The following is a 123,397-nucleotide window of genomic DNA, read 5'->3' on the forward strand; positions in this document are numbered from 1 at the left end:
ACTTGACAAGCCCAAGATCCAGGGCACAGCTGAATGCAATGGTTAGCCCAGTGCTGTCAGCTGGAGGTGGAGGACAAGTGGGTCAGAGCAGCAAGATTAGAAAACAGAGGGTAAAGGCTTCTTTCTTTAGGAAATAGCAGACAACACTTTTCACTGCTGATGAAATATACCTGTAGTAGAATCCAAACTCCTCTAAATACAAGTGGCTGGCCTTTAAAGAGCCTTATTTTACCTTTTAAGTTGCCTACAGTTGTGCTGCACTGAACAAATCAGCTAGCCCATTGCAGCCTACAACCTTTTACTTAGTGGGTGGAGCTGGCACAGCAGCATTTGTAACCTCAGAAGCTTGAATAACCCAGTTTCAAAAATCATCGGACTTGCCAGCCTATGCAAAGAACATATAATTAGAGCAGCCTTGACTATTTCTGTTGAAATCACTCTTGCAGCTTCTTGTTAGTTCTGATAACAGGAATGTTGCTGCTTCTGCGCTAATTGCTCTGACAATCTTCCGAGGGTTCAATCCTGCAGTTAACATGACCAGTTCTTGCTGAGTTTGCTGCTCTTAAAACTAAGGGACTGTCAGCCCTAGCAAGAACAGAGGGCAGTGCTGGCTGATGTTTTGAAAGTTTTTCTTGCATAAGAGGGAGAAAGAGACATTATCCACTTGTCATTGATATACTTCACTCTAATCTGTTCAGATAAACATGTTTGCCTCCATCAAGATTTCCACAGCTAATGTCTATCAGTGTTCATGAACTCAATTGTGACTTTCAGGAGCAGTCTTTCTCTACTGCAAAAAAGCAAACCCTCCTGGGTAAACAATGAGCTCATCTGAGATTGCATCCCTTTGCTGATTAACTCACTGCTTCTCCTATGGGGAGAAAACACTAAAGCTATCTTAAATCTCTATCACCTTTTACATGTTTAGCTTTCCCTTCCCTGGGAAGGGAAAGCTGCTGCCTTACTTTGGCTGTGATTCTCAGCTAGCACCTGATATTTCCAGTTCTGGAGCACCAGGGCACACTTTGCCTCCTCATAGCATAAATTTCTAGAACTGCTCAGCCGCAGGTGAGGCCGTATTTGCAAGTGAGCTTGTTTTCTCAGCTGTATCATCCTGCCACAGCAACCCCAACCTACCTCTGTGCACGCACAGAAGACAAAATCAGTTATGTATCTTGAAACGCCTAGGATCATCAGAACTTTCCACACAAAAGGCAAAGCTGTCCTTTTAGAGGCTTAGCTGCTGTTGATGGGTTCAGGCTAATGCACTAGCAAGCCAGGATCTTGCCCATGTAACATAGTTAGAGTGGTGTATTTGAAAGTCTTTAACTCAAATTTATCAGTCACCGCCTCTGGGGAATTTGCCTGGTATGCTGCAGTCATCTGGATATTTTAACAGAGTTTCAATAGACTTGCATCGAAATCATTTTGCCATCATCTTGACATAGTAATGTAGTCTCCAGTGACTGCAGTGACATTATTTTGCCATCATCTTGATATCATCTGTTACAGCATTGTGGTCCCCATGCTCTGGCTTTGCTGAGTGCTTTGCCTCATTATATTATTTTCTTAGGCTTGCTCTGAAATCAGCACAAAATCATTGTGGTTTTCCTAGCAACTTAGATGCATAAGGAGAGTTCCCTGAAATCAGAAAAGATATTTCAAGTATGCTGATCTGCTATTTTAAGAACACTCCACATTTTTAACATTTTTCCTTTAAATGACCAAAATGTTTAATTCATGCAAAACTGCCAGAAAAAAAATGTTCACTTAGGAGGTAAATGATGTTTTACTCGGAGTTTGGCAAGAGTACTGAAAACTGGTTCCAAATTATTCTTTGCTCAGTTCTCCATCATTAAAAGCAACATAAACTTGCTTAACCTTTTTAGGGTGTATACTGGAGCACACACTGCTTATTGCAGCATGAAATAGCCACAGTGTTTGGGATCCACCTTATTGTGAACAAGCTCAGTCTTTGACTATATCATTTTAGGTCTTGATCACAAGCGTATCACAGATATCTTCACAGGCACAGGTAATTTCAGAGTTTGGGCTAGCCTGGCCAGGTTTAGCTAAAGCTAAACTCAGATGATTTTTGTGGGGTTTAGAGAAACAGCCTCTTCCATGGAATTGTTCCTGCAGGTACAAAGTATAGGCACATAAGTACTTGGAGAATCCAAGAGTGCAAGAGACAGATGTAAAGATTTCCACTGACTTTAATGGCTTTAAAATGGTTTCAGTAGCTTTACATCAGGCCCTTGGAGAGCTTCTGCTTGTTAATATTTGTAGAAACAGGAGGAAATTTTAAGCTTGGTGCATCAGTCAGTGCACAACACTAAGCCTCTGGCAATCCTGGAAGTATTACAGTTTGAAACTTAAGTATGGAAAATGCTGTCTGCAGTATTTCAGCTCTCTGTAAACACCACGAATGAGGAGGCACAATGCTGACATAACTGGAGAGCCAGCTGACACAGGACCTGATGCTAAATAGCAGTTTATACTTTGCAGCCTTTTTGTAAATTGCTGTAGGGTCTCTGCTTCTTAACACCCTGCCTTGGTGTTCTCATGTCTCTATTCCGCTAGTTTCTTTTTCACCTTTTTTTTAGTTAATCACATTTTCTAAAGAAAACAGCAGTTAAAAACAGGTATCCAATGAAGGCATTAATCCTCTTTTTCATGCCTTCCTAGGAGGCCATCAGATTATAAACATGAAGTTGGAAGAAAATGATTTTGATTATTTCTTAATCAGGGGAGAAATAGCTGGGGTTTCTCTTTTTTTGCTATTGATGTTACCCTTTTCAAAAGTACACACATAGCAGGAGTTTTAAAGTTTCAGCTTTTAAAGTATGTTGTCTCACATTCCAGTACTGATCCTTGCAGTATTGTCTCTTGGTTGGCTGCCCTTTCATTTCTCTTCAATTACAGCTCCCTCAAAAGCTGTATAGAAAAAGATGCAAAAGAATAACACAGGCCATTATTCTAGGCTTTCAGTGGTGATAGACTCCACTACAGCAGACATTCAAATAATGGCTGAACTATCACTTCCCCCAGAGGCTGGTCTAACAAAACACTACCAAAAAAAAAAAAATTGTGGAGTCAGTTAATGTTTAATTTTGACAAGTTATGGGATGATATGGAATCACCTTTTTGGTTCAAAACCAGAATTGCCTCATGGTTCTGCTAGCTATATTAAATCTTCATTAGTCCAAAAAATGAGACTGAAATCAGGCCATTCATACACTGACATCTGCTGCGCTTGCAGATGAATAAAACTTTGTGCTTCTTCCCTACGTTCAGTGTGCTGGCAAACAAATAATTATTTTTTTGTTTCTGTTCTGTTCATACAAAGCCACCAAATCTTGGTGTACATACATACAACAGTAAATCTCCCATTGTCTCTACCCGAGCCATGTCTGGGTCCATCTATATGAGAGTTGTTAAGTCTGTCCTGCAAATAGCTGCCCGGGTAACCCTGTTAGTATGCCAACAATCATAAATGTGGTCCATTTTATGGGACACACTGGAAAACTACTTGCACTAGGGGAAAAGTTACCGGCAGAAGAGGCGGCTGTCCCCAGGATGAGAAAACAGGCACGTCCATTAGCAATTCCTTTGTCAGGAGAAGGAGCAGCTTATCTTCATCATGCAGCCAAGGGAAGTCTGAATTACTATCAGGAAGACAGGCGAGTAGCTACTACTACAAGCTGAGTGGGAGGAGAAAGAGAATGGGGAGCAGGTCGCTGGGACTCTCCTTTTCTGTAGGGAGTGAGAGGGCAATTAGATAAAATGAAAACAGGGTCAGTGTGGAAATGAGGATGTTTAATTAAGAGGCAGCAGCAGTGGAGTGAGCAGGGGCAGGAGAAAAGGGGACAAAAGATCACACAAGATAAAGGAATTGTGGGGGAAAGTAGCAAAGTCAAAAAGCTCAAGGGCCATCTTCTAATTCTCTCCTTTTTGACAAGGAGAAACGTTATTTCTGGAAAAGAATCTGTGCAACACTTCAGCAGTCATGCTGGTAGAAGGTAAGAAAGGCAGGAGGAAAGTGAGATTGCCTCAGTGAGAGGCAGCAGACCCTTGGGAAAGGGACATGGTTGTTGGAGGGGAGTGGATGCTTTGTGTGAGCAACTCTTCCTACATTTCAGTGTAGGTGAGTGATAGCACATTTTCACGGTGGGGACAGGCAGGTAGAGACCCCCTTTCCTCCAAAGGCAGGGAAAGGCTTTTGTGAGCTCATGTGCTGAAGCTGATGAGGTGTGTGAGGAGAAGCTCAGCATGGAGGAAAAAGAGCTTTTGCTATGAGCCCCCTGGCTGAAGCACAGCACAGTGTTTAAAATCCTTCTGCCAGGCTCTGCTTGCATCTTTCATTTTAAAACAATGAATATCGTTATTCCTAATTTATTGTAGGATTCTCAGAGCTGGCAGATCACCAGCGTTGTTCCTTCTCCCCTTGGATTAACCCAGCCAAGCTCTTTCTGTATTTCCCTGAGCTGCTGCTGCTGCTGCCAGTGTTGTTGTTCTGAATCCTGCAGCACCAGCTAAGTCAATCAATCACCACAATCAGTGCTGGCGTTCAGACACAAAATAACACAGGAAAAAAAAAAAAACCACTGTAACCCAGAGAAGGGCAGAGTGGCACTGTGAAATCAAGAGCAGACACATCCTGCCAGTGGCTACACCAGCTCCTCGTTCCCTGCTGTGTGTATGTGTGTGTGTGCATATGTGTTGTGGCTTTTGTCTTTCCTGCTACAAGTTGGAGAAACTCGCCCCGATGTGTATAGAATCATCTACTGAAACAAGAAAATATTTAACTAGCACCTCAAACCCAGCCCAGGCTAAGTAAGCAGAATGGGGGAGGGATTTGTGATTAAATAATTAGGTTGACGTATTCTTAATATATGTTTTATGAGCATGTAACTAAGTGTTATTAATTGAATGAAATCCATTGTGTAACAGAACACATCTCCTTTACACCTGCTGCCCTGAGGAATGTATCAGTGCTTGTACAGGAGAGGAATGCAAGTATTCTTGCGTTCTTTTGCTTTTCATGTGCCAGCACACAAGCTCTGGCACCTTCTGATTTCCCCTTCTCCAATTTTATTAGTGTTACAGCAATGTCAACTCACACTGTGTAAGTTCATATACATTAACTTTCTCATTAATTGGGAGCTGTGGCTTCCTGCAGCACTGTGGCTTCAGTGGGCAGAGATGGTTTGTCTGGGACTTCTCTGGGAATGTTTGTCTGGCTGTGAACTTAAAGTGATCAAGATTCTAGAAACAATTTTAATGTAAATATTTAACAACTGTATTGTTCAGTGTTTTCCACACATGGCTAGGTCTGGGCTTAAATGCATTTGTCACAAGGATAATTCCTTGGCTAGTGGCCAGTGATGCAACGTCTACAGATCAGGAGCTGATGCTCCTGAGCAGGGCAGGAAATGTAGTAGGTAGGACATGTTCTGCTACACGAGACTGGGCTTCAGCATTTCTGGGGTTTAATGACAGCATTTAGTACTTTCTGTTTTTTTCTGAAACAAATTCTTAGCTTGAGCATGGAGCACAGGTTGCATTTTCTCTAAGCAGTTACACCTGCTCTGGAAATGTGCAATTGCACTGCACATTGAGTAAAGCCCCTCTATGGCCTTCAGAAGCAGGTCCAGGCTGAGCACACTGTCACAGGTGGAAGCAGTAGACAGTAAAACTTGAACAGTTGTACTGCAGCACAGCAGAGAAAAAGCTGCCAGTTTAGCCCCCAATTCAATAACACATTGAAACCTCTGCTCAAGTGCAGAAATGCCTGCAGGAGGGATTGCCTCTCTGCTTGAGATGAAGCACCTGCTAAAGCACACTGCTGAGAGAGGGACACTGTGAGGGGGCTGGGATGGGGATTGCTGGAGCATTGTGCCATACCAGCATCCAGGCAAAGCTGCTATTTCACCAGAGTAGATTGTCCTTTCAGAGTAGTAAAGTGAAGTGGATTTTGAGAGGTCATCCAAGTCCATCTGCAACTTTAAAAGCACAGTTTCTGCTAAGTCTTGTGTACTCTTGAAAACTTCCAAGGAGGTAGGCTCTGCAACCTCCCCAGGCAATCTTTTCCAGTGTTTAACTAGCCGTGTTATTACCAAGTGTTTCCTAATGTTTAACCTAAATTTCCTGTGCTCCTGTTTAACCCAATACTTGTTATCCTATCCACAGTGGATAAGGAAGACTGCTTACGCTTTTCCTCTTTATGTGCAGTCCTTCTCAGCCTTTTCTGCAGCCTATATGAGAACATTCTTTTTATTCTCCTTGTAGCTTGTGTTTCCTAGACCTCTGGCTGCTCCAGGTGCTCTCTTATAGATCTTTTCTGTTTGGTATCTTTTTTTGAAGCTGAAATGTGTTGCCTCAAACAGGATATGTGGCTCTAGCTGTCAAAATCACTTTGTATTCTAAGCAAACATCCTCAGACTAGCCTGCTATTGCCCATGCAGTCCTCCTCAGGACTCTTCTGCATACTCTGCTGAATGCCAAAAGTAAGTCACTCTTGTTCTTGCAAACAAGACTACAGCAGAAGTATTCCACAGAAGCAAATCCAGGGCAGATGCTTACAGAAATGAATTTAACAAACATCCTTCCAGTCTGATAGAGAATTTTGTAGGAGGAGGGAGACCATAAATTTTCCTAGCTCACTTATGACCATGAGGAGGCTGATACTAGAAAGCTTTAATAAAGTTGAGATTTATCTACTGCTTCTCCCCTATTCCCACTGAAGGAAATTAAATTGGTTTAACAAATCTGTGTTTTTGACAAAGCCATGCTAGCTGTTACTCATCTCCTTGTTATTTCCTGAGTGGTTACAAATAATTTGATTGCTTCCGTATTTTTCCAAAAACTGACCTTCACTCACTGCTCTTTAATTCCCCATTACAATCTTTTCACTCCCTGTGAGGAAACACATTCTATGCCATTTTTCTGTCTTCTGGATATGCCCCCTTGTTCCAGAAGCTCTCAAAGATAACCACTAATGGCTCTGATATTGCTTCAGACCCTCCAGTAGGATACCTTAGGACAAATTGTATCTGACCCAGCCAATTTGAAGGATCTAATTTATCTAAGTACTGTTTAATCTGTTCTTTCCCTGTTTTCACTTGTGTTTCTACCCCTTTGTCACTAGTGTTGTTCCCTGCCTGATCTCATTTGACCTTTTTGGTGGAGATTGCAGTAAAAGAGCTTTAAGCACTCAACCTCTTCAGCATCACCTGTCAATAACTTTCCCTGTCTTATTCAATAGCAGGCAAACACTTTTTCCTCATCTTTCTCTCATTACGAAGTATGCTTGCAGCATGTTCTCTTGTTATCCCTTCTGCACTGATGTGTTCCCTGTTCTCACTTGACCTTCCTGACTTGGGCTCTACACTCTCTTTCTCATCTTCATCCTGGTCTTCAGTAATCTGACCCAGGTTCAACTTTTTGGTGTTTGAAGGTCATCAAAGAATGTATGATTTAGCTAAGGTGGTTTCTTACAGCACTTCTAATGGTTTTTCTGCTTTGGGATAATTTACACGTGCCTTTACCAGAACTATTTCAAGAAACCATCGACTATCTGAGGTGATTCCCCATGAGATATTACTTACCAGTTCTCTGAGTGTATTTAAACTGGCTGTCTTCACATCTGCTGTTTGTATTTTGCTGTTCTTTTTGCCTTCGAGGAACAGTGAGTTTTCTCATTCTGTGATAACTATCACCCAAATTGCCTTCTGTTTTCATATTTCTAACCCTGTTATTCCTGACTCTTGAAATCAAGAGTAGTAAGGAGCCTTGTCTTCAGTTGCTTCTCCAGCCTTGCTAGCAAGACATTAGCAGCATGGGAGTGTGTGTCCTGTGATACCCTGTGTCCCAGCAGGTATCTCCATTAGCCTCCCTGCTATGTTTTTCCATCATCTTCAAGCCCGATGCCCTGGATGTGTGATTCATCTTGTTGCCCTCCAAAATAAGTAACTCTGTCCATCTGTTCCTTGTGGCTTTACTCTAGACACTCCCCACCCCCCCACTGTGACAGCACCTGTGTTCGATCCCTAGCGTTATTAGCTAGGGATTTTCAACCGGTTCATCTCTTCCCACACTTTACACCGTGGAGTGACTGTGTCTCCGGACAGCTCTCATCCCTCTTCTCCTTCAACCAACTGGACTCTCCGTATTCTAGTCATGCAAATTATCCCAACAAGTTTCTCCTGCCAATTAATTCATAATTTTGAGCACATACGAAAACATACAACTCTTCCTGTTTACTCCCTGTATTTCTTGCATGCGTTCTTGTGGTTACTTTTTGTGGTGGCAGCCAGCATGTACCAGAAGTAACCCTGAAGTCAGGGGGTCCTGTTCCACTGTCGGTTACATGAACGTCAATCCCAATGAGTCTACTGATAGGCAAGAATTCAGATTTACTTGCATGAGGGTAAAGGAAGAATTTGGCTCATTGAAATGAATTCTGTGTGAAATAGGTGTAGGCCAGAAGGATTAAGCACGTTTCTCTAATTGCTAGATGTGTTACATTGTATGCAATCAGTGTAGTGGCAATAAAAGATGATTGCCACACCCAGAGTATTTCATCATCAGGTTTTTTGGATCCTGTAATTGTCATTCCCGTGCTACTATGCTCGCATTAATAAGGTGCAGAGTTTTACATAAATGGTAAAATAAATTTTTAAAATTAAGAAAACCCAAAACCATAGCTGAGGTATGCTTGCAGGGAGAGTTACTGTGTAGTTTGTGCTACAGCAAAGCAGCAGAAACTAAGGTAGAAAAAAGTCAGCTTTTGAGGTTTTATTACTTTTTGCTTTGTGATGACTGGCTTTGAGCCCACACATTTCTTGAATACACAATAGGGAGTTGGGCAAGACTGCAGAAATAAATTTTATTAACGCACAATCACTGCAGCACCAGACAGAATAATCTCCTTTAGTCTCCTCTAGCTGGCAGAGTCCTCTTTGTACCAGGTCAAGTCAATTAGCAGTATAATGTACGACAGGTTTTATTTAAAAAGGGTTTAATTAAAGTTTTGTTACAAAGCTCATACAAACTAACAATCTGTCTTTTAGGGATATGTATTATCTAGAAATTGATTTTAACTTAAATACTAATTTATGGACTGTCCCCTTTAATAAGTATAATTCCTTGGAAGATATTAAGGTCCTTCTGCCCCAAATAAATTCAGGTCCTGATTCAGCAAAACGCATAATTACTAAGGACTTCAATGAGGCCACTCATGCACTGAAAGCTGAAGGTGTGCTTCAGCACTTTGCTGAATTGGGGCCTGAACTGTAGCACCACTGCCCTGATTACACACATTGTTCAATTTGGCCATGGCTTTACTGAGAAATTAGTAGTGACTTTAAAATGTTTCATACAGGCTATTAAAGATGGGAACATGCCCTTCTGCTAGATATGGTTTTTCAGTAGTCCTGGTATCTTCTCATTTTTCTTCCATATAACTACAATGATTTACCTGTGTTACCTATACATGTATTTTTCAAAAAAAACCCCATTGGTCCTACCAAGCCTTGGTTTTTTTCTTCTTCACAAGAAAGCAAAGGCTGGCACCCCAGCAGATGTAGCTAAGCATAGCTCTGCTAACATAAAGGGAGCTAAATCAGTTTACACCAAATGAGGATTAAAAGTTTATTTAAGTAGTCCGTCTTAATGGCAACTAGGTATGTTATTTTACTGATTGCTAACTACAAACTTGCACCTTATTCTACTCCCCATACAATAATAATAGCCTAAAAGCTGAAGAATGTATCATGTTTCAGGAGAGCTTACGATTCATCAGCGTATATGAGGTGTGTTTTGGTTTTAATCTCGTGCTACATAATTTAGAATAAGAAATGGGTGGATTGAAAGGATTTCTGTATAGAAAAGCTCCCAGCTGTTTTTCTGGCTCTCCCCTGGGCAGTATGGTTATATTACATCAAAACTCCTGGATAATTAATTTGCTCAACGGCCAGGGAGGCAGGCAGACTGGATTCTATAGTTAGCCTTGGAGACACCACAGAACTTGCTACGCGTTTACAGCGTGTGCAGGAGCCAGGAGTGATGGCCCCTGCTGGGGCAGCCAAAGTGGGTGGGTCAGATGCTGTGAGCAGCGCTGGGACAGGTCCAGCAGCACCCCTTTAGTTAGCTCACAGTCATGAATCCACAACAATGGCCAGAGACACCAAGAAGCCTTGGAAAGCATCTGTCTTCTCTTCACAGTGTTTGGGAAAGTTGTGCCTTTTTGTTGTAATGTTTATTAACAAAGCAAAGCTCCCCCATTTTTGTTTTTACTTTTTAAATCTTTGAGACACATGGAATAGCAGGCCAGAATTTGCTTTGATTCATCTCCAGTCTGGTTCTACTGTGTTCCTCCCCATGGTATAAATCTAGACTGCAGCTGGTAGGGGGTTGTATGCTTTAAAAAAAAAAAAAAGTTTCAGCACCAAAACATTCAAAGTACTTTTTCTGCCACCTTCTGCCTGAGCCCAACAGAGATGAGGCAGGGAAGGCTTGTATGCATTGGAAATGTGTGGCAAAAGAATAAAATGGGGAGCAAGCAAACAGCTGGGGAAACAAGTGGTTTCAGAAGACCTGTAGAAAGGAATAGAGGAAAAAACTTGAACAGAGAAATTCTGTGGAACAAGTCCTACACTGATGGATACTGTCAGAGATCCCTTGATCTCAATGCAGGCTCAGGATAAGCAGGCTCCTGTAAGCAACTCAGGATACTTCATCTTGATGGCCTTACTTGTTTCAGCATAGCTGTTGGGTGGGGATGCCTGGCCCTAATATACATCATAGGCTCCGGCTAGCTAGAAGAACAGGCTTGCTCATTTGAAATTGAATCAGGCTTTGAGCTTATGTTTGCTCCAGAGAAACATAAGAAATGTAATAGTTTGCAAAAAAAAACCAAAAAAAAAGGTCTTAAGTAATCTGATAGATTGTCAAACCAAACTCTTCAAGATTTGTCCAGGATTAATGCTCAGTCATCTTGCAAGTGAAATGTATGCCATGGCATATTTTACAAAAATGGGAAGTGCCTATGATACCTTCTGTGAGCTCCAGCACACAGCAGGGTGTGGGGTTCTGCTGGAAGAACCCTCGGGCTCAGGTGTGCTGGGAGGCACAAGACATGGCCTGTGCTCCTGATGCAGGTTACAAAGCTGAGGGAGGTCTGACCCATGCAATTAAATAGAAACATTTTCACTTGTTGGATCTCTTGTTGGCCAGTCAAGAAGTATGGGGTGGTTTTACTTGCCATTTTACAAGTCTGAGTCTATGTGTGACCATGTTGTTTGCAGTATATGACATTGATGGGAACTAAAGGACTGGAGCACAGTTTTCTTGTCTCTGTGCGTATACGTGCACAAGTGTGTGCTAGATGTGGTAGAATGGCTGTGTTTGAGGGTGTGCAAACCCTCACCAGTGTGAGCACTGACAGAAAGTTGCAGCTGATGGTACATGGCAGGAGAGAGGCAGGCTGTCAGGAGTTACCTGCTGTGTAAGCTACTGTCTGATGTTGCAAGATGCTGAACACCAGCCAGTGCCTGGTGACTAAGCTTTCAAGTACATGGTTAACTTTTAAAGTCCCACAGTCTTCGTAAAGACACTTGCAGATTTAAAGTTAAATGTATTTGTTGAAGTGCAATTGAGTTTGGGGACAAATTGTTCGGCATTTTAAGAGTTCATGTCTAGAACTGTAAAGCAGGATAAACCCAGACCTCCACGTGCAAAAGCCTAATGCATTAGCCCACTCTTTCATCCTCCCTTTCCTTCCCTCCTTTCCAGAAACAGTCTCACCCAATTTTACTGTACTGTAATGGAAAATAGAAACCAGAACACACTTGGGTCTCCTATACCATTTTTTTCAGTGTCCAAATAGGTCCCACAGAGCTGCTCACCATATGATTTTGCTTCCCTCAGTCTAAGTACCCATATGGGATAAAATACAAACAGAATACAAACAGCATTAATCCTAAAAGACAAAATACAGCAGGGAGGGAAAAAAAAAAAAAAAAAGTTGCAATGAGAATTAAAATATCTGCAAATGACTTAGCTAGCATCCCCTGTCCTTTTAACATTTGGAGTGATCTTCCTCTGGAAAAAAATAAATTAAGGTCAACACACAAACTTCCTCTACTTCCTGGAATTCTTACATATTTTCACTATGATAACATGATTTGTGTGTGTGTAAATGTAAGGGGAGAGGCAGCAGCAAGCTGGCGGAGAGCCCCCTCCCCCTCGGTCCTGGGAGAATGCCTGAAGCATGAGCTCAGCTGTTCGGGCTCCGTGCATGGTGTCATACACTTCCACAAGCAAATTCACAGTGACATTAAGAAAAGAAGATCTGGGGCCCTAGTCTCTAAAGTGTTTGCAGTGTCCATGAGAGAGCTCCTACATAAAGGGCTGTTTGTTTGTTGAATTATCAAGTTGTTACCTGCAGACAGGCTTGAAAATATCTAAGCAGTCCTGGAGTTTTCCTTGGTACAGTCACAAAAATGCATTTTCTTCTGTGTTAGTTTTCTCTGACAGAAACCCAGGTCTGCATTTCTGCTTCTCCCCCCTCCTCCCACATATAAAAATACCCTTGGAAAAAAGGTAGCTCACAATTATCCATGAATTAAGTCCTTTACAGGTTTCAAATAAATAGTTGAGGAAAGCCTAGGAAGAGGATCTCAGCACAAAGCATGTCTGTATGACATGGTGTGCTTCTGAGAAACAGAATTTAAGTGATTTGCATATGGCCACCTAAATATTTAATGGGTTTGCAGTTTAGGAAAGCAGGCTTAAAACTATGCCATGCAGTCTATGATCTTATCTGTCTCCACTGGCTATGTTAGGTCAAATGTGTTGTTATTTTTAAGGCCTGATCCTGGAATTTCAGAAGCTGTTGGAGCACCCAGCACCATTTTAAACTGTGGCTCCTCTTCAGCGTTGTATCTGCACAAGGCTGAGGCCAGTACACGTTCAGGTTTCTAAAGCTGTTAGAGCGATTGAGGCTTTTTAAGCCAAAACCTGCCAATGTTGTTCCCTTCACAAAGAAGTTTCACACTAGCATCGTATCGGTTCTCAAGCTGCCTTACAGCCCCTTCTTTCTTTCCTCTGTCCCCATCCCCCAGCTGTGGCCCGCTCTGTACATGCTCCCAAACTCAGCTAGGCATTTTGTGAGTGTGCAGGGCTGAATGCACATTCACAGGAAACAAAACCGTGAGATACTTTCAAAAATGCAGACGCACAAAACACTTCTAGACAGCTCCAGGCAGGTGCAGAGTTTACGCTTCAGATGACTGTCCAGTTTTACAGTGCAGGACAGAGGCATTCTGATGAGACTGCTCTCAACAGCCACAGTAAAATATTAACTGAATGGAAAAGTTAAATAGAAAGAACGAGCTCTTCCCAGTGGAATTGTAGCATTCTCTCCTCTTCACATTCTTTTGAGCTCATTCATTCTTTTGAGCTGCAATAACAAGTTAGCTATTTGTATATGGTGAGACTTGCAGTGGAGAAGAGAGAGAACTTGCTCAGAAGCAAAATCCTGTTTTGCTGCGCTTTCTGCAGTGATCACTCTACTTCTTCCCCAGCCACAGACAGACTTCTTTCCAATTCCACTTCCAGGCAGCCTAAGTCTTTGGCACAGACACCTGGTCCCTGAAGTTTAAGGATCAGGTCTCCCATCACAAACATGCATACAAATAACCACCATTTTTGGAGCCCTCACTCTAAGTACTTTATCAGCTAAACACTGGGGCCAGGGAGGCTGATAGCCCTTGGGATTCTTAATATTGTGCAGAGTCAGATTTTGCTGGCCCAATCCTGGTTAACCAAAATTCCTGTTGACACCAATGGGAGTTGCAGGTGCTTGAAAACCTCTCATATACATGGATTGTTTCATTCATCATTCAGCTGCAGTCTTGTCTGGACAGGAAGACAGTAACCTTTAAAGAGCAACACTTCACAACCATTAAGCAACTAATATTTTATGCATTTGTATCACAGTTGGCTCCAAAGACAACCTTGGCAAGTGTCTGGGGATTTCTCTTGAGAGTAATTTTGTCTGTTTATACTGCTGTTCTGTTTAAGGTGTTTAAGGGTTGTTTCCCTGATCCTTCTTTGTTAGTGATAATTGAATAGCTTAGAAGTCCGATCATTGTTTGGCTGAGTCTTCCAGTGAACAACCCACTGACTGAATAATCGCTCAGGAGATACAGAGGCACAGAAGGATAAGTTTATCACAATTTTCTAACATCTTCAAAGTGCTCATCAGACCATTAATTACGTTTTTATAAGCAGCTGCAAATTCAGAACCTGCCAGAATTGAGAAAGATTCCTGTAGCCTATGATTTCAATTTCCCTAAACCTTCACTGGTGACTTGGGCAACAACGTCCTTTGCACAGGCTCCTCACTTGGGAGAAAAAAAAAATCCCTTCAGTTGCTTTGCAAGGAATTTCTGTGCAACCCCAGGTGCCAGCCCCTTCCTGCAGGCTTCCAAGCAGCTCCGAGTTCTTTCTGTGCTAAAAGATTTCCTTTCACCACCCCCAGTGAGACAGAGTTTACCTTCTGCCTGAGGCAGATTTGCAGCTCAGCCATGCCAATTATAAAAAATGCCTCCCAAACGTGTATTCCTGGTTTCTAGAGTGACTCTGAGGTGCTGCCACACCTATCTTTAGAGTGGCTAAAAGTTACCAAGAGGCAATGTGGCCACAAGGTAGTCACATACCGTGGTGATGAGCATAACATGAATTGCTAACTAGATGGTCAGGGACACCTGCATTCTCAGGCCAGAGTCCCTAACTGACAAAGGCAAATCTTCTTCTTCTTTTTTTTTTTTTTTTGGGTGGGTAGATTGCTGATTGGCTCTCCTTGCATTGCTGGGACACACCATGCCTGGCTTCCTTTATATGCATTACACCAAAGCTGCACTTGCCTGTTTCCCTGCCTCTTCAGACTGCACCTGCAGTCCAACCAGAGGATCAGTTGGCCAAGTTGTCTGGACAGGTTCAAAATGGCTGTCAAATAGGGACCATTAACACTGAAGGTGTGAACTATCATATTCAAAGACAGAAGGACTCTCTGGAAAGAAGTGTGATAATTGAACATTGTTCCCACCTTGTTTGTATCACAGCTTAGCTTAGTATTCTCTCTGTATCTGAGGTGAGCTCCAGCAGAGAAAACTGCTCTTAGCTCCACACTGCTCCATTTCATTGCTGTTGACTTCAATTCAGCTGTCTTGAAAACACTTTCTCATAGCTCCTACGGGAACTATGATACGTGTTCATGCTAGCATCTCCCAAAAGCCTTCAAAAATAGTGTGAGGCCTCGTGAACTTTGAGTGTGCAATTGCTTTAATCCTAAAACTGCTGACTGCCCAAAAGCCTCGGAATCATTGTGCCAGTAATTGTATCAATATGTATGGTAGAAGTCCAGAGGGCAATGCAGCCAGAGCAGAGTGGCATTACTGCTGCATACACGGAAGGGAGTAGAATAATTTGGCCAGCAGGCTAGGCTTAAGGTCACCTGTGCTATAGGTATTTCAAATCCATCCAATTAAACAATGTTAATTAGTGGTGGTTCTTTTTCCTAGTATAGTCATAGCTAGTTTTCCCTGTCTAATAATGGAAGAATTCCACCAGCTCCAAAAGTGATTTCCAAGCACTGATTAAAGAATATTTGTTCAACTTAGAGAAGAATGAAGTCCTACATATATGTTAATACATCCCCACTAACACAGAATGGCTTTTTGTTGTTCTCCTCTGTCTGGAACGTGAGCAATTTATAGTCTGCTGCTGCATTTAATTAGTGGATCTGATCCTTACATTGAAGCAGTAGAGGCTTGTGATTTTTAAGTCCTACATTTCCAGTCTCTATTGTTGGGGAAAAAACAAAAAGACTTCATTAAAGCAAATTATGGAATATTATGATATTTAAAAGTTAAAGTTGGATACAGCCAGAAAATATGGGCATGATCTTAAGTAGTTGCATGGCTGTCTGAGTTCAGATTCACAACACAACGAAGGTAAACTGCATTCAACATAGATATGTGGGAAGAACTTGGCCTTGTATAGCTCCCTCCTTGGTACTAGCCAAGATAAAAATACATCAGGATTACCAGCATCTAGGAAACTAGCATATGGTGCTGCCGTAGAATGTAACACTAATATGTTTCAGAAAACCATCATTTTTTTTCTCTTTTTGCACAGTTCCTCATTAATCTAGGCACCATTCATTCTCTGCCTGGATTTTTCCCGCATTTTTCCCATGAAAAGAGAGGATATGCTTGAATTAATTAAATTAATTGCCAGATGTTTTGTTTAAATAGCCCCGGCAGAAATAACTTCTAGTAGCCAGGTTAAATAGCCCCCTTCACTGCAGCAGTTCACACTTACTGCGGCTGTCAGCCCCTCTGCATTGAGTCAGAATCACACTGCCGTTAGCGTTGAAGTGGCTTGGGAAGTTGCAGTGCTTCCTTTCTCTCTCACTCTCTCTCCTTTCATTTTCCTGCAAGAATAAGAAGAACTCACCCTAATCTGGGGATAAATTGTTTTCAAATACTTTAGGAGGAGCCAGAGTGCTCAAAAGGCTCATTTCAAAGCCAGCTGAAAATTGTCTTGAAATGAGCAGACCTGGTCCTCCTCTGGTGTAAATCCCCATGCTTCCACAGAGCTATACTATTTACATGAAGTAGGTATCAGCCAGGTGGCATCCCCTAAGACTAGAAGCCATCTGCCTACGTTTTCCGCCTTCCCATGGCAAAGCACAACTACCCTCAGTTTAATATGTAAGCTGCCCCAAATAGCAAAGGGTGTCCAAGAGCTGCAGAGCAGGGTGATCACCATCCCCTTTCTGACAGGGTAATGCCTCCTTGCCCCAGCCACACTGGCCATGGCAGATGGCAAGAAGAGGAGCTGGTTTGCGTTCCTCTTGCAATCTTTACCTGCAAAGGTTAGCCTGGCTGGTCATGTGTTGAGGGCTGCACCCTTTTTTGCTTTTCCTGAAGTTAATCTATTCTGCACTGCACAAAAACAAGGGAGGCTGAAGTGACAAGACAAAAGAAAATGTGATCCTGTTGATTCTGTCGTTTCTGCCACTGCTGTCAGCCCTGAAGGTTTTGTATTCTAGTAAACAGAGAACTCATTATGACGTGCAAGTGACTTGAGAAAAGTGATGGTAAAAGACACAGATTTTAATTTTTTTTTACCTTTTTTTTTTTTAAGAAAAATACAAAACCAAAAACATGTTCTGAATACTGAGATGGGTATGCGCCACAGAGAGCATGCAGTGGAATCATCAGCACCCATCACCAAATCCCACAAATGCCATTGAACTTTCATACGCAGCTAATGCCTGAACCATAAAGGTTCAAAAAGTTATAGATCCTTCTGCTGGTCTGTAAAGCCCACTGTCAGTGGGCCCGTAGCCACAGTATGGCATGGCACATCCTGGTGGCAGTGGCAGTGGCAGTCAGCAAGCAGCAGGTCAGAGACAGATTGATCCACACCCAGAATTGTTTCCCTTGGGGAAGGGGGCAGAGCCTGTAGCTGGGATTAGGTGTGTGAGCACAGCAGAAGGACCAAGCAAAAGTCTTAAGGAGGCCAAATGAAAAAAACACTGTTCAGGAATGTGTCAGGTGACCAGGAGCAGAAGATAGACAGGAGACCAGAAGGACCTAAGGGAACAGGCTGAGAGGACATGTGCCCAGACTCTCAACGGTTTACAATAGTATTCTCCTTTCTTTTTGACCTTTACAGTTCAACTATCACTCTTGGCCCTAATGAGCAGAGTTACTATCCCCACCATCCTTTTGCACTTGCATAGTGTGTTACTTGCTCCTGAGAGCTCTCTACCTAAAAGTAGTTAAATTCAAGCTGTTTCTTGAGCTATATGAGACATTGGAGATTGTACCTGTCTTGTAATTTAAGAATGCTCTGTAAAATCTTTTGAGTCATTTCCTTTTGGGGAGCGGGAGGGGACAGTGGTGCCATTTCTTAGGACAGTGCCACCTTATTCATTTTTAGAACAAAATGTATAATTCTGGATAGCTGTGCAAGTTGTGCTGATATTGTAGCAGACATAGCAATTAATCTTAATAGCTGGTATTTGTTCCTATACTGAAGAGAAATAGAGCTTTATTTTTTGGCTCAAGAGATGTGACACTAGTAGAGACAAGACATGTTTTTATACAAGGCTGCAGCTGCTAGCAAATGGATGTATATTAATATGACAGGATATGCTCAGTAGCCCTGGGAAAACAAGATTTGAAATCAATAATTTCTAGTAAATCACAAACTGACATTGGCAACATCCTAGTCTGGCTGAATATTTGAATCATCACAAACACTCTTCTTTAACAAACAAAACAGAACATGTGATGTTTCGTGCATTGGTTTTACATTTTCTTGACAACTGCATCAAAGTATATTGTCTATGCCTGATCCAAGGGATCTCTGACAAAGGGAAAAGGGTAACATTTGTTTCTGTGGGCTTTCTGGCTTTAAATCTCAGGGCCGGTTCTGCCATCAGGTAGTCTATGAATATTCATGTAAATTGTTTCGAATTGAAGAATGTGTAACTTCACCATGTATCTGGCATGGAAGGAATAGTTTGACAGTCATGAAATAGAGAATGATTTAAAATACAGTGTCAGATTTAGCAAAAAGAGGACAACTCTAGAAACTAAATGGAAAATTAAGGAAGAAAGGTGTGTTTCCTGAGCGAAGCAAAATTATATGATTCTGTCTTACAACCAGTGAATATAGAGCCATTTGTACAGACTTAGATCTATTTAAAGCGATTTGAAATCTCTTGTATCAGCTATGGGCCAGAATCTGCCTTTCTATTAATTTCTTGAGGAGTCGAGGCAGGTCCATATGTTCCTGATCTATGGATGTGTCTGTGAACTGTATGATCCAGCAGTGAGAAAAAAGCAAAGCTAGAATTATTGCTAAACCTTTTTTTGCATTATTGTATCTTCTGTGTGGTGCCTTACTTGCAGCCAGGTACAGAAGTCATGTAAGAGTGTCCCATTGCCCAGGCCTACTGTTACCTTTGAAATTTGGTAAGTGACGCCTGTCACGGTTTCCTCCTGAGTTGATACCTTCCATGGGCTGGAATCTGCTTTGTGCCCACTTGGCTGCTAGAGCTCTGCAGCGACTGACAAATGTGAGAATGCTGTGGAATGTAATGCCTGGAGAAAAGGCATCTCCTGGGTAGTGACAGGCACTGCAAACGCAGGCTCGTGTCAGTGGTGCCTCTGTGTTTGCATGTACACTTTTGCTTGAGCAGATGATGGCTTTTATTTTGAGATGTAACTGCTGCAACCTCAGCCCTGCCATCCCATGCTCCAACATGCCCAGCCCTTTCAGTGAGAAAAGGCCAGTGCCCAGTTTGTGCTCCCTGGGCAAAGTCAGCAACAGCCACACAAGGAGCACATGTAGTAAATCAGGAGGGAAGATATTTTATGAACAGCTCAGAACTGGAAAAACACCATTAGAAAACTTTTTCTATGTATTATTGCTAACAGTACAGCTGATAAGCATGATACTATATTCACTGGTCTCATCCTCTATAGTTTTAATGGAAAATCTCATTAGCTGCAAGACAATCAGAACAGAAATGACCATAAGTGCTCTACAAAGACAGTTACATGTGTTGGTTGTAATTCAGTCTTTCTATAGAGTATTTTGGCCTTGACAAAGGTGCATCAGGTGTTTGATATTCATCTAGCACTGCTGCTTAGCCTCTGCCATAGTGGAGATCTGCACTCTTTTTGCTTTGCATCTTTGTATGGCCAGATTGCAAGTAGAGATGCAGAGAGGTAAAATATTAGAGCTAAATCCTGCAGGCCAGATTTCACTCAAGTGAAAATTAAACACCTGGATGAGATCATCAGACTTTTGTTTGCATGAAAAGGTTTTGAGTAGTGGTCTTGAGTCTGAAATGTCAGTAGGGCTGGGGTTTTGCCTCATAAGCAATGCTGATGGTGCAGACGTATCTGTGTGCTTACCTAAGCACTCAAGTAATCCCACCAATTTCTGAGAATGTCATACATAATATTAAGCATGTGAATATCTAAGCAATGCATATAATTGATTTCTGTTTTTAAAGTATAAGTTCAATGTAGATCAATTTGGAACAAGCATCTGGCAGCCATGCAGGCATTAACAACTTGATTTTAACCTATACTTGACTAGAAGCTACATGCTTTATGCTATGTTCCTTTCTATGAAAACAGAAAGCACAGAGATTCTGCATCTGCTTTTCTGTACAAAAGACAAAATCAGCACTTATTCACATGATTTCCTAAATTAGTTCCTGTAGCTACTGAATTGTTACCATGCCAGTCTATCCTTTGATGACTCTACCTATACACTCTCCTGTGGACACTCATTTCAATAGTGACCTACTGGAGGAAAAGTTGACCAACTGTATTCTTCTTTCCTGTCCAAATCAATGAAGGCCATGCTGAAACCCTTTAGCTGACTGCTCACAAACAGAAGCTTTTCCTTGAAGCTTCCTGTTTTCCTAAAATAATGTTTCTTTAAAAAATTAGAATTGATACTTTAACAACTATACACATTTTTCTGCATATAAATTTACTGCAAATAAAATAAATATAAAATTACTAATTTCTGCATACAAAATTACTTAATGTAGCAAGTATTACTGAGGAAATTAAAATTGTTTATCGATGTAGTTTATCTATTTTCAGGTATTTCCTGTACAATTTTTCTAGGAAAGGAAAAAGAAAGGGACGTCCAATTAAACACATTCAGAAATTTCCCAAGATGCTGTTTTACTCAACGCATGATGTTACTGATGTTAACAGTATAATGGGATTCAGAAATGAATTGAAATTGTGCATGCATTAGAAATCTCAGCCCAAAGACATTATAGTGTCCTATGGGGGAAGTGCACAAAGGACAGGAGCCCTCTCAGTTCTAAGCATCAGCCATTACAAGTTGTCTGTCCTTAGGAAGAGACCTTGTAAGGAACTGCAATTGTTCAGTAGAGGTTTCTTTTCTATCTTGTGAAGCATCAGCTGTTGCCTGTGGTTAGAGACAAAATACCAAATTAGCTAGATCACTGAGCTAATCTTGCATAAGAAATGCAATACTGATCAGTCAAACTGAAAGTTCATCTAGCCAAATATCTGTGACTGCTACGAGACCTTTAGGAGAGAAACTTTGAACACAAGGCATGGACAAAGAGAGTCCTTCCTCTAATATTATCACCTACTAGCTTCCAGCATTTAGTGGTTCAGAGCCAGAGGTCACACCCAGAATTTCATGTTAAATAGCCACTGATTAATTCATTCTCCATAAATACTTCCAATCACTTTTGAACCCATTTATTCTAAAATGTCCATCCATGGTAATGATCCCCATAGTTTAATTAAGTACTTTTTTTAAAATAGGTATCACTGGTATCCAGAAGAAAAAGCTTTGCTAGGTACACCTTTTGAGCTGATGGGAATTCTTAAGTTCTTATTCATATTATGCTGCCTTGCATTGTGCCACAGTTGTGTTCATTCCTTGAAAGCAAACACAGTGGGATTTGTGTGGGGTTTGTGCCATTTTCTATCAGAGGAATAATTTTATCTTCTTTTTTTTTAATATTATTTATATTATATTTGTTTATATTTGGACTATAATTATCTTTGCTGTGGGGCAGAGTTACCTCCATCCCAGTTTATGCATCTCTTCCTTGAGTTTTGTACCTTATGCTCAGGTGCTAAGGGTTTGTGTTTGGAGTAGAATTAGGACAAACTCTTGTTTTAGCTTGTGAAGACTTGTGTCTATCTGTTGCAGTTCATGTGAGTTTACCCCATGGGAGCTTTGCTTTGCATCTTAGCTCCCAATAAACATACACTCAAAGTGCATTTCATCCAAAGCCATTGATTTTACCTGTTTTCAGGTCAAAAACATGCGAGTAGCAAGCATCACATGATTTCCATCTACCTGATTCTGGGTCACTGACAAATTTGTGAATCCTTCAGTGAATCCCTGGTGAATCCTTGCACCGCTCAGCTGCTGCTTCCCTTCAGTGTACAAGCAAGCCCTGGAAAAGCCCTTGTCTGCTCGGACATTTGTCATTCTTGATGATGCCAGGAACAACCAGAGGTCAGCTGAGAATCAGGCAGGATTCTCCCATGAGAACAGAGTCCCAGCATTTAGATTACATGGGTGCTCAGTTTAGCATGTTTAGGTCATATCAATTTGAAAGATGCAAATCTTTCCTCTAACCCTTGGCCACTCCTTATTGGCTATGCCTGCCGCTCACAGAACTTAAGATGGTTTGAGAGGTGAGCATAGCATTGGGCTGTTATTTAACATATTGCAGCTTTCCAAATAAATTCTCCTTAGATAAGAAGCTTGTTTGGTTGGTTTGGGTTTTTTTAAGACAAGATATGGTTTGGTGTATTCTTTCCATCAGTTCATTAGATTCATTACTTCTCAGACTATAGCTTTTGAATAAGATGTCTCAACTTGGAAAGGAATGAAGCTAGTTTTACAAGTGGACAATGCAAATTATATTTTCTATGGATATGAAAGATGCTACTTGAAATATAGCAAAACACTGCAATATTGACTAAGAACAGGATTCATCCCAGACAGTCAAGTCCAGGTTTGATGTCCAGCCTGGCAGTACAAAAATACATTTTGGCAAGCTTCAACCTGTGGCCGTAACAGCCTTGATGCCCTCAAATTCTCTCTTCTCCACAGAGTTCCACAGATTGCCATTTATCCCCCAACTTGCTTAGGGTAGGCCTAACCTAAGAAGATAAAATACTGCCCTGAAGAAGCCAGTGGAAGTTTTCATCATAGGAATTCCCCCAGGTCAGCTATACTAAATATGCCTAAAGAAATAGCTCATAATTTAATCAGCAAAGACCAAAATCACACCCCTGAAATCCCCTACTTAGCCGTTACCCTTGCGGGAAATAAGTGATCTCTGCAGGAGTGTTCCTTTTCTGCTGACTGTCCCCCTGGATATAGGCTTTCTGTGTACACCCAAACCTGTTCTTGCTGTGACACTATTTGGCATCCCAGGATGCACCTTACAGCTTCATTTGATCAGTCCAGAGCGCTACACTTGGTGTATCGGGACACCTGGCACTGGGCTGCCAGTGTGAAATCCAGACCTCCAGATCTTGTGCAGCTTGAGCTTGTAGGTTCAAAACCAAAAATGTTTGCCACTGTTCTGTTGTGGACTAACCAAGTGATAAAAGTTGTTGTGTCAGCTTGATTTTCATCTGAGAGCATAGCTCACCTTAGTTGGAGAGAACAGAAACCATGATCTGGCAAGCAGATCCCCCTGACAACTAAAGCTAACAGCATCATTTCTGCTGCATGAGCAGGTATAGACAGTTCTTCTATACATCCTACTCATGGCATCTGTCTTTTTGTGGAAGTTCTTTGGTCTAGTTTTAGAAAGAGAACAAAGCAACTGACAGTCTTCAGGAAATACTGTCAGTTGTCAGGAACTTCGTATGTCTGGCAAGAATCATGAATGACATGGTTTGTCCAAAACTTCTGGACAAATTACTAGTATGCACTGTAGGTGCTGCAGAGAGAAACTGACATGGACCTACCATCATCTGGCCAAGGCATTGTCAGTATATCTACAGAATCCCTACAGTGTCCCATATATTTCATACGTGCATATTTTAGTAAAAAAAAAACTCCATATGGATAGATGGGAGCCCTTACGCATACATACCACTTCTGAGGAGGGGTCCAGATATTGCATGCTGAACAGGCAACAGTAATTCTTTTCAGGTGGATCTTAATGATGAATGCATGTCTTCAACTGTGCTTGTTCATTTTGTGTCACTCCTGCTCAGCATGTTGGTTCTTTCAGATCCCATGCTGTGTTTCAGCCCTGGCATCTCAATCAGGGTTGTAGATTTGATCAGGGCAGCCCAACAAACCCAAACATCAACAGGCTTCCCCTGAGATACAGCCCTCAAGAGTCTGTAGGATTCAGGGTGTTCACACCCACAGAACTTTATCATTTTTGTGCCTTTTTTAAGTTTTTTTTAATAGACAAAATACGTCAACGTAATTTTCAATAACATAGAAGGCAAGATCAGTAGAAAAATAAACCAATAAGCTTCCAAACAATACAAACTGAAGTAACATAAATACTGCTCAGGGCAGTGGGCCCTATCGTGCAGCTGTCACAGGAAAGCTAGAGGCTTCAGCAAAGGTGAAATGAAACGTTTCTCTGTTGATGAACCAATATTCCTGATATTTATTCACTCAGGGCACCAAGATAGATTTGATCTATAAGTTAACTGTAAGTTGAAGATGACTGCTGTCTGGGAAACTTTCAGGAAAGTGAGGCCAGGTTCTGGCTCCACTTGTATTTGGCCACAGTAATTGGGTTTTATTCAAATAACTTTCTTATTCATTTTATAGCACATAATTTACTAGTATTGCTATTCTAGAAATGGTTTTGAAAACTTAGATGTTTTATTAGAAATGGTATTAGGTCTCCTGTATCTCATCCACTGAGTCAGTTACCAGGACAGAGTTTCTAGCACCACCAATGTATTAGGACAGGAGTGACAGTCATACTGATTTAGTAAAGTAATGAAATTATAACAGCAATTATTTGTGGACCCAGTGTGCTCTCCTAGCTGCCTGCCACTTGCTCTTCACAGTCCTTTCTGCGCAATCCAAGAGGTCTGAATAGGTACTCAGCTTTCAGCTGATGGTCTGTCAAAATTAATATTCAGAGGCTGCAGCTTGTAACAAGCACATTTAAAGTCATATGAGAAGTGCATGGGTTTACGGCAGGTCTCTCTTCCGAGTTGTATCTGGCTTCAGAAATACACGGAGGGGAAAACCGAAACAACTCTGCCGTTTCCTTCTTGGTAACCTGAGTTCACCTGTGTGAGAGGAGTTTAACCCTTTTATGAGTGTTAAGAGTGCTGAATTTTGTATCGTAATGGCGTAAAGAGACAGGAAACTATCCCTCTTAAAACTACTCTTAAGAGTAACTTAAACCTTTATACTTTATGCGTCGAGCTCTCTTTTCAGTGATTTTGTACGCTTTGGGGGGGGAGGGAAGTCCATTAATCGCCAGTGTCTTTCTGAGCTACCCTACTATGCTACTAAAAGAACTTGAAGCTCTGCAGAGAAAGCACCAAACATGCTAAGCACCTTTTTGCCTGTTAAAACACTGTCCATGGGCTGCATGATTTTCGCCTTCATGCACAGAAGAAAATAAATAAAATCCTCGGATCTGTGAGGTTTCTAGTTTCTGAAGAAAAGAAAGTGCTCCTTCCCCTTTAAGCCTGAAGCCGTTCGTGTGTGTGCGAGTGTGTGTATGTGTGAGAGAGAGTGTGTGTGTCTCCTCCTCTTTGAGTGACACAGCACTTAGATATGCCTATCAGTAACTTAAACCCCACAAACTCCACCTTCTAAGTGAGGAAGCTGTGGGTTGATGGAAATGTAGTGAGCAGATTGAGACAGACAGTGAATCATTAGCAAACTGCAACGCCAGGATGAACTTGTCTGGAACCTAAAAGGAGAAAACCGTCTCAGAGTCCTTCGCGGTGCTGGGTTTTGCTAAGTACAGCCAAAGTGGATCTAAAAGCCGGTTGATCCCCAGTCCAAGATGCTGCTGGTTTCCCAGCGGGTAGAAGCACCACGCATGGAGCCACATATTCCAGTAAGTAGCATCTGAAATCGATATGGACTGGAAAAGTAGGAGTTGCTTTAGAAGGACTTAGCCACCCTCGGAAGAGTTGCTCGCCCGGACCCGACGCGGCTGCAGCCGGGGCTGTAAAGTTTGCAGAGGCGGTTCAGGAAAGTGCCCACCTTGGGCGGGCTCTGCCCGGATGGTTGGTGTTCGTAGGGGGCTGCGCCGGGGCTTTGAAAGAGAAGGAACCAGAAACTTAGGGTAAAAAATTTCACCCCCCGTTCCGGTGAGAGCTGATGCCACTCCACAGGGCAAGGAGGGAGACTATCGGAGGGAGGGGGTCCACGGGCTTTAAAATGGTGGTGAACAAGGTGCTCTCGGGGCGGTGCGGTCTCTGGCACGGCAGCGGGCAGCCGGTGCGTGGCGGCGGAGGGGCCGCCTCCGGGCGGCGCGGGGGCAGCACCCGGGGCTACGGCCGCTCGGTAGGGTTCCGTGTCATCGCTCGTGTGGCGACGCGCGGGGGTGAGGAGAGGAGAGGGGGTGGGGATGCCGCCGGTGTCGGCCCGGGGGCGAGTAGGATGCGGGAAGTGCCGGTGCGCCCAGCGCCGCGGGATCCTGCTGTCCCCGCGTACACACAGCCCCGACCGGAGTGGCAGGGAGGGACAGACCTTGCAACGCTGGGGGAACCCGCCGGGAAGGGTCACAAGCAGAGGGGCTAGCGCCGGTCTCTGTTATTATTTTTTAGTAACTCCCGGTATTTGCCTTGGCAGCGGCGTGCAGGGTTATTTTGGGAGGCTAAAGCGCACGTTCTGTGTGCAGGATTTTGAACAAAAGGCTCTGCCGAGCCCAAAGGAACCCTCGGTTGTTGCTGAAAAGTGTGGAGCCAGCGTTCAGCCTCCCTTTAGGGCGAGGGTGCGTTTGTGTCCCCTTCTCGAAACGGGAATAGCCCAGAAGTGAGGGAGATGGTGCAAACGCCGCGCGTTTGCCGCTCTCTCTGAGACTATAGGTGTATTTGAAATAAAATGCATGCTGACTCACGATTTAAACTGTTTTGGTTTCTCATCCTGTGATTAAGATCGGGGTTTAGAGCAATTGCAGGGTAAACAAGGCGCTCGCTGACTCGGTCCCACGTCTCCTCCCGAGGCAGGGGCTGCCCCTCTCCCTCAGTCAATAGACGATCCCTCCTCCCGGTCCCTCCTCCGCCGCCTTTCCCGGCCTGTTGCTCGGCCCGGGGGAGCGCCGAGGCCGAGGGCAGCGCGGCTTTTGTTCGTGTTTGGCTGGCGGGGGGTTGTCACCAGGGTGACTCGGAGTGATCCCGGGGAGAACGGCCGTTTCTGGAAGAAAACGGGCTTTGGTTTCCTTTCACACCGCTTGCCTCCTCCCCCTCCCTCCCCCGCGCCCCCTTCCCTTCCCCCCCCCCCCCCCAATCCCCGGAACAATAAATTAAAAGGCCGCTTTTGTTTTTCACGGTGCTCCCGGCAGGGCGGCTGGGGGGAGGCGGCGGAGCCCGACGCTCGGGAGCGGGGGCCGGGAGGCGCCGCGGAGCCGCGGCCCGGCGCGGTGCCTGGTGCGGTCTCTGGTGCGGCGTGCGGACGCGCGGTCGCCTCGCCTCTTCCCGTCGGAAGCAGATGAGCCCGTCGGGCACCGGGCGCTTGTAGGAGCTTCCTGGCACGGGTGCTGCAGGAAGAGCCTGCCGCCTACTTCGGCACCGGGGGACGCCCCGCAATCCCTCCCCCCAGCCGCCAGCGGGGAGATTAACTGCGTCTGGCCCCTTCCCCGCGCCGGGGGCGGAGGCGTCGGGCTCCCTCCCGCCGCCGCTCCGGCCGCCTCCCGCTGCTGTGCAGCCGCCTCGGCTCGGGAGGAGGGAGGGAGGGAGGGGTGTGGGCGCGCCGGGAGGGGCGAAATGCTCCCCCTGTTATATAATGTGAGTGTTTCCCTGCTTAGCCCTGTAATCCCCGGGTAATGCCTAATGCCCGAGCCTCGGGGGGCTGAGGGGCAGAGGGGGCCTGGCCCTCCCGGAGCTACCCCTCTGGGCCGAGTTGATGGGGAAATAAAGCTGCTGATGTGCGAGATGGACCATATGGTGCATCTAGTAGAGAGGAAGCCGGAACGGCCTTGAACCTGCCGGACCCAGCAGCTGTTTGCTGCCGCCAGCCCTGAGGCAGATGATGGGTCCTCCCAACCAGGCTCGGCAGCAGGGACAGTGACATCCCCGGAGGAGCGGGGGCCTTTGCGCCCGGCATTTCCTCGCCACCTTCAGAGCCGGTTGCCCGCCGGAGCACATTGCTGTGTGTTACAGTGCGAGCAGGGTACCGGCGGAGGGTGTCGGCTGCTCCGAACCGAGGCCGGTAGGGGAAGCCGCCGAGCTCGGGGGCTGCCAGCCACCGGCCGCACTCTCCAGGCAAAGGCAGGCAAGAGCAGTCGGAGCGAGTTATACGCTGGCACCCCAAAAAAAGCAGCCATCTAGTTCTGGCACTGACCATTTTCAGTTCTCTCTCCCTGCCATATGTTTAGAAGAGGTGGAAAAAAAAAAGGCAATTTGGGAAAGATGCTCTCAGCTGAAGGGAGGAGGTGGGCCGAGGGAGCGAGATACAAGGAAATTCCATGTTAGGAAAGCATTAGCAAGGGGTGACTTCTAATGTTTTCCTGCCACTGACGTTGACAGTGACACACATGTGTGGGTTGAAATTGGAACGTCACCGAGTTTTTAAACTGAACCAGGAAATAGTCTGTTGCTCAGGGATAAAAAACAAATAGTATCTATTGTAAGGCAGGTAACATGCACTTAACATCTCTCAGCGAGTGAAAAGCTGTTTAATGGTTAGAACTGAACAGCTCAAATTCAGTGTAGCTTTTTATTTTCAGAGGGGCTTGGGGGGGTGTTTTTTTTCTTTGAGGTTTTTCATCTCTAATCCTTTCAACTAATACTTGAGAATCAGAAAAGCAAATATTGACAGGGCTTCACTTCTGGTCCCTTGTAACTAAGTAGTTTGAACCTGTAAAGTCTCTTTGTTTTTTTGTTTTTTTTTTTTTTTTAAAGCTAAGGTAGTTGTTAAAGGGTTTGGGGGGATTAGTAATTACAGGAGGCAGTTAAATTTTGTGAAATTCTTTTGTATGGCTTCGTGTTACACAGAGAGGAATGTTTTACAAATACAGTGTTTGGGTTTTGTACCGACCTTGTTACAAACGTTACTGTGTGGGTAGCATTTAGAGATTTAAAATGGGATTAGGGAGCTGTTGTGCTAGATGCTTTCTGAAGGTACTGCAAGAGTTCATGATTCAAGGTGTCAGGCTGACACTCCTGCCCTGACTGACAGGTGGTTAACCTGCTTGGGTGCAGCAGTAAGGACAAGGATCAAGCTAGGTACTGGCTTCATGCGTGACGAAAGTTAGGGAGGCAGAAGGTAATACAAGGGCAAGGACAACAGTAAGTAAAATCTGTGAGTCGTCCTGTAAGTTAAGTACAGTGCAACTCACTGGTTCCCAGTCATTTAATCAATAAATGTTCTATGTTACTTGCTACTCTGATGAAAGTTGTCTTAAAATAACTTTTATGAGTGCATAGCCATGGGAAAGTGAAGTAAATCTTGCAGAAGCTGTGACAAATGGATTTACTCAAACTGGGGGATGGGGTACTAGAAGGTTGCCTGAGCTCCTGAAATAGGGAAAAAGGCAGGATCCCCAGGTTTTCATTGTTCCCCTCCTGCTGGCTTCTTCAGCATTTAGGCGAAGGTGACTATAAGTTACGATTCATTAGCAGCTGGTATGGTCTCCAAATAAAGATAGCTAAATCAGTTTAAATGATGCTGGCATCTCTCCAAGGAACCCTCTTTGTATCTGACACATTTGCCACTCGCTTCTTTAAGGAACAATTAATATTATACACTGCTATTTTTTCCTCTATGGGAAGAGCAGCAGTGTAACTCATTATGAAGGCTTTCTACCTGATGTTCCAGTTTGACTTGCTATGTTTAAAAAAAAAAAAAAAAGTATTTTGAACTGAAGGAAGGAGAAGATACACCAAGGCTTTGCGTTGAACTGTTTTATATCAATATTGATTTTTTAAGGGGGTTTGTGTTATAAAGAGGGAGCTTTTATCCCCCTGAGCTCTTTGGCAATTATCTTCCTGCCATAAATGTTGATACGCACATAATGGATGTAACTAAAAAATCTCCTTATCCCAGCAGAAAAGGCTGACTGTTTGTTGGAGCAGAGAGAATGCTGAGAGTGTGAATAGGCAAACCCATATGTCGCTGGTGAGAGAGATAAATGATGGACGAACAGGAGTTGGTTACTATGGATCAGCACAATAAACCAATTCCCATCATACACCTCTCTTAATAATATACCAGTTTCAATGCCATTGACGGGTAACCTAGGTAGCACCAGTCAACTGTAAGTTTTTCAACTGTTCTTTTATACATCTCAAAGAACAGTTGGGACTGTTCTAATTTTTTCAGATGTTGAGTGCTAAAATTATGCAGAACTTCCTTCCTTGCCAGTAATTTTGAAGGGGAACTTTAGAGCACTGCTGTAACGTGCCAAATGTGCACAATACTGTTGTATACTCATAGTAAATTTTGTTTTCTGCATTCATAAAAGGAGTGCACTTGAAAAGGCAATTGCTGAACAAATACATGAAGAAACTGTTTAGGTGTTTAGTACTACCCTCATTAGTGGGGTTTTAGATTAGACTGGATATTGGAAGGTACTGGAGAATTGTTTGAAATGGAAAAAGCAAAAGAACAATGCTGTTTATATTCTAAAAAACTGCCAGCCTTGCAGAATAGGCAGTGATCGATAACACAGTTTTAACTTTCTGTAACCCATTTTAGGGCTGCCAGCAGCTGAAGGGAAGCTTTGCAGAACAGTCTGTGCTTGCATCATAGTCCCCTTCCCGTGTTCTTTATTATTACTGCTAGTGCTTTGCACAGAAACTTGAAGTCTTTGTCAGTTAAAGGTTTTAGTTTATGTCCTTGTCTTCTGGTAGGTATTTTTCATTGCAGTTGCTGTGGACCAGCCTGTTAGCTCTGTTCAAAATGAAAGTGTATCTCCAGGTGACAGCATAGGCAGGGCTCATGGCTCCTGGGATGTGGCTCCATCATTTTTGAAGTCACCAGCTGCGATACCAGAGAGTGATGCAGTCAGAGAGGGATAACTAGCAAATGCAAATGAGCTATGGAGAATCTTTATTCCTCTGGGAAAGCCTCTTCACTGATAATAATGTTCAGGTTTTAAATGAAAGAAAATGTATTTCTAAATCATTAGTTTGCTTCAAGAGGAAAATACTTTGTGCAACATTTACCTGCAAAATTGCAGTTGCTCTTTTCAGAGCTGTTTACTCTGGGGTGCATCTTGGATGAATTGAAAGGTGTTTGTGAGGCCAAGCAGTAGGACTGTACACCAGTCCTTCTCCTGTTGGGGCCCAGCCTAGCAGTCCTTTTATAGTAGTTGAGACTCAGATTTGACTCTAGAATTTCAAGGATCAGGCCCTTGAGCAGGGAAGAGGGGTTGTGTTGTGCCCCCCACCCTGCTCACTCTCACCTCTTGGAAGAAGTGAAGTGGAAGCAAAGCAGGGTGAAGGACATTATCTCTTCAGGATGAATTTTAGCTGACCCTTTGCTCTGTGGTGTCCAAAAGGGTAGAGCAGAGGAAAGACCTATGGGTTTCCTTCCTCCCCACCCAGCCAGCTGGATCAGCTGGGAAATACGGGCGCTGCCCAGGGAGTGTGGCTGGTGGCTGTTTCCGTGAGGCCAGTGAAGTGCCAGTGGGGCCCAGGCGTGGGAGATGCAGGGGGATGTGGGATTTTGTATCGTCCTTCACTCCAAGTGCTGCCTCATGCCTACAATGAGCCATTGATAAGCGCTGACCTGATTAAAGGGCTGTTGCACACAGGAGGATGGGGTGCGCCCCAGGCTTTGCGCGGGGGCTGCCGGGCTGACCAAAATTGCTCTTTGGGAATGGGTGGCCGGGCTGAGGAGGAGAAAAGTGGAATTCACCATACCCTGTCCAAAGGGAGGCATCATATTATGACTTGTTGAAATCTGCTCTACTTTTTCCTGCAAGGGACTTGGCAGTTTTATTGATAAAGAAGTGTTACATAAGTACCCCATCAGGCATGTCCTAATTTGTTAATAATTGATGATCTGGGTAGTACAGAAATACCGGTGGTGTTAATGTGCTCCCACACTGATCCGCAATCTCCCTGAGCCCCCTGTTTTGCTTTTACTTTACTTGTAATGCAGCCTTTTCCTTTTCTTTTTTTTTTCTTTTTTTAAATTTTATTTTTCTTTTAGATTTACCTAGTGATCCAACTGCAGGTGTCAGTTATGCTATCCCGTTCAGGCAGGGACAGCTGGAGGCTTATCCTGTCCCAGATGTGATATAGATTACCTCGGCAGGGGAGGGTGTTAACTACATTATTGTTTCACCCCATGTCAGGCAATCTATTGAGTGGCATCAGTGTTAGCCCAGGGGGAAGCCAGGTTTTTGTACCTTCCACCTTTTCAGGTAAGATACAAGTAAAGTGGGATGGATGCCGAGGTGCCTCTGCAATTCCTGCATCAGGATTTGTCAGCGTGGGAAGCCAGCACAGAACCAGCACCCTTTGGTTTCTCCCTCTCTGAGAACAGGCTGTATTTGCATGGATTTAAAAAACAGCTACTTTTGTCATGCCACAGCTAGAGAGATCGGAAAAAAACATTTACTTCTGTTGACACACACCAAAAAGAAATAACTGCTGGATATCATCAACATGATCTGGCTGCTTCTTTTTTCTTGTGTTGGTTTACTTTTGCATTTCTGTGGAAGTGTCTTTTTTCTAGAACTACGTATCTTAGAACTCTGACCAGGTTTGGGAGTTACACCTACCCAAGACATACCTATATATTGTTTTCAGAATAACATGGCACATTTACTCTGTTGTGGGCAATGAAATCCATTACAGCATTAAAATCAGAAGCAGCAAGGTAACTTTCTAGTTATGTTGTGAAATCTAATACCATTGTTCGCTTTTATTAACGTCTCGAGGTTGATTATATGCTGGTTAAAAGCCTGTTCTGCTGTGCAAAAGGCTGTCTTTAATTTCAAGTGGTTGATCCTGATCAGGCAGTTAGAGCGGCTGTAGCAACAATTGCTTGGAGCTCTAAATCACATTTGTCACAAGATCTGCCTGCTACTATTGGCTGCTCCAAGACTTACTCCGACTTTTCAGCATTAGCCTTTGGTTGGATTGCAGTGGTGAGGGACTTGCCAATCTTGCGTGTTCTTTGTGCCTAATTCTGAAAGACTGGCAAGCTTTATGCTGTGTTTTCTGAAGAGGGCCCAGCTTTACTAAGCTGCCTGTCTGTCAGGGATTAATTTAACCTCTAATTACTACATTTTCTTCACAGTTTGCTGCACATGAGCGTGTTATAACAAAAGCACAAAGAAGTATGTCATTTTATTTAGCCACTACTCTGAAATTAATTTAGGGGGTATAGAGTCAGATCTGACACACTTGGTGTTAAAATAATTGTGCTGGCATTAGAATTAAAGTACATAATCTTGTTGTTTCTAATGATACAACAGTACTAGTGTAAATAGAGTTGTTAACTCGTTAGTCATAGCCACAGTAATAGAAATGATATCTAGTTGCAGAGAAATACTCAAATGAGCACGGAAGCAAAAGTTTCCCCAAAATAGTGCATGGGTTCTCCCCAAATAATGCATGGCTCCTGCTTAATTCCCTTCTACCATTTGGGTTTAGGATTACTTGCCTAAGAGAAGTTTGGGGTTTTTTTTGTTTTGTTTTTTTTTTTTTTCCAAAAAAGATCTTCCAAATTGCAAGAAACAAACATTTAGAATGGCTTGGGTTTCTTCCAGCCTGGGTAATGATTTCTGAATATTTTTTTTTAACACTCAGCATCTTGGGAACAGTACAAAAGGCCATATGTCCTCTTCTCCCTGCTCACACTGACATCAGCAGTTCACGTTGTACTGAGAGCAGTGTGTAGTCTTGAAGGGAGTGAGCCTGTTTCTGTTATGAAACATAAGATGACTTTTTTCTTTTGTAGTTCTGTGTTCCATAATATTTACAACAGAGGGGTTTTGTTTTGTTTTTAACTCCTTTGGGAAAGTTTGGATTGGGAAATGCAGCCTGTTTCCAGTTTAGGTAAATCTGTTTAAAAGGATTGTTGCTGTTACATAAGAAATTTGCAGTTGCTCTCTCTTCATTCTGCCCCAAGTCCATCACATCTCAGCAGGTTTGTTGAAATGACTTTGAAAATCTAATTTCTCACATAGGGTTGGGTCTGCAGAATTATTGGCTCTGAACTGATGATTTATTTCTAGTGAAAACAGTATCAGTTGTTTATTTTTATGTCATGCATTTGAGTTACAAAGCATGGACCCAAAATAGTAATTCTCCTTCAGTAAAACTGTTAACTGCATTTGATGGGAAACTTCCCCCAAAGATGCCTCAAGGTCAGGTAGGACACAGTTACCGACTCAAATCTTGTAGTCTCTTTCTCCAAAGCAGAATTAATGTGGCATTGTTATCCAGGCTTGTGACAACAGTGACACAGGACTGCCAAAAAGACTAATGGAAGTAGATGGATGATTGATTCTCTTTACAGTAGTAGATCAGGTTATTTCTCTCAATTCTTTCTTCAGTTCTCTCAATTCCCAAACTGTAACCAGTTACTGTAATTATTTACTCTAATTACTTCCAATCTACAAGTAAATTGAACATAAATTAAGATCAACTGATGTACAGGGTGGGATGGTTCAGTGAGCTGACAGTAAGGTATGGAGATGCTTTTGCTGCTCAGTAGTTACACCGGATGGCTGTTCAATAGCTGTGTGTTGTGAGTGGCAGGTCCTTGCTCCAATTCTTGTGGATATGAGCTTTCATATAACAATTCGAAGATTTCCTGTTTGTTAACTGGTGGAGATCTTCAGAGACTTTTCACATAGTTGGAAATCATATTCAAAATAAAGGCAAGTACACTCTATGACCCCCTTGTTGTGAATCTGAGTTTTATTTCTTTGCTTAGGCTGTAATGCCAATGCAGGTGGATTTTTTTTTTTTTTCTCCATAGAATCATAGAATGGTTTGGGTTGGAAGGGACCTACAAAGGTCATCTAGTCCAACCCCCATGCAGTGAGCAGGGACATCCTCCACTAGATGAGGTTGCTCAAGCCTGACCTTGAATATCTCCAGGGATGGGGCCTCAATTATCTCCCTGGGCAACCTGTTCCAGTGTTCCACCACCCTCGTGATAAAGAACTGCTCCTAACATCGAATTTAAATCCACTTTTCTCAAATTTCAAGCCACTGTCCCTCATCCTATCACTGCAGGCCTTTGGAAACAGTCTGTTTCCTGCCTTCTTGTAAGCCCTGCCTTGGAAGGTCTCTGTTAGGTCTCCCCAGAGCCTTCTCTTCTCCAGGCTGAACAAACCCAGGTCCCACAGCCTGTCCTCACAGGAGAGGTTTCCAGCCCCCTCATCATCTTTGTTGTCTTCCTCTGAATCCGCTCCATCAGGTCCATGTCCTTCCTCTGTTGGGGGCTCCAGAGCTCCACAGAGTACTCCAGGTGAGGTCTTGCCAGAGTATCATAGTAGATTCCTGACATCATATCATAGTATCTTCCTTTTAGCTGAAACTTCAGAATTTGATGTAAGGGGAAAGAAACTATTTAAAGACAAAAATGGCATCAACTCCCAGGCATGTATTTTAATGTTTTATTCTTGTCACAGATATTTGTAGGTTAAGTTTGGGGTAAAGGTAAACAAATAAATATTTTATGAAGATATTTGTCATACACAGTTCCACTCACACAGAAAGAGCTGTTTTCCCATACATGAGTATGTAACATTTAATATATAAACATTTTCATTATTTTAAGAATAATTAAGAATATATTTAAGAATAGTCTTACTTTAAGAATAATCCAATGCTCATTTCACGTGGTTATCAGAATAGATACTGAGTTTAATTTCATTTTTCCTTGACTAGTTACTTTAAATCTTAGCAGGATTTTCACAATTCCAAATTTATATACAGAAATAATTTCTGAATTCATGTGGTATTTCAGGAACCCAGTAGATCACACTGATGGCCAGGTACTTTTTAAGATTTCACTTTTCCTGTTCTCCTAACATACTTATTTTATTAACGAACTGTGTTGATTTAAATAAAGTCATACAGACTGAAAACAAACCTAAGTATATACAATCTTGCAGTCAGAAATACAGGCAAAAGGTTTTGATCTCTGACTGCCAAATGGTGACTCATGAAAAAGGAATTTGTGTTCCTCCCTTTTCAAAGGGTTACTCACTACCAAGCAGTAAATATCCAGTTTTGATGCTACTACATTTAAATGCCTGACATCGTTGGTGTATTAAATCCAAACTCCGTAAGCTTATTTGATCATGGGCTCCATGAAGTTTTGTTTTTTTGTTTGTCTCACTTTTCTCCAAGCCTTACCCTGTCAGTCTGAGTACGGTCTAAAACACGACGCATTTGGATTTTAGTAACAGAGGACCCCTTCCGTACTTTAAGCAGTGGGTCATTCACATTATTTTTAAAGACACAGGACCATGCAAGTACTCATTTCTTTCTCATTTTACATTGAGTTACATTAGGCAAGGACACTGGAATTTACCTAAATCAAAAATACTCTCTTTGTCTTCCACATCCTGGGTTGTGTGCTAAGCACTTTCTACTCTTGCATTACATAAAGCTGAAAATGTACTGAAGAGACACAGTCAAAATCCCACAAAAGATATATCCATTCTCTCAGTTTCCATATTAATTTTGACTCTGTGAGCCATCTCCTTTTGTCTTTCTCTTCTTACCTATTCTGTATGTTTGATGGAAGGGCACAAAGTCATATTTGAATCCTCCATCTCATCTCCTTCTCTTACTTAAGGATTGGTTTGTTTGAACTTTACATAGCATTGAGAGGATTTTTTCTTGGTTGCAACAATACTTGTGTTTGGCTTGAAGCAGGAGCAGAGTGCGTTGAGGCTTTTCAGTCTTTATGAGAAATGAATCTTGGTTCCTGATCCCAGAAGGTAGATCAGCCTTAATTTCAAGTGAAAATCTTGCATCTTCAAATAACTTCCTATGTCAGTTAGAGTTCAGTATTCTTGAATTCCAGTGATGAATGAAATCTAAAGTTTAGGGCAAGTGTAAAGGATGTAAGAGAAAATGCAGATGTTTCTCCTGATGCAGCTCTCCCCTCCCCTTCAGGGCTCCTACAAGTCTGTCAGCTGTAACGGAGAGATTTGATTACTTTGTAGTGTTAAGCTAAAAGAATAAATCTAAGTGCCTTGGGAATGGGGAACCAATCCAACAATCAAAACCAAACAAGTTAATAAATGTGAAGCAATTCTGCATGGTGCTGCTGCAGAAATGCTACTTCCAGAAGTGCTTACGGGCAGCCATGGGCATTGGACCAGTCAATTAGTGTAAGTATGTTCACTGTACACACCACCATTAATTGGATGCTGGGGGGTGTGCTCTGTGTTTTGAAAAAATGTGTGTCTTCTGTTGATTATAAATGATGAAAATCTTGAACGTCACAGGCTGAACTGTTTATTATTCAAGCCCTTGTTTCCCAGTCATTCTAACATACCTGGGAAAAGCTTGACTTAGGCAGTCTTAGTTGCCCTTTCTTTAAAATCATTCTGGCTCTACACATCATCTACAAATTTTCTTTTTCCCTTTATCAGCTCCTCTTTCCCCCTGCCCTGGCCCCCAAACATCTAGCCAGAAATAGAGCATTTGAGTTACTGTCCATACAGGCAGTTTGAAATTCAAACTATCCACTTAGAGTGATTTCTTCTGATGCTCATGTGCCAGGGTGCGTACAGTGTGGAGTCTTTGTAAGGACAGTGTGCTCAGAAGTATTATGAGCTACAGCAACAGTGTCAAGTGCTGTTGTGTAGGAAAACCCCCACTACTCGCCTGCATAGAACTGAGTTTGGATGTTGGTATTTGTACAGATAAGACACAGATTAATTACTGGAAGTCTTGTGCCAGTCTGTAGCATTAATTTTACCATATCTAAGAATGGCAGATTAACAGGTAAGAGATTGATTCTGTCTGCCCATGAGTCTTCCCATTGGAGAATCTGTATTGGTAGCTACATGTCTTATTGCAGGATTTAAAATGGTCACTCATTTTGCAGCCTTCAGCTGGTCCAACAAACATCCCTTCATTGGCCTTCACACCCAGAACAGAAGCAGGTACTGGCCTTTGTGCAAGGACTGCAGAAAATGTACCACTGAGTGCTTTGCCATCTGCTACCTAAAGCACAGTGAAGCAAACTGTTAAACTTCACATAGAGCTTAGGGCTTGATTAACTTAAATTACCTGTTGTACGTGTTTGCAGTGCCGAGGGTATTAGGTGGCATACATTTTCAAGAGGTACATGTTCATTATTAGGAAATGTTAAGCAATAACATCGAGTGGTCATTTCCTTTTGGAGCATAGCTCTGTGTCTCTAGTGTAATTTGTTTGTTTATGCGTGCTGCTGGATTTTGGCAAGGAGGTGGACCAGCACTACAGACAGGAGCTGAGTTGCTCTGCGGTGCTGGCTGGCCCAGCTCCACAGGCTGACACTGCCCAAGCCACCGATGGAGAGCCAGAGACCTCAGGACATAGAGGTGAAGAGGTCCAAAGTACAAGGAGGCAATGGTAGGGGACGGAGTGCAGGGGATGGGCTGGGACCAAAGGCAGGGCAAGCCTGAGGAGACAGAGGGAGTGCTGAGGAAGCCAGGCAGGTATCTGGAGGAGGATGGAGGCACTGCAGGTCTAGGCTCACCTCAGGAAGGATGGGATCCCTTGTGTGTCTGGTCCATCAGGTCCAGCATCCCTTACTGCTTGCACTGCAGTGTTTCTGTGTTCAAGCTTGTTCTGTGCTCCTTCAACGCCGCCGTGCAGAGTGCTCTTCTCTCTCTGTTACCTGTTTAAAGTTTGTGACTCTTAGTTTTTACTGGTACTCTTGCTTTCATACCTTTGTTGTGATTGCTGTGGTGGAGAAATTGGACTTCTTTAGCAGCACTGGAGGTATGCTCCAGACATCTAACCCTGTGTTGCCTCTTCAAAGGCAGGCAGAGCTGTGGCAGGGAGCAGGCATACTGCACCTTTGATTGCTCTGTGATTATGGGCATGTCTTGGTTTACTTTGTTAGAAGGATTTTCAGTTGGGTGAGTGCAGTGCTTGGGAATCACAGCTATTGCCCAGCTGACCAAAGCACCCAGCTGCTATCAGGGTGCTGCTGCAGTATGTGCTGGTTGGCTTTGAGCCAGGGCAAACACTGGAACAAAAGTCCTGGTATGTCTGCGCTGCTGTCCTTGTGTAAATTCACTGGTTCAGGCAGAAATAGCGAAGACTGCTTTCACCAGGCTAACCTGCTGGTTATGGCTAGCAGGACAACTACGCTTGTGTGAGCCAAGTTTGAGCTGCAGAAGTTGCTTAAGACCTTAAGTAACTAATCTGGCACTTGACCCACATGGAACAGCAAAAGTGCCCAGAGCAGCATCGCGAGCCTTCCCTGGGCCAGCCCTGTGGGCACGTCTGTGTGAGATCAGTGCACCTCACTATGCCTGGAAAGCTGGTTCAGAAGATCAGCTGAGCTGCTAATGAACCATCTTCCCAAATCTTCTTCAACAGAAATTTCAGATCTTGGTGTGCTCTTAGATTCTCTCAGCCTAAAACAGCAATGTTCTCTTTTACAGCTGGCTCTGAAGCATTCTAGTTTCTCCAGAGTAAGGAGACATTATTCAGTGTTTATAAAGGTTCTCTCTGAGAGCTTTCTCACACATAGAAAGAATGAGTCACTCGACATTTCATTATTGAATAGGAGCTGATTTACAAGTGTGTATACCCTAAGATGAATGTTGGTGGATGAACTCTACTACAGTTTCCTCCATGGCCGTGCTGTAAATGGGCTTCAGCCAGTTTGATGTAATTCATTCTGTGACACTGTGCTATTCTTTGAAATGGAAGCATCATCCTTCTTGTGATCTTCTGAAGGCTAGAAGGCCGATTAACATGGGAATTCTTGCCCAGCTTTAGTTCAGCTCTACTACTCCAGGAAAGCATTGTTCCTGAATTGCACAAAGGAAGACTCTTCAAATACGGATTCAAAACAGCATACTGGAGATCCTGTTGGTAGGTGTGGTAACTATGATTAATATTTACTTGATGTCTTTCATCTTCCAAGTGCTTTACACAGAACAAGCATTTCATCTTCACAAAAGATGCATGAGTTAGGTGAGGTAGGTTTTAATGTCTCTGCTTTATTAATAAAGGCAGGGAAACTGAAGCAAAGAGAATGTAGTAGTAGTTTGCTCATGGTTGCAAAGAAGGCTGGTGCAAAACTCTGTAATTTCTTGTTTCTGTGTCCAGACTGTTTCTTCTTTGTAATAAGAAGCAGTAGGAGAAACTTTTCAGTAAGAACATCATAAGAATTTAGTGAGGCAGCTTAGCAGATGCTGCAGCTTCACCTGTGGCGCTTGCTGAGCAGTGCACTGTGCTCCCTTTGCGCTGCGATCTCTCATACTCCCTTACGGAGGAACCCCCGCAGGTTGCTGCTTGATTTCCATCTGTGGACCTTTTCTTAGGCTGATATAACTGCTCAGTTTAGTCAAGTCGCAGGTCTGGGTGGACCATTGGAGACATAAGCACGTGTTGAGATTCCTGGACTAAGAGAGTTTCTGCTGGAGTGAATATGATGAGCAGCAAACATGATTTTAGGCAACTCAATGACTTTTTGAGATGTTCCTTTGGAGATCTCTAGCAATTTAAGTACTAGAAAGTGCTTAAATTGCATTGTTGAATTTTAAGCATGCAAAAGTTGTCCCATTATATGGAAACATTAGTTGTTTACCTTTGGCTTGGATAAGGCTACTCAGAGAGCTTGATTAGAGCGTATGCTCAAGAGTATTGCTGAATTAGGGCCCTAGTTAACAGCAAAGGTGGTGTCACACTCAGCTGCAGACTGACAGAGAAGTTGTTGAGGGCCCAGAGGTAAGTTTTTGGATTAAGGAGCTTCCAATCAAGATGAGTCAATGGGCGAAGCTTAACATCTGAGAAAGTTCTTATTTGAGAAGGCTTCTGACCTTTTTGAAAGAGAAACCTCCTTTGTGGATGCCTACAAGTCACATGCCCCCTCCATCAGATTGTAGTCAGTCAACTGTAATGGAAATCCTCACCTGGGAAGGCTGTGCTGGATGCAAGCTTCTTGCCCTCTGTGCAGGGAAGAGCAATTGAGTTCTTGTTCCTTCAGTCCGACCTTAGTGAAGGAAGAGAAGATGCCCTTGCCTGGGATTGGAATCTGCTCAGAGATAGCAGCTGTGAAAGCCACTTCATTTAGTCTGGATTTGACTGTAAATTCAGTCTCCTGTTTCACGTGGAGTAACGATTTTCATGCTGCAGTGAGGAATCACTCGGCGAGAGGAAGGAGACAGGAGAGCAGAGCAGTCCAGCCCTGCACCCCTTGTAAGGCCACGGTTCAAAATGTTTAATTAGTTGTTTCGAAACGGTGTCTCTTCTCCTTTGAGGAAGAAATGATGTATCAGCAAAAGCTGACCAAATTGAAGTAGCAAATCAATTCTATGGTAATCCGTTTATTTAAACTTTGGTACTTAATTTTATAAGCTCTTCTCAAGTGTTCCTGTGCTCCCGTTCATTAGCCAGTATTCTTTTATGCTATTGCTTGGAGGTTTGTGCTGCAGATAGCAAAATGGCCAGGACATGCCACTTGAAACTGCCTCTAAATGTAATTCAAGCAGGTCTGCAATAATAGTGCTAGAAGAAGAGCTATTTAGTAGCATTATTAATGGGCAAAGAGTTCAGGCAGAATTATGAAAAAGTAAATTTTTATTAAGAGTGGAGGAGCTAGAAGAATGGACTGATTGCCCTGAGTCCTCTGGGCCCTGGAGCAATCAATTTCCCTTTCTAGTATTCAGTTACTTGCTAATTGTATTGATTTTTATCAAATATGTGTACAAATCAATTTTATATTTTAGTGCTGTTAAAAGCTTCCTTCCTTCCTTGCAGGCAGTGCTGCTCTGATGATTCTCAGTGTCTTTCTTTATTTTAATGCTTTTATCTTAATGCATATTTTTGTTAGGCCACACGTGTTTTTCTTTAGGGCATTTAACACCCTAAAATTTTTCCCAGGTAGGGATTTTCCCTGGCTGCTTAGGGTTGGACCAAATAGGCATCACCTGGACAAAATCTGTGTCAGGTCAGTGGAACTGTTTGCTTAAGTAAAAACTGCAGGAAAGGGATGTGTTGTGTTGTAAAATGGGTGGGTGCATGTGACCGTGTAGTGGTGACCCCCTGAAGAGCAGGAAGCAGTGCTAGCACGGGAGATGAATTGTGTTGTGGAAAGATTGTAACTAGAAACAAAGAAGGGGATAAATGCTGAACCTGACGCCCTCTGATTGAGTGAACATTTAAATGAGGTTGGGGTGACAAAAATTAAACTCCTGAAATAATGCGACCTTTAGTTCCGCCTCTGTCGTTTGTGAACAGGGAGTCACTTCAGCTCTTCAAGTAAAGTGGATGCTGGAGACATCTCTAAGCAAAGTGAATGTATTGAGCTCTGAACAGAATAAAACAACAGTCTCCATTTGTGTTTGTTTATGCCCATGGCGATTTAAATTGTTCCTGTCAAACGTACCTATTTTCTGAGAGCACGCGCTTGCGCTCTCCTTTTAATGTGAGCTACACAGTTTGCAGCTGAGCAGAATCTCTCTGGCTGCCTCTGTAAGCCTGAGAAATAGAGTCTCAGAACTGAAATGTTTGGGGTATGTATGGCACTGCTGGAGATGGGGGCAGAGACTTTCAACTTTTAATGGTGTGAGCAGTGGTCGTGAGAACAAGGAGAGTTAGAGCTCTGCTTTTTCACTTGCGTCTGACTTACTATTACACTGCAGAGTTTATGATGCTGTGTTTTTTGTTCTTATTGCCAAGGCACTTAAAAATCCCCAACTCTTACCCTTTTCTTGGGGAGGGAAGAGGTACATTAGCAAGTGTCCAGGTATATACACATATAGGTATATACACATATACAGCAAAAATACCCTGTACATTAAATAATCTAATACAGTGGTAGAAACATAAAGCATTTTTTGGCTTACATTGATTACTTTGGTCTTTTTGTTGTTGTTGTTCTCTGTGGTTCCACTGATGTTTCTTCATTACACAGTGATCCCAGCTGAGAAAGATAGCAGAAACCACAGGTATCTCAGCCTCTCTTGTAGCTGCTCCCAAAGGCAGTCGTGCTACGTGGTACGAGAAGACATACCCAAGCCCTCCTGTCAGTTCAGATGGCACGTAGGAACCTCAGTGGTGTTCACCAGGAGCCCCCACACAACAGCTCAGTGAGAAGCAGGTGTCTTTTGTGGCCTGTAACATGGCTTTGCTATGTTCCTGTGCTGCCACAGCAGCTTTTCTGGTTATGGGGTAATATTTTGATATTTTCAGATCCAGTGCAGGTACCACAGCCATAATCACCAGTGTAGTGTTTTAGAAGCTGGCTGGGAGGAACCAGTCTTATTCTCCTTTGATCTCTGTGTGCAGTGAAACTTCTCACTGCATTCCCAGCTAGAGAAAGGGGGACGGATTCTGCCTACCCCTCGAAGCTGGCAGGCTCTGTAACCCAAAGGGCAAGGGCTGGGTGGGAGGAGAACCCCTGCTAGTGCTGCCTCTGGCTCGGCATCATCTGGAGCACGTTTTTGTCATTAGGTTTATACAGCACCTCTTGTAGGAGAAATCATAAACTGGATAAGCTGCATGAGAAGGGTCATTATAACACAGAGAAGATAAATGTACCGGTTCTGCTGGAGGCTGTCCTCAGGCTGTTTGTTATGTGTCTCTAACACTGTCACTACATCACACACTTCCTCGATCTCCGTATTACCCTACAAGCCTGTCTAATGGGATCCTCTGTTCCTGATTCCGGCTTACCCTGACCTACTTCTTTCTTGTGTCCCAGCAAGCTGTCAGGAACTATCAGAGCACTGGGAGCTGAAATAAACACTCACTGAGGGGAAAAGCAAGGCTGTCTCTAGTGAATTTAATTAGCTTTGTTTAACTGGCTTGTTTGCTTTGTAAATCACATCATTTTTAGTCAAATTTAAAGGATAAAAAAAATCTGTAATTAAAATCAAACGATGCACGACCTTATTAAAAGTCAAGGGTTTTAGAAGTTCAGTACAAAAAGTCATTTAGTTTGTAACACATTTGCAGTGCTCTGCGTATTTTAGGGGAAAGAAGGATGAGTTGGAGATGCTTTTTGGTTTTGGGGTCTTTCTTCAGGCAGAAGGGAAATTGTTATTACTATTGAGTACATATCTTTTTTACCCATCCTTAAATTTGGAAAAAAAATTTAAAAATTTGGGGTTTGTTTTTTTTTTAATTAAGACTTGAGTCTTTTAATCAATATTGCAAGCTTGCTAGATACAATTTTTGAGTCCAAATGAAGATTTTTACTATGTTTTTTTTTCTGTCCACTTGCCTAAGCATCAGTATATTTCCATACTTTGAATCTCTGTCATTACATGAGGACATGGTTTAAATCATGGTTTCCCTTTGCACTTCTGCTGCATTTTTGAGCGTTAGAAGTCATTGTCATTTTGGCTCTGCCAGACAAATGAAGCACTGACTCGGCGAGTCATCACTGGGTTGAATTTCAAAGTGCTTATAGTGTTTTTATCAGGCAGTATGTTATGTCTTTCAGGTGCTTTACTGCATTTCAGTGTGGTGCATATTTCTTTTAACAATTGATGTTCTTGCTCTTGTCAGCGTAGGGTCTAATCCTCTTGCTGTTGAAAATGATAAAAGCCCTATGAATTCCTAATATGTCTTATCAAAATCTGGCTAAAATATAAAAAATGTCTGACCCCAACTTCTGATTCTTCTTCAGCAGAAATATGTTTCTTCCTTGCACCATGCATGAATATTGATAGAACCTCCTGAGTACATGGCTTATAGAAATAACACCCGTCCTTGTGCTGAGCTGCAGCACAAACAGAAAAGGATTAAAGGACCACTGAGAAAGAAATGGGTATGGATGAACTTGCAGCGTGCAGGAAAAGGTAAAATACAAGATTAAATGACTACCCCAGAGTACGAGAGGAATTCAAAATCTGTTTCATGAAGCTGCAGTATGTCTTCTAGTGCTTTGAAAAGAATGTGAGATTGGCCAACCTGTAGTACTGCACTGAGAATTACTCATGGTAATGATTTGATGGAGGAGTATAACGAGCAGTCCAATTGCTCAGTGACTTCTGAGGAACTTGCTGACTTAGTGATCACTGGGAGATTTCAGAGAAGGAAAAAAGAAATCTTCTTTCCTTGGTAAGAGTGTTGGAGGTCTCTTGGTCCACTACAGCCTGTGGGGCTCTCTGCCAAGCCAGGAGTGGAAGTTGTACGGAAATCTTACCAAAAGAAACAGGTTGGGAGACTTCAGTGGTTTGACAAAATTGAATCAGAACAAAGATAGCCAGGTAAGTGGGGTAAACCAGTACCAAACTTTTGAAGTCAAGTGAACTAGGTTAGTTGAGTTACAGCAGTGGGGAATGAGGCAAGGAAAGCTGAGACATCCCAGCTGAAGAATTCACCTATCTTCAGTGACTCCACTGAATGCAGACCAGAAAATTTGAAGTACTGTAACTCAAACTTTCTCACATTCTGCTGCTTTACTGGATTCTCTCTCTCTCCATTGTGGATTGAGGTCTTAAGTATGTTTGGCATCTACACCTGAGATGTTTAAGAGTGGGAGGAATACAAGTACTTCTCTTGGATCATCAGAGAAAAGGGAGTGAGGTGAATATTGTGAAGCTTTTATCATAGGCATGGAAGCAGACATGTTTTATAATCTGATCCAATGTGAACAGCAAGAAAAAAATTGTTGTCTTAATACCCTAGCAGAAAGGTGAGCAGTGAGATAATGAAGGGGATAAAGCTGATGCTCATTTGGACCCAGTAGCTGCTGAGTGCAGCTCACTGCAGCTGAGATCTGGGTGCAAGGATGAGGAGACTTCAGCAGTGTGGGAAAGTGGGAATTTAGTGTGTTTAGCAACAAACATGATTAATTGAGGAGTGCCTGTCATCTCTGCGATAGCACCCTAGTCCCTCCATTCATCTCCCCAGTCACAAGGGAGGGAGCAGCAGCACGGCTCCATGCTCAGAGGACACGTTTGCTTATGGTGTAAATCAGGAGCCAAGAAAGGGATCCGTCCTGGCGCCTCCCTGTGTGCTCAGAAAAGTGCCTGGCGTGTTCTGGGCACTGCTGTAATCTGAATAATAAACACTTAATTCCCAGCTCCTCATATTTGGCTGAGGTTGTTCTGTTAAATGATGCTTTGCTTAGAGGACACAGAAAGGGGCAAATGTTCAGTAAGACTTGAGTCGTTTAACTTAAATCAACCTCCTCCTACCCACTATTGACATATCAAGAGAACCAATGAGGCATGTTTAATTACACATGCACTGAGTTTACAATTAGTCTGTAGACAGTGATTTTTTTGGGCTTGGGGTTTTTTGGTTTTTTGGTTTGTTTTGCTTTTCTTCTGACACAGCAAGGAATGATTTGATCCTGCAAGAGGTCTTATTAGCTGTAATAGGAGCAGGGCTCGTCTGGCTTTTTTTCCATTTTAAATGTAAACAGAATGTTTTAATCTTCTAGGTCAAATGATTTAATCTGATGCTCTAATGTTACATGGTCTAGCAATCCTTCTGCTTGTAATAAGTGACAAAAGTATGGCTTCGTGCTTGATAAATGGGTTAACAGTATTCACAAGGCAGGTAATAGAAATCCATATTAATAGGTGGAAATTGGCTCTTGATGCCAGGCAGGAGAGTCTAATGAAAGTATTATTGTTTTAGCTTCCAGCTCCTTTGGAAGCTGAAAGCTAAATGCCTGTATTACGTTCTTATTACCTATTTATCACACCATATAGCTGAGTGGATGTTTATTAAATTACATTCATGTTTAATGCCTGTTTGTATACTTTTCACTGAACGTGTTCTCAAAGGAAATTTTCTGGAAGTGTTTCAGAAATGCACAACTATTTTCCCATTCTCTTTTTTAGAAATTAAAACCATTGTTGCCAACTGTCAATATACAATTGTCTTGGAAATGAAATTGTTTCCTGCTAAGCTGTAAGAACCAGCTAAACCTGCTCTCTTTAATTTAGGAAATACATACTTAAAAATCTGAAAAACATACGGTGTTCTTGGGTAGTGTTGATTCTATTTTAGTCTTTGAAAACACTCAAGATCCCAAGAGTTGAGCTTACCTAGTTTCAGCTTTAATTTAGCATTAAATTGCTTCATTGGGGATTTTATATATGACCTTCTGTATATTTGTGATTCTTTTGAGAATATTTAAAACAGTACTGAATACCATCAAAGATAAGAAATTATGAGCCTGTTTATTAATATACCTACTTACGGCGCTTCTCCAGCTTTGCATTCTTATTTTCTTCTTAAGCAGCACTTTCAATTCGTTCCACCTAGATTAAAAGGGAAAAAAAAAAAAAAAAAAAAGGAAAAAAACCTCAACCTGAAAGCCCAGCACAGTTCAGATATTCCCACATAGCTTTGACCTGTGGAGTGCTGGGATTTCAAGGGCATTCTGCATGTTACAGGAGCAAAAAATGAGGGAATGTGGGCTTGCATTTTCTTCCACCTAGAATAGTCAGAGCTCATCCGCCTCATCAGAGTACAGTGACCACGCAGCATGGTGGAGTGATGCAGCTTCAGATGCAGCGTGAGTCAGGCAAGGATCATGGCTGTTAGCCAAGGGCTTCTGGTTGCATCTCTGCCTCATTTGGTAGAGTTACACCACTTTTCTGACCCAGCATCCTCTCTTGATGCCTGTGAACTGCACTTGCAAACCAGACGGAAGGGATGCCCAGCTTTTCTAGAAGCTGTGTTTACTGGTCCTGGGGTGCAGAGACTTATGTCTGGAAACCTGTGTCAGTTTATTTAAGCAGTTCCAAATAAGAGGTTTGACTCCCACTCTCACACTGAGAAGCATCTCTAACACATCAAAATCTGAAGTGTCTGTTCTTTCACTTCACCAAGTTAATATATTAGCAGATGCCTCAGAAGTACCTGGGGCTTGGTGCAGGTGACTCTCTTGTGCTTGCAGAGAGCCTCAGCAGCTCTTGCACCCTGATCACGGATGAAATTAGCCCAAGTGCTGGTGAAATACAAGGGTTCCTGCCTATGACATCCTGCTTGGAGGATCAGCATATAAGGTCTGGACTAAATGAGAAAGACCAAAGGGGTTTTTAATCAAAGACTTTGATAGCTCTTATCTGCTTGAAGTTTAAATTCAATGGAATATTGTATCGATCCTTCAGTGCAGTATGTTAAATACTGTAGCTTGAACCACGCTTGCTTATAGTAAGAATAAAGAAATGAGAGCTGCTGCACGCATTTCAGCTCTCTGCTGTGCAGGTAGTAGTGCAAACACTTTCACTTCTGTAAATGAGCAGCTTGATCGCTTTTCCTAAACTTCTGGTGCCACTTGCCTTTACAGAGCTAATCTTTGTCATTAGTGCCTCCTAAAACCTCACAGTGAACAATACTTTCAAGTTAGATTGAAAAAAAAAAAAAAAAAGCCCCAAAAACCGGTATAAAAGAATGTCATGTTATGCCCCACTTGGTAGTGATTTACATTATTAATTCAACAGAACAATTCGGAACACAATTGTAACCATGCTAAATAGTGAGGAGAGAAACAATAAATTGGTCTCCTGGCATATGTAGAGCATATAAGAAAGTATTTCAAACAGATTTTAACAGGCTTATTGAGTTTTGAAATTTCAGCTGTCTTGCTCTAGGAAATATTTTAAGAGGCGTTGCAAGTGTTCCTGGAATTTTCTACATATAGAAATACATGTACATGAAGAAAAGTTAATACATCTGTGTATGTATAAATAGAGGGGAAACTCCATCTCTGTCAAGCATTTTAGATGTTGTGGGAATAAGATCTTTAAACTGTTATTCTTTCAGTTTCAATAATCTTAAGTTCCTTTTCAGTACTTGGACCTCTGCTTTACCTTTGTGTTCACTCAATTTGATAAGGACTCTGTGGGCTAATAAGTTTCATTTCTGTTTATGGCTGATCTCTGGTAGTTTTCATTCCTTTGGCTCCTCAGTTCAATCCTTCAGTATGTTTGCTGAAAGCACTGCAGGGATTGACTGTTCCCTTTTCTGTACCCTAGTAAAGCACTTTATTCTCCATTTTGTATCACCTTTAAAATATGGATCTGAGTCAAAAAGCATACAGTGCTTTCTGAAATCATATTGCTAGAAATGCTGTATTAGATCCTTTTTTGTGTAAACAGTACCACTGAATTTGTAGCAGTGGAAGTCATCTGAAAGACATGCATAATAACACCAGTATCTCCTGACCTTGCTTTTCTTATTCCAGACATCTGTAAATTCACTGTGATGATTTTGTTGTTGTTTAATTAAGCTCTTTAAGATGCTATTTGGCTAATTGGTGTTTGGGCAAGTGTTTAAGAAGATTTTTATATATATATATATAAAACTGTTGTCTAACTATCTGACAGTTTGTGCATATTTAAGTTGCATGAGTTGGGATTCTATCCTTGGAAGTCAACACAAAGTGGTTAGCATGGGGGAGAGCTCTTCTATGGTTTATAGTACCCTAGACAACAGCAAAACCACTTACAGGTTTAATGTGTTTGGATAAGGAATGCCCAGGAGAATGTATTTGTGAGCCCTGTGTTGTTTGTGAAGTCACACTGACGCACGACCGAGGGCTGGAGGAGAAGTCAGGGAAGGGGGAGCCTGACTGCGCAGGGAGCGAAGGAGAAACTTGTCCGGGGAGCATTTCTGCGGAGATAGTTTGTCGTCTGTTTATTGATTGCGCAGGTCAGTGGTGAAAGGTCAACAGCTCTGCTGTGTCGGCAGATAAAGATAGAGGAATGGCATGCTGAGGTCACATTGGAAAGGAATTCAGTCACGCTAAAGAAAGAACATTTTTAAACCTTTATTTACTCAAAAAGGGTTGTGAGGTATTGAGCCTGCACGTTTGCAGCCCTTCAGTGTGAGGTTAAGAAAGCTTATTCTCAGTTATCCTCGGGAATTTCCCCTTTGCTTTACAATCTTGTAAGAGTCGAACAATTTCTAAGCTTGCCAGTGTGGTTCCTGGTGCCTGTTTTTGTTTCTTGCAGAGCATGAGAAGGATACTTCTTTGTGCAAGTAAAGGCTGCTAATTTTTTCTGAACTACCACATTTTGAATCATGAATTTAAGTTTCCCCCTCCCCCACTTTTTTTTTTCTTTAGGTGTCCATAGAGTGCTGAGCAGTGTTTATGCAGTTTATTTCAGTTGTGTTTTGCTTCTACCCTATTTGAAAGTAACTGTTGCGTTGAAGAGCTGAGATTTAACACATGTGAAGGGTAAGCTCTTTGTGTTCAGGACAGTATTTACCTTGGGAGGGCTCAGATCCTGTCTGAACAAGGAAGATGCACTGATTATCAGCTGGTGTATGCTGGGGTTTCCACAGGCTGGGTAAACCCACTCCTTTTCATTTTTATTTACCTCTATTAGGAACCAGTTTAAATTGAAGCTGATTGGCCATTATAGTACTTCAGAAAAAGTGTTCCTGTACAAACAACTTAAGTTCACACATAGCTAATCCACTGCAGAATTGTGCAGTGAAGGTGTCAGTATTATATGGCTAGCTGTTTTCCAGAACTGGGAGTCAAAACACCTTCCAATAAGCATGATATTTTCTCTAATGGAAAGTCCTGGTCCAGACCTTCCCTGTCACCAAATTCCACTTAGTCTCTTGAAGTGGTGCAAAGTTTCCTCAATACCAAGAAGTACACCATAATCAAGAATAACCTTGTGGAGAGACACCTCAAACTACACCCAGACCCAAGGATAACCTTGTGGAGAAACTCCTCTGACAATCCCTTGGCGAAGTGGGTGGCAAAGAGCTTGCTTGTTTCCTTTGTTGGGTTTGACAATACAGGAACAAGATTTGCCTTTATAGATGATGTGAAAAAAGGTCTCTGTGTTGGAGGTGGCTACTTTGACTGATGATTTTAATATTATCAGTTATTCTGGTCTTCTAAACTCCAAAATTACATTTTGAAAAAGTCCATCTCTCTTTCTCCAGTGACTTAAAGCCCCTGAGTTTATTATCAGGGTAGATTGTTTCAATATTTTAATCCTGCCTGTTAGATCTTCCAAGACTGCTCAGGTAGTTTGCTTCCCCTCGCTAGTGTTGATGCAAAGCACTATGTAGAGATAAACACTTCTGTTTCCATGCATTTCCATGAAGACACTCAAAACTGCTCCAGAGAAGAGGCTAAGCAGCATATCCAGGCATTGGGCATGTCCCCACCAGCATCCTCATCATCACTGCCAGCTGGGGCTTCTGCCTGCTCAGGTTTATAGGTTGATATTTTCAAGTGCAGTTGGTTGCCTTCTGTACCTCCCAGGAAAAAATAGATGTTCCACCTCTGTTTTGCAGTCATCTTATGTCTGCTCTTCCCCAGCAGCCCATGTGTGTGGGTGGAAGATGATGGTATTCTCCCAAACTCTGCTCATGGAGCGGGGTCCAGCGGGCAGAAGCAGCAGACACATGGTTGTGACAGGACAGCTCACCAGAGAAGCTGCTTCCAGCTGTTGGTGTAAGACAGATGTGGCATGGGCTGCGTTTTGAGTGAAATTTTAATAATACGAAGAAGAAAGCTTTTCAGAGGCTAAGACTGTGATGCCAAGAGTAGGATTTACTTAGCTGCTGATGTGTGGTAATACTATGATTTAAATGTTCTTCTGACTGCTGGAGGAGAAGGGTAAGGTGTGTTGTTATGTTAAATCAGTAGTGACTGTAATAAAAAAAAGAACAAAGTAAAAATTACTAAACTGAATTTTAGTTTATTAAGGAAAAAAAAAAAGGAGTCTAGAGAGGATGTAAGGGATACACTGCTACTTGCCTGTAGCTGCTGAATCACATCCTGCTCCATCCAGAAGTAACTACATGTTGGCATCTAAATGCTGTTGAGTCACTTCTGCAATATGAACTGATGATTTACAATCATATCTCAGAAAAGCATCTCCCTTCAGTAGAGATAAAAAGAATAATTAAAAAAATGCTTTTGCAAGGGGCTGCCTCACAATAAAAATCTCTGGGAGAGGGTGAGATTTCCTTTGGCAACAGGCAGGGAAATCTGTGAGGAGCATGGCCCTCATGAGGTGCTGGGGGAGCTGCTGGGAGAAGGTGCACAGATTGTTAAATAGCCAGCTAGCAGTGTTGACTAGAAGCACAACCAGGAGGCTGGCACTGAAGACGCAGGAGCTACAATTCCCTCCTTTTTTTTACTGCACACTCCTGAAACCTGAAGTGGAGCCTGGGGAGCAGACTCCTACAACTACCAGCAGAGTAACTTGCCAGCACCATGCCCAAAACACCGTGACCGTGTTTTCTGGTGTGTGTGCCCTCCTCTCGCAGAGAATCAGGCCTTTGTCTGAACAACTCCTTTCTCCTTTCCTTTCTGAAGTTTTCAGTTGGCGACTAGAAAGGCGGGGGGAGAGGAGGGGGCAGCCTGCAAAGATGAAGCAGCTCATGAAAAGAAAGCTGCTGAATAGGCAAATTGTTTTATCTGGATGGGTTTTGTGTTCCTGACTCCGTGTTGTAAGGGAAGGTACAGTAGAAACACTGTTCTGACTCATGTGCTTCTGCTCCAGCCAGAAGATCACTCTTTCTCCTGCAGCTTCTGTTGCTCAAAAGCTCTGAGCCTGTGTTATCTTTTTCCTCCTCCTCCTCCTAAAGAGATCCATAAAGAAATGCCAATGGCATTTCTATTTAGTACTGGCCGTGTTTACACATTTTAAAAAATGTGAACTAATCTCAAGGATTCTGCAGTTTTATGCACCCCCACAAAGTGGCATTTCCTATGGCAGCTGACTCCAGAAAGGTCCTGTATTTCCAACCTCATTTGCTTGACAGTCTGGAAAGAAATATGGGAAACTGAGGATAAATCATCTACATCAGCTTTAGAAGGAAATTTTTGAATGCCCAGCTTTAGGATTAGAGATCCCAGCTTGCTGTGTCATTGGCTAAAGCTTCTCCTGCTTCTCTCTTCTTCCTTCAAAAAAACTTTCAAACCAGCTGAGGCTGGTGGCCACTTGCATAGTTTGTGTAATCCCAGGCTCCAGCATCAGATGTGGTGATAGTCTTTGAAAGGGAGAAGTGATGGCCTCTGTATTATTAAAGGTCATCAGGCGTCTGGTACAAGCTGAAGGGATTTTGTGTTGTGAAGGCAAAAGAGCAAAAAGGGTGTATAAATGTTGAAAAGAAGAAAAGAAAAGGGGAAAAAAAAAAAGTAAATTTAGTGCCTCAGCTTCAGCACTGTGGGGAGGGACAGGAGGGTGGGATGTGTGTGTCCAGGGAAAAAATCCTGATTAAGTAAGTCTTGTTGATTCAGGGACCTTGAAAAGAGAATTTCTCATCTGATGTGACTGGGTTCTTTTTTTCCCATCTTCAACTGTGTCAGTGAGACACTAAAATCCTCATTAGTGATGGGGGAGAGGAATGGGGCTTGTTGACTTCTTATGTGCTGAAATTGTAATTTAAGAATAAGGGTGGGGGCTTTAGGGCTGTGAGAAGTTTTCTGGCTTTTCATCTGAGGAAAAAAAACACTAAGCCATCCCCCTGCTCAAAGGTAGAAAAACAGTGAGCAGGATTCTGTGCAAACACAATGGCTCTATCTTGCTCTATTATGCCACAAAGGAGTGGCTTGCTTAATCTCCGAAATTAATAGAGCAGAGAGGAAAGGGCTCTTAAAGAGATGTGTGCCTGCTTCCTTCCTGTGCAGAGCACGGGGAGCCTGGGGCTGTGAGGTAATGTCATTTCACATAACTAGAGGGCTCTTCTTGGGAAGGACAATTACAGTAAGTGTAGCAGCTCTGGAATTTTTGACTTTTCAGTGTATTTTTCCCTGCTGTGGTGGTGGTGGGGAATTTTTTTTTTGTTAAAACCTGATATGTTATTCTGGTGAAAGATGATGCTGTGTGAGAGTTTGTCTCACGTTTGATTTTCAAGATTTAAAAAAAAAATTTTTTTTTTCTCGTTATTGTGTGTTGGTTGGTTGTTGGTGGGGGTTTTTGTGCCTCTTGTTTAGTGACATCAGAGAGAAATCAGCCTGCTGCTCCATTCCCTGCCACGCTTAGCACAATAGTCTAAACGTGTTTTGAGCTGTTGTCCTAGGAGAATGTCAGTTCAACCAGAATTAACAGAGTGTATTCTAGTAGAACAGCTCCTTTTTCACACTGTGTTGGCCCTTTATAGCAGTGTGTTGCTCTTGGTGTGAAGCCAAATTGACTGATAAGGAATGGACTAGATTTTCCTGCATGTGGTCAAGGCTGCTCACGTCTATCCAAACATTTTTAGCTTTAGGAGCAAGACCTAGCACTTAAAAAACTAAACCCCACCTAGCCATTGTTGCTTCGGAGGGAGTGAGAGAAGAGAAAAAAAAATGGCTTGCCAAGAAGCCCTCAGGTTTTTTTAATTGCTTCAGGGAGAAGGGTGGGAAGACTAAGAAGATAATGCCTTAGGGACCAGGGCTTCTGGGTCCTGTACTGCCTCCAGCCCATTTGACTTGGGAAAAGGCGGATGGTGCTCAGCATGTTTCAGGAGCTGACTTTAGTTGGACCGATGAAGCTGCTTTGCTCTGCTTTCATTCCTTAACTTCTGTTAATAATTTATGTGTGAAACAGAACAGTAGAAATAGGCCTCCAACACTGCATTTTAAACCAGTGTCTAGAGCAGCATAGCATAATCCAGCCATGTTATGTATCTTCTGTGTTTATTAAAAAGAAAGGATGCATGAAGCATTTGGGTTTTGAGCTACAATCAGGGGGAATCTAATAAAATTACTATCTATAAAATTCAGGCCAGTTTGTTCTCTGCTAGCAGAATGATGTATTTTACATACGAACAATAGTAGGTTGCTTTGCAGAAAATGTGGGTTTGATATAAAGATTATCAGTGCTGCCACCCCTCTCTTCCTTCATTTATTATTGGACTCACCACAGCAAAATTGCTGAGCTCCAAGTGCTTTTTCAGCTCTCATTCAGCTGCATGATTTGTAATGACTGTGTTGAGCTGGGAAAAGGAGAAAGTTTAAATTTGGACAGTTGTGCATCTATCCACAGTTAACGAGGCACCTAATTTCTCTGCCAATTCAATACAGCTTTACCACAGTCCTGGCTGTAGCTTCAGGTATCCTGTAGTGTTCAATTTGTTTCTGTACCTTTGCTGTTATCAGTGTGTGTTAAGATCCATCTATTTTGGATTTTATTTACCTGAAAGATGACATAAAGAACTGGCATTGTATCAGTGCTACTCACTGATGGCCAGGGAAGCTCAGTAGCCTTTGGGCTGCCTGACTCCACACTGGCTATGGACGCTCCTCACCAGGTACTCCACCAGTGTTTGATGGAGGTTGTATCTCTGCAGTGACCTTTTTCTCATGATGCCTTTTCAGGAGTAGCAAGTAGCTGCATCTCTTTAAGGCTCCACACTGGATCTCCCTTCCAGGGGTTGATAAAGCTTAGCTTCAGAGTTCTGCAAGCTCTTGGGGGCAGGGATGCATCTTTTCTTCTGGTTTTTGGGCAGGTATCTAGCACCAGCAGTTCTGACTCTGCCTGATTTGCAAAGAATTGCCATGATTTGCATAACACTAAGAAGAAACAGCAGCACATCACAAGGTGGGATGGCAACAGTTTAAAATAGAAGATGGCATAATGAAGTTCTTAGCCTAAATGCCAACATAAAATTAGCATTTAGCCTTCCCCTTAGTATTTGCCTGTTAATTGGGTGTCATCGTCTATATATTTACTATTTAGAGACTGTTACAGCAATATTAACATGATTGAAATGCATTGCATAAAATTACAATATCCATCAAAGTTTCCTCCTGGTGAGGACTTAGATCATCCAGCCCACAGCTGGGAATGGTGTTACTTTACTTGTTCTATTATAGACATCCAGACATATACACAGCCCTCAGACTTATAAGAATGTGTCTGCAAGGTGAAGTAATAAGCACATACTAGACAGTCCACAGGATCATAAGGCTATTTAAATAAGAAGAAGAAGTTGGGAGCAGAGATGAGAAAGGAGGTAATTGTATGGCTTGTAATGATACCCTCTTTCACCTTCCAGCTAGGACTTCTCAGACCACAGTAGGGCACTAGGCTTTCTCTTCTTAAGGCCAAGTCCAAGTATCCTGGAGCAGGTTGGATAGAGAGGATTTCCATCACATCCTTCCTTTGGTTTTGTTTTTTTTTTTTTATGATTAAATCTTAATGTAGTGCCTGTCATGAATTTTGATGTCAAGTTTCCCCAAGTTGAAAAAGTTTCCATTTCTGGCTGTTCTCCAAAAGAAAAAAAAAAAAAAAAAGAAGACATGGCTGTGAATTACTGTTGGGCATCCCCCTGCAGCCAAGGCATTTCTGAAACCCCATGTGGGGCTGCCTGTTCCTTATACATCACAATGCTTCCTGTTCTCATGCAGTCATTGGGCCCCCATGATGTGTGCTGGCCTGTGACAGCTCTGCCCATTCATTTTTCCTGGCTCTGTTTCTCTCCCCACTCTTAACCAGCACAGAGTTAAACAGAGGCTGAGACTAGATGCAGACTCTGGGGTCCTGTGCCATACACCACTGGAATACCAGAAGGCAGGCAATTTGCATTTTAATAACTCCCTCATTATGTATTTGTCTGATCTTGTCAATATTTTGCATTTTTTAAATTTTGCTGACTGCAGATGTTGTGGACTATCAAGTCGATAATTAGATTGCCTGATTTTAAACACCTCAGTTGTAAATCAGGGCAGCCCATTTATACAGCCCAGTGCTTTGACTGGAAAGCAGCTTGCCTGGATGTGGAAGGCAAAAAATTTAAGGAAGGCACTGCATGCAGATTTGCCATTGTTAGGAATTCCTTCACAACCTTACTTAAAATGAGAGGGATTGTTCCTTTTTCAAAAATAAAAATTGCAGAATTTAAACCTTCGTCACCTCACCTATGAAGCGAGCATGGTTCTTCCAGCACCAAGTAGGAGTGTCACAGACTTCACCTTCAATTCTTTCCATCTGTCCAATGAGGGGTTGTTTTTTTGATGTTTCACCTAAAGCTTGAGCTAACAGGCAGAACCATTAAATGCAGATTGCACCTTCAGGGCCCCCTTGGAATTGCACAGCACGGCTTGCGCTGCAGTTGATGCTAGGTTTATCTCGATTGTTGTCAAAGGCTTTGGAATTATAAATGTTTGTGTTAGACATGGAATTTCTCTTCCATGTAGTGCAGTTCTTGGTGTTGCACATGAGGTTTGAAACAAGTCAGATAGGGTGCGTGTGCAGAAGCAATAAAATCTCTTTCTATGCACAGGTATGGGGAAGATAAGAACAAGTGCTGGTGTGGTTATAAAAGATGTGGTGATCGTTCCGTTCGCACAAGAGCCAACTGTCAGTAGTAGATACGCAGAGAAAGCCCCACTGAAATCAGCAGGAAGGTCTCCAGTTGTTTCATCAACTCGGATCCAGTTACAAAACAGGACAGAGATTATTTTAAATAGAGAATCTTGTGAAGACAGATTTCAGAGAGGAAAAGACCAAGTTCTGCTTGAGATACTCAAACAGAAATGTGTTTGATGCATGGGGCAGTGACAAGCCTGGACCAAATCATATTTTCAGTTGGCATTGGAATGTGGCAAAATGGGTCCTGGGAGGACATCTGCACAAGGAGCACTCAAGAACAAGCAAGCATAGAAAAAGGCAAGTTTTACTTCTTTAAATTTGTATCAGGAACCAAGGGGGAAAGTTGTGTGCAGATGTGTTGGAGGCAGAGCAGCATTACTTACTGTAAATAGCTTTTTGTTCAGCATGGAAAGACAGCAGCTCTTCCTGGGGTTGTTTGCTGTTCTCATGTGCCTGTCTGGTGGTTCAGCTCGTTAATGGACCAGCTTTCTATAAAAAGTATGTAGTTGTTTGACAGCCATGTGCTTCAGAAGCCAGGAACACATTACATTCTGGAGAAGGCTGCTGCTGCTTTCTTATATGGAGATAAACACATTTTGAAAGGGCAACTAAAGTTCATCCTTGTTCCTGGATTACCCTTAGAGAGAAACATAAACCATTAGCAAGTCAAGGAAATGTACCTGAGGTTAATTCTCCATCCCTCCCATTCAATCTATGAGCTTCTACACATTTTAGGGGGAAACAAAAAATGGTTCAGAATCCCAAAACTAACGTGGCCATGAGACATCCCACATGCCATAGCAATGTGAGAGCTGTCTAGGAATCCTGTTGCAACTCCTTTCTGGCATAATTAAATGAGCTGTCCCAATGGGCTGGTGGTTTCAGAGACTTGATGCAAGAACTGCCAGAGGCACCCTCCTAACAGAGCCCTGTCCCAATGGGTGCTGTGTCACCCATGTGCCCTGGAATCAGGAGGTTCTTATCAAGGAGCAAAATCTCATCTTGCCCAACCACTTGGTGAACAAATGTAGTGACACAGTGTCTGATCAGCTCGTGCTGCAGTTCTTGCAGAGAATCACATTTTCTTTGCTGGGCTGAGGAATCAGGCTTTGGACTTCACTGTTGGTGCAGCTCCTTTGCAGACAACCCCAAAGGCCCTTTCCCCATTGTTCAGTTTCATGTCCCACATTAGAAACACTGTATCCTAAATGAACAAAGTTTATTTCCAGGGAGTTCCTCATATTGACACTTCTGATTTAGTGTCTGTCTTGTTCCAGAACAGACTTTATTTGTCTTGCAAAAATTAGGAGACACCATTTAAGGGAATACACAGAGTGCTTCTGAAGAAAAAAAAAACTTTCTTAAATCAAATTCTACCCCAGTGTCACCCCATTCCTCCCTGCATTATTTTTAAAGTCTTGTGTGCTAATACAAAGTACTTTGAATTGGGTTCAGTGCTGTGAGTAAATTCCTGATTGGTCATGATCAAATATAGTCCAGACTTGATTTTTCAAAAATTACCAGCAGTATGGAGGGCTTGAGCTGGAAGATGCTGGATGATCAGTTGGGACTTGCAGGTTTTCCAGTGATAAAATTAGGTTTTCTTGGCAGTAGGTAGAAACCACAAAAAGGTAAGACAGCTCTTGTTGAAAGAAAGGACTAATCCAGAAAGAAGGAGATTTTACTGTATGATTTTTCTGTTGTAGAACTGATAAATTGTGGTGTGTTTTTCCTGTAAAGACTCACTTGACATTTATCTTTCCCTGTTTACATGTAACTAATAGGGAAACAAAAGAGCAAAATAGTGTTTAACTTAAGGTGTTTAAGAGGAAAGGAGGGGTAGTTTTATTAGAAGATACAAGCTATATCTGATTACACTTTCTTACTTCTTATGCTGTCATTTACAGGTGGATAAAGTGAACAGAAAATGCAGCCAGGTTAAAAAAGTCCTATTTTACATCCATGTCTAAATGATTGCACAGAGAAGCAAGGTGAAGGACTAGGTCTTTGCTGGTTTTCTGCCTTGGATTTTTTAATGGAAGCAGAATTAAGATGACTGTAAAAGGGAGAGGGAGAAATATAACAGCTGAAACCTCCTGACTCATGTGCTTAATCATAGTACACCTTTTCTGTGCATCAGCACCTCTCGGGTCTGTGCAGAGCTCCAGGAATATCAGCTCTTTAACAATCTTTACACTGGTACCAAAAGGCAGGAAAAATAGGTTGAGTTTTAAAATTTTTATTCATGTTACAAAATCCATGCAGTTGCAAATGTGCGGTTTTAGATTTGAGTGCAAAGGGATATAAAACAAGGTGTCATCCTTCCCTAAAAAAAAAAAATAATTAGGCAATGTGTTTGGCTTTTTGTTTGTTTCTGCTTTCAGATCTGACTCAAATGTTTGTGTAAGAAAGGCTGCACTTAAAAAGTGCAAGGTCAGGTCTTGGTGTGCTGCTCAGAAGTGGGATGGAAGGAGGGGGAAGAATTGCTGTGATGCATAAGGTGGACGTTTCCTGCCCATTTCCTGTATCTTGTCTGGCAAATCTAGTGACTGAAGCACAGGAAACCAGGTACAGTTTCTCCGCAGTCCCCACAAACAACTTCAACAGGAAACAGGCTCATTTTGAAGAACTGGAGCTCTCTTCCTCCAAGGCAACCACAGTGCTGGGATGAGGTGTACTGGCCTGGGTACGTGCCACACTACACTGTGGTACCAGTGACGCTGGTGGGCTCTAGGAGGGACTCTACTGAAAATTGAATTTGGAGGAGAGTTGGAATGCCACTAGAAACTTGGGAAGGGGTAATTTGTGAAGTACATATCAGTAATGGCTCATCAGTGCTGGAAATACTGTCGAGGACCAAAGCTAGGCTGGTGGGAGCTTTGCACCATGGTAAGGATGAGGGCAAGGGCTTGCAGCCATGGTTAGCACTTGGAAGTCCTCAAGCCAGTCCATTTGATGAAGTGGTATTCCCTTCCACAAAGCACTACCTGAAAAGCAGGTTATCTTAAACCAGATGACAGCCTCTGTACCAATATGAAATAAAATGGTTGCCCTCAACCATTTTTTAGTGGCTAACCTGCTTCAATCTCCACTGCACTTGCAGTTAGTGCTTCTCAGCTGGAGTTCAGGAACTTCCACCTGAGGGGCTTTCATTTTTTGTAGAGGATGGTCATCTTACCATGCCTAAGATGTCCCTGTTCACTGGCACTGAGTAAGCTAAAGGAGACTCTCTCAGCGCAATTCAGTTGGAGACTGCTGAGACTACTTGGGCACAGTGTACACAATGTCCTTCTGGAGGTTCAAGCATGGCCCAGCATGGTGGGTCACACGAACACAGTGCTTACCTGCACTAATCAGTCCCAGAGCTAGCTCAGTGGATCCTTGGCTTTGGGATGTCTGAGCCCCAGGGAAATAATATGAAGTGACCTCAGGCAGCTGTGTTGAAACAAAGTGAACTTTGGGTTAAACTGGTGTTTCTTCAATTCTCTGAACATCCTGAAACTTGAGGGTGGACACAACACTGTGTTTAGTGACAGATCAGAGCACCTCCAACAAAACCAAACTTCAGTGCCCAGTTTGCAAAGGTCTAACTCCCCAGTAATGCTCCGTAGTGCCATCCGGACATGACAGTCGTTTCCTGATCGTTACAGCAGTTGCACCCTCACTAGACCATGTGACTGCTACCGAAAGAGGAAGTTTCTCCCATTCTTTGACCAAAAAGATTAAGAGCTACCCACAATCCAGCTCTGTATTTTAGGAAATTTCATAGTTCTTTCAGGTTTGCAAAGTTTGGTGTGAATGGTCATGTGTGGCTCTCGCCAGCAGTGACTTGCCATGGGCTGCTAGCCAAGGAAGTTGGGTTCCCCCAGCCCCTTCTTCTCAAAGGTGGGCAGGGCATCCCCGTGTGCCTATCTGCTGCTGACTGAAGCCCTTTCAGGAGGAATGGCTGTATTCTTGACAAATCACTGGACTCAGTGATACCTGTGAGAAGCTAATACAAAAAAGAGTTCTACCTTCACTTTCCATGTTGTTGGAATTGAAAACTTTTTGGGAAAGAGTGTAATTCTTACGGGTAAGCTGAAATGTCATAACTAAAAGGCACACGTTTTTTCATCCTAAACTAGGTACATGTAGTTTAAGTGTTCTGGCCTTTCAAGAACGTGTTTGCTCAACTCCAGATATCGTGTCTGTATTAGAAAATGGAAGGGTAATTTACTGTTGTTGTCCCAACAGTATGCACTGAGTTTTCCTGTAATATCATGGTTTCTTAGTAAAGGCCAAGTCTTTCAACCCATGGTTTTCAGCTGAGGAACCCTTAACAGGATGAGGACCATACCCCAGGATGTCAACCTCACATCCTGGGTGGAGGAGAATCCCCTACTCGTTTAAAAGTTAAGGGCTCAGAAAAAAACAAAGTACTTCAATTATTTTTTTTCTTCTTATAAACCTGATGCTCATGTTACATGATGCAAACACTTTGAATGAATCACTGATGTTCTTGATTGAATATGTTCAATGCTACATAGGAAAAAATAGCTCTGACCAAAAAAAGAAGAAGAAAAACCACAGCTGTGTATTGTGGACATAATGAACAGTATGTGTTGCTGCCTGGCTGCTGCCTCCTGTGCATCTCAGCCTTGCTTTGGTGCTGCTGCAGAGTCAAGGGACACCCTCCTAGCCCTCATGCTGTTTCCTCAGTTCTCAACCTCCCAGATGTATGACAATACCTCTGGTAGGGTAGAGGAAGCTAATGAACACACTTTGTTTGGAAAGTCCCATTATCATTTAAAGAGTTTTAATAACAGAGAGTTTGATAGCACTGCAGTAATGGGAGAGAAGTTAAGCGTAAATGCGGAAATGAGGAGCCCATTTGTGAAGCACTCACAGGGTCTAAGGTTTTCTAAGGGTTTTCAGGTTATCTTGTCCCCTTGAAATTAAATTGGAGACGAGTGTCTAGGCTCATCTGCAAACCTCAGCTAAGGCACTTAATGAAAGAAATAGGTCTTTACACAATTCCCTTCACCATTAGCAGGATGTATGGGATTCCATCAGTACTTCCTCTGTAAATCAAGATATTGGAGGCTATTGGCTCCATATGCAGCTCCAGCTCAGTGTGAAAAGCATTTGAGATTTGAAGCTTCAGAGGTCAATCATCTGTTTAATACTGCCATTGCCATGATGAGTTTCTTCTCTCTTCATGGTAAAACTGTAGTTTTGAAATACCTCATACAGATAACTCTAAAAATGTTCCTATGCTCAGACCTGACCCAGCCACTGTAGCTGGAAGTTGGAACTGGTGGTGCTGGCACCATTTTCAAAAGTTGCTCTAGGGAATGAAAGAGCACGCTTGGGGCCATGCCCCAGCCATCCAGAGGGCTTCTGTAAGATAGCCCCAAGCAGTCAGCAGTAAGTTTGAAGCTCTTTTTTACCCCCAGCAGTACATAACCTTCCTAGAGTTTTACAGAGACCACATAAAGTATTCCCGAAGCGAGCAGCATGCTTCGTTCTGTGTATTCAAAACTACCTCCTCTGTTGTGACAGATAACTGCAGTCTGGCTACAAAATCTGTAACAGGGATTGGTAACCCTCCAGGATGATACTTGGCACTCATGAGCTAACACATGTTTTTGTTACATGAGCATGAGTCTAATAAAATGGCTCACTGGTTTAATATGCCTCTTTGTAAAAACAAGATGCCGTTGGATTTAGAAATTGTGATGATTTGGCAAGTTCAATTATTAACTTCTCTTGCAGGGTTAAGCTTTGACCAGAAATTTGCCATGAACCCATGGGCACATCCTGCTAGGAAACAAGAAGCAGAAATCCTTCACTGTCCTCCTTGATTTATCTGCACAGTGCAAACTTGGAGTGTAGAGCTGTGTTTTCCCTGAAGGAAGTCAGAGCAACCTCCATCACCACTCCAAAGCAGAACACTCTGTTTTAATGTTTTAGTACATTATGACAGAGTCCTGTTCCGCTCAGGACAGTGCATCTGAGGAAACGTTGGCAGGTCTTAAGCTGGCATGTTGTCTAGTCTGCTTTCGCCGTATTTTGGGAGAAAAGTTGAATGTGGTGAAGAGCCTGAACTATGTTAGCTATGCAGTGTCCTGTGGGATTGTTTGTGAACACTGCAGCTAAAGATAGAAGTGCACCACAGAGATGCTAAAAATACTGTCCAACTCTACGGTGGTTGTTAGCATTTGGAGCGCTATAGTTGGCCTTACACAGACAAAGGGAAGATGCAGTTTTGCAATTTGAATATGCAAATGAAATCCTGATCTTGCAAATGTGCAATCATATGCTCGAATCTAAAAAGACCACTTGTATTCCTGAAGTTAAGCATTGGCAGGATTAAGAGTTTAATCAGTCAAATATGGTGTCATCAGAAGTTAGTGTGACTGAATGTCAATGTGGAAACTTGACTTCAAAAAACAACCAAAAAGAATTACATTGTGTGATTAAGATCAGATTTTTTTCATTCCACATGTTGATACTTTGGAACCATGTTGTCTGATAAATCACCTCTTATTAACACAGCAGGCTGCAAACAGTTTCTTCTTTACATTTATATGCATGATTTAGTAAACAGTATTTTAATATCAGTGAGAACACATGCTATGCTTCATGGCTTTCAACTGTGTGACCTTTAAAAGCAGAACAAAGGCTTAGAAATTAGAGTTTACATAACACTGAGAAGGGTAGAAAGCTTGAAAAGCTATGTAATTCACTTCTGCAGCAAGAACACCATTTTCCCTAACATTGTTTGCACAAGTCAGCATTTATGTTGTCAATTTGCAGTGATGAATGTGTGATTAACATCGCTTCTAGAACAGAGGGAACTGGTGTCTGCAGCAAGTTGGGAGGGTCTCTGCTTAAAAAGTGAGTAACCTAAGCACTGCATTTTCTGCTGGAGATAATTTCTCCAAATGCTGTGTATTTTTAATTCACTCCTTCAGTTAATAATAAAGAGCAAAGAGTGAAATCCCATCCCTGCTGAAGTCAGTGTCCCAAAATATTTATTCCTCTGAGGCCAAGATTTCAAGGGCTTTATACAGGATGGAGGCTTTGGGGGTGGGGTGATGGATAGTCTGTGTTTGGGTTTGGGTCTTTAGTAGCACTGTTTTGCAGAGTCCCTTTGAAGATCCTTGTGTAAGGAACAGATACTGTTCAAAGAATGTGTGTTGTAGGAGCCAGAGCTGCATGCTGGTCTGGTCATCTCACTGCTCTAGGAGGAAGGAAGCCTACAAATAACATGTTGCCAATGAACACTGTGTGCTCCTATTGCACTTAATGTGAGCTCAGAATAGTGGAGTTGCTGTGTAGGTAGAGAGGAAAGTTTTGGGATAAAATGAAGTAGTCAGGAACAAATTAGGTATTCACCACTAGACTCTTCTGCTTTATAAAGCATTTCTACTCCTGTAGAAAGACTTCTCTCTACACTCATGTTTGGTGAGAGTCTCACGAGATTCATGATCTTTTTACTCTTAAGTGAGGCTTGGCTTTGTGGTTCTGCTTATTGGTTCATTTTTCAAAAGGCAGAGGAACATCCAGGAGGCTCACTGAGTCCCTTTGATGAGTGTGTAGGAGCCGTTCAGGATGTTTCTCTTCCTTGTCCTTTTGTTCCATCCTTCTTAGAGTTGTGCTCTAGTTTCTGATACTGCTTAGGAGAAGCTCCAAACTGCTCTTTGAAAAATGTTTTGTCCCCTGCCAAGCCTGGAGAAGAGCTGTAGATGCAGTAAGGTGTTGCTTTCCAATACAGGATGTAAGCAGAAGGTGGCTCAGCAGTCAGACCTATGTAGGGCCATATCAGGTTAGCAGTCAGGTGCAGCCACACAGGCGAGCTTGGAGCTGTTACTGTTTGGGGGAGTAAGTGTGAGTGCTTCAGCTGCTGAAACAAAAAGGCCTTTTTTCTTTCTTCTTTTTTTTTCCAGGCTGAAATGCCATTGTTTCTTATCGTTCTGAGAATTTGAGAGCTTTTTTTGGCCCCAAGTTTGACCTAATAGAAGGCTTTGCCTTCAGGCTGTTAATTCCCCAACCATACCTTTTCACAAAATGGAACCTATGGTTCGATAAAATCATAGCAGTAAGTCTTCAAGGGTGTTAAAACCCACTGCAATATGTAGGAGAAAAGAAGTGTCAGACTAGGTTTTATCTGGGTGTCTAGTAAATGGTAAATCTACCTCATAATTTAGGAACCTATACAGCCTGTTTCTTATACTTAGCTCCTTTTAACTTCTGATCATTGCACAACTGTGCCAGTGTTAGGGGCTGAAAAAGAAGAGAGAAAGGTCTCTTTCAAATCCCAGGGGACCCAAGCAGCAAAAACATAACTTTTTGCTCAGTGAAGAGGATCTACAATTCTCCAGCCTAGCTACTGCCATGAGAAATTAATGTAGTCTACAAAATTACCACAAAGTGTTCCACAGGACTTTGAAATTAATGGACTATAAAAAAAGATATAAAACAATACTGCTGGTATTAAAACTGAGGTAAGATGAGGTAATACTGATGGAAAGGTGTTGAGTGTAAGATTGATCTTGATTTACAGCCAGATATGAAAGAAATGCTCTTGTACTACAGCTTAAAAACCAAGAGGCAGAGAACTTGTTCTGACTTCAGCTGTCTAGTTAATAACACTTGTCATTAAATGGAATGTGGAAGTTACAGCCAAACAATATGCGTGACGTGATTGCTGTAAGTCTTCAGATGACTAATTAAGAGGCATCTGTAGAGAGATCTCCTGCTAGCAGCACAAGGCAGGAGCAAGCAGTAGTCCTGTTCCTCCAGGTCCATTTGTCAGCAGCAATTTTTCTCTTGGAAAATTTTCCATTTTAACAGGGTTGTTAATACTGAAAGCAGATGAATTGCTAAGGAAAGACAAGATGGGCAGGCTCTGAACATTTGTTTTGATAGGGCAGATCTCTGTTGGTGCCTTTGAAATGAGATCGGTAATTCTGTCTGACCTGGAAAGCAGCAAAACTACTGATCTGGAGGGTTTTCTTCTTTACAGTGATCGTTACTGCTTGTGTGGGATGGCAAAATGGGTATTTTCTTGGCTATGTTTTTTTTCTCTTTGGAACTGATCCTACAGTGATATCCTCCAACATTAGTGATGTTGCCTGTACTTCTACAGAAGGATAATCAAAAAAACCTTGCTCATGAAGGTGCTGCTATGTAGCCTGTAAGACAGTCCAGTTTAAAGCAGAGTATAGTTCACATTATGAGCATAACCACATTCACACAAATTAGTATGAGAAAATTAGATTCATAATATTTCCTTTCCTTTCATTTTTGTTAAGATTTAGGGGAAAAAAAAAAAAACAAACCAACAAAAACCTTAGGCTCTTGGTAGTCCAAGTTGAATTTCCTGTTAGTCTCTGTGGTTTAAGCTTATTGTAAGATCACATCTTTCCGGGTTTTGTATATTCATGATGTTTGGGATTTTTGTGCTTACTAGCTAAATGGGGCAGTTCTGAGTATTTGCAGCCAGGGTTGCTTCCTATGCTGCATGGTTACTTGGGGAAGGCCACACAGCTGAAGGAAAGTGTAAGGTCAGCAATCACCGTTTCAAAGTTCACATCTGTTCAACAGTCAAATGAGACCTGTTGTACTGCAGGGAAGGGGAACTGATCATAGCTCTGGAGCAACAGTGCCAGCAAGCAAAACCTGTTGTCGTGGGCTCTGGTGGTGTACACGAGGTGTGCCTGTCAGCCCAGGTCCAGGCAATGCATGCAAGCATGGGAGCATCTGCCCCTTTAGTGTGGGTATTTTTACATTCAGAACAGAGAGTGTTGCCACCTTTATTAAGGGAAAGCACACATAACCTTTTCTTCTTTCTCTTATAACACAGCTTGAGAATCCTGATTTACTGAGGAAATAACTGGAAAGGATCACAATGTGTGGTGACAGTAATGGGGCAAAGGATCACAGCATGCTCCCATCAAGTCAACTGATGTTTGCTGTACTGATGGGAGATTGAATTCTACAAATACAGCAGCAGTGTTTACGAGATGTTTTACCTGTGCATAACCCAAGTAGCAAATTTTATTCCATGTTAATGTAATTGTTTTAAAGATGTCAAATTTCATGTTGCCACTGTAAATTATAAACTGGGAGAAGCTGTAGTTCCAGGTAAAAATAATGCATACAAGTGGCTAATAGCTGATGTTCTTTCATGGTTAAAATGACTGCTTACATCCCCGGTTCCTCTTCCTACATCCTCTCTTCCAGTTGCCTGTTTCCATGAGCATGATGAATACAAGGAAAATCCACCCTGTGAATTTTCCCTGTTCATAATCCTTTCTCCACCATCACACCTCGTTATAAATGGATCTGCCACCTTCCCAGCCTGCAAATACCCAACAGACCCCAAAGCAGACGTTAATCTGGTACTCCTTAGCTGGGGAGTTGGGGTATTGATATTTTTAGGCATCGTGGAACACATCTCTGGTAGCTTGAATGGCTGTGTGATCTCTTTCCTGACAATGTGAAATGACAATTTTATGTCCATCCATCCTGAAATCGCTTGAAATCAGAAGGGTCAAAAAGCCTAAGCACTAGGAAGAATGTGATTTTAGCTTATGTTCCATCTTAATGTGGAGAAAGTGAATGGTAGTTTTAATTGCTTGAGCCTCCTTGAGTTCTCCTTGTAGCCTGTAGCCTGAGATGTGACTTTGATAAAGCATAGTTTATGTTCTTCATAGGCATGGACTGCTTTGGCTACTCACTGGTCAGCAGGAAGCATTTTCTCTTGTGTTGAGATATGAAATGCGAGTTGCTGTTACCAAACTGCAGCCAACGTGCACAAATTGAAACTTGCAGATGTGCTAAATGCACTTAATATAGCGCCAGGATCTGTTGTAGTTAAATGGAATCTTTGCCCATGAGCATTTGGGGTTTGTTGCTCATGTGCAAGCCAGCCTGCTCCTGAAAACAGCTCAAGCAGCTGCCATTTAAAAGGCAGTCTTACGTCAAATCCACTTTCCAGCCTTTTAAACACGCGCTCAGATTCTCACCTCTTTTTTTTTGTGAACTGTCCTCAAAGATTAGTAGGACATTAAAATCTATCTGGAGTGTGATAAATGAGCCATAGAGAGCACAAACCTTTCCAAGCTGTGTATTTAAGGCACAGGAGAAAAAATTGTGAAGTTTTCTTGTTTTCTATGGAAAATTGCCAGTTTCATTTTCTCATTACATGACTGTTTTTGTCAGAACAGATAGAAACATTTTGGGCTGATGGGCAGATAACTCTCGCCAAAGCTTGTTGAAGCCACAGAGACTGAAGTCTTGATCGCTGAAAGCTGCAAACAGTTTGCCTCTGGCAAATAATGGAAGTATGTATGTTCCAGTTTTGGCAGTGCCTAGAATTTGAAGGAGACAGAGAGTGATAGATTCTCTGGTCAGCTCTGGTGAGCAAACCTCAGACTCAGGTTTTATGCTATGCAGAGATAAAAAAACAGTTTGCATTATACCTTGAAAAAATACAAAGACTTCTACTCATCTCACGCTGCTGTGTTTCTCAGCCCTTCCACTAATAATTAAATGGTCTTAGCAGGTCTTAGCAGCCTGTTGGTGACCTGGATTCTCCCGGGTTTCTGAGGCACCAGTGTCTTGCTCTGGAAGGCTTGGTGCCAAGCTGCCACCACCCTAGAAAATCCCAGGATCTGTGGTGAGACTGAAATTTTCCCCAATCTCCCTTTATCATAATTTCTCTCTTTTCTTCAGTCAAACCAATAGAAAAGCCAACATCTGGGATTTCCCCAGAGTTACAAGCATCTTGAAATTCCTAGTGAAAGAAGGTTATCCAATTCCCATTCTGGATATCGCAGTCATGGATTCATAGATTCCATGTTATTAAATCAAGAGAATCTCCAACAATGATGGTGCATGCTGGAGACGGGAGGTGGACTAGCCCCTGAAAGAGAATGTGGCTCTACAGCCATGGTTCAAAACGGCAGCATCCTGTTGGGCTTGGTTCTCACTTGAAGAAGCTGTGTAGGTGTGGGAATCGCTGCTGTAGGTTGGATCTCTCAATGGCAGTGAGTGGGGTGGGTGGTTGCAGATCAATAATCATCACCCTGCGGTTGCTGTAAATCAAGGCTTGAATCTGACAGGCTGCAGAAGCCAGGAAGAGGCACAGAAATACCTCAGCTAACATTTTTCCTCTCTTGTGTCTGCATCGCATTGACCTAAATAGGAATCTGTCTTTGGATTTGGCTTATTTCTGGTGGAAGGGGGATCATTGAGAGGCTGGAGAAACAAGACTCTCCTGAGCAGGCCACAGTGGCTCTTTTCTCCCAGAGACCATGCCAGGTGGAAGGAGTCAGTGACGGATGGAGAATTAACAGGGGCTGGCAGCAGGGCCATGGGGCAGCCTGGTTCATGTGGAGAGCTGGAGTGGCAGCTGAGGAAAGTTGATGTATCACAGAGAGAAGGAAGGCTGAGTGACAGGGAGGCAGGGAGCCAGTCCAGAGGTGCCCATTCAGTTGGTTATTAAAATCCAATGGAACCTCCACAGTGTATATTTATTAACAATTTGTTATCTCTGCTTCCGTTTTTGCCACTTCTGGCCTTCATTTCTCCCTTCGTTGAGAAATAGTAAGTTACTCAAGGCCAGGTCCGCCTCCTGAGTTTGGAAAGTGCCTGATGCCAAAAGTCACCCAAGCAGGAAACTGCAGAGAGCTCAGTCAAGGAGAGGGCGCAGCTGAGGACTAGTTTCACTTGCTGAGTCCACCTTTCCTGTCTTGCACAAGAGAAGCCCATGGAGTGCTCTCCCCACACACAGGCAGTCGGTTCTGTGCAAAGAGTTAGCATGTGACAAATGAGCCATTTGTAACTACAGCTGTATCACCACTTCCCTGGAAGGAGCAGGGTAAATAATTGTCATTTATTCTTCTCGTGCTGCTGTTGAAAGCTCACAGCGCTGCGTTTTCTAACTCGGGACTTTCCCCGAAAGACAGTCTGTTGGCTTTGGGAGGATGGTAGTGCTGAGATCATGGCACTCTCACTTCTAAAAGCAAACTTGAGATAATGCAGAACTCATAATCGAATACTCCCAGCCTTTGTTTCCCAGGTATTCCCAAACAGAACTTAGCCTGTGCATGCTGATGCATTTTAATGAATTTTGCCAAGGTCGCAGGAGCCTCTTTGTTGCTCCTCTGCTTCGTCCTTGCTTGCACATGAACGAAGCCCTCTCATACATAGCCACAGACAGCCTCCAGCCACCTTAAGTATGTGTGTTACGTGTTTCTAAAATATTTCTATCTGTTCTCAGGTACTCAGTTTGAAACAGCTGTCCAATATATAAATCAGCAGAGAAAGGGGAAGAATTATTTTGGTCACAGTTTATGTCAAATAGCATATGCCCTTTCAAAGAGGAGGAGAAAGAGTTGGAATAAATGCACTTCTTACTGGGGAATCCTTGGCTAGATGAAGGAAATGGGCAGTAAAAATGTTTTTAGTAAGAGAAGTGTCTAGAAAAGGATAGACAGACCTTAAAGAGATGGTCTTGAGGCATCTGAGAAGACTGGATGAATGATTTGCAACAAGCAGCTTCTTGAATTAGTTAGGTCAAGAACTCCTTCTCCTAAAAGCTGTGGTACTCAGTGATGATCTCTTGCCACCATTTTTGTTAGCATGTCTGAGCCAGCCAGTGTCCCCATCAGATGAAACTCGTTACTGTGCCCTGCACTGGGCAGGGCTGCCATGGTGACACGTTCATGGAGAGCAGTCACTGAGGCTTGGGGAGAAAAATACTGGCTCCTCAGATAGCACCAGCAGAGAGCAGAGCATGCTGTATGGGAGTGAAAACCACCTGTGTCTCAGTGGTGAACATTGAAACAAACCTCCCAGCCAGCCTGCCCAGCCCAGGAGGGGATTTCTGTGTATAGATGATAGTTCAAACTTAAGTGCCTGGTGAAATACTGTTATCTGTTTTTTCTTTGCATTTGTGATGTGCTTGATGATACCCAGGTGTCCCTTCTAACCAGGATTATTCTGTGATTTGTTTGGTTGCTTTAAGGATGGTATCTCTCTCTCTCAAATTTGGGTCTGTAGTCGAATCTGTCTTAAGCAAAAGCAATGCTACTAAACTGTGTGCCTGCACTGGTGGAAATTTGTCTTCCAGATTTTATGGTCCTTGTGCAAATACTCGCCTGGGAAACAGGATTCTCGCTTTTCAAGAGAACATGACACCCAATGTCACTGCCTCTCTTACAGCCAGGCTACTCATGAGGGCTAAGCAACAGCATCCTATTTAAAAATCTTGTCCCAGTTTTGGAATGTCTGTGCCATCTGAAAGCTATAGCCTTATTTTATCTCTTTATAGCTAGTAATAGTCTTGGGGAAATGGAGTTTTGTTTTCCCATCACAATTACTCCCCAGTGCAACAGTTAAAAAAACTATTTTTCAAAGTGTTTAGAAAGCCCAATTTTTTCCCCCAGTAACTCAGAGCATAGGAATGTCCTATGGCAAAAGAATCATTGGCAAGGACATGCATGCCAGCATGTCAGCTGGCCAAGTATGGGAGATCCCCCACCACTTCCTGCCTGAAGGTTCCCAGGGTGCAACTTGGAAACACAATGTGTTTATTTTGGATGTGTGAAGCCCCTGTGAAGATTCTCTATACATGTCTGGGTTTAAATATATGTAGTTATGCTCTACCAACATGTTTCAGCCTACACAGTGCAACATTTGTCAAAACATGCAACTCTGGCTTAGTTTTCTTGAAGAAAATGAAGGAAAACAATTTTATCCATCATTAGACCAACAATTGGGAGAAGATTTAGACCTTGTTCCATTTCTTAAAGCTAAGCAAATTCTGGGCTCATCAGCCCAGAGGAATTATTGAATCGCTGATGCCTCAGCTGTCTCTGGCTGTGGTATCAAGCAGCCTCTTGCAGGGCAGCAATTCACACCATGTGTAGCACTGCTGGCCAAAAAGGGCTGTAAGGTAGCCAGTGAATGGTGCACTGAAAGCAATGCTCCACATTCAGTATCAGATCTCTCTTCCCAGTGGTTTCTGAGTGCAGCCCATGTTAAAGCAATGCAACTAGAAGTCATAGGAGAAAAGCCCTAATTGCTCTAGTAAGGGATAACTCCTAGAGAGTAAGGGGAAGATAGCTGTGCAAGAAGGTCTCTTTTCCACAGTGCCATTCAAAACTCTTGTCTGTTGATGGAGGGTAAAGTGAACTCCTCCTAAAACCTGATCAGCAGGTTACATCTCTGCAGCATGCAGACCTGCTCTTCCATCTGCCATGATGATCGTGTACAAGCAACTTGAATCCTCTCACTCTCCTCCAAATGTCTGTAAGATGGATACCAGCACAGCAGCGTCCAATACCGATCCTAAACTACGTCTATAGCCTAGGCAAGGGTAGGCACAAAGCTGCAATCCTCTGCCCACCCACGAGTTTAGAAGCAAGCAAGAAAACAGCTCTTGTGTGAGTTCAGTTGAGTGAGCCACCAGACAGCTCTCCCATATTCCCAAGTCAGAACAGTGCATATTTGTGGTCAATTGCCTGAAGATGGGTGGACCTTGGCCATTTGCACAGTGACCTTCATGTGCACATTGCAGAAGGAGCCACACAAGATGTGCCCATCCTCTGCCCTGCAGTCTTCATACACCCTGTGGGGACAGTCCTGTGACACTCCTGTAGTGACTTAAGCAAAATTATGATGTGCTTAATAATTAGTGTAACATTTAGGAGTCAGCTGTAGCCACCACAGCCCTGGAGTGGATCTGGTTACACTGGGGTTGGTGGCAGGGCTTCTTTGGTAATACAAGCTGTTACAAGGTATGAATATTTTTCCTGCTACTAGTTGACTGGCAGCGCTTGGAATTGTAGGCCAGAGCTGGGAGAGGCTTCATGTGAACCACCTTCTATGGTTTTGCCATTGCTGATTAAATATGTTTCTAAATGCTAACTCTTCCATTGATAAACAAGGACATAATCCTTATTTCCCTTAACCTGAAGCACCGATGTTAATGTCTGGTTAATCCTATGACATACAGGTCAGGCTTGTTAAAATTGAAAGCCACAGATGATTATATTTGGAAGAGATTGCCATATCACACTGAATTAGTATTAGAAGCATTGTTTTCAGTTTCACTTCAGTAGAAGGCAGGGGTTTCTTTCTTGCTGTCTGTGGATTTACAACTCAACCATTTCTTGTACATCAAGATATTTATATAACTGCATTTTGAAAACAATTCCATTTTTATGAATGAGTTGCAATCCTCCAAAAGACCAAAGCTCATACTGCCTTAGAAGAATAAACAGAAAAATAAAATGTTTAGCTCTTATTTACTGCTTCTGAAATCTAAAACATCTGTGCTTAGGAAACTGGAAAGTCTGTTTAGATAGATAGTTGAGAATTTGTTTTGGTTTTGGTTTGTTTGGAAAGTATGCCAGTTATTTCAGATGTTCTGCCTATAAAGAACGTAAAACAATTTAGTTGTCTCAGGTCTGAATTTCATCCGAGTCACTGGCAGAAGGTCACTAAATTCAGTTCAGGATTTCATTTAAATATGCCATTTAGACCTAAAAAATGTTACCATAAAAATGCTGGCATGTTTGTTATGCAAGGAGTATAATGTCTTAATTGAAATGGTACCAGAAACTATTTAAAAAACTTCCATTACAGTTCACATGACAGTATTTTATAGCTTTAACATCTGTTTTAAGGCCAACATGTGAGATTTAGCCTTTGTCTGACTACAACTCTTTTAATTTCAGCAAAGTTTTAGCTACTTAAATCCTGATTGAATTTGTCTCATATGATTGGGTTTTTTTAATGGTATGATATAATTTTCTCTATCTCCAACCCAGTGTTACACTGTGGAACTAGAGAGCATGTTAGAATGTCAATAACATGTTCTTTCTTTATTTTCACAGTTACAGGGATCCATTAAAAGAAAACTGGAAGATGATAGCTCTCCTGCCTCTGGTGGTGTGCCTGATGTCATTTTCCCAAATGACAGTAAAAGACTTTGTCTTGATGATGTAAACCTTGCCATGGGCCAAGGTGCCAATCCTAATGTGGCATGTCCAGAAATGCAAAGTTCTCCCTTCTCCAGCAGCCACAGTGCTTCTTCCTTGGGAGTCGCTGGTCATCCAGTTCTCCTTGAAAACAATCACATGAATGGTGGTGGCATTGGTTCCCCATTTTCTGTGCCACCCAACACAGAAATAAATCAAAAGGGGTCAATAGGAGGGCAAAACAATAACATTGTCCACTATGATGAGAAAGGAAACAGCTTACAGTCTGTGGACCAAGAGCTGCAAGATCTATTGGAAGAACTGACCAAAATGCCTGATCCTTCTCCCAATGACCTGGATCTGGAGAAGATTTTGTGCAGCAAGGCTGAAGAGCCACTTGGGCTGAGTCATTCTCAACCCAGCATAAGTACCACTCCGAAGTCCTCTCCACAAACTTCCCACTTGGAGAACCATGTTGCTAACAAAGATTTTTCTCCAGGCTGCAATCCAACCAGTGGAGGATCTCCTCAGATGAGACCATCATCTGCTGGAGCTAACTTCCAAGTTCCTGCCTCAAATAAACCTGCTGCATCCCCCATCTCTACAGCAGCTCAGAGCAAGAACCCACCACCACCTATGCTTCCTGTACCCTTACCCAACATACCTGGCTCCAACTGGCATGCTCAGCAGCTAAAGCAGCTGGCAGCTAGCAAGCAGGTGTCTACTACTAAGCAACAAGTACAGGCTCCCAGCTGGCCAACTATGTCTCCTCCTGGTCTCTCTCCGCCTTACAGGGCAGGATCATCCCCACACCATCAACCTTTCAGTCCTCAAAATGTTATGGTGTCTGGCATGCCTGCTAACAATTTACCAGGAAACAACATTCAGAGTCCTCAAAACACTCTGCTTTCAAGCATGACTTCCAGCAGCACCACATCCAATGGCCCCTCTCCTCCTTATGGGTCTGAGAAACTCTCCAGTCCGGCTCTGAATCAGCAGCCCTTCAGCCCGCAGAGCTCCCTGCTGCCCACCCTGACAGCAGCCAGCTTACCAGCCAACAACATTAAAAGTCCACAGAACAGCTTGGTTGCCAGCATGCCCTCCACAAATACTGGACCTTCGCCACCATACAGGCCAGAAAAGCTGTCAAGCCCAGCTCTGCATCAGCAGCCCTTCAGTCCTCAAGGTACATTAATCTCTAACATCACTCCTACCAGCAACCCCACAAGTATGCAGAGCTCACTTTTTAAATCAATGACAACAAACCAGTCCAAAAATATGAACATAATTATGCAACAGCCATCTAGTAGCTTACAGCCAGGTCTGGTGAATGAGAACCCTGTTAGCCAAGACCAGTTTTCTTTCAATAACACCAAACCACTGTCTCACTTTGCCTCAGAGTCGGCTACTCAAAAGATGTCACCTCTGACAGCAGGACAAGGGCAGCAATCTCTCATTCACTATCTCCAGCAGCAGCAGCAGCAGTCTGCAGCCACGCAGCAGTCCCAGCAGGCTAACAGCAGCCAGTTCCTCCAGCAGCAGTTTCGACAGCTGATGCAGCCGCATCGGATGCAGAGGCACATGCAGCCTGCCACATTGCCATCTCAGAGCAGACAGGTGAGAATGTCTTCTGTCTCATAGGGCTTCTGGAAAAATATTGAGTCATTTATTTTTCTTATTTTTACTTTCTGTTTCGAATGCAACATGGCTAAACTTCCGGGGTGTGCACAGTGTATGCATGGACAGGGCAATAACAGAATCTGTGCTTATCACAGTAGCTTTATTTCTTCAGTTGAAATGTACTGTAATTCCACCATGCATTATCTTTTCTAGCCCAGAGGAGAACTTGGTGCCATTAGGCAAAACACATTTCCTACCACTAAAATAAATAATTTTAATGTGTATAGGTGGTATTCTTATTTAGTTTATATTGTAAGCTGTAGAAATGTTCCCATGTTTCCCATCTTCCTTTAAGTGGGAATACCTTTTTTTTTTTTTTTTTCCCCGTAGTGCCCTTCAACAGATTCATCTCCATGTTATGTTTCTGAGGCTAGAAAAGACCAGGTAGGGAGAGAAGTGAATTTAACATCTGAGTCCTTCATGGACAGCAGGTCAAACTGTAGAGTTCCCGGATAGCAAGGAGGCAGACTTGAAATACTTGTTACTAGCATTTGCCAGAAGCAATGCCCTGCTTTGGATGAGGGCCATTCCCCACCCTTTGTTGATCTTTGATACCAACCAAGCTGGTAAATGCAAAAACATGGCTGGCAGGAGTGAGGAACAGCCCTGGTTTCCCTCCAGCAACCTTCTGCCATAGACTCAAGGTTTGGGGTGAAGCACTACCCTCTACTGCCCCAGAGAAGGGAGATTCACTGTGGAGACTTCAGAGCAAGGAAGGGCTAGGGACGCAGTCTGAGAGCAGCATGGGTGTGAGGAATAAATAAATAGCTCTCCTTTTGTTAGGAAGAGTAGTAGGAAACATTGAACCTCATCATCAAAGCCTTGTTAGGCTGAACCAAGACCTTGGAAGCAGAACGCTTCAAGCTGCTTAGCTGTCCACACAGGCACTCTTCATGAAGGACTGAAGCACTTCTCACCCAGCAAACCACAGATACATCTGTGAAGCTCTGCTAGGATCTGCTCAAAAGCATGGTGCTTGGTTGGAGAATGCTCTCCAAAGCCTGGGTTTCTTTATTCTTCTTCCCTGCTGTGACTGGTTCTGTAGGTGACTTGGTGTAACCTTGTCATGTAATAGCAATGAATAATAATGGGATAGTTACTAAATGACAGCTTCTTAGTGGTCAGTCAATGAGGTGCATTTTCCACTGTGCCACTTTAGGATCTTTTACTAAAACTACATTGTCCATGCTCAATACTCCCTTGCTACAATACAGCAGCTTAAAATGGGAAGGACTGGTGATTTACTGAATTTGCTTATCCAAATATATAACTCATAACTATATGGCATGTGTAGTTCACTCTAAAGGATTATCAATGTGAGGCCCCTGAGTCCCCAGAGGTCTGAAGCAATTAGGTTACTTTAAGCACATGAAGACACTGTTTGTGTTCAGTGAGACCCACATTAAACACGAAGTGGAGGGACTTGCTGGCTTGGGATCTAGAAGTATGGATGGACATACACCAAAGTGAGTGAGTCTCTGCAACTTCATGAATCACTACTGCCCATCAGACGTTTTAGTCTGGAGGCAGTGTGGGTGAAGAATACATTTATGATGGCTTTTTACTGCATCTTGAATGATGGCTAGGAAGTTGTTAACTGCAGTAATATGATCACTTTTGAACCTATGTCCATAACCTTTGAGCATTTTTGATTTTTTTTTTTTTCTGGCTCCACTGCTGGGTGTGTGGAATTGCCACATCCCTGCTGGATTCCTGAGGTTTCCTGTGCCCTACTTTTCCCTGCTTTGCATTTTTGTCTCACACCTCTGAAACCCCTACATCTTTGATTAGCCAAAAAAAAAAAAAAAAAAAAAAAAAAATTCCTACAATGAGTCTTTTTAATTGGCCAAAACAGCCTCTCTTCCAGCAGCTTTCCTAGTGCTCTGCCTGGGCTGCATTTTTATCTCATTCTCACTGTCAGAAAGAGAGAGTTATTATGATTTGGTAGCTATCAGTAAAGATCAAGGACAGTTAAGACAGTGATTACAGGTGATGAGCATTTTACATTTTCAGACTAGTTAGGTAAGCTTATGGTGCCTCCCTCATTTTACAAGTAAGACTTATTACAGTAATTATACACCAGATGACAGTACTTCAGTTTTACAGTCTGTTGAACTGCTGAAGAAAAATTGTGGATGTTCAGGAGTAGAACATTTTGTTAGGTTTTGATAACTTTACTGCAAAGGTTGTAGAAGAAAGTGGACGCTGAGTGCTGTATTGAAAGAAAACTGACATGGAAAAAATATTCTAGGTAAGAAACCTTAGAATTCTTGGATACTTGCTATGTTTCTTTAAGTCTAGCATGTAGATCTGTTATTTGTCTGCAACAGACTTCTTATTTACAGTAAGATATTGACACTGATATTTTGGACCCAACCTGCTGTGTACCAGTTTTTCTCCATTATAACAAAGTATTCCCAGTGGCTTTCCAAAGTATTCCAGCAGTGTACCCAAGGCTGAATTTCAGCTTTGCAGAATCTTGGTGCCAATTCTCTCCTGAGGCAGGTGATGAACAGGACTTTGCAAGCATACAGCAGTTGTTTCATTAAAAGGCAGAATATTAAAGATTCAGAAGACAGGGGAGACAACTTCTGCATCTTTAAAAATTAGTTATTTTCTGGTGGAAAATTGCCCTTTTTAGCTTCATTCACAAGAAATTCACTTGAGAAATAATAGTGTTCCCTGGAATGTTGTTTAGTGTTTAAAAGCCATCCCCTTATTGTGTGTGTGTGTGTTTGTAAATGTGACTAAAATTTATAAAAAGAAGGCATAGTACTCTCCTTTTTTTTGTGTGTGAGCAAGAGGTGCAGCTTTGTAAGGAAGAAGAATGTGGATGGTGGCCAGTTGGAAGGAGAACAATAAACCATGAAATTTGATCCTTGTAGCAGGCAGAGCAACATGGGGAAGAGAGCAGGGACTGGGACATAGAGTGAGCTTTTTGCTGTTGTTTTAATGTGTGTTAAAGCAAAGGCTCCACATTGCCAAAGCTGGGTTAGTGCTGGTGCCTGACGGCTCTACTGTTCTCATACTTAATGATATATCTCTTAAGCGTAATCAGTCTGCATCCCAGATCCTGTATTGCCTGGACAACTGGTAAATCTGATAAGGGCTAATCTTTTCCCATCTGAAGCACTATGCTTTATTGTTGAGCATTGATGGATATTGATTGAGGCCCTGACAGTTTGCATTGTGCAGTACTGCAGAGCCTGCTGGTGCTAACATCACTCTTGTGGATACGTGCAGGTTTTCATTTCACTCATGCAGGACTGATGCTTGCTGACTGAAAATATACTCAAAGGTCTGGACTCATAAATCTGCAATATAAAGATGGTAGTAAATGCCAGGGAGTCCAAGATAGTCTCCAAGCCTATCACACAGTGTTTACTGGGCTTAAGCTTAGCCACTTGACTTTACTGGCTGGTTTTGGGTGCATGGAAATCTGCATTTGCCCAGGCAGGTTGAATAATTGGGCATCTGCCTGATTTTCATGTCTAAATAGTTTGTACTTGCAGATCTCCTATTCTGGCATGTCAGATACATTGGGTTGAGTTCCGCCTTCAGCAATGCTGGTACATGACCACTTCCAGAAGTGCTCTTCTTTCCCTCCCACCAATATTAAAGGAGACACAGGTCTTTGTGAACCAAAAGGAGGGTTCTCCTGAAGGCAGGGAAACGAGCTGGTGATCTGTGCAGCTTAAACTCAGGCTGGAATGAAAGAAACCCTTTAGGTGGCCATTACTTTTCCAAGCCCAAGTTTGCCTGAGTTAAAATCTGAGTCTCAGGGAGGAGGGCAGTATTGCTCACTGCTCTGTGTGTAACATGCTGAAATCCAAAACACAAGTGAAAAGGTTGTTTTGTTTTGTTGGGGGGATGTGGCTAATAAATAGCCATTGTTTGGGTGGGACACACTGTGCGTTTCTGAGCTGTGCTTGCACTGTAGGAACCAAATGTGCTATTCTTAGAACTCTCTGCATTCCTGCTGACATCCAGAGAGTTGTATACTGGATTGTCAGTGAAGGGTGTATTTATTTAGCTCCATTGCCAAAAACGATGGTAGAGGGAAAATGATAAAAGAGACAGAGAGAAAATAATATTATTTGCAATAAAAAATTCTATATTTTACTGCATGTGGACTGTCTTTGAGATAGTAAAGAGTACGCTCAAGACAGAAAAAAAAACACATTTGAAAAGGACTTGACTGTTTCTTTAACTGTGGTAAAAGCAGCAATACAGTATCTGAGTTGGCAGAGTAAATTATAGGTTGCAGAGAAACACCAAAACCCCTGAGCTAGATTAAATACACTTGAGGGGGGCATGGGGGGGGGGGGGGGGATTAAACAAAAATTCTTGCTTCTGAGCATGAGTTTTCTAAATATAGAAACAAAACTACAGAAGAAAATGCACTGTTCTAAAGAGCAAAGTGACCCAGATCTTAGATGTCAAAGGTTAAATAAATATAATGGAATACAAAATACAGTTTTTATTAATATAAACAAAAATGTTAACACCACAGACTGATTCCTGGGTGTCCTGTGTTACGTGAAGTTATTTCTGCCTGTGAAAAGTCAGCACACCGTGACTGTTAGGTGAGGCTGTTCTGATTCAGCAGCATTTTATGTTTATAAGCTCAGATGCTGATTGATTAAGAGTTTGGAAGCACATAGAATGCAGCCCACAGCATCTGAGTACATACAGTCCTCTTGCAAGTACAGGGGAAAATCATGTTTTATTTGGCATTTCCGAGATGTCACAAGGAGTCTTTCGAACACATGAAACAGCTACAGTATCGTGGATTATTAATTAGACCGAAAGTCCTGGCCAAATTTCATCTGCAGCTTCAAACCCCTCCTCCACCTCTTCCTCCCTTCCTTTTTCCTTTAAGTGTTAAATCCACTTTAAATGAGGTCCTGCTGGTATTTCCCCCCTTTCCTTTTCTCTTTTTCTTTTTTTCCCCCACTGTTGTCACTTTTTTAGTCCTATTTTTCTTTTTTCGATTTTTCTTTCTTTTCTTCCTTTTCTTTTTCTTTCTCTTTCTTCTTTCTCTTTCTTTTCTCTTTTCTTCTTCTTCTTTTCCCTTTTCCTTCTTTTCCCTGTCTCTATCTCTGTTCCTTTCCTCTTTCCCCTTTCCCCTTTTTTCCACACACAAAAAAAGTTTATAAAATATTACCTTTTTTTTAAGTAGTGCAGTGGAGAAGAAAAACAGATTCGATTTCAAAGAGCAGTCGTAGCACAATACTGAAGCAAAGCCTTTGAGGGAGTGGAGAGCTTTTGAAGGCAAAGCAACAAGCCCTTCAGCTAATTAAGTGCCTTTGAATAGGTGAATAAAGGAAGCTGGTGATGAATCTAGATTACAGAGAGCACTAAGGCTGAGCCTGGAGTTTGACCTCTCCACAGATGTAAAAACATCTTCTTGAATGGTCATTTCTGAATTTATATTTATCTGTGCACTTGCAACTGAGCTGATATTTCTTTTTCAAACTCCTCCCTTCTCTCAGCAGAGTCTGAAAGGAGCTTGACTGAAACTGCCATCTTCTCCTTTCCCCTTCCTTTCCTGTGAATAAATAATGTAAGATAAGGTTTGGAAAGTAAGGAGTAAACTTTTGGAAAGAAATGAGATGTTTGGCCTGAACATGACAACAATAATACAAAATTTGCAGAAATTCAGTGATCAAGACAAAAAACATGGTTCATAGCTGATCTTCTTAGCTCATTGCTCTTTTGCACGTGTTATCTTACTCTGTTAGACTACAGATATTTCAAAGCAGTTCCTTGTTGTAGTGGAACCCTTGCAGACATGTCTTAACCTTCCCAGTTCTTTGGATTTTATTTTAAGGTGTTTACAGGCACTGATATCTTTAGCAGCATTGCCCAATGCACTCAACCATTCCTTCCAGTCTAGCTATCTGTTGTGCTGAAAGCTCTTTTGGACACCACATAGCACATTGTTAGGGGAAGCAATCTGCAAAGCAGCAGCTTGTAAATAGGCCAAATCCTTCTGAACACCATGTGGGGAGCATCCTCCCCTACTCTCACCCCTCTTTTGGATCTGAAATTAATGTGGACACTACATCAAAGCTGCATCTGAGTCTTTCCCTTAGTTATGGCCTGTTTAATAGAATGGAAGATGTTCTGTTAGCAGTTTAGCACTGAAGACACAAACAAATCTATGGGAATCTCATGCTGGATAAATTAAAATCCACCTGGAAAGAAAAGAGATGAGGTACTGTAACCACCAGGAAGGGGTGCTGGGAGAGGAAGTAGTCATGTATGGTGACTACATTGTGATGGAAATGTGACTTATCCCAGAGAAATTTAGGACAAGGCACTGACAAGCTGCTTTTAATGCCCAGGACACAGGCTGTGTGTCAGTGCTGTATCCTCCCCACTCCACTCCTAGCAGGGCTGTACAGCCATGAGGTGAGTGGGAACAGTGTGTCATTGCACAGAGGTTCTGCATTAGCTCTAAAAGCCCTCCCCTTGTTTTTGTGGTTTTGAGCTTTACGCAACAGAGACTTGTTGCCTTCTGCTCCAAAGTGCGGGCTGGAAGAGAACCTTTTCTCTCAGAGGCATAGGGAAAGTGGTGATATCATGCTAAAAAGTGATTCTTTTGATGTGAAACCATATTGTTAGACCCATTTGTACCAAAACCACCCTGATCCTGCCAGCCTAGGCAGGCAATTTCTCTTGGGTTTTCTAAGCAGCTTGGTAGCACCGTTCACATATCTTCCTGGGCTGAATCAGGCCCCAACTGCAGATTTTCTTGCTTGCTTTCTTTTCAAGTAACCCATTTTGCTTTCTTCATTACCATAAAACAAAAAGAAAAAAAAAAAGAGGGAGAATTAATCTATATACAGAAATCTTTCATTTATAAGCAGATAAGCAAAAAGGCTTGAAGGGTTTGAACATGGTTTTTTTTTTTCTCAACAGTGCCTTTAGATGCAATGAAGTTATAGACATACTAGGAATCTAGAGAAAGACTTAAGGAACTTCTCTGTTTGGCTTCTTATTGAATGCCATAACTTCCTTCTGTGTATCACCCTTAAAATTAACAACATGACTAGTGATGGGTAGGACACACTACTTGCATCCTCACTTACAAATCAGTGCACCCACAGTCCTTATATTGAAAAGGTGTGTTCATGGCTTGGCATGCTGATGAATAGCAATCAGGAAATGGTTTCCATGACCTTACTGCACACCTAACTTGTTTCACCTCTGCTGTAAATCCCCATTAATATCAGAACATCTTAATTCCGTTTGTTTCCCACATTTGTGGAAGATCAGTTTGTTCATTGTATTTTCTGAATCTTTCTTCATAAATGGCATCTTGGGAGCTTACTTTGAACTAAAAGCAGGCTGGCTTTCAGAAAATGTGCTCACTTCCCTAAAAGCATGCCCTTCTTACTAACTTAGATTTGATGCCTAAATTAATACTTAATTTTAATACTTCCTTTGCTGTGATACTGTACCCTTGATTTTGGAGGTGATTTCTGCCTCGTATTACTTCGTAGTAGTCTAAAATTACATCTGTGTTCCACAAGGCAGAAATACTTTCAAAAGTCTAATTTAACAATTAGAATAAAAAAGCAAACAAATAAATGAGTCCCTCAGATGCTGTTAAATCATGTGCCTGGCGCCGGACGGCGGTTCGGCAGGGTGGGGTGACTGGAGCAGCCTACTTTGTCCTTCTGCTCTGCTCCTCTGTCATTTCTGCCTCACTGCAGTAAATGCTGCACACAAAATAAAAGTACAAACATGTTTTGTTTCGGATGGAATACCTAGAAATAACTTTCCTGGTAAAATGAACTCAGTCTCTTTTTTCTTTTTCTCTGGGCATTTTGGAGGCATTTCAGCGCGTGGGTGGGGGAAAACAAAGCCGTGGCTGTAAACAGGAACTGATATTGTCTCTGTGCCTGAATGGGGAGAGAAACTGAACTGGCCTCCGTGGTTCTCTCCTACATCTGTGAGTCTGGAAACACTGGGATGATTCACAGTTTGCTGATTAATACAGGAGCAAGCAAAATGGTGTGAATTAACGGCCATTACAGAGCTATGCTGGATGGCAAATATCCCCCTAGAACAAATGATGTTTCACAAAGATTGCTTAGAGGAAGAGGTAATGGGTCTTAAATACAAATTAGGAGCAGTCCCATCAAAGCTGTTAACATTAAGGTTTAAAAGCCAAACACTATTATGAGCTGTCATCAAAAACTGTACATTTAGGAAGCATATCAGTCTGTGTGTTGGCTGTGTAATATTTCTGTCTTGAGCACTTTGGATTGTTTCAAGCAGCCTGCACTAATGATTGATAGAAATCCACAATCAGAACATAGCAGCTCTCCTTAGGGCTTTGAAGGCTAATCACTCTGTTACACGTACATCTTAAAGTTATTTTTTTTCCCATAGCAGGTATAAAGGCAAATATTATCAGTACATAATTCTTAAAAGCAGTACCGCTAATAAAAAAGTAATCCCGTGTTACAATTTAACCCTTTGCATATAGGAATGTTACAAGAAGGAAGATAGCAAATACCTTACTTAAACATAAATAATGTTCTCTATATAACCAGCAAAATTATTTAGCATTTCCCATTGAAGTAATGAAAATGCCATTGGGTCAGTGTTGGACAGATGCAGATGTGAATGCAGGTTATGGACAAGCTGTGCTGAGCTATGTTTTCCCATTACAGAACTGATAAGCAACCCACAAGGAGGGTAAACCCTGTAATGTAGACAAAATAGTATGATATACCAGTCTAAGACATTACATTGACAGCTTGATCTTGTAAAGATTCAAACACACACACCTACATTTCCGCATTGGGAGGTCATTCCAGGACGACTACAGGATTATTTCTGAGAGCCCAGTGAATCATGTATGTATTATAGTCTTTGTGTGCTCAAGAAAGACCAAAGGTGGAGGAAAAGGATGCAGCAAAGGGCACAGTAATCATTGGCAATGGCATATTAGTGCTATGACAAAAAAAAAAAAGAAAAAAAGGAGTTGGAAGCTTTGATGCACTTGTTCCTCCCTCAGCTCAAGTTTACATTTGAATTATTTTGGGGGTTTCTGTTGTTGTGTGTTTTTTTTTTCCTTTGGGAGTTAGTACCAGCATTTTGTAAACATGCCAAACTTTGAATAAATTTATGTTTTAATCAGTCAAGTGATCCTTTGCAGTCTTGTTGGGTATGTTTTTTATAGTAATGAATTACAGAAGCAAAATTTTCCCCTTGTAGGAGGAAAAGCTGCCCCCCTCCTCTCAGGCACAACAATAAGAAAAGCAAATGAGGAAAAAACCCGCAAATTAAAATCTTAACAAAGGCTTTTCCCCTTCTCTTTTTCTTTTGTGATTGCAGGCTGCTAATGTTAATGTGTTTCCTCTCTTTCCAGAAAGATGAGGATGTACTATCCTGGGATACCAGTATTATGTATCCCTATCATAAACAAATCCATTTCTCTCAGTACTTATTTACTCGGGGCTTTCGGAAGCTTCCCTTTGCATAGTAAATGTGTTTAATGTTTCCTTTACTCCCCGGCACTATTAAGTATAAACTGTTACTGTACTGGAATGAAGGGTAGTTTACATGGCACTTGGATTTGACAGTCTGTTTTCTTTTACCAGTGCTCTGAAGGGCGTGTTTAAGCAATGAATGAATGATCGTGTGAGCATTATTTTTTCTGTTGTTGTTTCGTACAACCCCCTTTTTCTCCTCCTTTCCAACTCAGTCAGCACACTTTCCAGAGCTGCATTTTAGTTTTCTACCTGGAAACTTGACGTTTAGCAGAATAGATACGAGATACTTTTTTTCTTCTTTCCGTCTTCTCCCAAGAGGTACCTTGGGACTTCCTCTATTAGTCCATTAGTCGCCGTAGCTCAAAATTCGGTTTGATCAAAGGAGTAGAACGAGGTTGAAAAGTGCGAATTCTGGCAATTGACTTGACTGTTTAGACTCCCTGCTGAGCTCATTTAGAGCTGGAATTAAGCTATTCCTGCTGTATTTTTCGTCCTTGGCTCAGCGATAGTGCTGTGCCCTGCGCTGTGCTGGGGGGACCGCTGAAGGCAGCGTGGCTGAACGCAGCCTGCACCAGCGAGCAGCCTCCAGGAGCCAAAGGAGCTGAACCTCCCTGTGCCAGGAGAAAGCTGAGTAATCTTGTCTTAGTTTGATAAGAAGGTCTGTGTTTACATTGCATTCGTTATTCCACTGCAGAAAAAGTTAACTGGTGGTGCCAGGGTCAGTATTGATGATTCTGTGTTGTTTGATTTAAGCATCAGGTTTGTGTCTCTTGCAGCTCTTTACTGAGGTTGGAGTGTGTTATGAGTGGGAGGGAAAGAAGTTTTTTAAATGGGAAACTTGTAAACAACATGAAGTTTCTTGTAAAAGTTTCCTTATCAATGTAATGACTCACTTAAGGAATACATTCATTTTTAATGCCTATTTATATGTTCAGTTAGAAACTGGTGCTGTTTTCTGTCGTTAATAGTCTTGTTGGTTCTTGTTTGCTTAAGGCAAAAATGCAGACTGCCCATACCTGTGTTGTTTGCTGCAGATTAACATCTGATTTTGCAATCCTTACACATTTCAAATGCCTACTGTTGTAACCAGGAGTTACAGGTTCTCCAGGAATAGTGTCAGACTCTTGATGTCATTATTTGTGATTCTGCAGTTCCCCAAAGTGTGTTAATATTTGTAAATCAGAGGTAGACTCATTTGATGTGTAAGTTCTTATCTCATTAAAGTGAATTATTGCTACTGAAATGTGAATGGTATTCTATTATCAGAAAATATTATGTATTTAATGGTTTAAGAGTGCCTAAGGTCAGCAAGAACAGAGAAGTGCTGATAACATCACCACAGACTGTGTGATGGTCCTGAAATGTGAGCAAATCTTTAACTGAAAAAAGTTTTGTTAGACATATCAGAATTTTCACGTAGTTTAAGACTGTCAAAAATCCCCAACGTTTAAGTTGCATTGTAATTGGGAAACAAACAAACAAATGACCATTTAATAATAAGTTTTTATTAAGAAAAGAAAAATGCTAGCAGCACAGGGAGAGAGGGGCAAATCCATTTTGTGCCCAGTTCAAAGTCTGAGCTTTTCCGACATAAATGGCATATATCTATATTTCTATACATTTCAATTTTAAAGAGAACCATGACCGTCATCAGGGGGCCCATGTAGAGTAAGATCAGAAAGGAACTCCTGACTTGCTTGTGCAGCTCCATTCCAGGTTCACGTGTAAGACTACTGGCTTTAGTTTACACAGGTTTCTTCAGTTTTTGTATTTATTAAGTTTTTGTCAGTATAGTGAGCTAAACTCTTGCTCTCTCTGTGATTTCTTTTTTTTTTTTTTTTTTCCCCTCCTGCTTATGATAACAGTAAAGCTTTTCAGAAGATAAAGTGCTGTCTAGTTGCATGTAAAATACTCATTTTTTGCCTATTTCTGCCTGGATTAAGCTAGGGGGAGGGTACCCACCTGCTGTTTTACTGTCAGATTTAACAAAGGTAAAGTTGAATTGTATCCTCTTGTCCTAACAGAGACTATTTTCTCTTTCTGACTGGGTGCTAAAAGGCTTTTACCCTGGCACTAATATTTTTCCAACTAAAAATTTTGCCAGTTTCTGAAGAAATAGCAGAACAAGTACCATCTTAGACATGCTGGAAGGAGTCCTGCACCATGGATTATAAACTGAAACAGTTGGCCAGAATAAGGAATTAAAGTAATCCCTGATATTAGGAACACGAAAAAGAGATGACCTTCTGTGTGAGTTTCTAACCCAGCTGCACTACAGGCTCCCCTTTATCACCATGCCTCCTCTACCTTTACTGTGCAGAAAACAAAAGCCCAGCGGTGAAACTGGAAGGCATGCTTGCAAATATTAGGGACTTAAAATGCATTGTCTTTTTAACTGTAGTTCGTGATTAGAATGACAGGAAGGAAATGAGTATAAAACATCTTATTCTATCTCTATATAAAATCTTGCTTGTGAAAGATACAGTTACCACAATAATGATCAGACACTAATTGATTCATTGTGCTGGGAGACAAGTGCTGAGCGGAGGAGCCAGCAGGGTCATTTTCTTGCTCTAACTCCACTTTGGTTGTTTGCTGAGGAAGGGCAGGAGAGGGTTATAAAGCTGCTGCCACTACATTCAGTGCATGTTTTTCTCAGAAGAGACACCGCCAGCCAAGATCTCTTTCCTTTGGAAATTGTGGCTGGGAAGGGCCCCTTTGGCTCGGCAGACAAAGTGGGCAGTCAGACAGCCCCTTTCCTGAATCCCAGGCAGGCACCAGACGGCTGAAGGAAGAGAGGCACCAGGCTGAATTAGATTGCCTCCTGCTTTGGACAGTAAGGCAGAGGCAGGCTTAATTGCTTTGCAGCTGTTCATTTTTTCCCCTTCTCCCTCCCTTGCCCTTCTCTCTCTCCTCCCTGCTGACCCCTGTGGCAGCTGCAGCTGCAGTCCCAAGGAAACCTCCCAAACTCAGGGAGAAGTGTCAAACGTTTCTGGACTCTTTTATCAGCCTTTCCCTCAAGCCTAGCAGCAAATGGGAACAGAAAGGGAAATAGTAAGGGGGAGGGGGGAAAAAAGCCTTTTCAGTGTAACCTAGTAACTTCTCACTTTTTTGGGGGGGTTAGTTTTTACCCTGGTTTCTGAATGCTGCTTGTGGCATGGGGCAGGTTGGAGCAAGGGACAGGGCAGTGACAGGCAGACATCTGTGGTGACAGCCTTTCAGAAGAGGCAGCTGAGTGTCAGGGCGGGCAGGTCCTGGCACCGTGTCCAAGTGGACCAACTGGGAGAGCCTTCGAATGAGCCCCTGCGATGTGGCACTTCCCCGCAGCAGGATTACAGGACATTTGAGATTTCCTCTCTGGAGTTGCGATGCCGCTTCCGGAGGTCTCCCGGACTGCTGTCTGGCAGCCAGCATGTTAGTTGGGACTGGTTTGGTAGTGCTCTCACCAGTAAAAGAGCCTCAAATCTGAAATATTCTTGACCTGACACTATTAAAGGCCTTTTTGAACCTCGGAGAGCTTGCAGGGGTCTTCATCTCTCAAAACTGGCTCAAGCTGGACTAGCAGGTTTGCACGTATCTCATAATCCCAAACTGTTTGAACCTCATGTTTATGCAGAAAACAGAGTTTGTTTTCTTAATTGCTCTCACTCCACTCCCAAATTTTAAACTTTTAAATTTAAAATATGTTTCCATGCCTTAGCAATGAGGCTACAGCCAGCTTGTAGCTCACCTGTTCTGCAGAGGGGCTTTGCTGTCTGCTGCTGAGCCTGCCTCCCTGGGTCTGTTCACCTCCAGCAGCAATGTCAAGCTAACCCGATTTTGCAGCTGGTATCAAGTGCTAGAGGCAAGCTTTGTAGATGTCTCTTTAATTCCTGCACCTGTAGAACTTAGTGTGTATTTTCCCTCCAGTTCCACTGACTCACACGGTCCTTGGAGGTGGAGGCAGGGGAGGAACAAGAAGGGTATAACCTAGGTCTAATTTACTCGTCTGGTAAAGTCAGTCATCAATGAGCCTCCCCCCTCCCTATCCACAAAGATACTCCCTCTTGGGAGCCTGTTTGGCCTCCCAGTTATAATTATGGCATCAGTAGTTTTGTACTTGACCGTTCTCCTAGGCTAACTTCATCTCCTCTGCCTGGGTGTTGTGTCTGGCTGATAGCACTAAGATGTGAAGTGCCCAGTGAGCCGACAGCATGACATAGGGCACACAGCCTGCACTGTTCGTGAGCACAGGCTGCCATGGCACAGTCATCTCTTTAGGCTGCTTATCTTCTATGATATCCTTAACAGCATAAACCAGAACTTGAGGTGGGTGCCAGTGCAGGTTCTTGGCACGTTTCTTTTAAAGCACAAAACTGTAATGGAGATCTTTGCTCAGGGCTGGCGGAGAGCTGGAGGGTGTCGTTCCTGAAAAGGTAGCGCAGCTACCAGATGCTTTAGTGGTCAGAGGGATTTGTGTCTGTAAGAAATGGACTTAGAAATAAGGTACAGGAGCGTGTAAGTGACTTTTTTTTTTCTTATTTTAATCTGTTCAACATGCAGCCTACAATAGTTCTGCCAGTTAGATTTGAATTAAAACCGGCTCCACAAAGTACAAAGGCTCTCGAGCCTTGTTGCAGAGACCGGAAATCCATTGTGGCGTCCTGATTAGTGCTGGTGAAATCGGAAACCTTTCTCAGGGCAGATAACAATCTCACGAATGAAAATATAACCTGTTAATCCTGAATTTTAACAAGGATGGTTATGCAACTCCTGGCCAAATCCGGGATGTGTTCTATCTGTGTGCCCCTTGGTCAGAGAGGATTTGCTGATAGGGAAGAGTGGGATTGTACCCCTGTAGTACTCTCCCCCAAAAGCACCCCTGCGTTTTGCCAGCTTTGTGGCCAGAGGCAGGAGAAAGGGTGCTGAGGGGGTGAGGCTCAGCGTAGAAACTGGGATTCACATGTTGGGACCCATCCCACTGAATTTCTTGGTGGAAGTTTCTGAAAACGGAGCCTCTATTTAATGTTCCTCCCCCATGCTAGTCACTGCTGCCTGAGGAGGGGTGGTCTGGCTGGGGCCATCCATACTTTTGCAGTCCCATAATAGTCCCTTTAATTATGGGCAACAATAGGTTCTGTTTTTTTCCTATGTTAATAACAAGTTCCAGGGTATAAATAACTCTGCAATTAAAACAAAACACCTAACGATTTAGCATTTGACACCTATGCAGTCTGCTGGAACCTTGGCTCTGCAAGGAATTCATTCTCCTGCCCTGGATATTTTATAATTGTTTTACAAAGAGCACATGGATGCTCCAGTCATTAAGAAATGCCAACCAAGGTACATTGTGGCACTGGGGATCAGAGAGGAAATAGCTCCGCCGGTGCCAAGGCTGTAGAGAGCTCTCCCTTCAGACATGCAGCCACGGTTTGTTTGACTGCTTCTGTATTTTTGCTTTTAAAGAAAAACACAAACAATCACGACTGCTTGATTTTGGGACCCATCTGCTCCTCCAGAGACTTTGCAGTGCTTGTTGATAAGAGCAGCACATGTGTGGCTGTGTCCTGCAGTCTGTGAAACACCTCTGCTGCTCCGCTGTGGTTGGATGTTAGCAGGCAGATGCTGCATGTCCCTTGCTTTGTGCATTTGGAAGAGCCAGTCTAAAGGTGAAAATACCTGTAAATAGGCTTGGGGACACCAGTCCCATTGACCAAGGAAACAGGGGCCATGGGGAGAGGGGAATTCACCTCTGCTTTCAGTGGGAGATACGGAACACCATCTCTCGCTTCTGAGACTGGCTGTGATGTGTTTGATGTGGAGCCTGAGAATGGAGTTGCTTGAATATACAAGTGTGCCTAAAAATGTAAAAATAAAAGCACTGCTATTTTAAGACTTTAGAATCAAGGATTATAAATAGCCCAGCTGCTGTGTTACTCCTGGCTGGGTGTGTCAGTCTTAAAACATCACCACAACTGTCACTTCCCTTTGAAGCAGCTTGTCAGCTAATGACTGTGGTGGTGGAGCCTCCTCTGCATCTCCATGTTCTCTTGATAAGCACAGGTCAATGATAAGGTGCTCTCCAGGCTGACGTGTCCATCACACAAGCTTAGGGAGCACACACAAATGGAAAGGTGGGTGCTCACTGCTGAGGAGTGCTGCAGAGCTGGGATTCAGTGGTGGGAGGTAGCACTGGCAGGGTAAAGCAGAGCTCACTGCTAATTGCAGGCTTGCGGAGCTGGGGGTACTGAATCACGGATACAAGGCAAAATAAATTACACGATGAAGTGCTAATTTGGGACTTGGGACTTTTGGGTTTGGCCCTTCTTGTTGTCAGCCTTCCTCTGTGTCTGGTTGGGATTCATCTTGCTCTGCCATCATTTAGGCTGCCACTGTGGCCAATGGGGGAAAAGGTCTTTAGAGACTAATTCCGCCTCATCCTACTGTGTACCTCTGATATATGATGGATGGTCAGTGGTGAGGGAAACCTGGCCAACGTGGTTAGGTGGTACCTCCATGTCTGCTGGAGGTACCTTTATTCTCAGCTGTGGAGATCCAGTATACAAAAGTCTGGGAAGTTGAAAGTACCTTAAATAGCTGACTTCTGTCTCAGAAAGCATTTTCCTTTCTGTCTGGTTTTCCAGTGTGGTGGCTGGAAAGAAGTACCTTTGATGGTGTTCCACCACCTCAGTACTGAGGGTGAGAGGCTGGGGGACAGGCTCTTCTCTGGCAGCTGTTTCTAAGAGGAATTCTGGCCGACTCCAGCACATGTAATGACATGTTTATTTGCAATATATAGAGCCAGGAGACGTCGCTGGGTGATAGGGATCTGGAGACTAGTAAACAAAAGAAGGCAAGGTTGCAACTCAAACTCTTAAGAAGGCTTTTTAGGGTCTAAAGAAAACAACTATAAAACCAAAAGAACGAGGTGTTCCTAAAGATCTGCAGTGGTGTATCTCAGAATAAGGTGCAAACGTGTCTGCCAAGCCCCTGCACTGGTAAGATCCCAAAATCTAGGTTATTCTTACAGGGAGCTCTAAACAGCTTGTACCCAGAAAATGTGGGGGGAGGGGAGGACTGGGGAACGGAAAGAAAAAGAAAAATGAGCTTATTTGCCACTCCTTGCTTTTTGTAATAGATAGAAATGGGCCAGGAATCTCTCCTGGTGTAGCTGAGTCTTCCCCAGGAAGGGGGAGTTTACTGCATGTTATCTCCGTGTTGGAACACTTGCAAATAGGCTGTGTCTTAGCATCAATAAAAGAAGCAAGACACTCTGATGTCTGGAGGTTTCCAGGAGTTCATGCTGAATTTTTCCTCCTTAGCCTGCTTGTAACATAGAGGAGTCATGTCCTGATGTGAAGCTCCCCTAGCACGGAAGAAGCCACTTGTATTTTATGGTGATAAGATGATTTCCATCAAGAAATGAATGGGGATGACAGCAGTGACAAATAAAGATTTCATGAGTTCAAAAATGGTAAGCTGACAGCTCCATTTTGAACCCTGGATGTCTTGAACTAACCACCTAGCCACAGTAATTTGGCAGTCTGATGACTGCAGTGGGCAGCTGCATTCTCCTCACTGCTGACAAACAGAGAGCTTTTGGAGGTGGCCTGGATGTGGATAGCAAAAGTTACAGTAAGTGCCGGGTCAAAAATCAAAGCCTTTGTCTGAAAGCAAAGTTGTTACTTGGGTCTGAAAACAGGGACTTCTGCCACTGCTTGCTGTGGTCAAAGTGCTCCTGGAGGGCAGCAGAAGGACTGATTTAATGCTCCATGTCTTTTTTCTTTTATGCTGAACTCTTAATTATGCCTGCATTTCACTGCAGATTAGCAGAGAGTGCAGTGTGGAGCCTGAGACCCCCAGGGTGCACCGAGTGCCCAGATCTCCTCTGCCCTGCCTCTGGGGTGTGTTTGCAGAGGAGATCTGTGGCTCTGTGAGGATGCTTACACACATGCACATGCTCTTACGGTATGAAGAAGCTCCGTTTGCTTTTTATTCCTCCCCCTCCCTTCTTCTTTTCTATAATCATTGCAAAACAGGAACAAATGAGTGTGTCACTTTAAACCATGAAACCACTTAGTCTGTAAAGACAGATTTGGCGTCTTTGTGCTGGCAGTGACAGGCCAGCACTGCGCTCCATAGTGATCCCACTGTTCTCCCTCTGCCCCGCACCCCACCGCTGCTCCCCACCCCCTCTGAGATTTGCTCCGTGTTTGCCTGCCTCTGTTTTTGTGGTTGGTAACCAGCAAAAGAATGGAATGGATTTAATGATTTGTTGGCTGCGGTGCTGGCATGATTAAGTCAATAAAGCTGCAAGCTGAAAACAGTGTAGTTACAGTATATGACTTTAACCTTGTTAATGCATGTTTATGTCCTCCTGCCCACTGTATAGCTGTACATTGCATAAAGAAGATCTGACCAATCTTTAACCCATTAAATAATTCATAAAGTGAGAGCAGACATCAGCTACTTGCGGAGCGGATCAGTAACCATGGGGTCAGCAATAACTTTGGCTCCCTGGACCATATCCAGCATGTTTAAACTCTGGTGATGTCACCAGGCAAGCTTCTAACCTTAATCATTTGGATGGGAACAAAGGGAAGTTAACTGTTGACATGCAGTGTCTCTGTGGAAGAGCCCTTGTGAGTGCTCTGCAACATCTCTGCCTTGCAGGGAAAGTGGACTAGCTCCAGCCTCCTTGCTTCTTTTACACGCTTCCTTCTTTCCTTACTGCAAAGTGTGGCTGGCCAAATATTCAAAGGCACATGTTTCCTAGACTCCTGTTATCTTAAGTGACAGAGGCACCAAAATCCCACAGAATTTCAGGAAAATGTTGGCTGACTAGCAAAGATGGTATTTGAAGGTACTTGGACATTTTTTGCAACGTGGGTAAGTTTTGAATGGAAAGTATCTCCTGCTGTGTAAATGACAGAGAAGGACATGTGATGAGGATAGAAGGGGACAGAAGGCAGGGATGTGGGAGAGTCCGTGGAGTTGAAGCAGTACTGCTCTCACCACAGTAAAAGCTTTCACTATAAATTGTCAAGCAGGACTTGCAGCAAAATCCAGGGATTCTCATCCGTGACTACCTCAGCCAGCCTTTTCTTTTCATACTGGTCAAAACATGGGCCTGACTTCTCCTAGCACACAGCCCTTTGCACAGCTCCTGGCTGGCCACCGAGGGATTCTCCGGGAGCAGTGATGTCTGTAGTTTCACAGCAGCTTCTTTTGCTGGCATGTAAGGGGTGAGTCATGGGATCACAGACGTGTGGCTGGGACACGCTGCGCTCCACTGGTCTGTGCAGCCAGGTTAGAGGCCCTAGGGGACTATTACAACTTGGTGTAGTTCAGTGCTGTTTGAGATGCAACCAGCTGTGGCCAGATCTGGAGGAGAGATGCAGAAAGGAGGACACGACAAAATCTTCTATGTGGAGTGAAGCAGAAAAAGTCTTTCCACCTTGTACTGGTAAGCAACATGAAGCACATTTGTGTTGCAGGTCTTTGGACTTGTAAGCTGAGGGCAGGGAAGAGGTACCATTTCAGGAGGCTGAAGACATGACCCCCACGCTGCCCCTGGAACTGATCCTCAGCCTCCTATTCAGGGAGCAACTTTAATTTCTTTGGTGGGGAGGCAAGACTGAGGCAGAGGGAGAAACAAAGCAATTTGTCAAGTCAGGTTTAGAAACTGTCTGTGATGGAACTGGAAAGTGAACCTGTTGGTGTGAGCCCCAGTCCATAGAGCCAACTTTTATCCTGTGACTCAGTGATGAAACGAGCTCACTGTTCAAGATCATCTCCTTTAGAAGTGGCTTGGGAGTTCACCTTTAATGATTCCGTTTTCTGTGTCTCCTCCTGACAAATTGCATGCTCACAGTCTCATGAGGTATCTCTCCACTGTGTGCTCAAAGACACGCTTGCTTGTGCCGGTAATCCCATTGGAGGCTTCTGTGCATCTGTCTGCACAGCATATATCCAGGTGTGCTTGCAAGACCTCTATGAGGTGCACCTTTTCATGTCTAGAACTACTGGGGCTAATAAAGGCACCCACATAAAATCTCTCACATGGTTATTTGTGAGCCAGATGGCAGCATATAGTAGAGCATCTCTCAGAATCCACATCAGTCCAGTAGTGAATTTTCCAGGTGCCAAAAGATACGCAACCTGAGTTGGGGATTAGAGCCAGGACCTTCAGTCTGCTGTTGCCAGCATCTGCAGCCAGAGACCAGGAGGGAGACGACTGACCCCTGGAGCTAGTGCTGATTGTTCTCAATCACTCAGTTATTCCCTGTTGCTTTATGGGTGTGCTAATGAAGACTCTCAAATTAATTTACTCTGCCTTTTTTTTTTTTTGTTTGTTTGATTTTGCCATAATCCAGAGCAGCAGTCTCTGCTTCAGAGAAGATGCTTCAGAATTTATGGCAAGTCAAATCTGAGCTGAGTAGAAATTCCATGTTCTGTCTTCTGTGGTTTTAGCTTGCAACATTGTGTGATGTGCCTGAAAATCATTCTTCACCGGTCTGTTGATTTCAATGAATGAACACACATACACCTAGTGATGTTTTATTATCACTCACCCACATAGGGTGGTAATTTTTGTGCATTGACTGCATTTTTTTTCTGCTTGATGGAAAACAGAGTCGCTCTAAGCATATGCTAATGCTGAATGGGGGGGGAGGGGGGTGGGTCCCAACTTTTGACCCATAGCTAATATCCTGCAAGTCACATGAAGCTACCAAGGATTCTTAAGCTGGAGTTTGAAATGCCTGTGTTATCAGCAAATAAACACCATTAATTGCTTCTAATATGTCATGCAGTGGTTAAATGACAAGATCCTTATTAATATGCGTGTATATCAGCCTTTTCAGTGTGTGTGAGGGGGAGTATGAAGTGGTAAAATTATTTAAAATTAGTGGGGAATATTTACAGGAAGGCATAAAGAACTGTCAGTAGAGGAAAGCAGCATTTTATGTTCTTGTCCCAGATGACCTTGCTCCAAGGACAAATCAGAGCTTGATGAAATGAAGCTGCAGATGGCTAGTGATCTCAACTCTGTAATAATGAAATGACACAAGAAAAAAATGAGACATATACAGTTTGTAAATACAATCTGAATGGAAGGGGAGAAAGGAATTTTTAAGGGGAGATTGAGTTGACTTGGTTAGAGCAGTTCAGCTTCGGGTGTTTTAATAATTTCCATTTTAAAAAATAATGGAATCGTTCCTTGTACACAAGGTCACCTTAATACTTTTTTTTTTTTTAAAACATGTCAGTAGCTTGCTCTTGAAAATTTGATCCTGAGGACTACCTAGCCGCAGCCTACTTTGTATCGATTATTTTAGCATGTTATTTGTCACTGCATTTTGTTTTGTAAGATGTGGTGGTGATTTTTGACACCTGATTGGGTAGAGGATCTGATACAACTGTTTGAAGTGTTTGAATAGTTTCATCTGTTAGGAAAGAGTGAGCTTGTGAGAGGTTTAATACTGAAAAAGTGATGTGATACTTCGTGCCAGAGAGTGCTTGCTTTGTGCACCTACATGGGAAATTGGGAGTGTGTGCTGTTGGGTTTTGCATGTGGGCAGGTTTTCATGCAAAGGGCTTCTCAGAAGCTGTTAGGCAGCCAGCTGCTCTTGAAAGTTAACAAGACTTGGGCATCTGCCTCTGCAAACTGAACCTTTGCGTGGAAAGGAAAATGAAATTCATGGAAACATTAACTTAGAGAAATCAAGGGATTTGCAAATCTCTGTGATCCAGACCACCTCACAGCAGTTCACAGAGCTTTTCAGAAATGGGCAAGTAGAGAACTGATTTCTCCTGGTAGCTCAAGAGTTCCAGACATTCACTTTGTTAGAGTGAAGTCTTCACTTCTTTTGATCAGATCTTTTCTACTCACCGTAACACATAAATTCACCAGCCAGCCACTGCATTTCTCTGTGGCAGCTTCTGATGGGTGTTGAGCTAACCCAGCTCCTTTGGAATCTCATTGATACCTCTGAGAGCATGCTTTGACATAACACAAGGATTACTTGAGTCAAACCACTTTATAGATAGGAGATATTGTAGTTTGTCATCACAGCCTTGTAGAGACAGGCAGAAGGACTACTGGCTGAAAATGGGTGAGATAAACACAGTTTTAGATTACCTCATTGAATTTATAGGCAAGCTGCCCTCCATGGGAACGAGAGCATGGTGTCAAGGGTTGAAGAATCATGATAGCTGTACAAGCTAAATATAAATATTTTGTTCTTCACAGAGGATTCAATTTTGGATCTTGACTGTATGTTGCATGGACAGGTTACAAAATGCTCGTTTCTGTCTCTTTGGATGTATATACAGAAAAACAATAACAGGTGGGGATGAGTCCAGCCCTACAGCATTGCACTCAGGGAGAAGGAAAGTGTACTTAGGTCCCACTGCCATTAGGGATCTGGCAGAGCCTCCATGAAAGGTTTGCCTTTCCCTTGAGGTGGTGCAGTAAAGCTATTTCTCTGGGATGCCTTCACCCATGGCCTGGAAGTTCATCTGGGCCAAAGGATCTATTTGCAGGGGAGCTGCTGTGGCTGGAGTCTTGATCATGCATCCTTGCAAGCATCACAGTCCCTGGGAGGTTGTGTGTGTCTGATACACCCTCTCTCCCATCCATCCGTATTGTGCCTCAGGCTTGTGGCTGCTCCCAAAGCTGTTTCCCATGTTCTTTCTAACAACATGGTGCTAGTAACAGGATCACAGCTTGATTTCAACTTGCTTGCTAAGGGATGCATTTCCATGTAAGAGAAAAATCACTGTGGCAGTGATTCGCTCTGGATTTGTATGCCTTTCTGTTGCTCTGATTGCTGCAGCTCTTCAATGGCAACTCTGAAAATATTGATAGAGTCCTTGGACAAAAGCTTTGACTAAATTGATTAAATTTTTTTAAGAGGAGAAGTGAACTCAGTTTCCAACTTAGAATTCCAGGTGCATTTTTAAAAGCACTTTGGATACTTTGGGATTTTGCTTTGGGCTGAACAGCATCCAGTATTAGAGCAGCTATAAGGAAATTTGGGAGTCATCTGCTTTGCTTGAAAGGAGATCCTGATACAACTGCTAGCCAGGTGTGGTGATCTTGTCATTGCTCCTAACAAAGGAGGAGGACTACCTTTGAAGGAAGCTGTGCATGCCTGTGCCATATAAAAAGAAAAAAAACTTTAAAAGAGCTTATTTATTTTAAACCAAAACTGTATACCCATGGATCACTTACAGTCTTCAAACAAAGCCTTTTACTGACTGACAGTCCCCAAGATAGAAACTTGAATCTGGTAGTATTTCACATGCTTCTATGTCAAGTAAGTGGGTGAAAGATGGGTTAAAAAAAAAAAAAAAGATCCACTGAGCTACACAGTTTGTTTTATCAATGTTCATGCATTGTGTTAAAACAAACACACAAGCAAACAAAAACCTTGGGAGTGTTTCTGAACTGCAAGGCTGTTTGGTCTTGAAGAGCATCTCTGGGTAGTGAGCAGAATAAAGGAGAGAGAAAAATACAGAAAACTTCCAAAGAGCAAATGAAAAGTTTTGTTAAAGGTAAAAAACACATGTAGCCCCTGATTTCTGTGTGAAACAAAGGACCATGGCATCACACAGACATCACATTCTCTAATGGACTGTCACAATCATTCTGCCAAGACATAGCCCTGGATTTTGTTTGCTTTGTTTGTATGCATTAGCCAAACAGATTCACCATCTTTGTATCTACTTAGACTAACAGCTGTGGAGGCAATGATCCTCTTCTATAAAGGTAGGATCAAGGTTTTCTATGGGGCTGCACAAGATTACTAGACACTGTGAGTCTGGCTTCTCTGTGGAACTAAATATGAAACTCTTAGGATGAGGCAACTTTAATACTACTAGTGTTTTAATTGCTTAATTTGTAATATTTATAGAGTTGTTGTGCCTAGTCTTCTTATTCCTGGCCTTCAGAGCCCAGCCTGAAAGCCCCACCAAGGAGTGCAGCACACCTAGCAGGCAGGAGATGATGCACTAGCAGGCAGGCTGGAGCACAGTGAAACACAGAGGTATTAGTTTGAAACCACTATTTGCATTTCCTCAGCAGAGTACAGAACTCCCCACACATAACAGATGTTCTTAAAATACAGAACAAAGCTCAACTAATGAAACTTCACCCCACCCCTAGAGAATAGCTGTCCCTGCTGTGAATGCGGATCCACCCAGAGTCCTTGGCTGAGCGGCCAGAGCCTTGTGGTGGGTCAGTAGCAGGGGCTCCTGTCAAGTCCTGTAGCCATGGTTTTCCTCTCTGATTTTTTTTTCACTCTGTTGTGCCTCAGTAACTACTCAGGCTGTTATCTTTGGTTTCAATAATAATACTTTAAATAAAAATGGTTGGAAAGAGTAGTCTGTCCCTTTCTCATCTTTACAGTGAACATCTACCCTGAGCAATGCATCTCCTTTGGTCTTTTCCTTTTATGCTGGTGGGCTGTGGCTTATCTCAACAATCCTTCTGTTTTAAAATCTAGAATTACTGGATTCAGCTGGATATCCCATTGGATGTGGAGGGAATATTTCTTAAATCAGCAGTGTCTTTGAAAGGGATCAAACTTTTTAAGTGCAGATACTGTATGCATTTTTAATTAGACTCATTTCTGTTCTTCCACTGCTGCTAACGCTTTCCGTTAGGAAGCGCAGTTCTTCCCTGACTCTGCAAATACCTACTGAAATTTGCAGAGCTGCCTGTCTCCTTCTCAGTAACCTTGCTGTGACCTGGTTATCTGTTAGAACCACAAAGAATTCAGTCTGTAATTAGTCCATCTGTTAACTATTGAAATTCATGGCTTAGTTTTATTGTCTGGGTCTGTAACATAATGCTGAATGGTCTCACCTGGCAGCTTATTTCTTATGAAGCAAATGTGCCTTTCCAAGAGCCATTTTGGTGCAGATAACTGTCTTTTCAGCATTGGACAAATGACTCTGTCTAGCAGCCTGCGGTCCCCTTCATGCCCTCGCTGAAATAAATTGTACATCTCCAATAGCTCTGGGCTTAAGTCAATACAATTTAACATGTACATTTCTTTGTTATATTCTTTGGAGTTACACCGTAAGAGCAGATGGGAAAGTTTAATAATGATAAATGAGTTCAGTGTTTTCACATAGTCCTAAAAAACAATGAATGCTCTGTATTGAAGATTAGAGGGATTTTTACATATTTGCCAAAGAGCGATTGCAGCTCTAGCTCAGATCCTCAGAAAGTCTTGCTTTTAAATTCTTTTTGGACTGTTTGTTAATGAGGATTCAGAGGAATTAGGGGCCATAAATTTCTTCATTCTCGCTTAAGTGAAGCCGCAAAGTGATTACTGGATATATAACTAAGTGCTGAGGACTGGAGTTTATCAACTGTGTTCACACAGAACAATTCATCTCCATGCTTATTTACTGCAATTGTGCATCTCGGATGTAATCAGATGATGGGGTTGGGTGAGATGAGCTCCTCAGTGGATTTTTAAAAGGATGGAGATTCATAAATACACGTGGTAGGTCGTGGTGGGACTTTTTGCACACCATCCCATCAAATGTGTGCCTGAACATTTTGTTGGACCAGACCCACGCTTGCTACATTTGGATGCAGTATTCTACAGATGCATTTGCCCAGCCTGAACAGCCTTCCACTCTGCACTGCTGGGAGCCACTGTGGGTGGCTGGGAGGCAGTGGTTTCACTGGGTCATGCAGCAGCTTTTACAGTTGTGATCACTGCCTGAATACAGACACAAACAGCGTATGTTCCTGCACGCTTGGAACCTGATTTTCTTCTCCTTGTTCTTGAAACTAGTGCACAAAATACTAAGTCAAAACCATGAACTTCAGTGCCTTTTTGAGCAGAAACTGCCACATTGGAAAGCCTAGGGAGTGCTGCAGGAGCTCTGGACCTGCTGTGTGACAGTTTGCCTAGCAACAGAAACACATGCTCTCAAACATGTGCTCTCGAATTCCAAGTCTGTGTGGCCTGCATTTGGGTAGGGATTCTCCCCAACTGATGGTTTAATAGGATTTTTTTTTTGAGGGAAAAATGGCAAAACCCATGATACCTACATGAAAATTTTATTTTAAAAGCTGAAGGATAAGAATCCCCTTTCACCATCTGTACCCTCCAGTACAGCTTAGAGGTAGCTCAGCCACACCACCCTTGGGTGCAAACCCCCTTCCATCATTACCAGCTTCAACAATAGAATGCTCCTCTCTTTGCTGCCTTCCTATATTTTAAAATGGGATAGCCCAATCCATAGGCGTGTTAAGATTCTGACTTGTTTGGCTTCGCCTTATTATGGAAAGGAAAGTGATTTTTCTTGGGGAGTGATGAAAAGGAAAAACGTTTAAAGTTCATTAACCTTTGGTACAGATAGCAGTGTCCTTTAGACTAAACCAGAGCTATTCTTAGTCGTGACGTTGAAGTGGTTACTTTTTATTGTAAGGGAATACAGTAGTTCCCACTAGTGGTGAAAAGAGAGAACTTTTTTCCTTTTTCTTTCCTTTTTCTTTCCTTTTTGTCTTAACCTAAATGCAAACCATAGAAGGAAAGATTTGAATTAATTCATTAATTCCTTGTCTTCTCATCTATGCCATTTTGTCCTAATTTTCCCAAAAGCAATATTTGTATCTCTAGATTGTTTCTTTACTGGCTAATTAAGTGTTACACAACTTTGCTCTGAAAAACTCAGCAACTCATTCTGTGAATGAGTGAATGAATTTTGCTGATTGTCATTATTGCTATAGGGTGTCTGCAGAAAAATCCCATGTAATTAAGCTGTTGTACTGCCACAGCACAAGAGCTGCAATTAGTAAGGTGATTTACACTACTTTACCATTAATAATATGGAAAAATCAAGATTATTTTCTTGATGGTGTATAGGAGAAATTAGAATGAGGTGGACATGATTAGGAAAAGAGACTTTAATGTTATGACTTGCTAATGCAATAGCCCTGAGCAAGACATCAGGATGATTGTCCTTGCACTAAACTCATTTGCTTCAGTAAGCACAGACCCTCTGCACGCAACAAGACAAGTTTGGAGGAAATTGAATAGATGGCAGGGATTTTGGTGGTATGAACATTTCAGTGTCTTTCATGTGCAGAGTACACAAACTGAATCCCTCCACTTTCAAATATTCCCCTAGAGGCAATCTGCATTATTCAAGGCTTAACTGTGGTTGCAGAATCCTGTCTGACATGAAAGCAGAGTGCTAGCTTGACATGAACTTTCATATTTACATCAGTAGTAAATCATATTTACTTTTCTCCCTCTCCTCCCTCTTTTTCTGTGGGAGAAAGGGAGTAAAATGGGTAGGAGAAAAGGGGGAGGAGGAGAGATGTCCACCAGAATTGGAAGCAAAGCACCATTAATAAACTCTAGTCTTATGAGGCTGCCCATGAATGGGAATGATAATGAGAGCAGTGATGAGCTGCAGGTTTGTGTCTTTTAGTAAATTATCTAGCAGGCATTTACATTTCATCAATTGTGCTTTTGCATAATAGACCAAAGTGCTACAACAAAAGGAGGCACCATAAAAATGAGTAATTTCAGTGACCTTCTTGGTAATCACTCTTACAGAGAATATCTTGGAAGGAGTTGGGTGATTCCTCATGGTTGAAGCTGTTGTGGAAAGGTGCCCCAGGCCTGAGAAGTCCGCCTAGTGACAAATACCTTCCAAGGCTTTCTTCTGGCCACTCTGAAACATGGCTTGCATCCTGTTTTTTCCATCTGAGCATGCTTCTAATTGTCAGATGTCAAAAGGCAACAACCATTTTCTTCTTGCTTATCTCCTGATAACATTGATTCTCAAACAAAGGATGTGGGCTTCCATTCTGAAAACAAAGGAAGCATGGCCCTGCTAAGGATGCTGGATATAATATACATACTTCTCCCTGCCAATAATAACAAAACATCATAAATAATATAGAAGCTGGATGTGAAAATGGAGAAAGGGGAATACACTGGTACTGCTGTGCCTGGCTGATTCCCTTCTTGTTCTCAGTGAGGCCTTGACTTCTTCCCTCGTTGTTCTCTTCTATTTCCCCAACTACTTACCAGCTCCTAAGATATTTAGACCTCAGTTTGGTTTTTTTTTAATTCTTTTCCCCCTTTGAGTTGTGTCTTCACGGTGTTCTTGTGCCTTTTTTTTTTTTTCTCTCCACAATGCTCTTTGGAGGCAAGTCCTCAGCTGGTGAAAGTCAACTCAGATCTTTCATTGGGAACTTAGAGTGAGGCCAGTTTGCACCAGCCACAAATGAGGCTCAATGAATTGTGCCCAGCCATGCCCTGCCCCTGCATTTTTACATAGAATCATAGAATTGTCAGGCTTGGAAGGGACCTCAAAGGTCATCTAGTTCCAACCCCCCTTCCATGGGCAGGGACACCTCACATTAGATCAGATTGCTCACAGCCACATCCAGCCTGGCCTTAAAAACCTCCAGGGATGGGGCTTCCACCACCTCCCTGGGCAACCTGTTCCAGTGTCTCACCACCCTCATGGTGAAGAACTTCTTCCTAACATCCAATCTGAATCTAACCATTTCTATTTTTGCTCCATTCCTCCTAGTCCTATCATTACCTGACACCTTAAAAAGTCCCTCACCAGCTTTCTTGTAGCCCCCTTGAGATACTGGAAGGCCACAATAAGGTTTCCTTGGAGCCTTCTCTTCTCCAGACTGAATGGTCCCAACTCTCTCAGTCTGACTTCATAGAAGAGGTGCTCCAGCCCTCTAATCATCCTCATGGCCCTTCTCTGGACATGCTCCAGCACGTTCAGATCCTTCCTGTAATAGAGGCTCCAGAACTGGATACAGTACTCCAGGTGGGGTCTCACCAGAGCAGAGTAGAAGGGGAGAATCACCTCCCTCGACCTGCTGGCTATGCTTCTCTTGATGCAGCCCAGGATGTGACGGGCTTTCTGGGCTGCAAGTGCACATTGGCAGCTCATGTTGAGCTTGTTCTCCTCTCCTTCGACAATTAGCCTTCCTCATTTGTTTGATCATGGAACCCACAAGAACCGCTTCAATCTCAGGCCCACATCTTCCTCATCTTCCTGGGTCCCTGCATCAGGCCCTTCCTGGGTCTGTTGGCACCTTCTCCTCTCATCTGCCTTTAGTTTGCTGTTTTATTTTACTGTAGGCTTCTCATTTACATTTAGTTGCCCAACCCTACTCTTATTGAACTTTTCTTTCCTTATATCTTTCATTGTAACAGTTGGGGAACTGGTAGGAAGTGTGACCCTTTACTCACATCCCTTCTGCCAGCCAAGCAGCCATATGATTCCAGTAATGGTAGTGAATCAGTCCTGTGGGCTTGGGCTAGTCACAAATAATTTTGGATTAGACTTTTGCTTCTCTCACTTCTTCTGCTGATCCTCAGAAATCCGGGCAGTCTCCTGTCCCTCACTGTTCTCACCATGACTTTGCAAGCCCATGTAAATCCACAAGGTGTTCTGCCTTTGGGACAGCCAAAGACTGGGGAGAGGGCAACAGCAGAGAGGATAAGAGCTTCTGTTGTTATCACCCTGATGAGATTAATTTTCTTGTTTCATGTTTGTTGGCAGGATCAAAATCCTGGAATTGTTGCCAGACTTCAGGAGCCGGGCTCCATCCCAAGCGGAGGCTCTGTGCCGGCACCAGCCACGGTGAATGGGTACACAATGAGGAACCATTTACTGAAGCAGCAAATAATGAAACGACAGCTGATGCAGGTACGATGTTGAGTGCCTCTGTGGGTTGTTGTGCTGTCCACCTCACTGGGAAGGACAGGACTAACTGGAATGGGGAAATCACCGGTCAGCAAACACTAAGGAGTGACCCTGCAGTTGCTGGGTTGAGTCAGACTAGGGCTGTGGTTGAGCCCAGGATGTCCTGCATGAGAGGACAAGGCCAAGTGCTGCTCAGCAAGTCTGAGTGCAGATCTGCCCACTCATACGTGAGGGAAGGATTCAGTCACCTCCATATCACTGCTGTCATTCTTGGTCAGCCACCGAATTGGGAGGGAAGATGCAGAGAAGGGAAGCTTGGAGAATGAGTCAGCCCCAGGAGAGATGTTCTCCATGGTTGCCTTTCTCTGTGGTTTCCCTGAGGTTTACCAGAGCAGATGTTAAACTCCAGTTTGTTCTGGATTTGGCTGGACTCTAGCAACTGAAGTCCCTCTAAAAAGATTATAACATATTGTATGGAGGGAAAGGGGAATCACGCAGATGAGTTGGGTGAGGCAGCACTGAACATGCGTCTCTGACTTTCTGAATGTGCTTCTGGATTTGGGTTAGGGAATCTCATTTCTGTGAATGGGAAACAAGATGAGAAGTAGCCCAGTAAAACCCTCAACAAAGTACTATCCTGCTCATTGATAAAACTCCCTTTCAGAACCAGCTCTGCCTCCTTGTCATCAGTTGGCTTCAAGCTTATCTGTGCTGCTCTAACTCAATAGGAGCCAGCCTCAGCTCCCACAACTCCCAGAGAGTCCACAGGTCCCAGCTGCTGTCCCCAGCAAGGATGCAAGTGTGGTGGTGGGTTCTGAGGTTAAAAGGTGGTGGAGACAAATCAGGTCACATGGAGAAAGCCAGCAATGCCTAATTCAGGGAGCACCTGCCCCAGCTTCCTGTGGTTACTGCTGTGTTCTGGTGAGAAGTGGCAAACAGCACAAAAGGTGATGGTTCACAAGAGCAGAGCCTTCCTCCAGACAGAGTAATGGTCACCAGCAGTCTCCTGTTTGTCAGCACGTCCCTACAATGCTGCCACAGATTCTGTTCACTAATAGGCTTTTGGGCATCTTTTGCCCTTGTGCCTGGTATGTCAGAGAACATGTCCAGTAGTCAGCATGGGAAGTGCTGGAGAGATCAGAGGCTGCAGTTTCTGGTTGTGCTGCACCTCACTCAGAAGCTGGTGAACATGAGGGTCTCTGTGCGCACCCAGATCACCTTGGGCCATGGGTCACCTGCACAACATCTGCTGAGGAATGTGATTCCTAATGCTGGGCTGTTGTCAGGACACCTTTGCGTAAGGGGCATCGGAGTAATTAATACCCAGACTGAAATTAAGTGTCAGGACTGAATCTCATCAGAGATGGGGGGGTGTGTACAGGAGAGGTTGTTAGTGGTGAGAATGGTGACATTTTAAGTGTCTTTTGCTATTCTAGCTTGTGAAGAGACTGCAGCTTGACTATCATGCCCCTTGTTTTCCAGGAAAAGCAGAGACAAAATATGCTGGGAGTAACATCTGAGCAGAGGAGTTTGTTTGCAGCTCAGCAGATAAATCAGTTTCAAGGTAAGGAGGAAGATAGCACACTATAAAAGAGCCTGGAGGAACCAGGGCCTAGGATCTGATTAAATACAGGGCATTTAATGATTCTCTGCCCTGAAATAAAAATATTTCACTTTCTAACACATATCATGAGATTCACCTATTTCCATATTGCTCCAGTAAGTAGCTATGCTACAGAGGAGAGGCCCCTGTAATGAAAGAGAAAGATGGAGCAACAGCCTTTTCAGGCTCTGCTATGTTTCCAGGGTGAGTGTGTGCTCACCAGCTAACATGTCTCTTTGTATGCAGCTGTGCAGCAGCCCATTCCCACTGACTGCAGCCAGGTGATGCCAGCTCCTCCGCCCAACCACCGCATGCTGCCATCTAACCCAGCCATGCTCCAGAGCACCTTGGGCTCTGGCATGGCCCCAGCCACTGCCAGCCAGAGCAGCGGGTCGATGGTGATGATTCCTCACAACACTGGCAAGCAACAGGGGATTTTTCCACCTAATTCTGATTTTAACATCCCACTGCGGCCGAGCCAGAACTCACTGGGCATGAACTCGGGGTGCCAAACAGCACACAGCCACTCTGCTGTGCGGCCGGGAATGCCGATGTCAGGCTTCAGTTCCGCTTCCTTAGCAAATCACTCTGCCACTCAGCAGCACCTGAGGCAGCCGAGTGTGCCAAGAATCCCTAACGTCTACCCCAACTCATCTGCCCAGATGTGGACGCCAACTGCTGTGCCAAGAATGCCAAATCAAAGCCAAATGGATACCAGCATGCAGCAGTTCTCTGGTAACGCTCTCTTCTCCAAACAGAACGTAAGACCAAGTGCACCAGGTCAGCAGTTCTCTCAGCAGGCTGTAGTGCCACCTAATCAGATCGCTCCCAGCGTCCAGGTCAGACAGATGCAAAAACTGAGCATGGGGCAGTCTGGCCAGGGCTTGAGCTCAATGAGTAATCAGAACTTGAGACACAGTTTAACCAGAGGACCGTTGCCAGCTATGAATGCTATGAAATCAATGCCACAAGGAGTCTCCAGTTTTAACCAGCTCAATCCTGCCTCAAGCCTTGGCCCACCCAGCTACCCTTCCACGGGCCAGCCACCCGACGCCTTCAGCAGGATGAGCGCTGGTGCCACTGAGCTGCCGCAGTACGACTTTGTGTCCCAGCACAGCAACTCCATCATGCCTGCAAACTGCAGCGACGCTGACTTCCTCGACTCCCTCATGAAGAACAGCAGCAGCAGCAATGACGAAGAGTGGTTGAACAATCTGACAATGATAGATGACATTTTGGGACAGCACGCTCAAAGCTCCGGCCACGTTTAGCTGGGAGAGAAGCAGCCTGGTTGTAAATAACATACGTATGGCTTTAGGAGGGAACAGAAAACCCAGGAAAGCCACTGCCTCCTTCAGTGCAGAATGAATAGACTCAGCCAATTCTTTGCCTGCATCAAAGTTTAATATTGGCAGTTTTTCAGATGACTGTATATATATTTGAATATTTTGTAAATTATGTTTTCCTAAACCTTAAATGTAGAAGTATTTATACTTCTTTGCTGGACTGTTTGTAAATAAACCTATAGCATAACTTTTTGGTTTTATTATAGGGATTTCATTATACCTTGTTATAAATATGCAAATAATATTGTTAGTTTCAGTAATACTGTGTATTACAGCAGAAAATACTTATGTTTTTGACATAACTTAACATGAACTAGGGGTGTCATTGCAGCCAGACTAAGCAGAAATCAAATGTGGCATCTATTCTCCCAGATCAAAAGGAAAGATTGAAAATTGGCATTGAAGAAAATACAATCCATAAAAGGAGCTGCTGATTGCCTTGTGGCTCAGTCTTGCAGCCCCGTTCTGGTCCGTAGGTCCTGTGAGGACTCCTAGTGCGTTCTGGGATCTGCCTGCAGAGATCCATTTGCAAGATCCCAGGCATGTTCTCAACTTGATACACTCCAGTAGGTCAATTCGACGCTGACAAGGCATCCTCTGTTGTCCTGCAGTGAGCGTGTGCTTGTGATGTTTCAGCTGCTGACCGGTGTATGTGTGTGTGTGTGCGTCTGGGCATCGCAGGCATGGCGCTGCTTGTGCTGGGTTGCACTGGGGAGGAGGCACGGGGCAGGCACTGCCGAACCTCCCTGACAGCTGTACCCTCCGGCAAACAGGTAGCCTGGTTTGTGCACCTCTGCCATGTATATTTGTAGTGTACAGGTGATCTGTTCCTGGTTTTAAGGCTTTTCATAATTTCTGTTTTAATGTGAGACTTTTTTTTCAGGGCAGAAGTCTATAAACATTAATAGTTAATTTTGGATGTTTTTCTCTCAGCTACTATTGTCCTATGTATATTTAAGAGTCTGTTTATAAAAGATTCACTGTACTGTAAACTTCTTAAAATGTTCATACTTTGTGTAATCATATTTTAATAGTCATGTCATACTTCGCAATACATTTGTAATATATCGTCAGCTTCAAGCACAGAATGTTTTTTTTTTCTTCATACCATAATAAACTGCCAGGGGAAAATTGCATATACTTCTATGTGCTCATTTCTCAGCCACAATGTTTCATACCTGCAGATATTTGAATTAATTTGATTTGTCCAGGATGCTACAACGTCAATCTAATAACATGTACAAATGCATGCATGCTGTTAGTAGAAGAAATGAGCCAGACCAGGAATTAAAACAGGCTTTAATTTTGTTTTAAGATGGAATTTCTTAGGCTCACTCTCCTTTTTCAGTGTAATATAGGTGAACATGTAAGTAATCTTTGTTTCTTTGGGTGTTTTTACATAGCACCATGTTTATTGAAGTGACAGGTCTTGTTTCTACATGTTTATATCAGTTGGCCTGTCAGAAAGCGAAGTCGTGCTCAGCGTGACGCAGTGAGCAGGGCTGGGGGGGATGCGGTACGGTCCCACCTTATTCAGTGACACCTGCAAGGGCAATGGCAGGTACAGCATGTCACTTCTTTGATACAGGAATTGTCTGAAGGGAGAGCTGGTTCATGCCCTGGGGGAGGGGAGGCTGGGAGGAGGGGTAGGAAGGAACAGGAAAATTTTAGGAGTCTTAAATAAATGCACAAATAGAAGCTGTAGCTAAAATTGCCTCATTTAAACAGAGCCAGCTGCTGCCCAGCTTCCTAGGGCTAGTGGAGAAGACGTGTTGGTGCTGCCTGTGGTCCTGTGCACACTGGGCACAGCAAACCCAAGGAAAGCTCCTGGGAGAGGTTCTACCTCAAATTGATCCATGCCGGAGGAGGGGTTTGGCAAGTTTGTCCCCACCCTGAAGTGGGGCGCTCAAAAAGCATGTTCTCCACAGCTGGGTGGCAGAAAACATCTCCTGAATTTGAAAGTGAGAGGGGGCAGTCAGGGTTTAAAGCAGTAAAATAGAAGTGATTCTGCTAATGGTCAGATGGGCAGAAGACCTCTCCCAAGCACAACCACCCCCAGCCTTGTCAGAGATCTGTGTGGCTTTGTGATGGTAGGGCAGGTCCTCACAGTGCCAGAGGCTCTGAGGGGAATGAGGCCTAACCAGCTTCACCTTGAGAACAGCAGGTACCTGTGTGAAAGCAGGGTGAGGGGGAAAGAGGCCAGGTTTTTCCAGCAAAGGAAGTCAGCCCCACCAAACAATTGCCCAAACCAGACTTTAACACGGCAAGCGTCTGAATGGGACAGAAACACCGACTCGCCTCCAGACTGCAGAGAGAGGAAAAATTGCCTGTGAGTGTGTCTGTGGCGAGGACAAAGGTGAGTTTGTTTGGCTCCAAACATTGGCACTGTTTCAGCAGCTTTCCTGTTGTGAGCTGTGTCCTGCCAGGGAGCAGCTCTGGCTGTGGCCAGGCCTTTGCTGCTTTATGGAGCAGCAGGTTTGACCACAGGTCTGGGAGCCAGCAGCGCCTGACCCCCTCTCAGCCAGCAGCATGGCAGTCACAGATGGCAGAGAAGGCTACTACCCACATACTCTTCTTTAGGGTATTAATAAAATAACACAAATGCCCTCTTTTCCTTCTTGATTTTTGTTTGTGTCAGCGCACTTCCAGCTTCTCAGTTATGTGGGATTTGGGTTACAAGTGCTGAGGAGGACATCTCCAAAGGCTGCTTCCCAGAGCATTTATGGAAAACAGTTCATCTTGTACCTGTGTTGTGTACCTACTTGTCTCCACTCTGGGTTTTTGTCTAGCTTTTGAGCAGATAGAGCTTTTCACCCCTCCGTATCCCAGTTCTTCACATCTCAGGAAGGAATAGTCTCCTTGATGTGAGGAGTCAGGACTATATCAAGCTTGGAAGAACAGGATTAAGTATTATTGTTATCTTGCTGTCTCTGTTTGTATTTGTAACTGCTGGTTCTTAAACCTGTCTTTGGGCTGTTGGCACATAATTGCAATGGGCAGTGTGCTGCTTGGGCTGCTGCTGCTCCCTGAGGTTAGCAAACAACTCGGGCTGGAGCACAACACACAGGTATGTAGAGGGTGAAAGTATGATGACTATGGTAGAAGATTTCAGCAACTGGAGCACTAGCACTGCAATCCTGGTTGATGTCATGCTGTAACAGGTAATGCCTCTATCACAATAAATTGTTTCGTTTCCAAAAGAGAAAAAAATCTTTGTACTTTGCTTTCCTCTTTTTTTTTTTTCCCTCTCTGTTTAAAGTGTGAAAATGTCCAAAGTCTGATCCTGCCTTCACCTTCATGGTCTGTATCACTAAGGTGAATAGTTACTGCTAGTGAAGGAGTAAGACTACATCTGCATGGTTCCCCATTGCATTTACTGGACCAGCAGATCACACCACAAGGTGTACACAGACTTACGCCCCGAGCCAAATCTGCTGCCTTGTACACAGTGTAAACATGGAATAGGTGTCCTGAAGGCAGTGGTGTAGCACAGGATTTACACAAGCACAAATAAGAGCAGCATCTGGTGCTGTGAAAGTGCCAAATTAATTTGGATTTCTAAAATAGTTACAAGGCATGAAGTGTCTGACAGCACTCACTGTTGAAAGCTATCATTTATTTCCCAAACAAGTTACGTCACCAGACTGCTTTCATAATTATGGCCACGAAAACAGAGGCAAGACAGTAAGGTTTTTCCCTCTCAGATTCTAAAATAACATCAAATGCCTATAAAGGCCAGAATTTCCAAAGACCTGAGCTCAGTAAAAGTCTGTCTGTCCAAAAGGTTAGTAGTATAGGTCAGTCAGACTTACTATGGAAAAATTATCCTTGTGGATTTATTAGTCTAAAGCAGCCACTTATGACAAAGGCAAAACAGAAACCCACTCTCATTTCTGTCAGAAAGGTGCCTAGGACCAGATGTCATGGGCATGTGGATCAGGCAATTTCTCTGGCAAGCCTAACCCTGACTTATGCAGAACCTGTGCTCTGCAGCTCAGTGGCTTTCCAGGATTGATTACATGTCTGTTTTAAGAAGCTTTCAACAAAGGAAGCTGCACTGATGTTGAAGTGTAAGGTCAAGTTCTCCTCTTGTGTAGGATGTTGTAAATCAGGAGCTATTCCACTGCCTGCAGCCGGGTAACCCCTGATTTACACCAGCCTGGGAGCAGGAACAAGCACCTGGTGAGAGGCTGGCACTTGCCTCCTGGTCCTGCCCATATGGCCCCATGCTGTGGAAGAGGGGCTGCAGATGTGCAGGGTAATCCCCAGGAGAGGACTCACTCTGTGCTGGCACCTGGCTGCAGGGCAGGCAAGGACGAGGGAAGGCGTGAGGGCGAGCAGCCGGCCACCCCACTAGCTCTGCCTCTTCTCCTGCTGTGTCTGCACTGAAGGGCAGGTCCTGAGAGGGCACTTGGCCCTGGCACATCTGCGCAGCCATCTATTCAGGCTGAGCTCAGGTTTTGGTGATTAATGCCAAATTAATGCCTGTTTCACCTTTTATTCCCTGCTGTATATATAGCAAATTAAAAAAAATAATAAAAAGAAAAAAAAAAAAGGCTGGAAGAGAGTAGGGTGTTTTAAATACCAATAAGGGTCTCTCCTGGGCAAGCTAAACCATGAGCACTGGCTAGCAGCTGTAGAAGTTACTGAGAACTTTAGACTCTGGCTGGTCAAGGGGCCTGCTGTGTCCAATCCCGCGGAAAACTGGGGAAAGGCACCTTATTAAAGCAGCCAGGCTGAAACCAGCAGAGTTAATCACAACCATTTTCTTTGCTCCCTCCCTGCTCACCCAATGGTTTTGTAGCACTGCGCAGAACAAATGCACTGTTTTATATGTGTCTTGATCCATTTCCCATTATGCAGAAGGTCTGGGACTTGGCTTTCATCCTCACTCTGCCAGAGGCAGCCATTTGCCTAACATGGGTTTGCACTGTCTGAGCTGGGTTGTGTCTGTTGGTTTGGTTTTGGGGTGTTGGTGTTGGGCTATGCAACCTTTGTGAAGCCATGCACACGGTGGGGACACAGAGACTGATTTATTTGCTTTCCTGAGATCAGGAAGTTGAAACAGATTTTATTTTTTTTCTGGAGGTTGGCATGCCAGTGGTCTGGGTTGCGTCATGGCTGTATGTCAATTAAAGCAACCCACAGCTACAGCAATGATTTGTCCCCACAGCCCAAAGGGCCCTTTGTTGCATGGCTGAACCCTGCTGCGAGTCTGAAATGTGTTAGAGTCAGAAAACAGTGAGAAGCTCCTGGGTTTTGTGCATCACATTGTTTTTGTCCTTATCAAAGTTTATGATGCTGCAATTTAATGTCTGAGATCTAAACAAGGTGGTTGGAGAAAAAAAAAATGCCGTTTTTAAGCTCAAAGTTGGACTTGTATTTTAAAAAAAGGTAATTTTAATTGTTCTGCTGTTGTCTTAACCCCTTTTAAAGGAGTGAAAGGACCCTAGTACTGACCTCACTTGGTTTCATATCCCAAAGCTGTGCTGTGTTTGATGAATGGCTAAGATAGACAAGACTCAGGGCAGTGGCAGGAGGTGGTGAGACCAGTCTATTTTCTCTCCCTGAGAGGAAACCAGCCTGAAGCTGGTGCAATCTCTTTTTTTCCTTTGCTAATGTAGAGCTGTGCTTGGCTCCATCCAGATTCAGAAACGTGCTTTGTTTCAAGTTTACAGACTGCTCCTTGTCAGTCCCGATGGCTTTGTATGGCAGCTGGGGAAACAGAATTACCTGGAAGACCAGGACCTGTGCTCCTTTTGCCTTCTCAGCCCATAAATTATTATTCTCTTTTACCTATTAGATGCTTATGTTATTTGCCTCAGCAGTTCCCATTAACTCCCTGTTTGAGCCTCACAATCTTTAATAAATACATATATTTTCCTGTGCCCTTTCAGGATAGTTGGTGATGTCCACTAGCAGCAGGGGACTGTGGGGCACAAAAGGCTCAGGACTCAAATCCCAAAGATATTTAAGTGCCTAATGAAGCAGGCAGATACCAGTAGGATTTTTCAAGTGTAGTTAAGCAGGACTGGCAGCCACATCTCTCAGCTAGGGGATTGTGTATTGCCCTTGGTAGCTGTGCACCAGGTTGGACTTCATTTTATGGCTCTGGGAGGATAAGCTGGTTGTTTCTGTATGGCCTGTTGTGGGCAAAATGAGACTATGAGTCAGGCCCCTAGGTGTTTTAATTTTCCAACCTCAAAAGCCAGTTGGCTCATTCTCTCTGGGAAGAGCATGCAGCCCGGCAGGTAGGCAGTGGAGAGTGAGCCATCAATTTCACCTATCTTCTGTGCAAGCTTTTTGCTTTACTCAACAGAACCATGCCTTGTGCCTATCTTTGGGATGCAGTGTGCCTCACCCTGCCAGAGGGGCTGGGCTCACAGTAAAAATGTGAGTGGTTCCATTTTCTTGGCCAATATTCCTGACAACAAACTTTCAGAGTCTGGCAAAAACTTTTTGTTTGTTTCTCAAAGTGCCACCTGTGCATCTTAAAGGGCATGTGGAACCCTGCAGCTTCAAACCTCCACATCTTTACTCAGCTATGGTTTTTGGTTATGACCTGTGGTTGAACTAATGTAGCAGTATATTCCTAATGCTAATGGAGCATATGTCCAGACAGCTAGGAGGGGACAGAAGACCTTTGGGGAGTGGACAGGAGAAAAGGGACAGATCTGAGTTTTGCTCCATCTCCAAAGGAAGCAGGAGGTTCCTGTTCACAGTGGGGAGGATGAACACATATTCAGATGGGGAACAGCCTGACTTCAGCCCTGTGCAGCACATGCAGGCAGGAAGAAAGACAGTTGCTGCTCTGGGTGGCAGGGTGCAACTTTACCACTCTAATGCCAGGCTGGCCTTGGCCATGTTGCAAAAGCAGGACAGCTGTGAATGTAACATTGCCTGGGGTGAACCTGAAACGGATGGAGGGAGACAGGGTGGAAGAGAGGGCTCAAAAATGAGCTGGAGATAGATTTCATGGCAAGGACTTCACTTCGAGCCTCATCCCCTCTGCACAAGGGTGTCCTTTCCCCAAATCCTGTGGCATGGTCACCTCTGCCAGAGCCTGCTCTCACACCAGAACATGCAGAAATGTAATGGTGTCTCTTTGATAGGAGGGACCTGGGAGTGTGGCAGGGAGGTTTGCACAGCTGATTGCCATGGAATACTCCCTTCCTGCTCTGCAGAGCCCTTTCCTTGGTTTGAGGAACCTTTCCAGCCCAGTGATGTGCTCATCACTGGAAACCAGAGGCTGCCAGTGCTCCAGCCAAGCTCTGCACCTTAGTTTACCTACCCAGAAAATTGAGAGAGTCCCTCTTCCATGCAGATAGTTTGAGAGGTAATTATTTAACACAGACAAAGTGCTTTGAGCAGCTTGTGCTGTAAAAGCGCCAAGTCTTCTTATTAGTCCCATGTCTTTGCTTTACTGTGTCAACCAGACCACAGAGCTTCCTGGTACCATAGCAGGCTCCTGCAACACCCGCTCCCCAAACAGGAAGGCCATGCAAAGCAGATTAGCTTACAGCTGGGCCTTTTCATGACAAAAACAGCACTTCCCACTGCCTGCAGCAGGTGACTGCATATCCAAAGGAAAAAACAAACAACTAAATACTTGTAAATGCTTGGCTGCAACAGGCTGAGTTTTGTTGCTTGAGTGACTGAGAACCCAGTCCCTTGTTGAAAAGGGAAATGAGTTTTTACACTCATGAATTTCAGGCCACGCTCTGAATCTACCTGGAAAATTAAGTGTTTTGTTGGTATGTCACAATTCGTGTGGGCAATTGTGCATTTGTAGTTATTTGCAGCTACTCAGAGACTGAGTTCATGCTGTTCAGCTACATGAATACTCCAAGAGGGTATCTTCTCTTGGATTTGCAATTCAGCTTCAATCTGTTACTTGACTAGCTTTAGCCTGAAGAGTGGAAGTGATTTCCTACAGCATTTACAGCTGTTCTGACTTTTTAACTTAGGTTTGCTTTTTTCAGGGTTGTGTTTGGGCTTGAGGTGGGGTTCTGGGGGGGAGGTTTGGGGTTTTTTTTGGTATCGCCTCACACACCAATGTATTTCCTTTATTTTCTTCAGATAGTCCTTCATAGCCATGATAATAACCATGGACTGCCATGTCTAGCTGTGAAGAATGCTTGCTTGGAATCCAAAGACTGTTAAGAGATGAACTGGTGAGTGTTTGGAAAACGACCCCCTTCTCCCTGGCCTGCTCTGTGATACATAATTATCTTGAGACCTCTAGTGTATTTTGAATTTGGTACAAGTACCCTACAGTTCAAAATCATCTAGTGAGGGGGTGTGCCTGCCTAGACACACAGAGAAAGACTCTTTCTCAGAACTGGCTAGAAGTGAGTTGTGATGTGAGTACAGCATTCAACAGAGAGGAGCCCAACATTATTTACTAGAGGTAGGAACAAAAAGGTCATTACGTTCTGGAATGATTACTAGTGTGTTAGCCAGAAAACACACCCACATCTCCAGCTGCTATGCTAAATGTTAACATGCTAAGCCATGTGTAGATCTACCATCACAGGCACATGCTTTTCCTGCACCCTCTAACTCACAGGGGTATGTAACCACTTCACCATTTCACCCACTGTTCCATCTTCCAGCCATCTCCATGGCCCACTGACTTAGAAACTCAAATACCTAACACATCTTGAGCTTCTTATGGATGGCTAATGTACCCAAGAGTGTAGCAAGACACCATCTACAATCATGCTCAGCCTGGCATGAAATCAGACAGGGACGCTCTTTTCATCTTCTTGCACCTTGAGGTATGATCCTAGAATAATGTTTTGATTTTAATTGTCTGTCAGTGGGCAATTTTATTCCTGGTGTTAGCATCCACAATAAGCATGACAGGAATTTTGCCTCTGTGGCAGTAATGATAGCTGAGGTACCTCTTGTCCACATCCTCAAACGTAAACTGTCAGCTATTCTAGAGAGCAAATATATTATTTGTGTACTTTATACAGTGCCCAGCACAATAAGGCCCTAGACTCTAGACACTACCATAATACTACTAATAAATAATAACTCAACACTGAGATTAACACTGCCATGCAGAGACTTTCTGATTTGGTACATTAACTTCTTATTCCTTTCATGCTGTGAGTGTAAGCTGTAGCTGGAGATACAAAGTCCTGTGAAGATTACTGTAAGTATGCTGATCTTCTGAACCCTGAATGGAGGTCACTGTTGTATAATAAATTGCATTAAAATATAAATGAAAGGAAATCATGTACAATTTTTCCAGCAAGAATTATTATACAAGAAGCTTCATGGAAGAAAGGACTGCATTAGCTCCAATAGAAGCCATTATTTCTTTCAGGTGGCTGCCTGAAGTTTTGCTAATTGTCTGAAGAAACCTAAATCAGCATCTGATGTGATGTTCAGGGCTTCCAAAGACCCCTCTTGTCTCAGTGATTTTGCAGAGCTGAGAGAGGTTTTGTTTCACTCATTAGATCAACTAAAGCAATTCTGCTTTGTAATAAAACAATTTTCTCCTACTCAGCAGAGTGCAAAGATGAGCCAGGCTAGCTGATCCACAGTAGTGTGGCTTTTTCAGTCCCACAGGAATGATCCTTGGTCCCATGGGAGTTAAGAGAAAAACTTCCATTGGCTGTTGCAATGGAGATTCCTGCTAACACCATGAATGCCAGCTGTTTTTAATCCTGCCAATAAATGGCAATTTTCTCTAACAATGGGAAAGAAAATTGCATCTGAAACACAGTTTCTCTTCCCCCCACCATGAGGTACTTAGGCAAACTGACTATGGTTGGGGGTGTTCTTTTTTATTATAAAGAATAACACTTTAGCATAACAAGATTAGATCCATTTTCCCTACAAAACATAGTCATAGGAAAGTTGAATTAAACCAAAATCAATAAAGCATGAGCTTTGGAAAGCACAAAAGAAATAGTCTCCATTCCTCTATCTACACACTGGCAGTCTCTGCTGACACAGGCTTGAATCCAGCCTGAAGTTTATTACCAACACCTGAGAGTGTGGAATTTCTTCTGAATTAATGGATCAACTGGGCTTTACAGAGAGAAATCAGTAAAACCCTGGTGAGTAGTGGTGCTTGAAACAGCTTGCCAACTCATTGATTGCTGTAACTTCATCAGCAGTCACTTCTGTTCACAATTTCACAGCAAATACCACCATGGAAATCAAGCAAAAACATGTTCTGATCTAAACAGATGCATGTTTCTAGAATAACTTTTACATGCTGAATTTTAAGTTAGGCAGAGGTTATTTTAGTTTAAGTTGTGTATGTGTGGACCTTGACAATAAGAGGCTGTGGGGGCCATCTTACACAGGTTTTTTTACACTGATAAAACTGATGCCAAGGTGCTAAGCTTTTACAATGTGTGTTAAGTTTAACCACTTCACTGCTGCAGTCTTAGCTGCCCTGTATGACTCCAGCTCTTCTGGGATTTGAACGAACACTCAGCCCTTCAGAGAACTTCAGAGCAAAGGCAAAGCACTTAACAGGTATTAGTCTACAAGGTACTTCAGTTTTATGAGCTACATTTAAACATTTAACAGGTAACTTTCTACTGCAATTTACATTTAAGTGTACTGGAAACTTACTCCTTTGTGTGCTATTTAATTTAAGATGATTTTCCTCTTTTTCTCTTAATCTGGGGCATTGTTCTGATGGTACTAAAATGAATTCCACTAACAGTTCTGGTAATTCAGTGCATATTACTAACTTCTATTTGTTTGGTTCTTTTCATCCAAATTCAGCCCAGTTCTCTTAAAACCTTCTATTTACTATGCAGATTAGAAATGATACACATTAGAAGCAGTTTGCCTTCCCGGGAAATACAGCTATTTCTCAAATAAAACACACCAAATACTTCTAACATCTCCATGGAGAAAGCAGATTGTTGGTTTTTTTTCCTACCTAAATATAGAATCAGCAAGTACTTGATATCAATTTTCTCTGTATTTGAAGATAAAGAATAAGCATTTAATAGGAGGTATCTGTCTGCTACTTGCAGCAGATGTATGTATCTATATACATATGCATGTACATATATGGCTTTGGTTGCCACGTGCCAGGTTTGGGGGAGAGCAGTACTGTGCATGAAAGCCAGCATCTGCCTGATTTCACAATAACAAGTATGTACATTCAGCCAGTGTTTCTGAAAATGGTTCCCAAAATATAATTGCTATTTCCAGCCCTTGGGAGTCGCAGGATCCAGAAATACAACTGGCCTCTTATATAATTCACCTTAATGCTATTGTGAGTCAAGAAGCAACGGGCAGTTGGTTTTATTTTAGGACACTAAAGGTGCTTTATTTGGTAACATGTTACTTGATAAAGAAATGATTAGACTAATTGAAGGAAAAGCTAGATAGAAATAGGTTAAAGAGGTCTTAAAGTACAGCTTTGAGAATTAAATCTGGCAGTCTTTATTTAGTAGAGACAAAAATAAACATCAAGTTAGCCAAACAAAGGACAATAACAGGAAACTAAGGGTGTAAATGGCACAGTGCTAGAAAAGTAAAAGAATCACTGATATACCATATCTTTTCTAATATCTAACTCATAAAAGGAAGAAAAGTATGCATGTGAACATATATAGACATAGAGATCTATGTATGTGTGATGTTTAACATACATCATTTTTCCCAGGTTATCCATCACAACAGCAACTATAACCAAGCAAAAACTGTTGTGAAGTAGATGGATATAAATCATCTTTAACCTGGTCTGCTGTCTTGATTTAAAGATGTAGGTTCCCTACCACCACTTAGTTTTGTTCCCCTACCCTCCAGAATAGGAAAACAAGTTAATACTATTATCAGGTATGATTATGCTCCCACGTTGCACTTTGTTGTCATCAGTCTCATAACGAGGTTCTTCCTGGCATCTCAGTCCCACATGTGTATTTATTATTTGCACTACCATAGTGCTACAAGATCATATTATGGATCAGGATCAACACAAAAGACAGTCCTGCCCTGAGAGCTTTACAAAGTGTGTAAAGGGAGGACTGAGGAATACAGGCAGAAGAGGCAGCATAAAGAAATATGACACTGTATTGTAGACATTACAGAGGAAAAAAGTTTTAGGGAGATTTTTGAAGAAAAATTATAGGTAACTTTTGGGCTGTTTATAGGAAATAAAAGGCAGCCAAAAGGATGCATGAAAGAACAAAAGACTGGAGCTGCAGTTAGATCTCACCAGTGAATGGAATTGGAAGGTGAGGTGAAGACAACCTACCAAGATCTCCAAAGCACAATCATGTGGGTAAGAACTGTTAGAGTAGGCTGAGCCAGCACAGGGATGAAAGGAGAAGAGTAACACGGTGAAAATGACAAACTAAGAAAAATTATCTTTGTAGAAGTGTTCTCAATAAGTATGACCAAGACAAGGTTATATTTTCCAAGGCCAAAGGAAAGGATGTTGCAGTAACTGAAGATTTGAGAAGATTGGAGTTTAAGCTACATGGAGATTTAGACATAGTCTGAAAATAAAGGGCTAGGGAAAGGTCTGATTCAAAGATGATTACATAGGGGAAGAAAATACTGTAATAGATAAAGTAGAGAGTACTTCTGGGAGAAGACTCAGCACTATTTAACTGTACTGAGCTTAAAATGACATTAAGGTTGTCAATTAACCAGTTTTTATCCAGATGGTCCAGGGATTGGGGCTGGAGTATTTGTGTGCCGTCTGACCCAGGCACCATATGCTGCAATACAAAGGAGCAAGGAGCAGACTCAGAAATACAGAGGTGCTGCAAACACCCCTGAACCCCACTCACACACAAATTTATTAACATGTGCTCTCCCAGGTTCAAATAGCCATCAGATGAGTCATCAGTCAGGTGACTCAAAGTGTGTTTCTTCCAGATCACATCATCTTCAGGCATCATGCAGGTGTAGGGCTCAGGAGGCGTTTGTGCATGCAGCAGATGGTGAAGTCCCACTGAACAGTCATAAGAAGGTAATAGAGACACAAGCCAAGAGTTTAGGAAAGCATGCCAATCTGCAATGAAGAGGCATAGCTGTGAAAAATCTGAGTGAAAATTGCTGTTTGAACTGTAGTTGTAGTACACATTAGCGGGAGATAAAACAGAGTGACTAGAGGAGTGACCCAGTGGGAAAGGCCTGGTTAACATCTACTGGAAGCTGGGAGGCACATAATAGCAAAACCCCCCAAAATGTGCTGATAGGTTGTTTAGGAAAATAGGAGGAAAAAAAAGGGAGAGGACAGTGACAGAATAAGAGTGGAGAATACTTACGTCATTTGACAGATTAGGGTGGAATAATAGTTGTGGTCATTAAAGGTCATATAAGCAAGAGGACGTTTGAGACTTTGTCTTTGTAAAGAAATGCAAAGGGCATAAGCCAGGTTAGACAAGATCTAGGACAAAACTGATAGAAAAAAATTTATGAGAGAGTATTTGTGGAGGGCACTTTTAGTGATCTGAGCTGTGAAGTGTCATCAGAAATGAGTAAGGCAAAAAAATAAATCTTTCTGGTTCTCATGATGTCAGAGAAAAGCTTTAAAATGTGATCTGAATGAAACCTTGAATGAATGATTAAAGAAAGATTTTCTATGTGTATATACATACATGTAGACCAACAAGTGTATACATATACCTATACCTATAAATGTATAAATCAGTATCTTGATTTATGATTTGCAGTTGGCAATACCACACTGGAATCAGTCAAAGCAAAACTTCACAACCGCATCAGTGAATTTTCTATTACTGGAGAGAGGTTGTCAGAAGCAAAGGCATATCATACCAAAAGACAACAGAAACTACTGCCTGCATGAGGGAGGTGAACCAATGTTTCATCTCCTTTTGCTCACTGCTTGCTTCTGCTAATTATTAATGTAAAGCACACAGTCCCGTGCTTGTTGTAGAAAAATATTTTCACTTCAGAAACAATTTTTGCATCCTAAGAGGAGCCAGCCCAATTCCCTTGTGTTTTTTGTTTGTTTGTTTGTTTGTTTTAGAATTCCAGGGGTAAATTGTAGTAAAGGAGAGACCTAGAAGTAATGAATACAACGAATTCAATGAATTTTGTAACTATTGTCTTGCTGCTCCTTCTGAAAGGAACAACAAACGCGTGGATGATCTCAAAGCTCCTTCAGTCCAGTTAGCTTATCAGATAGTGCAACTATTTGTTCATAGACAACAAGCAGCTGCTAAATTAAACCAGAGAAAAACTTTTTCATGAAAATATGGAAAAGCAGAGGTGATGGTTGTTGGTTTGGTGCTTGCAAACCGTCAAATGACAATTTTCTAAAGGAGATAGTGCTGGCACAGTGCTGGTGTGAGGTGGGCACTTGGCTCTGAGTACTGGGTTAAACTGAGTACGAAGCTCATAATTGCTTGGAATCGTGATATTTTTTTTTTCCCCTTCAATCAGCTCTTCTTTAGTATCCAGTCCTGAAAGCAGGGAGAGGCATTGTCTCTCCACTGGCAGGAGAACATGTTAAGGCTGAACACACTTGATTCTGAAATCAAAAATTCATTTTATAATATTGAAAACATTTTATAATACCACAATCCCCTTTTCCTGAGAGCAAAGAGTTCCTGAACCGCCACCTTGCCCTCCAGATGTACGCAGCTGCTCTTTGTACGGTGGCAACGAGCCATTTTATAAAGGATCAAAAAAAAATCTGACATAAATAGAAACACAGAACCAGAACAACCTCTCGCCCCTAGGCCCGCCCCAGGCCTACACCTCCCGGCAGCACCCGCGGCTCCCGGCAGCCCCCGGGGAGCCGCCCGGCGGGGCGGAGCGGGCGCGGACCCGGGCCCGTCACGTGAGCGTCCGAGGTGGGCCCGCGCGGGGCGGGGAGCGCTCGGCGCCGCACTCGGGCCCGCGACGGCGTCGGCGGCAGCGCCGCGGTGAGTCTCCGTGGGGCCCGGGCTGGGCAGCGGGGTTACCTCGGCGGGCCCCGCCTCTGTCCCCGCACCCCCAGCCCCTCCCCGCTCCGTGTATCCTTTCCTCCTGTGTCCCGGCAATATGCCTCGGCAGGGGCTGTTGCTGGACCGGGCCTTCTCTTCGGCCCAGCCCCTCTTCCTCAAGGCACGGCACCCCTCGCGTGCCCTTTTGCCTGCCTCGTCTTCCCGGGGTGATCTAAGGGCTGCTGGAGATTTCTGTAAGGGCCGCCCTTTGATTCCCCGAGCGCTGTGGGCGCCCCGCATCCCGGCGGGCCACGGTCCCTGCCCGCCTGTCGGGAGTCACCTGTGGACGCCGAGCGGCTGGCGGGGCCCTGCGGCCGATTGGAGGCGGCGACTGGGGCTGTTCGTGCTGTCGGCTGTGGCTGCTCCTGACTCACGCCCTGATGTGCACAATCGGTCTGGAAGCGAGACGTTGCTGAAGCGCGT

General features: G+C 43.0%; 1 protein-coding gene across 1 annotated transcript; it reads left to right on the forward strand.

Moving 5' to 3' along the window:
- The first annotated feature begins 25,516 nt into the window (after positions 1-25,516).
- On the forward strand, positions 25,517-108,905 carry MAMLD1 (mastermind like domain containing 1). The gene is made up of 5 exons (XM_054388532.1): positions 25,517-25,684; positions 74,095-75,795; positions 104,931-105,077; positions 106,557-106,638; positions 106,924-108,905. Exons 1-5 carry the CDS (start codon positions 25,631-25,633, stop codon positions 107,946-107,948), a joined length of 3,009 nt encoding a protein of 1,002 aa, XP_054244507.1. The 5' UTR covers positions 25,517-25,630; the 3' UTR covers positions 107,949-108,905.
- The last annotated feature ends 14,492 nt before the right edge of the window (positions 108,906-123,397 follow it).

The sequence above is a fragment of the Indicator indicator genome, chromosome 17 (assembly GCF_027791375.1).
Source record: "Indicator indicator isolate 239-I01 chromosome 17, UM_Iind_1.1, whole genome shotgun sequence".
In the NCBI taxonomy this organism is placed as follows: domain Eukaryota; kingdom Metazoa; phylum Chordata; class Aves; order Piciformes; family Indicatoridae; genus Indicator; species Indicator indicator.

Coding starts and splice junctions, on each gene's coding strand:
- MAMLD1 (XM_054388532.1), top strand. CDS start 25,631: ATGCTGCTGGTTTCCCAGCGGGTAGAAGCACCACGCATGGAGCCACAT. Junction 75,796..104,930: donor TGCCATCTCAGAGCAGACAG/GTGAGAATGTCT, acceptor GTTTGTTGGCAG/GATCAAAATCCTGGAATTGT. Junction 106,639..106,923: donor GCAGATAAATCAGTTTCAAG/GTAAGGAGGAAG, acceptor CTTTGTATGCAG/CTGTGCAGCAGCCCATTCCC.